The sequence below is a fragment of the Pituophis catenifer genome, unplaced genomic scaffold, assembly GCF_029215685.1.
Source record: "Pituophis catenifer annectens isolate HBS135680 unplaced genomic scaffold, rPitCat1.0.hap2 SCAF_8, whole genome shotgun sequence".
Taxonomy (NCBI): Eukaryota; Metazoa; Chordata; class Lepidosauria; order Squamata; family Colubridae; genus Pituophis; species Pituophis catenifer.
Genome location: NW_027256888.1, coordinates 61,207,843 through 61,352,021, shown reverse-complemented (window position 1 = coordinate 61,352,021; position 144,179 = coordinate 61,207,843). Strand labels below are relative to the sequence as shown.

At 37.8% G+C, this 144,179-nt stretch overlaps 3 protein-coding genes across 3 annotated transcripts; 2 read left to right on the top strand and 1 right to left on the bottom strand.

Annotated features, from left to right (window-relative positions):
* The first annotated feature begins 20,493 nt into the window (after positions 1-20,493).
* On the top strand, positions 20,494-49,940 carry TET2 (tet methylcytosine dioxygenase 2). The gene is made up of 9 exons (XM_070948691.1): positions 20,494-23,791; positions 24,443-24,533; positions 25,928-26,021; positions 26,719-26,927; positions 29,402-29,552; positions 30,332-30,421; positions 32,845-32,982; positions 44,894-45,254; positions 48,520-49,940. Exons 1-9 carry the CDS (start codon positions 20,518-20,520, stop codon positions 49,884-49,886), a joined length of 5,775 nt encoding a protein of 1,924 aa, XP_070804792.1. The 5' UTR covers positions 20,494-20,517; the 3' UTR covers positions 49,887-49,940.
* Positions 49,941-64,580: 14,640 nt separating this feature from the next.
* PPA2 (inorganic pyrophosphatase 2) lies at positions 64,581-86,769 on the bottom strand. Its single transcript, XM_070948249.1, has 12 exons — positions 86,550-86,769; positions 84,666-84,730; positions 83,606-83,650; positions 82,645-82,698; positions 80,768-80,887; positions 77,129-77,215; positions 76,345-76,471; positions 74,048-74,175; positions 71,198-71,283; positions 68,531-68,600; positions 67,235-67,274; positions 64,581-64,694 (listed from the first exon to the last, which is right to left on the bottom strand). Exons 1-12 carry the CDS (start codon positions 86,758-86,760, stop codon positions 64,666-64,668), a joined length of 1,062 nt encoding a protein of 353 aa, XP_070804350.1. The 5' UTR covers positions 86,761-86,769; the 3' UTR covers positions 64,581-64,665.
* Positions 86,770-93,632: 6,863 nt separating this feature from the next.
* ARHGEF38 (Rho guanine nucleotide exchange factor 38) lies at positions 93,633-142,745 on the top strand. The gene is made up of 14 exons (XM_070948880.1): positions 93,633-93,837; positions 107,285-107,475; positions 110,571-110,694; positions 115,386-115,533; positions 119,761-119,778; positions 125,702-125,901; positions 128,690-128,823; positions 131,770-131,874; positions 133,462-133,584; positions 136,255-136,590; positions 138,334-138,474; positions 139,719-139,917; positions 141,557-141,819; positions 142,560-142,745. The coding sequence occupies exons 1-14, from the start codon at positions 93,633-93,635 to the stop codon at positions 142,743-142,745; spliced, it is 2,373 nt and encodes a 790-aa protein (XP_070804981.1).
* The last annotated feature ends 1,434 nt before the right edge of the window (positions 142,746-144,179 follow it).

Sequence of the window (144,179 nt, the reverse complement as noted above, 5' to 3'; positions counted from 1 at the left end):
ATGTTCCCATGACTTTTTGGATACAGGTAAATCGTATTTTTTAAATAATGACCAGTGGATTAATTTAGCAACTCAGTCGTGTCTAGCTTTGTAATCAGTTTGTGCAATTTTGCTGCATTCACATATTAAATGTGAAACAGTTTCAACTTTGTTGTTGCAAAGTCGGCAGTTTGGATTGTCGGTGGATTTTTGTATCTTTGCTTTGATGGCATTAGTTTGTAGTGCTTGTTCTTTAGCAGCAAGTATTAAACCTCCTGTTTCTTTCTTGATGGTTCCCATCTTAAGCCATGCCCATGTAAAGTTGTCATCACATTTTCCATCAATGTTTTTCAAGTGCTGTCCATGCAAAGTTTAGTTTTCCATCTATTTAATCTGTCATCCAGCTGTTTTTCCTTATATTCTGCCTTTGTTTCTGTTGTTTTTATAATGTTCTCCGTTTTCACAGCCTGCAGCAATTTTTCTGTACTTTGGTTCACATAATCATTCAAACTTCATTTTTCTTCTATGTTTGATGGATTTGCAATAGTCCTCTGCCCCCTATTTTTCTTGGCAGGTACAACCTATCGATGTCACTTCGTGGATGTAAAGCATGGTACATATTAAAAGTTTGTGTGTTTTCCAGTCCAAGTTTTCCAATTCATCCAAAGTCCAGTTGATGATTATTAACGGCTTTAATTATGTTTCCAGCATTCAGCTTTGATTTTAATATTTTGCGGACCCTCCTGATGTGTTCCTTTTGCGTTGACTCTTTGACTTTTCCATTCAAGATGTTATCTGCTTCCAATATGCCTAGGTATTTGTCACTATCATCCTTTGCTAATGCTTTTACTATGTTTCCATTTTCCAGGTCTATTCCTTCTATTTTTTCTTTGCTGCATGGATAATATAGCACATTTCAAGTTCAAAGTTCATTTTGATGTTGCTGCTGAACAGTTGAACTGTGTTGAGTATTGATTTAAGTTCAGTGGGGCTTTTCACATACATTTTTAAGTCATCCATGTATAGTAGATGGTTTATCTTACCATGTTGGCTTGAGATTTGGTATCCCAGTTTTGTTGTTGTTGCTATTTTGGCTCTTCCTTTTCAATGAAGTTGCTAACTTTATTACTGATCTGAGAACCTATGTAATTTATTTCCTTCAGTACTAAACATGTAATATTTAAATTTAAAAGATATGCATGTTTATCTTATTTCTAAAAAACCTAAAGTTTGATTCTTTTTAACTCAATATTTCTGAAAAGGAGGAGAAGTAAGGCTGAATCTTCTAGTCACTGCAGACATATATTACATGATCAGGAGGTTACACTCTTAACATTATTTACGTTATTTGCATTTTAACATTTTAATTACTAAGGTTATGAAACCCCTTTCTCTTTTAGACAGCATTTCTTCTATAGATAAGTATGCTGTCCTTCTGTCCCTCTCTCTCTCTCTCCCCCTCCTTCCTTCCTTCCCTCCCTCCCTCAAATGCAACAATAATATTTGCTATTATGGAGGCGAAATGGTGTTTGGAAAACAAAACAAAAACATGAAAACAAGGAAAGGTTTGTGATAGTCAGTAATAGTTTAATTCAAAATAGCAGGCAGTTTTTGCCAGTGGTGCTATTACTTGTTCACAAAATCTTGACAGATTTTCTGCAGCCCAATGAGAATTAGGAGGAGAAGCCCCTTGTCCTCTTTCCTTTTGTTCTTTTAGCAGAATAACCTTAGGAAGAAAAATACCTTGATTAAAATAGATTTATGGTTTCCAGGCTTCAAAGAGCATAGGGTACCTAAATATTAACAAGCTTCAGCTTTTTCTCCCATAGACCATCCCAGAGTTCATTGGAGTTGAGCAGTTAATAAACTTCAATAAATAAATAAATGACATTCTGTATCATTGAAAAATCCCACGGGACTATCGTAAAATGTAGTTAGAGTTTTAATTGGAAAACTGGAATTTTGGATTAAGTAATTTAGAGAATATTATGTATTTCAATTGGGCTTTGCTTTTTTTATTATTCAGAAAGAAGACCACAGAACAGATACCATGAATACCATTATTCATTTTGGCTGGGAGAGGTTCATTTGTCATTCCTTTAAATGACTCTTTCCAGCAGAAGAGATACTAATTAAAATGAGAGTGTTTTGGAAACTATCTGTATCTTTGTTCCTTTCCTCAGAATGCATAGTTTCTCATTTCTGCTTTTATTATCATTATTGCACTATTTTCATATCAACTATTTATTTGGGGAGCCACCTGCCAGTATTTATGCAGCTAGTGATTCGGTTCATTGAGGTCAATTTAGATGCATGATAAAAAATACTGATCATCACAATTTTTTTAGTTATTTGTACTGCATATATTTATCAATATTCATTAGCTGCCCAGTTCTGCTCTGAATGCTTGGTTATCCTGCTTACAAGCATGATTTCCTGCCACTGTTAGTGCTTATTTGGAGATGCTGTTCTTTCTAAGAATGATCCCAGCTAGATAATCAAAGCAATAAGCACCCGAATGTGATTAATAGTAAATAACATGCGTTCATTCTCTGAATTGCCAACCTCCACCTTTGAAAGAGGCACTGCGTTAACACATTTGCTCACATGTGAGCAATACATACGATTGATTCAATGTGTATTGGTCAGAATGATGCCTCTTCTCCACAAAGAATCTCATTCTCTTCTTTCACTGAGCACATTTATTGTTCCCGTTTTAGATGTGTGAAACAGGATAATTAAACTACATTTAAAATTATTATGCTTAAACTAATCCAGCACCTGGGCTTTTGATGAACTCCCCCAAAGATGTTTATGTATGCTGTTCACGAAAACAGTTCTTTCCATTCAGTGACATATATACATTGCTGGCTAACTGCCAGAAACATGGAAGCTATGGATGGAAGATTCTTTTTCAAATTTTATTGAATGGTACTTACATGTCGCCTCAGTCAATCTAGTTATCCCTGAGAGTTTCAAATAACCCCCAATTCTGCTGTGAAATATTGGAAGATTCTTTTAATGGAGCTTCTATTTAATTTTCTATTTGCAGTTGAGCATTGCAAATTCCAGTTATTTTGTAAGCAAAATATGCAGCTATAGTCCAAAGTGTGAAAGAGAGAATGGAAATGAATAGATAACACTATATAAATCAGTTTAAGTTGGTGTAGAACTAAACCATTCATCGTGCTGAAATATCACCAAAATTCTTTGTAAGGGTTTTTAAATGCTTCTGAGTTCCAAGGGAGAAAATTTTGAAACGTTTATTCTACTTTGTATTTCTGTCTTTTCCCATTTATCAAGGAACATTAAAAGGAATTGTTGCTAGTATAGTATGATCCATTGCAAGGTAAATTTCCATTATCCATCTAAGTCTGGAGTTCCTAATGTGCTCAGGAGCACTAAAGTGCTGGTGGATGGAGCAGTTTCCAAGTGCCTTCTATCCTACCTGACCTTTTATATTTAAATAAGCATTTTAATTAAAAATGTTGGTATACTGTAAAGTAAAATGCCAGCTTCCACATCACTTTGGAGATGAATTCCAGATCACCTGCTATCAGTTTGGTAGTGGCCATAACAAGAGGATAAAACTAAGCAGGCATAGTAGGGAGAAATGATAAGTAAATTTTGGAACATTAATGCCTTTATCCCTCATGGATTTATTTGTAGGAAAGGGAACAACTTCCATCCCTACATCCAATTTGCAAAAAGGCCTAGAATAAGTTCTCAAAATTCTAAATGATTACCAGATCAAACTTTTGGAGAATGATGGACCACAACATAATATGTGTCTTCAATAGTAATAGTAAATGAAACAGCTGTAATTTATGAAGTTGTTTGTTTGTTTGTTTGTTTGTTTTGATATGCTGCCCATCTTACTCTGTAAAATAACTCTGGGCTCTTTTCCAACCAATTTTTTTTCTTATTGCTACAGATCATAAAATCTTTCCTATCTTTTTTCTCCTCTTCCAATAGATTAGCTTGTTTTCCAAATAAACATTATTCTTTCTTTATTAAAATAATTATAACAACATACTTGTCTGTAGCAAATATATAAAGAGGTTTATTTTCAGTGAAGGGGAGGATATATGGACAAAATTGGATATTGTAATTAACACAAGCAAATTGGCTTGGATTTGTGGATATGTTTCGCTGCCAAATTATTTGGAGCATTATAGCACTTAGCAATAGCACTTAGACTTATATATCACTTCATAGTGCTTTACAGCCCTCTCTAAGCAGTTTATAGAGTCAGCATATTGCCCTCAAAAATCTGGGTCCTCATTTTACTGATGATGGTCAGTGCTCTAGGCTTATCTGGAAATCCAAAACCATGTTATTAAAAAAAAAGATAGTCATTTGTTAAGGATCCTTTAATTTTGATCTTTGCATTGATTAAGTTATGCACCGATGTCCTGTTTTAATAACAATTCTGTTGTGTAAAACATCTAGATTAAAATAAGAGGAGGAATTAATAAAAGAAGTATTGTTAGAACAAATAAAAATATCATTAATAGTGCCCCCCAATGAAAGAGAAAATGTGGGTGAAACTGCAAAATTTTTCAAAGAGGCATGAAAAAATAATGCTAGGGGGCTTCAATTATTCAGATATTTGTTGGAAAATGAACTTTGCCAAATGAAGTTGTCTTATAGAAAATGTTTCCTTCAGAGGTTGGAGAAGTTACAAAAAAGTAAATTACTCTTAACTGAATGCAATAGGGAAAATTTAATCAAGGAACTGGAAGCAGCAGAAATATGTGGCAACCCTGATTAGGTAAAGCTGGATACTCTTGTTTTACAGGAAGTTAAAACTGAATATAAGCAAGTATATATCTTGGATTTCCAAAATGTTAAGCTGGTCACCAAAGCATAATAGTTGTAAAAGTATTCAGTTGAAATAAAAAGCACCAGTACTGTTTACTTTAAAAATCTTTCATTAAGTAAATGTTTGTATTGGGTTAAATTATTTTTAAAAACCCATCCAACCTTGGAAATATTTAGTGTCTTTTGGAATATTTTGCATTGACATTTAAAATGGGCAATTGAAAATTAGCAACAAACATGTAGGGAAGATTTCATATATCCGTTATTAGGTTCACCCTAGTATCCCTTTCTAAAAGTTTGTATGAAAAATGGTGTGTATATGTGTGTGTGCGTGGTCAATTAAGCATATAGATAAACTCTATGAGCATTGAAGACTTAAAGTCAGTTTTGAAAGTCAGTTTCTTACTGTTTAACTGTCTAATGGAGAACCCCCAAATTTAAAACTTAGCGCGTGTGCGTGTAGATGTAGAGTATGTTCTGATGGAATGGATTTCCTATTAGGTCTCTTTGTTCAGAAGATGTGAGATGTCTTAGAGAAGATTATATAGAACAGGAAAAGAATGTAGGATACAATTAGAAGTACACAACTGTAAATAAGTTTGTGTGTGTGTGTGTGTGTGTGTGTGTGTGTGTGTGCTTTAGACTTTCTTTTACAACACTTGACAATGGGAGGATCAATATCTTTTGGGAACACCAAAAAGGAGTCAGTTAAGGGTGTTACTTTTAATGCCAAAGAGCCTTAGCATCTACATCAAGATACATGAGTGGAAGGAACTGACAGTCAGTGATAATCCGTTTTTGGTGGCTGACAGCTTCCTGCTGAGTAAAAAGAAGCTGTAAAAGTTCATTGTAGAAGTGAAACTAGATTCACTTTCAGTAAATGAGCAAGAGGACGTTTGTGGGACAGTTAAAGGGAGAGTCCCAAACAAAATTTCCCGTAGCAGATCAATAGGCACTTGGTTAACCTGAGAAAGAAAAATGAAGAAATAAAAGCTAGCTACAGTACCATCAATACCTTCTGAAAATTGAAAATGAATTGAGAGGTATCAGATAGTTTGTAAGATGGAAGATCCTGCCCAATCAAATAAGAGATTCTATTGGAATAAGATAGTAGTATGAATTCATTAAATATAGAAAAAAGATGAAAAACTAAGGAATACAATTAGTGGCTTTCTTAATTGTTTGCATGGTAGTAATTTTATTAAAGATTACAATTACAACAGTAAACACTAATACAAACTAAAAAAAGTAAAAGAATAAAAGGGAGTAGTGGATGCAGAAAAAAAGAAAAAAGAAATATATAGAAATATATAAAGAAATGAATCACAACAATAAACTTCATCACAACAATAAACAATTTTAGTAATTTATCACCTCCCTCTTAAAATGCAACAAATGATCTCTTTTTCCCATATCCTTTCTCTGATCTATAAACAAATCCATAAATCATCAACATGTCAGGCCATTAAAGGTTACCAGAAATAGCAACATCTATTTTAACCTTGATCAAATAAACCAAGTTTATATTCCTTCATTTGATTTATATTAATCCTAATCTTTAGTCCATTCAAATAATGTTTTAGAACTGATTGCATTTCATTATTTTATTTTATTTTATTGCCCCTTGTCATAAAATTCTTCAAAATTTTAGCAACCTCTTTTATCAATCCAATGTAAGAAAATTATTCAGGTCAATCACTTGGTTTATTGTTTGTATATCACTTCTAATTATTAAGACATCAGTTGCTTTTGTATGCCCAGTTTAACATCATTTTGTTTAGCACTTTCTTCATAGATACATACTCCTCTATTGGCATTATTAAAATTAACTTCTGAATCCATTGCTCATTCTAAAATTGTAAATTGAGTTAAAGTATTGTTCTCCTTTAATTGTAATCTTTAGTTCCCTCTAGTGTACATTTTTTCATTGCTAGAGAATGTATGTAGCTCAGGACTGAACTATGGAACCCCTGGTGCTCTTTGAGCTTGGTTAGCAGACATTTCATTACCCAACTAGGTAACATCATTAGTGCTAGTGAATGTGGGCTTTGCTTCCTGTTTATATACAGTAGCTTGCCCTGCTGGAGATGTAGTTTTCTCCTTGGTAGTTTCTTAATTAGGATATTATTTTCTACTTGGTTGTTTGAAAAAGCTAAGAAGGAAACAAAAAGACTAGAACACATCCTCTCCAGCAACCAATTCCCAAATAAGTACTAGTTGTATAATGAAACGTCTGTAAGCAAGCAACCATGCACAGAGAACACCAAGGACTCCACAGTTTGTAAAGTCCTATCTTATTTTTTTTTTAAAGAATTCAAAATAAAAGTATTTCCCATGGAAAGCATTCTTTATAATTTATTCCAATTTTTTATTTCAAATTTATCTGGACCATTAGTCCATGTGTAAAGTCAAACTTTTAATGACCTTTTTGCTATTTATTCCAAAACCATTTTTTTAAAAAGTTCTTAAACTTATAGGTAAAATTTGTTTTTGCTAAGGATTGAAGAAAACTCACCTGGTGCTGTCACACTTGTTGATCCAAAGGTTTCTAACAGCTGAAAAGCAGTTAACAATTTCTGAAAATGATTAGAAAAGGATGTATATGAACCTCTCAAAGGCACCAACTGTGGTTTGAACAAGATTCCTTTGTCCTTGCAAGGAGCAACTTTCTGAAGCAGGAGGTCTCCAGCCTTGACAACTTTAAGATTTGTGGACTCCAACTCAACTTGCTGGCTGAGGAATTCTGGGAGTTGAAGTCCACAAGTCTTAAAGTTGTCAAGGTTGGAGACCCAAGTTCTGGAGCACTTATGGGAGGTTTTAAGCCCTCTCCTTGTCTGGAGGCAAATTACAAAGAGCCAATCTACTTGCTCTTTGTAGAACTGTCTTCAGTCTGCCATTTCTTAGTCTGAAAACCCAGCTTCATATAATTTTGAAGTAGCTGTTGAGTGACTTTCTTAAAAAAAAATCAGGAATTTGTATCGACTTATTATTCTATAAAACCTTCATTCACAATTGCCGCCCTAAATCTCCACCCACCTTTAAAAAATAATTTTGTGCAACGGGGGGTTTCTTCATTGTTAAAGAAAAAGTCAACCTCCCCTTTAAAAAAAATTAGCTCATTTTCAGCACATGAATACGATTGCACAGCCATGATTACAGCAGTGTTATAAGCAGAAGTTTTCCAACTGTGAAATAACATTGACTGTTGGCAGTGTGTGAAGGGATTCTGTGTTAAAACTGACACTGGATCCTTTTTCATTAACTTTTCATATATTGCCCATAATAATAAAAATGGAGGAAGTAATTTAGTGCTACTTCAACAAGCTAAAGTTACATAGTTGATGTAACTGAAATATTACCAACTTCAGTGAATTCCTGCCCTGTCAGAGGATAGTCAGGCAGTTTTGAAAGTATTTTAAAAGGAATATGGGGAAATAAGGAAAGGTTTATGATGCTTATTCCAAGCTTTACTTAGTGATGACCAAAAACAAGATGTTTGCTAATTCTGACTAATTAGTAATTTGCCTTTTCTGACTAATACATTTCATTAAAAGGGATATGGTTTTTATGAATTGCATCATCAAACGCACAGAACTGTTAAATTGATGTACTGTGGAAGTGGTAACTAGAAACAAAAAGTCATCTGCCTGTTTCGATGTTGTTTTAATTCAAATGCAGTGTGGATATGTGGATTCTCCCCTTTGCCTACATATATTGTGGTATGCATTACTCTCTCAGGTATAGTAATTAAGGGGCTGGACTAGGAACAAGGAAACTCAGTCTTCCCTTAGATATAAAATTCAGCCAGTCAATCACAGTCTCTCAACCCAATGACCCAATGACAAGCGAGCAGAAACATCAAAGATTGCGTCATACATTGATTCACCATATGAACTATATGGCCACAATACAAAACTGTGCAATCAAGCATGCAAATATTAACAGCAACAAAAAAAGGACTGTTTTTCCTTGAAGACACTAGGCCAAAACAGATAGCTCTCTTTTAGTAACTACAGTTGGGACACGCAACTCAGTCATGAGGCAAAATGACTGGTACCGTGTTTCCCTGAAAATAAGACCTCCTCAGATAATAAGCCAAATTGGGCTTTTGAGCGCATGCGCTAAAATAAGCCTCCCCCAAAAAATAACTGCCCCCCAAAACATAACCCCTCCCCGAAAATATTTAAATGCATGCACAGCCAGTCCCTGCCATTGCCTCTGGTTAGGGTTAGGGAGACAGAGCTGGAAATCATGTAAGACAGCAAGAGGAGCCCCGTCTTGCTCTACATCAGAGGTCTTCAAACTTGGCAGCTTTAAGACTTGTGGACTTCAACTCCCAGAATCTCCAGCCAGCACAGCATAGAATTCCGGGAGTTGAAGTCCACAAGTCTTAAAGCTGCCAAGTTTGAAGACCTCTGCTCTACGTCCTTCAAAATAATAAGACCTCCCCGAAAATAAGGCCAAGTGCTTATTCTGGGGTTCAAAAAAAATAAGACAGGGTCTTATTTTCAGAGAAACATGATAAGTGAAACTGTAAGTGTACTTATGATCTTTCTTAAGCTTTCTTTTGCTTTACAGCCCTAGAAAGATCATGCATGTGAGAATTGGCCATAAACTTACTTTTTAATCATCACTGTTACTGCAAACAGTTGGTAAACAAGGGGCAAGCAAGCTTTAAAGTAAACTGCAAACAATTATTATTGTGATTTCAGTGATGAACTTTACAACCATCATAAAAATTGTGTAAATATTTCCAGGATGACATTTTAGAAGAAAATAGAGTAGAGTTTCCAATCTTGCCTTTTTGTTTTGTTTTGTCTGCTTTTTTCTGAGAAAATACTGGTTCATTTATGTCTGGTTCCATAGATCTGATGCTGGTCTTTGTCTTAAGAATATATTTATGAATGGTGTCTCTGCCTTGCTAAAATTATGCTTGGTATGCTACATTCCCATAAAAAGATTGGCACCTGTTCTTTCTGTATTCCTTTGTGTGTTCTGGTAAATGCTGTTGCCTCTACAAGTGACTATCAAGGAGAAAGAAAGCTGTTCCTGCTTTTGCATATAAATGTTGTATATTAGTTGGGCCTTGTGGTTAATACATTTCCAAGAAGGCTACTGTTCCTTTTCTAGCTATAACCACAAGTTGAATGTTCTACGTCACCATATACCAATGAAATTGATGGCTACTGATACCAACTCATCATTGATGAAAAACAATGCAAGGAACAATTCTATTCAAGAAGGAAATTGCGTGGAAAAAAATACAATTTAGATGTTTTCCCATTAATTTCATCTCAGTATTGGATTTATATTCTACCTTTCCAGCAAATACATTACTAATTAAAACATGCTTAGTTCATGTCTTTTGAAACATAACAAATCATATCATGTGACCTGATTAATGAGTACAATGAGATACAATGGGATAAGTCCATAGTTGACATTCAGGATATGATATCCTGAGAGCCTCCTAGGAGGACATCTTCAAGTATATAACTGAAGTCCCCTAAACTACTATGTTTCTTAATTTAACTTCTGTTACATTGAATAATAGTGATAGATAATACACCACAATACTACTCTTATTGCAAGTATTCCTAGATCGATTACATAGTTAAGATGTATCTCCATAAATTATTCTTCTTGCAATTGGCCATGGAGATATTTACTTTCTTATTATTTTCTATGATACAAATCAGATCAGCAAATTTTCTGAATACCTACTCTATCTATCTATCTATCTATCTTTCTATCTATCTATCTATCTATCTATCTATCCGTTCTGACTTAGGCTTCCTGAGTCAGTAAAACACATGAGTAGTCCCAAAAACCTGTTTTATTTTAGCAGCTGTGAATTCTGTTCATTCACAGATGAGTCCCAAATAGTTGTAAAGAGTCCTTCGGGATAAAGCTGATAATCACCCACCTTTGTCTCCCTTGACACGCTGCCAAAGATCTAATTGGCAAAGCCACACAGAGTCCAGAATCAAACAGAGCTTCAGACTTTAAACCGAAAAGAATTAACACCATTGCTTCCAGTAAAGGCCCATGTGCCTTTTAAGTTTTATAGGAGGGGCCAATCATTTCCAAGCCCTACTCCAGAGTTGTCCCTTTTGTTTTAACTGTTCTTGTTCAGAGCTTCTGGCAGCTCTGCGCATGTGCGCACTGGGAACAGGCTCCCCCTCTCTGCCTCACTGAGGTCCGACTCTGGAGGCTTCGGAGGCAGCACGTACCTCCCAGATGGTCCTTTCTCTGCCTCCGATACAGAGCCTTCGTCCGAGCCTTCCCCAGACTCCAGTACTGGCCCATATTCCTCCCCAGCCTCTTCACTGTTCGACTCTGCTTCCAGTTCCGCAGGCTGGTGGCGGACCACAACACTATCTATCTATCTATCTATCTATCTATCTATCTATCTATCTATCTATCATCTTCCATATTTTTCTGTCAGATGGGCAGCATTCATTTTCTGTGCTTTGATGATACCCAATGAAGTCTCTTGGGAAATTTTCAAAAGCATATATACATGCATTCCCATCACATTATTTTCTTTCAAGATAAACAGTGTTATGTAAAATGAACAAAAAGAGTAAAAAAATAGGAAGCCAAAGAAATTAGAGGCACAATAAAGAAAATATAACTACATATTATGACAAAGTATTACAAGAACACACATAGAAGGAAATTATGGCTTTAAGTTACAGGATTCTAATTAAATATTCAAAAAGAATAAAAAATACACCTCCCTATTGATGAAAAAATGGTTGGACAGTGAAATCAATTCTTAGAGTGATATTGAGGTCTTCCTTGTTGGATGTCTTCAAACAGAGGTTAGATGGTTGTTTCTCAGAGATAATTTGATTTAGATTTTTTTCACTAAGCAAATGATAGAACTTGATTTAAATTGTTCTTTTCATCATTACAATTCTATTCCCCAAGAAATTTAATATGCATTGAGTTGCACTTTAATCTTGCTATGTGCAAGACATCAAACTGGATCATTTTAAAATAAAGATGGTACAAAAATAAGAAAAGCTATAATATTTAGAACTATGTAGAATATTTCCTAGTCAGAACACTTTCAGTATGGTTAGAACAAAAGAATTGCAAAATATATTTTGTACCTACAATACTATTATTTTATGTAATTTGAATGGACATAGGGATTTCCATCATATTCTTTCATTTTTTACACTGTTATACTAAAAAACAGTAATCAAATCAGTTTATTTACCTTTCCATAGCATGACCAGATAAAACAGATTTCTGAACTACTAAGCTTCATTATTTTAATAACATTTATATTATTTTTCATGTTCTCTAATACTTTTTAGAAATGAGTGATGATATAAAAAACTAGAAGGAAAATGAGAAACACTTGAATATAATACTTCAAGAAAATTATATGCACCAATCTTGTGGCTGTGTTGCTAAGAATGGAAAAATTGGGATGAATGAATGAGATTATGGACCATGATACTGATATCGGATATTGGAGTTGAAATTTCAGGCAATTCCAGGTTAAGATGGAAAATGGTAGTTTCTGGTGACATATATTTTTTACAAATACTGAAAGTACTGAAGAACAAAAAGGTCTCAAGGGCATCTGCATCTAAGATTCATGGATGATAGTGTGAATAATTTTAAGGAGTTTAGAAATAACACCTGTATTCAAGAAAAAATGAAGAGCATCAGAATTATGAAAAATATAAAAGTTCATTCTATCTGGATCATAAGTGAAAAAACACAGTTCTTTAAAAATTCTTCTTACAAACTGTAAATAATTTGAAAGTGAGACAGATGGAAGTGCCTATCAAAGGAAGTGTTTAACTACTAAGTGACAAAGAGTATGTACTAGAGAAGATTTTGGTGTCAAAATCTGAAGCTGACTAGGCTGTGGGGTTGTTTCTATCATGAGTTATTCTCACGTGAATTCAGGTTGACCCAGTTTGGAGCTGAAGGGAGGAGAGCAGAGGTGGATGGAGTGATAGGTAGATTAATTGGAACCTGACATTTGGTCTGATCTAAGAATGATCTTATTTGGTGCTGTTTGTGTGCAACTCTACTTCAATGACAAGACTTGGTCTTTCTCATCACCTAATATCAATATAACTATTTGAAAATACAAAAACAAAAAACAAAAAAAGCAATAAATATAAAAATAAATATAAATATAAAAATTGATACGATCACATCATATCAGGGGTGTCAAACTCGATTTCATTGAGGGCCGCATCAGGGTTGTGTTTGACCTCGGGGGAGTGTGGGGGCAGCCTGGCCAGCTCAACATCACTCGTGTCAGGGGTACCTGTGGAGGCCCAAGTGTTCTGCCAGCAAAAACAGGCTCCCAAGCTCTGTTTTCGACTGTAATGGCATCCTGCAACCCTCTGCCAGTGAAAACAGAAGTCGGGGGAGGGGGGGCAACTGCACCCCCGTTTTCGGCTGCGAAGCCTCCTGCAACCCTTGCAAGCTCCATTTTCGCTGACAGAGGCACCGCGGATCACTCCTTCACTGTTTCCAGGGTGGCCCTGCAGGCCAAATCTAAGCACCCCACCTCCGGGCCGGATCCAGCCCACAGGCCTTGAGTTTGACACCCCTGTATTATGTAATTTGGTTTTACAGCAGAGAAAATAGATAGCAAACTTTCCTATTTTTAAACCCTCTAGCTAATAGCTAGGATCTTGTCAGGTAGTATTTATTGACATAATATTTCTCTCAGAAAAAATGGTGACCCCCCTCAAAGAAAAACTTTTCTGGAAGTCAGATGAAACAATGATAGCCACAATTTATGGCTCACCTTTTTGTATGAAGTCTTGGCATATTTGCTAATGTCCTACCTGTTACAGGGTGTAAAAAGACATTTTTTTAAGAGTGAGGGAAGATGGATGAAAGGATTCTTTTGCAGAGCTGCAGAAATATGTGCCTCTCTTGGTATTTACAGTTTGTGCCTCATATGAAAAATATTATACCAGCATTTCCTCATGTGTTAAAGCATCAGTTGGTGGGGAATAGATTTCTTAAAATGCATATTGGACAAATAAGATTCTCGGTCATTTGCATACTAATGTGCTGTTCTAAGTCATGCATCATGACATCTTCAAGGAGGCCAGTCATAATTATGATGGATTAGATTGCGGAGTTGGTCCTGGATGCAATAATTGTTTCGCAGATGCTACTCATGTGCCTTGAATTTCTAATACATAATGGCTGGTGGGGAAAAAAAATCCCATAGTAAAGTGGCTAAGTGTCTCAGCTCAAGTACAATTACTGAACAGAGTGGAAAGTGAATCGCAATAGTAGACAGCTAGCTTAGAAAAGATACAATTTACTCAATGAAAGAAAAAAAAAACCACAATGCAATATGGATTATTTGTGGCCTCATTATGCAGCACTGCCTTCAACTCTATCATTTACTGTTTCCAGATTTGTACAGATAAATGTATATTACCATGTTTATGGAGGAAGGGGAATTAAATAGGATTCCCCCCCCCCATTGTTATCCATTTTTCTTTTTGGTCCTCAGTCAATGCTATTATTTCTTTTGTGTGTAGTTAATGGGGCATTCTCCCACCTAATTCTCTTTTTGCTAAGCAGTCATTACATAGATATGGTATACCACAGTTTTTCAAAGCTAATCAAATACAAAAAGAAAAGGACAAGAGGTAGGGATTTTGTTGTTGTCGTTGTTGTTTTTCTTTTAGAATTCATCCTAGAATTCCCCTCCTTAACACTTTATTTTCAGTAGTTCCAGAATCTTCCTAAAGGAAAAGGAAGTATTAAACTCTAGTTTTATTCAAAACTTTATTTATTAAGGGTTTTTTAAAGTAACTTAATAATGTAACTTCATTATACAGTATATAAACCCTCAAGATGTAATTTGTTTAAAGGAATTAATTGTGGAAAGCAGGAAATGATCTCCAAAGAGCAAAAGCTAGAAATGGATCAGAAATATTTCAACACCATTACGACTAGTGATAGCTCCTTGAAGAGGGATAGACCCCTGCTGCTTTAAGTCTCAAGGATTGATGTACTCAATTCTCTCATTCATAATAAATTTCCAGATAAGAAGAGCCTTATTATAAACTGACCTAGGATTAAACCAGGGGTGATATTCAGCAGGTTCTGACAGGTTCTGGAGAACTGGTAGCGGAAATTTTGAGTAGTTTGGAGAACCAGCAAATACCACCTCTGGCTGGCCCCAGAGTGGGATGGGAATGGAGATTTTGCAGTATCCTTCCCCTGCCATGTCCACCAAGCCACACCATGCCCACAAACCCACGCCCACAGAACCAGTAGTAAAAAAAAAAATGAATTCCACCACTGGATTAAACAACAGGAATCCAAGCCCAGGGCCTACAGTGGATTTATTGAGCAGGCATTGGGGTAGGTAGTAGCTAGAAGGTAATAGCTGTGTAAAATATCAAATACACCTTTCAAATAATATCTCCCTCTACCATCACTACCAGAATGTTAGTGCCTGTCCAATTCACATTCTCTCCCCCTCCCATATCAAACTAACTCACAAACTCTGTCGTCCCTTCCCCAGATCCAGGATTTCCATCAAACATCTATGGGTCATCAGTAGCTTCCAGAACTTTAGTTCATCTCTACTAGTAGACTCAGGGTATCTGTCAAAATCTATAAATAATGTTTTGATAAGCATTCTAAAGCAAGTTCAGCAAACTAAATCAGCCAACTAAAATTTAAAATAATCAAAGCATGCTAGGTCAGACTAAGGTGCATTTTAATATAATATGCCTCTCTGATTTCTTTCCCCAATTTAAAAATGTCCTATGTTTACAAGTTGTAATTTACATTTGTGTGCAATATTGCTACCGATAGTAATTCTATGGAATAATATATTCTTTCAAAGTTTGCTAGAATTTATGCCCTCCTTGATATAAAAAAAAAAACCCTACCAATGTTTGTCAGTCTCATATAATTTGTATCCAAGAATGACTGTATTCTATTAATTATCTCAGTTTCTATTATACCCCCTATATCTATCAACTTGTTCATAGTCAAGTCCTCTTAATTTAGCACAGAGATGCTATCTCATTATCATTCTATCTATCTTGATTTAATAAACAGAAAAAGAAAAAGTTATTGAAAGTAATATTTACCTTAACAATATGTCCCAAAGATGCTTTTTCAAGAGGCAACTGGACTTTCTGATTTTTCTTTGAAGACATTTAACTTTTCATCCAAGAAGCTTCAGAGCTGAAGAAGCTTCTTGGATGAGAAGCAAAATGTCTTTTTCAAAAAAAAGAAAAACCAGAAAGCCCAGTTGCCTCTTGAAAAAGCTCCTTTGGGACAACCATGACCTGGATGATTGAGAATCTCCATATACCATAACAATACAATTTTATTTTTATTTAAAGTACATTTATTTTTATTTAAGTGTATTGCTATTTTGCAGTCCATATGCCTCTTGCAATAACTCAGATTAAAAACTTGATTACCATTAAGTTGATCCAATGCATTAGTCCCCTTGTTCACCTACAAAGAAAATTTTCAGAATAGGATTACTCCAAAACGTTATCTTATCATGCAGATAATAATCAAACGTACATGAATGAAAACTTGAATGAATGAAAACAAGTGAATGTTTTCAAAATACATCTTGCAGCTTTTAATACAGGAAATGAAGTCAAGCTATTGTTAAAAGTGAAGCCAATACCATACTAATTAGAAGTCAAAGTTTCTATTTGTGCCAATGATTTTTTTTAACTTGATCATTGGTATTTCATAAAGACATTAATCTAAAAATATATGCTTAGTTATAAAGTTGAAAATCAAGGTAGTTAAATACAATGGTCATAATTTGCATATCCCAGGCCAATGTTTTGCACCTTTCCATATCTGTGTGCTTTGACTCCCAGAACTCTCTGACTAGCCATTGTTCAGAATTCTGGGAGTTGAAGTCCAAAGATAAGAAAGCTGTCAAGGTTGAGAATTACTGGTTGTGACGAAATGGGGTTGAGGGGTACCCCGGACCGTGAACCAGCTCATGAGTAAACACACTGAGACTGAAATAATTCTGACAGAGGCGTCTTGTGTAAAAATATAATTTACTTTAAAACATTTAAAAAGCACTATGTCTTTAAGAAGACACATTAAAAACAAAGTCTTATCTGGGTATGTGAAGCAAGGCTATCTCCCTAGATCCCTCTCCACAATACCGAAACAGTTCACAAAAGAATAAAGCTAGCATGAAGGTAAGCAGCTTCGGCGTCGATACATCATCAAGGCCATCATGGTGGGAGCAGCACGAGCTTTACAGCTGAAAGTCACCTGAAGTAAAAACAGTTCAAACAGCAAACATTGCTTGAAGCTTGTGGGAGGAAGAAGATCCAGCAACAGCAGTCCCGATGATTGCTTGCGTGCTACAAAACAGCAAAAGGCAAGCATCCGTGGGAGTCTGTAACGACGTCTGGAGTCTTTATCTGCATTCTTCTCCCATCTGCGGCGTTGCACCAAGCTTCCTGCAGGAGCAGTGCATTTTAGGCCTAGAAGACTAGGCCCGAGTAGCAAGCAAAAGGTCCTTGCTTATATAGGGAGTTAACCTGCAATTAACTAGGGCGGGGAAGGCTTGCAGGTAATTGCCAACAGCAGATGGCTTGATTAAAACCATACTGTTTGTGAGTAGGCAGATAGCCACAGCAATCCTGGAAACACTCGTGACACTGGTCTTATGCAAAAACTAGGAAACATCATTCTTTCCTGGAAATAATAGTATTTATTATTCATAACTTGGTATTCTTTTGTCTTAAATGATCCTATTTTTGGTGCCTTGGTTTTTTCTCCACTATCTCTAAACTCACCTTTATTTTTGTTTTGTGCTGTTCTCAGCCACTGCACAGTCCTGTTTGTATCTGCCCTCCTGACCGTTTAAAAGCTCACAACTGTCTTTCTTCTTTCCAAAGACTGCTGATTAGAGATATTGGCAGAGAAGTAAAACCCCATCCATTAGTTAATTATTCAATCAGTGAATTCCCTACTTCTGTAAGGGAATAATTCTTCCCTCAACTATGAGAAACATAAACACACTGAGCCAGGAAAAAAAAAATCAAACTGAAATGAATCAAGATATAACTGGTTCACTGCTTTCTACCCATGTATTTTGCTTGAGGGGATAAGGAACATACTAGGGACGCGGTGGCTCAGTGGCTAAGATAGTGAGCTTGTCGATCAAGACCACTGAACTGTCGGCAGTTCAGTGGTTCGAATCCCTAGTGCTGTGTAACGGGGTGAGCTCCTGTTACTTGTCCCAGCTTCTGCCAACCTAGCAGTTCGAAAGCATGTAAAAAATGCAAGTAGAAAAATAGGGACCACCTTTGGTGGGAAGGTAACAGCGTTCCGTGCGCCTTTGGCATTTAGTCATGCCGGCCACATGACCACGGAGACGTCTTCGGACAGCGCTGGCTCTTTGGCTTTGAAACGGATATTAGCACTGCTCCCTAGAGTCAGGAACAACTAGCACATATGTGCGAGGGGAACCTTTACCTTTACCTTATAAGGAACATGGAAGGGGAAAACAACTTTTTAAGGAAGATCTAGGATTTTCATTTCTAGAAAAAGATCTGCCACCACATCCTTCAAAATAATGGGGGCCAACCAATAGGAATAGCTGCCCAGAGTCACTATTGATGATGAGATAAGCAGTGTGTAAATTTAATAAATAAATATTCTCTCCTAACATAGAGATGCTTCATGGAACAGATAGCACCCCTGCTTCCTGCTCAGTATCTTCTATATATATATCCTCAGTCAAAAATTAACACACCAATTATAAATGATATTTCTCCAACATCTTGTCAATATTCTCAGAAAATTATTTACTCCGCTGCTACAAGATACCAAAGGAATATTCTTTATTTCAAATTGCATGGCCGGAGATCTCTACGCCTTGCCCATCCTCCATATTAAGAACTTTTTGGAGCAGAAGACGTTGGCAAATCATATTTCTTGGATTGGTAAAGTTCATTTCTCCTAAACTTTAGGATACAGAGCACAGCCACCATTGTTTGTCACCAAAACCATAAGGGAGTGAACCCAGCAAGTCTATAAAATGCAGATGACCTTTGTCCTTTCCTGCCAGTTTTGCCACAATACTCTGTCCAAGGTCCTGATTCATCCTACCTTGTCAAATTTGGAACCTTCTCATGAAGGTATCTTCAGTCTGATCTGATCTTGTGGAATATGCATCTGCCTTTTTCCTGTTACATTGCCTATCAGAAATGTAACACATACAGGTTCTTCTTCTGAAAACTCAGAAGAAAAACAAGTCATATTTATTGATCATGTTGGGAAACCTATTTGAGAGGAACTACTCATTGTCTGATGATTCTTCTTGAATAGAAAAAGCAAGGATTTTTATGTAATCATACTTTAAGTACTTTTAAAGAATTGTGTATTAATTTCAATACTGAGAAAGATATCTCTTTCTCAAAAGTAATCTCTTATCTCAAGAATTATTCTCTCCCTCGTCAAATCCTATACTTAGATTGGATTTCCATGATCTCAGATCTCCATGAATATGGAGACATAAACCAGAGATTTTCTAGAATTTTTAAAAAAGATCTAGTAAGTACTCTATGCATTCATTGTATAAATATTTTAAAACGTAGGTGAGTGAAAGATGCAATAATCTCCACAGTGAAATCGTAGATGGTAAAGGTGACAGAGTTAGCAAAGATGATGAAATTGACTCTTTTAATTTTTTTAAAAGATATCTAGCTTTGTTTCTCTTTGGAAACAAAAGACTTTTTTTTTTTTTGCTAAAAACTAAAAAAAATGAAGCATTTTCATTTTAAATTTTGATGATTAGAATGATTTTGTAATTATAGAAATGGCTTGAAATCTTGTGAAATGTAAAATAAAAGAATGATGTACTATTATGTAATCTATCACACCCCCCAAAAAATTGATGTCTTTATCTTTCCTCTCTCTTTTCCCATTCCTTTTTTCTATTCTAACTTTCACTTCTTCTATATTTTTATATTATAATGAAATTCAATAAAATCCTATTACAAAAAAAAAAAAAATCCTAAGTAGGTGCATGTTAAATATACAGGGAATTCTAGCTACATTTATTTATCTATTTGTTTATTACTGATAAAAACTATTATCCACTCTTCTTTATAAACATAATTTCAAGATTCCACTAGTATGTTATGGTTCATAAGCAAATAATAGCCTTTTAATTCATTTTTCTGTGATAGCCATAGTGGAAAATAAGAGTTATCTGGCTTTTCACCTATGGAGGAACAATCTACCATGTACACAAAAGCTTTCTGTGTCGTAGCATTAGCCACCCATAAATATATGGGCCTAATTTCCTCAGCTGTATGGGCGGATAGATTATAAAATCAAACCATTGTCTTAAAAAAATAGTGGGATCTCAATTTTTCTTGTTTCTTATTCATATAACCTTAGTTGTCAAATTGCAGAGGAACAATCATGTGTACCTCCAGGGCTCATGCGTTACCTATCACTCTAATGTAATCTCTGAAGCAATTTTTGATATACAAAGCAGAGAACCGATAAAATCATATATACACTAGATGGCTATTTGGAGGCATGCATGTTTGCATGCTATATACTGTAGATGTGATAAAGTAATATTATGTTAGCCAAATAAACATGGCTTTCTCTCCCATTTCTTTCCAGATCCAGTAAGAGGATAACCTTGTGGATGGCCCTTGAGTAAGCCAGATGGAACAGGATAGAACTAATCATGATGAAGGCAATAGTTTAAATCCTTTTTTAATTCCACATCCTTCTCATGTTTGCCAAGCAGAGCCTTTGTCAGTGAAGCTGCATAATGGAAACACAACAGCGGGAAAGATCTACAATGAACTGAATGGTAACCCTATGTGGCTGCATGGGAAGGCCAGCTATGGAATGAAGCATCCTGCAAAAAGGAATGAGAGTAATCGAATAAGCCCTGATCTTCTTCAGCAAAAGAAACACTGCAGCCGGTATTTGCCAAATGGTGGGATAAAACGCACTTTTAGTGAGCCTTCTTTGTACGGACTTCACCTGAACAAGAAGCTTAAACAAGATGAAGAAGTAAAAAGAGGGCAAGATAGCTCATTCGCTGTCAGCAACCAAGCAGGTGCTTCTAATTTGTGCAGTGAGAAGAGTGTTGTGGGTTTTGGAACAGAACAAAGTACAGCTTCAGTTCTTATACAGTCTTTAAGATGCAACTCTGGTGCTTCAGAAACTCCTCCAGCTCCCCAGATTCAGAATGAACAAGGGGATGAAAATAGCAACTGCCACAACAGGGACATTGACATGGCATATAAGAACAAGGCAGCTCCAATGCCTAACGGTGCTATAGTTTCTGCCTCTTCCATGGGAAACATGCATGGTGAATTCCTGGAAAAAACGTTGTCTCAGTATAATCCAGAACATGTTTTCAGTGGAACGCAGACAACTACGTCTTTTACAAATGCCATAAACACTCGGGCTATTAATGTGTTGACATGTGGCACATCACATTTACTGCATACCTCAGGGCAGATAAGTTCCGCTCAAACCTCAAACTCTGAGCTGCCTCAGGTGCTAGCTTCTGTAGCTACTGAAGTCCACAGTATAGAAAACTCCACTAAAGGATCCATCATACAAGCAAGCTCCAATTTTCATCATCCAGAAGTAATGAACTCAGAGCAGCAAAAGTCAGAAAATATCTACCAGCCACCTACAAACAGCCGTGTAGTTTCAGAAAACACAGGGCAGGTCCCCAGTCAGGATTTCTCACTCAATCCTATCAACAATCTGAAGACTCATGATAGTAGCTCAGAGATTTTGTCACAACCAGGAGAAGAAACGGATGCTTCCTTCCAACAAGATTCCGTGTTCAGGAATGATTCTTTTAATCTACCCCCTATTGCACCTTCTCCTGGGCAGGAAATAAACAGTGAGGCTTCAGAAGATCCTAGAAATATTTTCACTCTAACAGAAAAAAATAACAGAGGGCAACCACATCATCAGGGAGAACATACAAAAAAAATTTCTGGCTTTTGCCAACAAACTCCCAGTTCTCAACAGGGTCATGAATACAAGATTCAGGTTTCACAAGCAACTGGGAGTGAAACAGATGTCGATCTCAGTACAGTGATATTGGGAATAAAGCAGCAAGATCCTAGTGAAATTCAGTCCAAACTGGAGTCTAAAATTCAGGATCCACAAAGATTAAGAACCAGTAAAGAATTGCAACATTTTCCACATCTTCTGAGCCAGATTAATCAGCAGACTACTCTTGATAATGACAAAGATCTGGTGAAAAATCACTTAGAGCAGTCACAAATCCGCTCACAAGCTTCTTGGATGAGAATGAGTTCCCCTCCCTTTAACCCCAGTGATTCTTTCCCAAAATCAAATGAAACTCTTTTGAGGACCATGCTTCAACTCCAGGCAAATTCACCTGAGCAGACACATCCAAAACAATATATTAGAGGTTCCAATGAATCAAAAGGAGTCATAGGGCAATCTTGCTACCAGAACATTATACAGGGTGAGCAAGTACCAGCACTATTCAAAAGTGAAGGAGCACAACCATCTCATCATTTTACTCCTGATTTGCAAAACCCATTCCAAAAACACTCACCACAATCCAAAAAGATGAATGATCAGCAGCAAAATTCAAGGCACTTTAATCTTCAACCACAATCTCAACTCCACCTTGAACAGACTTTGGAGGCACAGTTAAAGCCTCAGCACTTAGATCTTCCATTTGAGGATGACCAATTCATACATTCACAAATTTTGCCTCCAATACTCCAGACACAGCCAATACAACCACCACAGAATTCACAAGTAACAATGAACTCCACACAACAAATAAAAACCACAAAATTGCCACAAATCTTTCCCCGGTCAAGCAACAGCCAAGAACAGCAAGGGGAAAGAACATCCTTAAATCACTTAAAATTAGAAGAGTGCTTTGAAGAAGCAAGTAATTACTTCAAATCAGTTGAGTTCCCAGTACAAGTTCCCCAGACCAGAGTGGACCATATTTCAAATACAGTCAACAAAAACTCCCATTATAATCAGACAAATGATGTAATGAAGCATTCCTGCTCAAACATGCACTTGGTTTCTGAGAAAAAGGAAGATCCCATAAACACAGACCTCTTAACTCAAAATGTGTCTCGCAACTTGCAGCACATGCAATATTATCCAAATAGTATAACTCCTAAACAAGATCTGCCCCAGGGCTTTCAGGAACAAAACCCTCCATCTCCACCAACTTCATTTCTACAGCTGCCCTTCCAGCAAACACAAGAATATTGTAACATGACTACCAACATGAATAGCTCACAAGCTAGTCAGATTCAGCAAAGTTACTCACCCTACAATCAGCAAGCAGATCAGAGTCATGGCCACTGTCCTCCCTCCCAACCTCACAAAGATTTTCAAAAGCATGCTGCTATTAGATGGCATATCTTGAATAAACAAGCTAACCAAAATAAATCTGAGTCATGTCAAGCTATGGGCTTCAAATCTATCAAAACTGAAACTGGCTCAAAGGTGAATGCTTGCCTTCCTACACAGGTTGGACAATTGGAAACCAAACCATGGAAGAAAGCAATTAAACAAGAGGTTCAGCACTTTGGATGTGACAACATGCAACAAAGGAGTATCATTGAAACCATGGAGCAGCAGTTGAAACAGATTCAGGTCAAAACACCCTTTGATCACAAGTCTCTTACTATCAAATCACCCAAACATGTCAAAATTGAGGCTGCGGGACCCATTACAGTTCTGACAAGGAATTTTAATGGTGCAGATTTCAACAGCCATGCAGTCTCTTTAGAACAACAACCCATTCATTCTAACGAAAGAACACCAACCAAAAGAAGTGCTGGAACAGCCCTCAATAATTTCTTGGAATCACCTTCTTCGTTACTAGATACACCTTTAAAAAACTTGCTGGATACACCAGTCAAAACTCAGTATGATTTTCCTTCATGTAGCTGTGTGGGTAAGTTTTGATTACTATTATTTACAAAATAAATAATATAAATGCTGCCAATTTTTTATAGTTTATTAAGAAAGGGTACGCGGTGGCTCAGTGGCTAAGACGCTGAGCTTGTCGATCAAAAGGTTGGCAGTTCAGTGGCTTGAATCCCTAGTGCCGCATAATAGGGTGAGCTCCCATTACTTGTCCCACCTTCTGCCAACCTAGCAGTTCAAAAGCACGTAAAAAATGCAAGTAGAAAAATAGGGACCACCTTTGGTGGGAAGGTAACAGTGTTCCGTGCGCCTTTGGTGTTTAGTCATGCTGGCCACATGACTACGGAAATGTCTTCGGACAGCGCTGGCTCTTCAGCTTTGAAACAGATATGAGCATCGCCCCCTAAAGTCGGGAACAACTAGCACATATGAGCGAGGGGAACCTTTACCTTTACCTAAGAAAGGGTAAGCTTCCCCAGTTTGTAATTTTTTAGTTATGTTGTTAAGATACATCATGCTGTAGAACAGAAACTATTATTAAATCTTACAGATATTTTATTTGTCGTCACCATTCACCTTTAATGTTTAGGTATACAGTATAGACTATACCAAAACTGTGTGGTATAAAACTTTTAAAACATACCGATTAATCTTTTCATTTCTTTTTTGTTTTAAACAGAACAGATAATTGAAAAAGACGAGGGCCCTTTCTATACTCACCTTGGAGCTGGTCCTAATGTTGCTGCTATTAGAGAAATAATGGAAGAAAGGTAATGAATTAGAAAAGCATGCAGAGATTAAAATTTATCCACTTTTGTATGTCAGAATTTCTTCCAATCTGTGCGCATAAATAACACCACCATTGCAAGCCATTATAATTATTGCTAGGTTGTCTCTTCTAGCATTACCGATCCTGGTCAGAGTCTGTTTAGTGGAGAATCACAATATTAGACAGCTCTGCTTCTGGCTATCATAAGCTGCCCACTCCAGGTAGATGCCAGCAAATGCCTACACGAACAGGCACTCATTGGCCTGCCCAATAAGATGGGCAGCAGCTGGATAATGAAATAGTGGCCAGTCTTGAATGCATAGCATAGGCACTTTAAGAAATCTCTCTCTTGAATCACAACAAAATACAAACTCTGGTTTTTCTATTTACTTTGAAGAAGTAAATGAAGAGTAAGAAGAGTAAGTAAGAAAGAAAGAAATGAGCTTAATCAATTAGACTCATGGATATAAATTTCCAGTGCAATTTGAAAACTCATTAATCAATAACACACACTTTACACAGTAGTATTCTATGTTTAAGTAACAATGAGAGTGCTTGTATAAAACCTGTTTGATGTATCACAGCCTTTTCCAACTTGTGCACTCTCTGTATATGATGACTTAGTTGTCAGTTCCCCAGCCAATGTGGCCATTGGTAAAATTTCTGGGAGTTGAATTTTACATGCCTGAAAAATGACTATGTTGTGTTAAGCTCAAATGAATTCTGAATCCTTGCTGTTGTTTTCCTTCAATATAAAATGTTCTGTGCTTTGGGGGAAGCTTCATTTGCCACATTGAAATATAAACTCAATTGATCTTTAAGAAGCAAAAATGTAAGTGTTCTTTTTAAAATATAAATGCATATTTAGTAAAAACTCAAAACATTTTTGCTTTTGAAACATTTTGATTTGGTTTGGATTTGCTATTTCCTTAAAATCTGGACTAAGCTAATTAAAATACTATGGATCAGGGGTGAAATCCAGCAGGTTCTGACAGGTTCTGGAGAACCAGTAGCGGAAATTTTGAGCAGTTCAGAGAACCGGTAGTTGAAATTTTGAGTAGTTCAGGGAACCGGCAAATACCACCTCTGGCTGGCCCCAGAGTGGGGTGGGAATGGAGATTTTGCAATATCCTTCCCCTGGAGTGGAATGGGAATGGAGATTTTGCGGTATCCTTCCCCTGCCATGCCCAACAAGCCACGCCCACAGAACCAGTAGTAAAAAAAAAATTTGGATTTCACCACTGCTATGGATAGTAAATAACCTCAATACAAGAAAGGATTGTAAGGATTTAAAGGAAAAGTTTCCCGTGTTCCTATATGATTTCATTTATATTTATATGAAATGCATGTTCTTATATTTACTCATTTCATGATTTGATTTTTTTTTAAAAAAAGATATGGACAAAAAGGCAAAGCCATCAGAATAGAAAAAATTGTCTACACAGGAAAAGAAGGCAGAAGTGCTCAAGGCTGCCCTATAGCTAAATGGGTAAGAATAATCTCCACAACCTTATAAAAGATACTGTTCACTTTGATAGATATAATTAGTGCATGTTGGCAAAAATAAATCTTATTTTTAAGATTTAAAAATAAATCTATTTTTAAAGAAATCATGGGAGTTAATTCAGGATATATTTTAAATAAAATATGACAGATTAATAACAGTTCTAACTTAGAAATTCTATAGAAAATGTATACCAGGATGAAGGTACATATCCTTTAAAAATCTGTGGACCTGCAATCTATGTTATATCTTTTAAAATTATTGGTTTATTCTATCTTGCCTTTCCAAATCTGTTATTAAAATTTGAAACTCACAGCTCACAGACCTAAAGTTGGAATAAAGTCCCACAGTTAATGAACTTTTGAGACCAACATTTTATCATTCTTACCTTTGAATATATAATTGGGTAGAAGATATAATGATGGGCAATTAATCCATCTGGTCCGTTGTCTTTCTTAGCTCCTAGTAGCTCTTTCAAGTTGTAGGCAGAGTCTTATCCAATCCTGCTTTGAAAATTCCAAACAAGGAAAGAAACTGCAAGCAGAACCGAAGAACTATGGTATGCAAAAGATACGGAGAAATCTGGTTTACCAAAAACTAGACAAAACCATAATGTGGCCTGCTAACCTTGAACCTAAATATTTTTTTTACAGAAAAAAAAATATTTTTGGTATACTTTCAGGTGATTCGTCGAAATGGAACTGAAGAAAAACTTCTTTGTTTAGTGCGAGAACGTGCAGGCCACCACTGTGAAACAGCTGTGTTAGTTGTACTTATCTTGGTGTGGGAAGGAATACCTCAGAGCCTAGCAGACAAGCTGTACTCTGAATTGTCTGACACTTTAATGAAGTACGGGACACTCACAAACCGGCGGTGTGCACTCAATGAAGAGTAAGTTAAGTATGTACTTCCTTCACCTCCAGGAAGTAAAATTTTCCTATAGTTTAAATATCTATGGCATAGATCGTAATAAACATAGTTTCCCTGTTCTAGCATACAATAAATGTGTTCAAACTGCAACTCCTAATGTTCCCAAAAGCATGGCCAGATTGGCAGACAGATCTGGGACCTCCTTTCGCTGTAAAAGGAGGGTACATAGGCATGTGTAGTGCTCAACTTACAACTGGTCACTTAGTGACTGTTCAAATTTACAACAGACCCTCCAAAAATATGTACGTACAACCTGGTTCCAAAGTTCCAATAGCCAGCTTCTCCCCCTGCAATCACGTGACTTCCTGACAGGCATTTGACAACTGGTCCACATTTATAGACATTTGCAGTGTCTCACAGTTGTTGTTAGTTGCGATGTCGTTTTCGACCCCTTGTGACCCCATGGACAACGTTCCTCCAGGCCTTCCTGTCCTCTACCATCCTCTGGAGTCCATTTAAGATCATGCCAACTGCTTCAGTGACTCCATCCAGCCACCTCATTCTCTGGCATTCACTTCTTCTTTTGCTTTTGTCTCACAGTACATGACCACAATTAACAATGTTTTTGCCGAAAACCAATATTTAATTTTCAGCAAAAATACTCCATGGCACACAATAGGTTCGCTTAACAATTGTCGCAAAAAAAAAAAAATCATAAAATTGGATCAGTCATGTGATGAATGCTTTATGACCATCATGAGTTACAACCATAGTAGGCAGTTTTCATTAAAGTCATAAATTGAGGATTACCTGTAGCCCTACCTGTAACCTTACAAAAACTGCAATTCTTTTACAAAGCATTCAGTGAATAGAAAAGCCATCTTGTTTAAAAAATTCATTTTTCAATCCATTTCATGATCAATCCTATTATGTTTTATCAACAGCAGTGCAATGGATTATACCCATTTTGACTGTGCAGTGACAACAGACATGTCCATGGTACACGAGAGGAATCTAATGTCATACTTACCACATACAGAAAAATACCTCACAGAGTTCTTGTGAGGGGAAGATAGGTTAACACTTATCTTCCCCTCAAGTGCAAATACTGCACTTAGATACTAATCTTACTAGCTCTTAGTGTTTAGTTGAAAAAAGTTAAATGTTCTTTCATAGTGGAATATCTGTATTTCTGCTATTTCTTTTCTCTCCATATTTTCTTTAATTATTTTCAGGCTTTATATTTTCCCTTATGGAAATGCCTTCAATATATTGCACGTAAAGCTGCATCTAAATCCACCTCCATGTATTTTCAGAAGTATGTCCTGATTAACGTCATAATTTTAATATATTTAAATAGCACTTTTATTCAGATTATCTCTCAATGTATCCTGTAATGAGACACAATACTGTGTATTTCCCTCCATGCTATTCTAGATGTTCTCTGGCCCTTTTTTGTACATCTTAGAGCTGAAAATCTTGAGGGGAAAGAAAGAATGGATGAACATCAACCAATTCCACTTTTTAATAGGAATGTCAAATTTGACTTAGAAGAAGTATAAAATCATTCATTTATTAGCTCGTTTAGATTAGGGGTGAGGAACTATGGCTGTTTTATGACTTGTGGACTTCAAATCCAAAAATTCCTGAGCCAGCCATATTCAGCACAGGAATTCTGGGAGTTGAAGTCCACAAGTCATAAGGAGCCATAGTTTCCCACCTCTAATTTAGAAGTATATCCTGCTTTTAGTTCAGCCATTGATAATGCTCTCTCCTTCCATTTTCCCCACAACAATACCACTGTACATACATTAGGGCAGAAAGAATGACTGGTGCAGTGTTACCCAGATAGCTTCCATGACTGAGGTGGAAGTGAATCTGCCTCACCATGCCTAGCACAGCCTTTTCATCACTATACTACACTGGCTCTTAATTTAATTTAAAATAGCTACATTTCAGCAGTAATCAGAAGTAATTTATGATAAATATATGATATATGCAAGGAGCCTTAGTGGCGCAGCGGACTAAAGTGCTGTTAAGTAGCACTTAGCTGCCAGCTGCCTGCAATTACTGCAAGTTCAAATCTCACCAGGCTCAAGGTTGACTCAGCCTTCCATCCTTCCGAGGTAGGTAAAATGAGGACCCAGTTTGTGGGGGCAATAAGCTGACTTTGTATAAAAAGAACGCCGCTTGGGGGGGGGCAAAAGCCCTACTGAGCAGGTATATACAAAAGTATGAAGGCTATTGCTTAACGCATTGTAAGCCACCCTGAGTCTTCGGAGAAGGGTGGCATATAAATCAAACCAAGAAAGAAAGAAAGAAAGAAAGAAAGAAAGAAAGAAAGAAAGAAAGAAAGAAAGAAAGAAAGAAAGAAAGAAAGAAAGAAAGAAAGAAAGAAAGAAAGAAAGAAAGAAAGAAAGAAAGAAAGAGCATTAAAATAGCTATGGTATATTGGCAGTATACTGATAACCCTTGCTAATATTTTTTTCCCTTAGACGAACCTGTGCATGCCAAGGATTAGACCCTGAATCTTGTGGTGCTTCTTTTTCTTTTGGTTGTTCATGGAGTATGTACTATAATGGTTGCAAATTTGCCAGAAGCAAGATCCCAAGAAAGTTTAAACTATTAGGTGACGATCCAAAAGAGGTAGGGTTGTCCTTCAATTATTTTTCCTGCAGAGAGAGGGGGGAAGGGTGGGAGGAGAGGGAGGGGGAGGAGGAGAGAGAGAGAGAGAGACAGGGAGAGACAGAGAGGGACAGAGAAAGAAAGAGATAAGTTATAGTGATGAGATTTGGTACCAAAAGACTGGCAATGTCAACAGTCCATTTTTGTTTTGTTTAGCCTGGGTATTCGGCTTCAACTCTGCATTCTTTGTTGTTTTTATTTGTAAGTTTAAAACATTGCTCTTCTATATAAAGAATTCCAAGAACTGAAACAATACATAAGTTGGATCAGTTTGGTTTAATATGGAATCACATTATTTAGAATTCAAATAAATATATTCAAATCCACCTCTAGTGTAGGTATTTTCAGTTTTTCCATTCTTGACAGATGTTGATTCACACCTTGCTTTTAAATACCCCTAGCGGATATCCCATTATTTCCCAAGATAATCTGTCATATTGCTGAACATTTCTTCTAATTTTAAGCCAGAATCTAGTTTCTTGCAGTTTTTATTCACTGATTCTATTGCTTTTTAGAACAACAGACGACAACTGCAGCTTTCATTATCTACACAAAAGTCCTTCAGATATTTGAAAACAGCTATCATTTTGCCCCATGCTCTTCTTGGGAAATAGTTTTATGATCTGTTGAATCACATTACACTGAATGAAATAACCATAAGTGTTTTCAGAATTAAAGCTATTAGCTAAAAGTAGTAATTAACTGCTAATGAATGAAGTTCTTTTTTAAAAAAAAAATAGGAAGAAAAACTAGAATCCAATCTGCAAACTTTGTCAACTCTGATGGCACCCACTTACAAGAAACTGGCACCTGATGCCTATAACAACCAGGTGAGTAAAGAAAAACCAAAATGTTTGATAACAATACTAAGATTTGTTGCTTTATTTTACCAATGTATAAGTCTCCCAAGACTTTGAAAGAAACTACAGCACTTATAATGTAGAATTCATTTATGAGGCTACATGTTTCAAACGATCTAAGCCCCAGAGCTCACTGTAACATCATTGCAAAAAAGGCATTAAGAGTTGTCAATCTTATTTTACGAAGTTTTCTCTCTGATAACGCTATATTCAAACTAGGGCATACAAAACTTTTGCCAGACCTATACTTGAATACTGCTCACCTGCCTGGAACCCTCACTGTATTTCTGAAGTCAATACATTAGAGAGGGTCCAGAAATTTTTTACTAGAAGAGTACTCAAATCCTCTGCTCAAAATAAAATTCCCTATACCACCAGGCTTGAAATTTTAGGCCTTGATAGCCTCGAACTACGCCGTCTACATTCCAACCTAAACTTAATTCATAAGATTATTTACCAAAATGTCCTACCTGTAAATGAGTACTTTAATTTCAGCCGCAATAACACAAGGGCTATCAATAGATTCAAACTCAATGTAATTCGCTCTAATCTTGATTTCAGGAAATATGACTTCTGCAATAGTGTAGTAAATGTCTGGAACACTATACCTGAGCCTGTTGTTAGTCTCTCTAATCCCCATACCTTTTACCTTAAACTGTCTACCGTGGACCTTTCATGTTTTTTAAGAGGTCCGTAAAGGGAGCGTGCATAAGCGCACCAGCGTGTCTACCATCCCTGTCCTACTGTTCCCATTTATATGTACTGATGTACATATGTATTTATATGTGTTTATGGCTATGTTTTGCTTATTTATTTCCTTTTATTTGTGCCAATTTTTTTATGTGTCCATGTCTATGTCTATACTGTTACTTGTTTCCTTGTACTTGTTGACAAATAAATAAATAAATAAATAAATAAATAAATAAATAAATAAATAAATAAATATTATTTTACAATAATATGAAAAAATTAGAAATGGAATGCTGTGAGGTGGCTGTGAGTTCAATACTAGGTACAGGCAGTTATTTTTCTCCCTGGGCACACTGAGAATATATCTGCTGAACAAAACTCTGAATTGGTGACAGGAAGGGCATCTGGCCAGTAAACATACTGCTATCTCTATTCAGTTGCCCAGACTCCACCCCGCAAAGGATTATGGGGTCATTAAATAAAGATGATGAAACAATTAGAAATAAACAAAAATTAACTGGTTTTGTTTCTGGCTACTATGGTGTACAATTATATCAGAAAAGTAAAAATTATGTTTCTTTATAGCTTTTATCATGGAATCCACATTGATGAAACATGGCTTGTTAAAGAAGCACAGTAGCATATTGTACATATAATAAAACCATTATTTTCAAGTCACAAGGGCTGCGTTTATATCAAAACTAAGTATATGATTGTTTTAGCTGATCTATAAGCCCAAACCTCCAGGATGAACAAATTGGAAATATCCATACATGCAACCCTATGATTCTATGATTTAGCACCTAGTATCAAATTGACACTGCATGATTGGTTTGCTATCATTGGAACTAGAGAAAGGAACATTGGATTGGTCTTCCTTGGGGCATAACAAAGTGTGAAGACCTTTCACAGTTCTGAACTAAAGAGACTTCTGGCGGTGACGTCAGCATGCATGGAGGGAGAGAATGAGGCTCCGTTCTTGTAGCTCAAATATTCCCAGCCAGGAAGCCTAAATAGGCACTATCAATCCTGGAGAGATTGATAGAAAAAAGAGGAATCTCCAAGGACCTTGGGGGGAAAAGCAATTGTCCTGGAGGTTCAGGAGAAACCTCTTAATTCTGGTGGGGGAAAAAATCAGCCATTTTGGCTGGCCCGAAGCGCTGACAGCCGAGGAGTAGGGAAGCGAAAATTGAATCAACAGATCGCATTGGTACGAGAGGAGACTCAAAAAAAAAAGTGAGATACAGTTATATTGTGGAACGGGGGAGCAGAGAGATTGAGACTCCAAAACCAGTGGCAGAAACATAGCCAAATAAATGCGGCGACTAAAAGGAAGAGGACCAGAAGAAAGAACTTTGACAAGCAGTGACTGTGGTGAATTAAAGTTGGTGAATTAATTAATGTAATGTTGGCAAATTAAATAATATAAATACAAGAGGTCCTTGGTGCTCTCTGAGTTTGCTTATTTTCTTGCAGATGTTTCATTATCCTAACTAGGTAACATCATCATTGCCAGTAAGGAGTGCTGTTTGCTGTCATTTATATTCTGGTGACTTGCTTGAGGGTGTGGGTGGTCTTAGAGATTCTTTGGTTGGGTTGTTTACTGATGGTTCTTTTGCAGTTCCTTGATTGGGGTATTGTTTGCTTGATTGTTGTCTGAAGTTAACCTTGGAGTTAATCTATATAAATATATTTGTGTTTAGATTGAATATGAACACAGAGCTCCTGAATGTCGCCTGGGTTTAAAAGAAGGTCGTCCATTCTCAGGGGTCACTGCCTGCCTGGATTTTTGTGCTCATGCTCATAGAGACCTACACAATATGCAGAATGGTAGTACATTGGTAAGTCAGTGATTCACCAAGCCATTACTCATGCACAACCAACTTCTTGCATTAAGTTCCTTATTTTTCATAATCTCTATTTCTATTAAGCTGGCACATGATGGCTACCAAGGAAAATTGTGAAATATTGCATCAGTATGAATGCAAATCCTCTAGGCTTTTAATTTTTTAAAAAAATGAGATTCTCAAGGTTAATTCTTACATTCCTTGCTCCTGTTTGCCTTCTTGTTCTTTTTTTTAGTACAGTGAAATAAAGTGAAATTGGAAACTTTAAAATATATAGTTTCGATTGGCTTGTGTATTGCAGAATGTATGCATTGGAGTCCACAGAAATTTTGCTGTCAAGTTAGTGCATTTTTTTTTCAGACTTACAAGATTGAAGCCCTTTGATAGAAGTTCCACGTGCTCATAAAGAATATGTTCTCTACAGTCATGTATTCATCTCATTTCTCATACATCCCTTTGGAGATCCAGCATGATGTGGCAGTTAAGGCATCAGACTAGAAACTGGGAGAGTGTGAGTTGTAGTTTCATTTTAGGCACAAAGCCAGCTCAGTGATCTTAGGCTAATCACTTTCAGCCTAGAAAGGAGGCAGTGGAAAACCACTTCTGAAAATTCCTGTTAAGAAAACTGCAGGAACTTATCCAGGCAATCTCCAAGATACGTGCTGGGACTGAAGAAAATAATAATCTGTTTTATCTGTTGTCTTTCCTTTCCATTTTCCCCTCAACTTTGGCACGCATAATCCTTTTTTGCTAATTCATCATCTCTTTACATCTCATGCCTAGCATTTGTGACTTTCTGTTTGCTGATTATTGCCTCAAAGGAGTAATCAAAATATATATTTCTCAAGAGCTGATTTGTTCTTACAATCTATTGTATTTTAGTAAGTACTCTAACTCCATAATCCAAAGGATTTTTCTTGCTGTTTCTTACTGTTCATCTTTCAGAGTCATATTAGACCATTCCTTTAGCTATTCTGATCTTTGTTGTCATACAAACAGCCTTATCCTTCATAACCTTGTCTAAATTTGTAATTGCCTTCCTCCCTAGGATTAATATCCTCTTTACTTCTTCACTGCACTGTACATCTTTATCTATTCTTGAACCCAAGAAAACAAAACTATCTACCATCTTCACTTCTTCACCTCAACTGTAAGTTCACTTAGCATTCTGGTTGACGCTATTTTTGCTTTTCTGATATTTAACATTAACTCAGATATTTCACTTTCTACTTTTTCTTTTATCATGGACTCTTCTGCATCTTTCTTACTTGGGCTGACAAAGTGTTATCATCTGCATGTCTCAAGTAGTTCATTTTTTATCACCAATTTTTATTCCAGCAGACATACCTTCTCATCTTTTTTCTATATTATTCAGCATCTTTCTTTTGTCCTAATTTTTCCAGCAATCATTCTTTTATATACATATTTCCCTCTTCTACTCTACTCATCTTCTGATATATTAACTATATTCATACTTTCTTTTCCTAAAGTCATTCTACTTTCACTTTAGTTTCATGTTTTCTTTTTCTTCCATGCCTATTTGTCCCATGATTTATTCTTGATATTGTCAACATATGAGTCATCCCATATTCAGAACCTTTTATCAGTCTTATATCCTTCTCTCATTCAACTTTTTATCATAAACAATCACCTCAACGACCATTTTAGATTTACATTCATTTTTCTATGTATGTCTTTAAAAGCTCATACTCACCAAATAGACACTATTATTTATTTTTGAGTCCCTGAATCACCCATATTATTTCTATACTTTCTTATCTTAGACTATCTATTTATTCCTCACCAATTTCTTCTGGAATCTATTTATCCAAAATGTTGCATTTTTTCCCCAAAACCCATATTTGATTCTTCTACTACTATCATTTATTGTCACCAATCTATAGATTCATATTTCCATATACACAACAATCTAGATGAATTACATTTTGATACATTTTTTCCTTTCATTCCTACTTAAGCCTACGGCTTCCTTTGTCTGCATATATCAACTTTGATCCACAAAATCAAATTTTCTTCTTCAATTACATCCTCCCTCTTTTTCACAGTTTTATAGACATGCAATATAACTATACCATAGTTATTATTTGTTGGGATAATAGATTCTCCACTGCCATTTGATCCTTAATTAAAACTTTCACATAACATTTTTAGTTAAATAAAGAATGTGTAGTCAAGGTTATTTTAGTCATATCTATTTCTTGTACAACATTCTCTACTAATGGTAATGGACAGAATTAACCAGTTTTGGCCAATATGCTATTTGTAGCACAAACTTGCTCATTCCATTACATGCAAACTACAGTCTCTAATGTAGGGACTGCTTTATAAGCCAGCATATTATCATATGCATTGTATCAGCATTTAACATATTTTATATTTGATACAGAATTTTTTAGTGCCTTCTATCTTTTTTTTTTTTTTTTTTTTTTTTTTTTTTTTTAATTAGATTTTATTATAACATATAGTAATACAATCGGTACATTTTCGGTTCATTGGTGCAGTTATATACATATATACATCTGCATACATTATTGCTTGTCTTTTGTTGATATTGTTTCTTGGAGCTAGATTTAATTTCAAACACTTAAAAATAATAGTGCTCAGCTCCCTCAGACTAAATCTAATACTATTCATATAGATTTTGTTAATTAGTTAAAATTTAATCTCTATTACCTTCTTTATTTCTTTCCCCCATCCATTCGTACCACATGTCCCACACGCTATAAAATTCTGAATCTTCTCTGTCATTAATTTCTGAAGTCAATTTGTTCATTTCGGCGCACTCCAATATTTTTCCAATAACATGTTCTTGAGGTGGTATTTGTTTTTCTTTCCAATACTGGGCAAAGGAAATTCTAGCGGCTGTCAGAATATGTATAATTAAATACTTTTTCTTTTTTGCATATTCAGTTTTCAAAATTCCCAGGAGAAAAGCTTTTGGGTCAAAATCAAAATTTTCTTTTATTATTTCTCTAATCCACACCCATATCATCCTCCAGAATTTTTGTGCCTGATTACATGTCCACCAGCAATGATAAAAAGTACCCTGCTGATGGTCACATTTCCAACATTTAGGGCTCGAATTGGGGTAGATCTTCGCTATCCTGGCTGGGGCCATATGCCATCTATAAAACAGCTTGTATTGGTTTTCCTTATAAGCCGTCGCCTTTGTCATTTTAAGGTTATTATTCCATATTGAATCCCATTCGTTCAAATTTATATTCTGTCCTATATTTTTGGCCCATGCTAACATCGGTTCTTTAACTACTTCCTCTGCCATATCATACTCCAATAAATAATTATATAATTTAGCTAAAATTTTGTCGTCCGTACCCATCCATATCTTATCAAATCCATTTATGCTCATTTCAATGCCGAATTCCTCCTTATCTTTTTTATATCTGGATTTAATTTGGTTATATGGCCACCAGTCTATAGAAATACCTTGTTCCATCAATTCTTCCCTTGTTTTAAGGTTCCCTCCCCCATCTAATAATTCATTGTATCTGAACGTTTTACCCATTTCTAATACATTTGGATATATTATAGCCTCCATGGTGGAAAGCCATCTCGGAATTTTCCTATAGTGCTTCTGTCTCATCTCTCCCCATATTTGTATCAAGATCTCCCTTATTTTATGTCTATGGAAGTAAGTTTTTATCTTCTTCCCAGTATCCCAGAGATATGCATGCCAACCCTTCTGGAGATCATACCCTTCTAGAGTTAACAGTCTTTTATTTCTTAGGGTTGCCCATTCTTTCAGCCATACTAGGTTTGCAGCTTTTTGATATAACTCCCATTTAGGTAATCCGAAACCCCCTCTTTCCTTCTTGTCCTGTAAATTCCTAATTGCTATCCTTGGTTTCTTTCCCTCCCAAATAAATTTCCTGATGATGCTATTGAGCTCCAGAAAGAATTTTTTATCTAATTTAACAGGGACCGTTCGGAATAGATACAATAACTTGGGTAATATGCTCATTTTTATTGCCGCGATTCTGCCTAATAATGATATCTGTAGTCTTCCCCACTTTTCCAGATCCTGTTTAATATTTCTAATCAATGGTAAATAATTATCCTCTCTAAGGGCCGAGCACCTTGATGAAATCCAGACCCCCAGGTATTTTACCTTCTTGGCGATTTGGATCTCCATTGATTCTTCCAGTACTTTTTTCCTTGCCTCCGTCATATTTTTTGTTAATAATTTAGTTTTGGATTTATTTAATTTAAGGCCTGCTACCTCCCCGTAATTGCCCAATTCTTCCAGAATTTTAGTGCCTGATTCTAATGGTTCTTCCATGATTAATACCACATCATCTGCAAATGCCTGTGTCTTATATATCTCTTTTCTAATTGTCAGACCCTTTATTTCATTATTGTTCCTAATCTTTCTCAAGAATACTTCTAGTGCTAAGATAAATAGAAGTGGGGATAGAGGGCACCCTTGTCGGACCCCTTTTCTAATTTGAAAAGCCTTAGTTAGTTCTCCATTCAGTAATATATTAGCCTTTTGTTTTTGATAGATTGTGGATATCGTATTGACAAAATTTGATCCGAATTCCATTTGGATAATTTGTTGTTTCATAAATTGCCAATTAAGATTGTCAAATGCCTTTTGGGCGTCGACAAAGACCAATGCCATTTCTTTGTTCGGGTGTTCCTCATAGTATTCCAATATGTCTATTATCATCCTTGTATTATTCCTGATTTGCCTCCCAGGGAGGAATCCATTTTGGTCGCTGTGTATTAATTTATTCAAAATTATTTTTAGCCTTCCTGCTAAAATACCCATATAGATTTTGTAGTCCGTATTCAGGAGGGATATCGGTCTGTAATTTTTAATTAATTTTGGGTCTTCTCCTTCTTTTTGGAGGAGAGTAATATACGCCTCTCTCCATGATTCTGGAATTTTGGATTCTGTTAGGGCCTCATTATAAATTTCTAACAACTTTGGTAACAAAATTTCTCCCAAATCCGAATTTTTATAAAATTCCCCTGGAAGTCCATCTGGGCCTGGGGATTTGTTCTTTTTAAGTTTTGATATTACCATTCTTAATTCTGTCATCGTTATTTCTTTATTAAGTATTTCTTTATCCTCTTCCCCGATTTTTGGAAGACTTTCTTTTGACAAGTATTGGACCACCTTTTCATTAGGAATTTGTTCTTCCGCATACAGAGCCGCATAATACTCTCGGGCAATCTCCAATTTATCTTCCTGTTTATTGTTGAGGTGGCCTTCCGGGTCTTCCAATTGATGAATTATGCCTTTCTCTTTTTCTTTTTTTAACCTATAGGACAGCCACCTGCCCGGTTTGTTTGCATTTTCAAAATAATATTGTTTGGTTCGTTTCATTTTGTACGCCAATTCCTCTTGATCTATTACGTTTAATTTGTGCCGTATAACCATCCAATTTTCTTTAACATCCTTATTATCTGGTTTATGTTGTAGTTCCCTCTCGGCTTTCCCTAATTCTTCTATCAGTGCCTTCTGCCTCTCTCTTCTTTCCTTATTCCTGTGTGCACTATACGATATTGCTAGTCCTCTTACGTACGCTTTCATTGTATCCCATATGATACCTCGAGATGTTGCCTCCTTTTCATTTACTTCAAAAAATAAATTTAATTCTTTTTTTACTTTCTCAACATTTTGCTTGTCCTTTAGAAATTGATTATTTAATCTCCATCTTGTATTTCTTCTCTTGTGCGTACATTCCCATTTAACCTCTAATGGATTATGGTCTGCCCAAATGTTGGGCATGATTTCTGTTGACTTAATATCTAACCCTATATCTCTGCTTATCCACATCATATCAATCCTAGACCAAGATTTCTTAGGATTAGAATAATATGTATACTGCCTCTGATATGGGTGCAGAACCCGCCAAATATCCACTAGATTGAATTCTTCTACCATATCAAAGAATGGTTTTGGTAAATTTTTCCTCTTTTTCTTTTTACCTTTGGTCCCCTTATAATCTCTATTTGAATCTATTACCCCATTAAAATCGCCAATTATGCAAATCTTGCTCTTATCCATCATGCTTAATCTCTCTCCTAATTTTTTATAAAAGTCTCCTAGGTTTTCATTCGGGGCATAAATTGCTGTTAATAAGATTGGACAGTTGCCTCTTTTAACTTCCACCATTAATACCCTTCCCTTCGGGTCTGCATATTTTAGTTCGGCTTTTATTTCCTTCTTGATGTACAATGCTACTCCCCTTTTCTTTTTATCAGCTAGGGATGCATAAAGATTCCCCAATTTCTTATATTCCAAATATTTTTGATTTTCCTTTTTAATATGGACCTCTTGAAGGCACACTATATCCATATTTTGTTTAGCTAATTTTGTAAAAAAAATTTTCCTCTTTTTGTTATCGTTTAGGCCATTTACGTTAACCGATATCAATTTCCAATCATCCATCTCTTAATTTTTGTATACTATCCTAATACTTCTTGGCACGTGTGACTCTTTGTGGACTTTGGTCTTTCTTTGTCTCCTTACTATCCTTATCTTCCTCCTCCTTTTCCTTCGATATCCCTTCTTTCTCTCTTATCTGCTGGGTTACTTCTTCTTTCGATGTTTCTGCCTCTAACTCCTCCTTACTACTTTGATCCTCTTCAGACGCTCGTAATTGATCCAGGAACTCTTGAGCTGCTACTAAGCTATCTATCTTAACTTTATTCCCTTGCCATGTGATCCACATGCCTTCTGGTAAAATCCACCTGAAGAGAATATTCCTTTTGTTTAATTGAGTAGCCAAAAACCTATAATCTCTCCTTATCTCCCTTACCCTCCTTGGGATTTGTTTAAGTATAATCACCTCCTTTCCCTTATACATGATTGGCTCATCTCTTGCCACACTATAGAGGATATCCTTTACCTTCTTCCTTGCGAATCTTATATGCACCTCCCTTGGCAATTTGTTTCTTCGTGCATAATTTGTCTGGACCCTGTACGCCTCGTCAATTTCCTTTATAATATCCAATTTATCTTGTTGCAACACCCCAGCAATTAATTCTGCCATCACCTGGCACAGATCTTCTTCCTTATCTTCCGCAATGTTTTGGAAACGGAGATAGAAGGAGGCTCGATCCATTTCCAATTGGGTAATTGAGTCTGCCAATTCCCTGTTCTGTTCCATCAGTTTTTGGTCAACCGTATCTAAATTTTTTTCCTGTTGTTCCATTTTAACTTCCATCTTTTTAATCTTCTGTGTATTAGTTTGTATCGATTCCTGTATACCAATCATTTTTTGATCTAATGCCCTAATATCTGTCTTCAATTCAGTATGATTACTAGACATTTTTTCTTGTAACATAATCATCGTGTCCTGTATTGCTGTCAATGTTGATTGCATTGCTTGCATTGTGGGTAGCATTCCTGATTTCTCCATTTTTGAGAAACCTTCAGTCAATTTCTGTGTAGCAGGTGATGTCGTTGTGATCGTGGGATTTGAGGATGTTTTCTTTCCTGTTTTTGTCACCGTGGATGAGAAGCTCATCTCTTTTAATATCTTTTTCTGTTTTCTTGTTATATTTTCAATGTTTTTCCAAATTGTCATCCACCAATATTTAACTGCCTCTATCAAATGAATTTATATTAAATCGTTCCCTTCCGTTCCACTATTCAATATTGTTTAGTAATACAATAAATCAATAATTCAAATTTTTATCTATTGCACAAACCTATCTTGTAATAAGTCACTTATTGATCAATTAATAGTTAAACTAATTTGAACTAAGATAACCCTCTCACCTGCTACCACTACTTAAGCAAATTATCTTTACCTACTCTTATTTAACACTTAAGCACTGGTGACTTTCTAATATCTCTTGAGCAATCTAAGTACACATATAAATCATTAATTATGCAATCTCAATATTCAATATTTTAAGTTATAAAGAGCTAATCAAAATTAAGAATCAATAATTGAAAGAAGAAAGGAGGAGAAGAAAGGGAAAAATCCAATTATAGAATATAAAAGATTATAGCGTATATAAATTCCTTAATAAAAAATCTAAAAAGTACTTAATAAATTTTAAATAAGTTCACAATTAATTAAGATTATCTAAAATGGAATATGTAATATATATAATATTAATATAGATATATACTTAAAGATATATAAATTTTCTAATGTTTTTTTTTTCTTGTTGTTGTTATTTGCCCAACTCGTTGATTAATTAATTGATTAGTTGATTAATTGCTCAATAACTTCTCTCAGTCATAAAAGAGCAGAAGGGAAAAGCAACCAAAAAAAAAAATATAAAAAAAAATTCTTTTACAATGATGCAGCAGGCACGCTTTGCTGTATGATCTGCTTCGCGTTGCTCTTAAGTTCAATCACTCTCCATTTGCATTGTCATTCAGATTTCATCAGCCACGTTATCTTCCCCAAGTGCTCCTCAGTCTCTCAGCTCGAGACAATCTTATTGTTAGTCCTGACAGCTACCGCACTTCCAAAATCCAGTTCCTTTATTCAATTAGTCTATTCCACACTCTTAACTTTCCAAAGTTTGTTTGCTCGAAACAAAGTATCAATCCAATCCACTGAAGGCTCCGTCTCCCTTTCTAAAAGTGTCCTCAGTCTCACCAGCACGTCTGCGATTTCATCTCCCACCAATCTCCTCCAACCTCACAATCGCCGCCAATTCCTTCCAGGATCCTTCTTATCAGACGCAGCCAGCACAATCCAATTGAACTCACTCCGAGCGTGTTTAAGGGATAGTAGTACGAATGATAATAGGCACCAACTTCACCGAAATCTTCTTGCTTCCTGCCTTTTGTTGGCTATCACAGCTTCAAGTCTGCCATTTAAAGCAGACGCGCCGCGTTAGTTTGACAGCGGTAGTCGGTCCAGCAGAGAGTGCTTGCTCCTCACCGCTCTGCCTGCTGACACCCCGCTATCGTCCGCGGAGCTCTCCAAGCTCCCACGCCTCGAAGGGACCCCAAAACGCAACAAAAAAGTGGCACTGCAAGCAGCGATCGCTGTCACAGCGCCATTTCGCTGGGATTCACCAACCGGAAGTCTTTAGTGCCTTCTATCATTGTGTTTGTAGTAAACACAAATTTATTTAAGTATTAATAAGACCCATTCTGATCCACAAGTTTCACATTTCTAAAATATCCAGTTAGATATGCTTAATTTCCACCTAGGCAATTCTGCAAGATTTCCTCAGTTAATACTTCTTTTGTTATATGTTCCAGTTGTATGTGTCATTCTAAAAAGAGGAACTCATTCTAGCACTTGAGATAAACAGACTTCCTTGGTATGGCCATGTTGTCATTTCTAAACCTACTCATGAAACTTCATTCTTTCCATTAAGGAATTCTTCTGACGTGACAATTTCATTATATGATTTCCAAATTTCTCCATATATTATTCTATAGATTCATATTTCCATATACACAACAATCTAGATGAATTACATTTTGATACATTTTTTCCTTTCATTCCTACTTAAGCCTACGGCTTCCTTTGTCTGCATATATCAACTTTGATCCACAAAATCAAATTTTCTTCTTCAATTACATCCTCCCTCTTTTTCACAGTTTTATAGACATGCAATATAACTATACCATAGTTATTATTTGTTGGGATAATAGATTCTCCACTGCCATTTGATCCTTAATTAAAACTTTCACATAACATTTTTAGTTAAATAAAGAATGTGTAGTCAAGGTTATTTTAGTCATATCTATTTCTTGTACAACATTCTCTACTAATGGTAATGGACAGAATTAACCAGTTTTGGCCAATATGCTATTTGTAGCACAAACTTGCTCATTCCATTACATGCAAACTACAGTCTCTAATGTAGGGACTGCTTTATAAGCCAGCATATTATCATATGCATTGTATCAGCATTTAACATATTTTATATTTGATACAGAATTTTTTAGTGCCTTCTATCATTGTGTTTGTAGTAAACACAAATTTATTTAAGTATTAATAAGACCCATTCTGATCCACAAGTTTCACATTTCTAAAATATCCAGTTAGATATGCTTAATTTCCACCTAGGCAATTCTGCAAGATTTCCTCAGTTAATACTTCTTTTGTTATATGTTCCAGTTGTATGTGTCATTCTAAAAAGAGGAACTCATTCTAGCACTTGAGATAAACAGACTTCCTTGGTATGGCCATGTTGTCATTTCTAAACCTACTCATGAAACTTCATTCTTTCCATTAAGGAATTCTTCTGACGTGACAATTTCATTATATGATTTCCAAATTTCTCCATATATTATTCTTGAAAGCCATATAGAAGTGGTTTGCCATTTTCTTCTTTCAGGTTTGTTTTAAGTTCCTTCTCTTAGGTGGGCTGGCTGAAGAAAGCTGAGAAATCCATTCATTTGCTAAGGTGAAATTAGTCATTTCCCAAGGCAATGTAAAAGGAATACAATACTGATCTCTTGAGCATTGGTTGCTAGATATATTCCCAAAGTGCTACTTCTAGATTGATCAACAAATTTGAAATCCTGCAATCAATCATTCCCTTATTGATTGACATATTTTAATTTTTGTTTTGTATTAACAGAAGTTTAATAGGATTAAACTGAAAAGACCATTCCCTCTTCAGCAATGATTAGTAACTTGTATGCTGATGTGAATGTGTATGTAAAGAAGTACACCTCATGTAAAAAAATTTTTTTTCAATTTTAACATATGTGGACATATCAATATTTTACTTCCATTCAAGCAGCATATTCAAGAAGCCTAAGATAATTTAATTCTGTTTTAATGTATTTTAATATTTGTATTGTGTGTTTTCAATTTTGGCTGTTCACCGCCCCGAGTCCTTCGGGAGAGGGGGCGGTATAAAAATTTAATAAATAAATAAATAAATAAATAAATATAAAAGTAAAGGTGGCACAACTGAACAAAAACATGAAAAATTGACTTTATTATTTATTACATTAAATTATTTGCAATTATTTATTCAACAAAAAAGATAATGCCATTTACTTCTGTAGAAAAACTAAGTTGGCTCTAATATTTGGAAGAAACAACCCCGAGTTGCAAGGTTTTTTATATATGAAAATTTATGACATCAACTGCCGAGATGATTTCTGTTCCTCCATGCAGGAATTTTTCCATTGTGCAATTTATGAGGGACTTCTTGCATGCACATCCCATTTCAAATCACCTCACAGCATATTAATGGAATTTAGATCTGGGCTTTGGCTTGGCCATATCAGCATCCTCCATTTCTCTTCTTTTTATCCATTCCTTGTGGATTTACTCACCAATATTTTCCCAAAGCTGTGTCATCAGTTCATGAATTTTATCACTGGAACTTTTATTTCTCAGGAATATTAGGTGCTCCTAACATGAAAAAGATGCCAAAGCCTTCATTTTATACAAACATACATAATGTACAAATAGTAGTGAATACAGATGTTTATATAAAGTAAAATAAAAGTAGTACTAAAACTACTACTAAAATAGTAGTGAATAAAGATGTTTATATAAAGATGACAAAATGGAGTCCATAATGCCCCTAGGTGGCGCTCGCTGACCTCTAAATGTTTGGTTTTGTTTTTTTTTTTAAAGGAGAAAAGTAATGAAAATGATGGACTTTTCTAGAGAACAAATCCCACAAAACATTCTTGCCTGGTCTAGATTATTTTAGATTGTTATATTTTTAAAGAGTTTTGTTGTTGTTGTTTTTAATGGGTTATTGACCCCTGGAAAAACTATTGAAAAATAGAATATTTATGGTTAAAAATAATCCAGGTATAATTTAATTTGACAAGCTGCCTCTCAGGAAAAATTAACACTGTGACTTTAAGGTCATGAATTATCACAATTGTTTGTAGGCCAAATTTAACCTTGCGTCATTTGTCGGTCCAAATGTGTCTTCCGTCATATTATTTTAACAGGTCTGCACACTAACCAGAGAAGACAATCGTGAAATTGGCCAAACACCAGAAGATGAACAATTGCATGTGCTACCCTTGTATAAAATATCCAATGTAGATGAGTTTGGAAGCACCGAAGGTCAGGAAGAAAAAAAGCGAAATGGTAGCATCCAGGTTCTTAGTTCTTTTCGACGAAAAGTAAGGATGCTGGCTGAACCTGTAAAAACCTGTCGGCAAAAAAAGTTGGAAGCCAAGAAAGCAGCAACAGAGAAGCTGGCCTCCATGGAAAATGGGACTAACAAACATGAGAGAGAAAAACCAGCCTCAGCACGTCAAAAGCAGGTCAATGCAGAAGCATCAGCTCATAGCAAGCAGTTAGCAGGTATGTTTTTAGTAGGCATTAGCTATGATGTCAGCTCTGTCACATGTACCATATGGGCTATTTGTACTTTGAACATGAGACATATGAGACAGGATCACGTTGAAATAAAATTGTATGAAAATGGCATATATGTCTTAGCATGTCATTTATTCCCCAATATGTGATTAAGCAACCAGTCTAGGTTTAAACCCTGCTACAGAATCATTGACTTGAGTTGAATCACAATGCTTTCACTTTGTTGTTTGCATGTGAAAATGTCAGAATCTATGGCAAAATGAGAGGCTTATTTAGAACCAGATGTTTAGATATAAAGTCAATTGCATTGGAATCAGTGGGCCTTTCATTCCAGAGCAAGCAACAGTACATTTACACTGGAGAAGGAGGAATGTTGATTTTAGTCCAAGAGCATTATACAAGAAGAAGGTTAAATAATTGCTGTTCTGATCAAATTGAACTATGGGGTGGTTGCTATTTTAATTTTAAAATATGCACATGAATGCATTGGTAGCATTTTTTTGTTCCAATGCACTTATCTAGTTGAGTCCATGGAATCAGTTCTTCTCTTAATGAACCAAAATGTTTTCTTATTTTTCTCAATTGTGTTTAACAATGTTCTATGTATAATAATGTTAGCAAATTTCTACGCAAGTAGAAATCCCTCAGGGATATATGTTGGAACTGGTACTTTTTAACTTTTAAATGATTCTTTTAAATAAGCAGTGAGGTGGCCAAATTTGCTGATGGTATTAAACTACTCAAGATTTAAAAAAAACCCAAAAGTGAGTTGGATGTATCTTCCTTACAGTAGGAATTTGATTTCAACAATAATTAGCCAGAGAAGATTTATATCTAAAACAGAAAGGAGATCTATTTACAGGAAAAGTCTATCACCTAGCTAGCTACATCCTACCAAAAGGACAATCCACATTTCCTCCATGACTGGAAAACTGGCTGAGAGGAGAGAAATAACTCCTTAGATCAGCAATCATTTTAAGTATAGTATATGTAAAAGATAAAGAAGGGACAGAAAGCAAATTCTTAACTTTCTTTCTGCAGCCAATCCCTTCTATATTCATGAGATGCTGAGGAATTAGGGTTTCCAACAAAGTGTCTATAAAGAACTTAAGAAGGATATCTTTTGGGTGGACAAACACATGACAAATGCAATTTAAAGAGGTGCCAAATGATGCATATTTTGACAAAAATCTTACTTAACATATATATTGATGGGGTCCCAACTAACCAAGAAAAAAGATTTTGGGAGCACTGTTGATTTAATTAATTAATTTAATTAATTAAATTTATATGCCGCCCCTCTCCGAAGACTCAGGGCGGCTCACAATACATTTTAAAAATAATTATAAAAAAACATTGAAAAATTAAAAACATTAAAAACTCATTCACGCCATTCATGTCTGGATCTTGCCAGATCACAAGAGAGAGATCAACGGCCCCAGGCCTGCCGGAAAAGCCAGGTCTTCACCACTTTTCGGAAGGCCAATAGGGTGGGGATGGTCTGGACCTCAGGAGGTAACTGGTTCCAGAGAGCTGGGGCAGCCACAGAGAAGGCCCTCCCCCGCGGGCCCGCCAGCTGGCATTGTTTAGCTGATGGGACCCGAAGGAGACCAACTCTGTGGGATCTTACCGGTCGCTGGGAGCTATGCGGCAAAAGGCGGTCTCGAAGATAACCTGGCCCTGAGCCATGTAGGGCTTTAAAGGTAATAACCAACACTTTGAATTGTGACCGGAGACCAATAGGGAGCCAGTGCAGCTCATGGAGAATTGGTGTAATGTGGGTGTATCTAGGTGCACCACAACAGCTCATGCGGATGCGTTCTGGACCAACTGTAGTCTCCAAACACTTTTCAAGGGTAGCCCCATGTAGAGCATGTTGCAATAATCTAACCGTGACGGCATGAGTGTCTTGTCTGGGTTAAGTGATAGCTGAATGAAGATGTTGACACAATATGTAGCCGCTTTGGGGGGGGGGGTGAATCTATGCTGGGGATTATAATCATAATCATAAGTTTATTTGTCTAGCATATATAAGATAACAGTAAAAGTATAAACATAATTTGAATACATGAAAAGAGTAAGTAAAAAAAAATATTAGGACAGGGATGGTAGGCACGCTGGTGCACTTATGCACGCCCCTTACAGACCTCTTAGGAATGGGGTGACGTCAACAGTAGACAGTTTAAGAAAGTTTTTTCACTCATAACTGAAAAAGTATATAATGTTTGGGGGGAGATACAGAAGGGAGCAATCAAAACCATCAAGGTATTCAAAGAACTTTTTTATGAGAAAAGACTAGAATATTTGAAACCCTTTTGTTGTTATTGAAAGGGGACATGTCAATGTGTATAAATTATATATGGCACCGAGAAAATAGAAAAGGAGGGGTTTTTTTATTTTGTTTTGTTAACTTTCACAAAGCTCCTGGGGCAGAGCTCATCTAATATAGCTGATTGGCATGGGATTTACAATAAACAAAAGAAATGTTTTTTAGTACAGTTAACCATTTAGAATTCATAAGGCATAGTGATGACTGATCATTGAATGCCTTTTAAAGATAAAAGTAGAAATGTTCAATACTTGGAACAAAATGTACAAAGGTGCTTCAGATCTGATATTTGGTACCTTCAGAAGCTTAAAGGAGTCAAATTTTTACCTGGGCTCTTAGAGCACCAAGTAATTGTGCAGGCTCCAGAAAATACATGGTTGAGTTGAGGGAACAAGGGAGTGTAAAAGTTGATTGCACTCTATTACTGCTTCCTTCTATCCTTTCTCTGAGCCTGTTTGACTATATACCCAAGGAAAGAGAGGGCTTCTTTAAAAAATTGCCAACAGGTACAAGGACAATACTAATGCCAGATTTAAAGCACCTTTGCTTACATCAGAATTCAACTATTGCACATCTCTAGAAGGGCTTTGAATACATGTTTCAGATGAGTACCTGTGTTATTTTTTCACACCTGATTCCAAGCCCTCCTAAGATATCTGGGAAACAAAATAGTGTCAATATTTGAGCCTTGGCCTGATTCTTCAAGGCTATTTTTTTTTCCAGAGAGGAAAGATGCCCGCAACATTCATATCTGATCTATAGTAATTTCCCATATCTCATATTTGTGGCATTATTCAATTGTACAAACTCCTCCATAAAAACTAGATTGGGCAACATCTTTCCATAATTGAATTAATTCTATACAAATGATAAATATTTTTTTCAACCTTAAAGCTCTTTCCTTCTCTTTCTTGTGCACAGATCTTTTGCATCTTTCAGGATCAGCTGTGTCACAACAGCAACTTTACCAACATCCATGCCAGGCTCTCCCTTCTAAACCTCAGTCAAATCATGGCAATTTATACTCTGCTTCTGATCCTACCAATCTCTATATGAGTCTGTCTAATCCAGCTAATCCATATTCAAACTCTACACTTCCTTCCAATCCTTATGGAGGATCCAATCCAATGAATATCTACCAAACTTCATCACAACCTACAGGAACTTATTTGAATTCTTCCAGTCTCATAAATCCCTATTCTATTCATTTAGGTCAAAATAACCAGTATCCTCATTATCCATGCAATGGAAGCTTATCAATAGACAATTGTTCTTATTACAATTCCTATTCTGCTCAGACTCAGCATATGGACTTGTTTAGGTATCAGAGCCAAGATTCTCTGTCTAAACTAAGTCTACCTCCAATACATACGTTGTATCAGCATAGGATTGCAAATAATCAGGACTTTGGGCACAGGTACTTGAATTATGGAAACCAAAATGTGCCAGTAGATGCTTTCAACAAATGCACCTTTAGACCAAATGTTCATCATGCAGGTTCTTTCCCAACTTACGCCCAGCATGAGACTGATAACCCTTTTATGGACATCACTTCCAGGCTGAAATCTAATCTAAATAACCCAGGTGTGGACTTCATGAATAAAAATGGTGATCATCTGTATCCCCCAGCACACCTCGCCCATGACTATCATAGCATGTTCAATGGCTCTTCTCATTCACTCCATCTCCAGAACAAGAATAGTCAGGCAGCTAATGGGCTGTCAAACCTCTTTCCAGATTTTAACCATAATAGAACTGCTTCCGAAGTAGGTGCGAATAAAACAGAGGTGCTCAATGCAGAGGATCCTGATGATGTCTGGTCAGACAATGAGCAGAGTTTTCTGGATCCAGAAATAGGCGGTGTTGCAGTGGCACCATCCCATGGATCAATCCTCATAGAGTGTGCTAAACGTGAACTCCACGCTACAACCCCATTGAAAAATCCTAACAGGAATCACCCTACAAGGATATCACTTGTCTTCTACCAACATAAAAGTATGAATGAGCCAAAGCATGGTCTGGCTTTGTGGGAGGCAAAAATGGCTGAGAAGGCAAGAGAAAAAGAAGAGGACTGTGAGAAGTATGGTCCAGATTATGTGCCTCAGAAAGTACATGGCAAAAAAGTAAAACGGGAGCCTGCTGAATTAAACGAGAACCTGGAACCAACCTATTTTAGATTTATCAGGTCCCTTGCACAAAGGACGATGTCTCTTACCACAAATTCCACAGTAACTACATCTCCATATGCCTTTACACGGGTTACAGGGCCTTATAACAGATATATATAAAAGTCACCTTTGTTTATTACCTCATAATTATTCCCTTAGATTAGATTAGATAGAGTCAGAGCAAGATACAGTATTTTTTTTTCACTTGTCCTTGAGGAAATCTTCTCCATCCCAGCAAAATAAGTAATTTTACCACTGCATATAGTTGGAGAGCTGTCACAAGTAACAATTCGAAACTAAAACCAAAGTATCCTATGCAAAAATTAAGAAGACATAACAACCAACTGGGACTGAAATACTGCTATTACTACTGGTAAAAATAAAGACCATAATTTAAAAAAATGAACATCTGTAACCATTTTGCTCAAGAGCAGATGAAGCAAGAAAGAGTTTTTGTTTTTAATGGTGAAAAACTGTAGTATTTCTTCTGCAGAAAATTGAAGATTCTGCTAGGTGCTCAACTGATGCTATACTGAAATGCTTACTGGAAATGTAGTTTTTATCATGGAACATTTTGTTTGTTTTTTGTTTTTGTTTGGCTTTTGTTTTGGCTACAATTTTAATATAAATTAATATTAATCAGGATAGCTACACTTACAACAAAAGCACTGAATTTGTTTTGGCTATTCTAAAACGTGGTGCTATATACAAAAATGGTGTCTACTGCAGCATTTAGACAAGTTTTAATGTCTTTTATTAGCACTAGGTAGGATAAAAATAGATCCTGCTCTCCTTAATCCATAAACAAAACCTTTACATTTATGTTGACATCAAGTTTTTTTAAAAAATCAGCTACAACTCATTGTTTAAAGCAGTGTTTCCCAAACTTGACCCTTTGAAGATGTATGGACTTCAACTCCCAGAATTCCTCAACCAGGCATACTGGTTGGGGAATTCTGGGAATTGAAGTCCATGCATCTTAAAATAGCCAAGTTTGGGAAACACTGGTTTAAAGCATGGAAATCTGGATGAAACAAGGGCAAGATCCAACAAAGCTATCATATAAGCACTGCAGGTAGAATGTGCCAGCTAGAATAATGAAAGCAAAAAGGCACCTTTTTAAACTAAGAAAACCTCTGGCCTATTCAGGCCCCAAAGAATTAATCCTCACACTTCAATGGTTGAATAGTGGAACCAAGGGTATCTTTCAAACAAACAAAGCTTAACCATGGATTAGTACTGGGGTATGTATCCATTTTGGTTTATCTACAGGAACAGTTGAAATGTTAGGATCATGTGTTTGGCATCCCATGTTCTGTAGGTGCTATAGAATGTTTATCTATTTACAAAATGCAACATAATCTTCCTAATTTAACAAAAAAGATTCAGATGACACAGTAAGTCTGGGTACGATCAAGCTTTATTTTGCCTGTTTCTGATTTAGTTTTATGTGAATTAATGAAAATAAGCACAAGGAGGTTGGAAGAATTTCATGTCTTTTTATCTTCTAGTTAAATCAGTTCTAGTTTATCATGTCTAAATATAGGAGACCATAGTTACATTAAGCCATGATTTGCTAATAACTCAGAACTGGACCACATTTTATGAGCTGGGTTGAAAAGCTATATTTTAGGCACACTAGAATTTCATAAAATGGAATGCAATTATCCCTGATTAAATATGTTGAATACATACTTCTAGTCTTCCTGTGGCAAGTTATCCTAGTCAGTCAACTAATCAGCTCGCCAGTCTAGGTCTACATATTTTCTTTATTCTTTCAAATGATCAACCACAGTCAGAATTTGTGTCTGAGTACATGGTCTATTTTTTCCCAGCTCAATTAAGATTTTTTTAATATAGCAAGTATTACTAGCAAATAATATTCTTTTTCAAGATTAATTCAGCTGGGACATGAATCAAAGCTTCTTGGTAACCATAACAAGATAATGCTAATGACTGCTACTTATTTAAAAAGAGATCCTTTCCCATTCTGGGCTAACATTTTGAGAAATATTTTCCTGGTGACTTAATACCCCACAGAATTGTAAATCAGAAAAGAAACTGGTCTTTTGTTTGGATAAAGCTATTGAAGATAAACCATTTTATCTTGATTATCAGGAAAATACAAATAAGGCTTTCATGCTGCAGCCCTCAATTCTCATTCTGCTACTTCTCCATGCTAAATACGCTTTGTTGGATCTCACCAGAATTCATTTCATTTGGCAAAGATCTGATTAGGAGCAGCAAACAATAGAAAAATATTTTGTGAACGGTGCTTGAAAAGCTCTTTAGGTGGTGGTGTGGTGTTGTGTTGCCACTGAAAACTATTATCTGGGTGCTAAAACTTTCCAGACATTTACTGTAACATTAAAAGAAACTTATTTGAATAAATGTATTTAGTATATACATATTAAATTCAATATTACTCAGTATCACTGGGAGTCAGGTAGCATATACATTTAATAACTTATTGTTACAATGATTATTAAGAGTAATCTGCAGTTAGAATCATAATCTAAGATTGGTGAAAACTTATTAATTCAAGACTTAATGAAGAACTTAAGAATTATTAAGATAATACCTTAAGGATGGAGCCAGTTTCAAGCAAGGTGGCTTTCTGTAAAATTAAGATATTCAGGTTCAATAAATTCAAGGTTTCCAAATATTCAGTAAATCCTTTAGATAGGGCTGCAACAGCTCCAATCAAGATTGTTATAACAGCGGATTTCTTGTTCCATAAATGTTCAACTTCTACAAGCGTTCAACAAATTATTATTGTTGTTATTTCAATCTTTTGATCTTTGGGGCAAATTTATATAAAATGAAAAGGGGAGAAGATATTTGTAACTGCAAACAGCAGGAGAAAGTTTTAAAGCCAATTATAGACACAAACTGAAACCATTTCTCAAACACTCACTAAAAGAACAGAGAAAGAATAAATCCTTTATTTACTCTGTTCAACCAGAGGTAAAGGGATTTTTAAAAAATACAAGCTTCGTGTTTTGGTGCTCGTCTCACACAGGTATATTGTAAATATTAATTTTAACTATTTTAATGAGAAGCTCTTTCCTGAAATAGTACACATTTTAAGTTTTTAATATATATATATATATATGTCACAGACAAAAACGTGCTAAACTTGACCATTTCATCATGATTTTGAGCTATTTTTTAAGGATTCATAGCATTCTACAGATGATGGTTACTGCTTTATTTAATCATGGATTATTTATGTTATGGTATATGGCACTGCTCAGTGTAATGTGCCCATATTTTCTAGGAAATGTTGAGAAGAGTCAACACAAAGAAATACAGGGTTGTACTGTAGGAAGTTAGGGGCTTGGGGAGAATACTGTAGAGGCAGCTGGCTTGCTGTGATGGTTTTTAATTTGGTAGTTTGTATAAAAGTGTAAGCAAAACAGATGTATAGTAACTTGTAAACAATTTTAAAGCAATGTTTTAGTATTTTAATAATGTATAAATATATAAATATATATTATATATCTATATATATATCTATATATGGATTTGGAACTGAATTCACATCATGGTGCTACTTGGCCTGTTCTCTAAAAAAGTGTGCTAAAACTATGTTCAAATTATGTTTGAATGATGTTCCTACTTGTCATATACCTCAACTTTACTTGGCAGTAGGATTTTAAATGGAGCTATATTAGATATCATGTTCCCCTGATTTTCTGCTTCGCTAATATTTGGGAAAAAGAAATTCTCACTACTTGATAGCAAGTGTAACTTGAATTTTAACACATAGTTTTGTTCTAAAAATTCAGGGATATATCCTCTCACAATTTCCTTAGTAAGCCAATGTATCATCTGTGTATGTGTATGTAAAATTTTATTGTACAGATTGATAAATATTATTGTTGAACCCTTTTTTAAAATTGTACTTTATTTTTGAGAATCTCAACTGTTTTTTAATTCTGCTTCTAACTTTTACTTGTAAATGTATTGATGGCAAATTTTGCGGAGTAAATCCATTTCTTCTTTTTTATGACAATGGAAGTGCATTTTTAATATTGTAAACTCTGTTTGGGGTTTCTTATTTTACATCCTCGCCCTTTGCATGTTACATATAAAATAAGTGATAGATTGCACTGAGCTGACAAGAGGACAAAATAGGTATTTGGCAGCTGACCATTTGCAAGAAGGTTGTGCCTTTTCCAAATTCTATAAATATGTTTTCACCTGTGATTGCTGTTTTATTTCATGGGCTTTCAAGCCAGAGTTTAAAGAACAGAGAGATTCATGGAGAAAAGACTGCAAGAAAATACTACCAGCCATGACAATTGTAGACTATCTTTAGAGTTGAAGGCAGCATATCTCTCAATATTAGTTGTTGAGACACAACATTTGAGAAAGAAGTATAGTATTTGTATTCTGTATGCAATATTTTGCATCCGGTTGGCTACTGTAAGAAAAGCATGCAGGACTTGTTAACGTTTAGTCTAGCCCAGTTGGTCTTACATTAGGCATAGGCATTTCTAAAGTATGGCAGTGCAATATATATACATACATAAGAATGTAATTGTATGTAAAGGCCCTGATTTTGAAACAAATTACTCGTATTTTTTTCACTCACTATCAAAGGTACATGGGCATACCATATCTGGGCTGCAGAAATTAGAATAATTGCTACATGTCAGCAAGAGGTTTTCTGCCTGTCCTTGCTTCCATCCAGTAAATTATTTTGTCATCCAGACTTTTGCAACCCAGCTACAGCATGCCTAAGGGAACCCGGTGCCCTTTGGATATTGCTGAGCTTCCACCTAAAGCAGTTGTAGAGCAGCAAAATCTGGAGATGTTCCTCACCCTTGTTTTACACAATTAATTTGCCAATGATATCAGTGGAATTATCAAATTGCATCAAGAGTAACCTTTGCAGGACCAATGCCTTCTCTTTGTTTTTTTCTTTGAGTTTTATCTAATTATAATTCTTAATCAAGTATGTCATGATCAAGCATATGCAGTGCTACAACTACATGAATCCACTGCTCTCACTTTAAATATATTAATTATATCTTACACAGTCACCTCAAACTGAAGCTCTGAGGTACATGTAGAGTAGATGCCTTGGTATGGGCAAGGGCTGTTACATTTTGAAATAATGTCCATGAGGAAACTTCCTTCCTTTGAATAAACCAGAATTCTCTCTTCACTGTTGTATAAATGTATAATGGATTAGAAGACTTGTCTATCAAGTTAATTGAACTTTAATTATTTTTTACATGGGTCTATCTGACTTAAAGCAATGTTGATTAAGATACAAACCCAAACAATACAGGCAGTCCTTTACTTATCAACTGCTTTGTTTAGCAATCATTCAAAACTGCAATGATTGGTAAACATCCTCCCATTGAAGTATCCATGCAATAGGTGCTGTTCAGGTGCTTCAGAACCAGCATGCATTTATGACTGTTGCAGCATCCCACAGTCTCATGATTGTCATTTGCGAGCTTCACAACTGACTTCCACCACTGCATTTACAGAGAATGTGGAAGTGAAGTTGCCAAGTCACAATCACAAGATGTCTCTCTGAACAACTACAACTATTCACTTGGTTCTAAGTTGGCATGGCAGCATGGTTCTTAGTGACTGCAATGCTTAGAGACAGAGTTGCCAGACCCAATTGTCATTGGTAAGCAAGGACACACCTCTATATGATAGGCAGCTTTGCAATTGTTCCTACCTTGTGCAAAACAATTTATGTACTCTTGTCACTGGTAGATTCTACATAATTTCACGTTCATCATAAGTGGAAACACATTGTGTAATTTAGTATCATTTTCAGGATGCAGTGGTCAACTCCAAGTATAGTGCAACCTGTGCATGTCCAAAGATATCTACAAGGGCATCTTTGTGTCTTCCCTTGCCAAATTGCTTACAAACAGAAGACAACTTCATTGAGGATGAGATGTCAGGGTGAGGAGGAGAAATGTATCCTGTGAATGAAAATTGTGATACTAATGAAAACTTGCATAAGAGTGAGACAGAAAGACAAAGCAAATACAGCGTAGCTTGTATAGGATTATCAGGTTGATTATAGCCATACTTGAAATGTTTCTGAGTGGTGTCAACTCTACTTGAATGATTGTTTTCTTCAACTTGATTAATGTGCAGCAGCATTAAGGTTCACTGTTAAACATAGTGGCTATCTTTTATAGAGAAACTCCCAACAGTTTGACACTAAGATTATTGACTTTTTTATGTGTGCATTTCTAAGTTTATGTTCTGCTGTTTGGGTATTTGTTTGGTTTACTCTCACTTAAATTTTATTTTGTCCATTAAAAATCTGAGAATGGTTATAAATATTGTAAGTATTGTAATGAATGCAGGTTATTTGAAAAGCTGTTTTATTATATCATTCCTGATAATGCTGAAATGTGGGTGTTTTTAATAAAATTTATATTTATTTAATGCACTCTGTCTCTGAGAACATGCTTGGCAGATTGAATCCTTCTCTACTTTCACTTATTCAGTAATTAGAAGATTTTAAAAAGTGCTTGAGCCTTCCAAAGATCCAAAGGCTGAATTAGAATGGTAACTGATTAGTGACATCCAGGGATGGGATTCAGCCGGTTCAGGCACACCGGTAGCTGTGATGATCAGCTGGGAGTGAACCGGTTCGCTCCAATGATAAGGTGGGCCTGCCCGCCTGCCCCTGCATGCTTTACTTACCTTTATCCTCTCAGCTGATTCACGCGGCAGAGCAGATTGCCATGCCTCAGCTGTGTTAGTCTCCAGAAGTAACGCGGAAATTAAGTTTTGTCAAAACTGCACATGCGCGCACAGTGCACTTCAGGCGTGGGTACACACAAAACACGTGATCACTGAACTGATTGTTAAACCGGCAGGATCCCACCACTGGTGACATCTGCTTGGGGAAAGCAGCACTGCTTCAAATACGTGGTTACGTGTAAATCTATTCACAAAACCGCAATGAATGTAAATTTAAATTTTTTTTTTTTCTAATGGAAAATTCTGAGAACTAGTGAAGAGTACTTATGTGATTGGTGAGAATTTAGACAATGGGACAGACTGCTTTTTAACAGTGACCAAAGTGGACCTTAAGAAAAAAATGAGCATAGAAATGAAGTGTGAAAGATGCAACATGAATGACTTTAGTAATAACAGACACAAGTCCTGTATGAAAAGTGTAGGTAGGTAGGTAGACAGGATAAATAGAAAACAGACAAAAAAAAAAGAGGCTGTGGAAGCTTCTTGGAACAGCATGAAAATAATTATAGAGTGCAACAAAAGTTTGTGGAGTTACACTAGTGCAAAGTATGAAAAATCAAGCTCAGTGGAGGTTGTGAATCAGTAAATTGCATATTACAACAGTGATTGCTGCAAAAAATGAGAATGAGAAAGATTTTGTATAATCAGTAAAGGCAGAATAATGTGCAAAAAAAAAATAGTCAAGGAGCAAGGAACTGTTTAGGTTAAAAGAGACAGGAAAATTCAGAACTATTTTGATGGAAATAAAATACTGTTTTCAAAGTTGAGGGGGGCGATCAAATAGGAAGCTTCTAGCAAAGTAAATGAGGTTAAAAATGAAGTAATTTGAGGTGAAATTGAAATAGCAATAGCACTTAGACTTATATACCTCTTCACAGTGTTTTCCAGCCCTCTCTAAGCGGTTTACAGAGTCAGCATACTTCCCCCAACAATCTGGGTCCTCGTTTTACCAACCTTGGAAGGATGGAAGGCTGAGTCAACCTTGAGCCTGGTGAGATTTGAACTGCCAAATTGCAGGCAGCCGGTAATCAGCAGAAGTAGCCTGCAGTACTGCATACTAACCACTGTGCCACCGCAGCTCTGAAGGAACATTGGAAATACATTATAGATTTTTATGAGGAAGTAAGAGTTACGCCATCATAGTCTGATTTATGGAAATGATAATGCTATATCAAGCAGTAGAGTCAAAACAAATGCTACCCAAGATACTAAATTTAGATTAAAGTTTTTATGTTATAAATGTTAGGACAATGTTGTAAATGTTATAAATGCTAGGACAATGGTAAAAGTGGCAATGCTGCCTAAAGAAATACAAAAGTAGAGTTTGTCTGTGATGGGGATCCCTAACCCCCAGTTCGTGGACCAGCACTGGGCCACAGCATGCTAGAAACCGGGCCACGCAAACAAGTGAAGCCCCGTTCACGCAATGAAGGCAGCATGCAAAACCATGCCCTCTCCAGGCTACAAAAAACCTCGCTCCACAGAATCGGTCCCTGGTGCCCAAGAGGTTGGGGGCTGCTGGTCTATGAAGTGGTTGTATTGTTTGTTTAATATATGTACTGAGAATGCATCTATACCAGATGATTAGAATAATCTTTTAGTTCTTCCTTTATACAATGGGAAATGTGACAAAACGGAATGCAGAAACTACTGGGAGTTTAGGGGTATGTCTAGGAAGGTATCTGGCAGAACTTTGAACAAAAGGATACAGGAAATAACAATGAATCAAATCTAGGGAAAGTAGTGAAGTTGTATGATTGATAGGAAGGCTTTTCCTCTCACATTGATTGATTTAGAGAAGCACATGGTAAAGTGAACATGTTTCATGAAATTGCAGAGTTGCAGGTTGGTTGTTGAATACAATAAAAGAGCTATGTGAGTGAAATGCAACATGCAACATAATGAGATACCCCAAATGTGGTTGCTTGCTATTGGTGTCCAACAATAACAGACACCCCAGTCCTAGGTTTACCAGCATTCTAGTCTCATTAAGAAATGCTTCCCAATGTTCGGAAGTGCAAGGAACCAGAAACAATTGGAGCCATGGAATAGACTTTGTCAAATTGGACTCCCTCCAGGTAAGTGTATATCAGTTTTGGAATTCCCAAATTCATGGCCGTTGCAGAGCTTTTTGGAATTTGAAGACCACATATCTAAAAGAATCTGAGAGTGGTGCGATGGCCTAGAGGTGGAGCTCTCGCCTCACAATCAGGAGGCTATGAGTTTGATCCTAGGTAGAGGCAGATATTTCTCTCTCTGGGTACGTTGAGAATATATCTGCTGAATATAATTCTGCACTGGTGACAAGAAGGGCATCCGGCCAGTCAGATCCATTTAGTTGCCCAGACTCCACCCTGCAAGGGATTATGGGGTCGTTAAAAGGAGATTATGATAATGCTATCTAAAAGAATCTGACATTGAGAAGGCTACTAAAGATGCTTAGTAGCATCACTGTTATTATTTGGAACAGAAAGAACTTATAAGAGATGCAAGAAAACTTTGATCATATCAATTTTTTTAAGATAAATATGTCCTTTATTTTCAGTGGCTTGGTTTTATACATAGGTATTTCTGGCTTAGTAAACTCATCCATAAAGTCTTAAGCAAAATGAGGGAGGAGGTGACTTGCTTTAAATGAAGAGCAAGGGGCTGGAATGATAGCTAGTGAAATATTGCTATCCCCTAAATTTCAGAGGGGCATTGCCTCTGCAAAAATGATTCAACAAAAGGGACATAAAGCGTGTAAAGGGAATGATTTGGGATGCAACTTTTGTGCCAATTTTTTTAAAATGTGCCCACCACATAAAAACCACAAGGATAAAAATGCCAAATCCTTTGTGATTACAAAATGTAACAATGGTCACAGTGTTCTTATTTGTGAGCACATTTCTGAAGTTGTAAAATTCTGTGAATCAGTGTCAGTGAATCAGCTTGCTTAGTTCTCAGGTGTCTTGTTCCCATCTTCTTCCTTGCCAATCAACCATAATTAAATATGTAAATGCCAGTTCCCAGGATGTTATTGCTCTCAGAACTCTAGAAGAGAGTTATGTAGATGACTCTCCATAGGCCATGTCAATGAAGCAATAGTCGCAATTTGGCACTGAAAACTAGTCATCAACAGACACACTCCAAATAAGGTTTCTTGTTCTCCTGACTTAATTATAGCATTAAAATATTTTAAGAGATATTCAGCCAAATACAAAGCAAAGATTAACCCTTTAGCATCAGCTTTACTGCCAAGGATGTCTCTGGATTTCAATATATTTTAAATCTCCTTTTTGGGTGGGAGGTGAAGTGGTAGGTAGCTTTCCAAGTCTATCAAGGAAAAAAAGTCAAAAATAATTGAGAATAACAGGAAAATCCTCATTCACTTGCCTTTCCAATGTTCCTTATTATAGTGAAAGGACAGAAGAAAGCTCCAGGTTTTTGAGTTTCCTTCCTAGATCTTCAAAATCAGTGATGTTGCGGTAGCTTCTTTCCATTTCCATTTCCATTCCAGGCTCATTTGTACCCACCTGTTTTACTAATAATGGATACCTTTACTATTTTATTTATTAAATTTACGTGTTACCCATCTCACTATCAAGCCACTTACAACATTGTAAAAGCAAGTACAGAATTTTATAACATTAAATACTAAAATAAAGATTAAATGGGTTAAAAACCAAAATATAATGGGATAGAAGTTGGATCATTCTCCTAGTCCACTCATCACCTCCATCATGGAAATGTGTAAGTCTTACAGGTATGGCACATAATTGATTCTCGTTATTGGCTAATGGCATACTCCATACTTCACTTTCCTGTCTCCTGTTCTGCAGTGACTTGTTTTCTTCCATAAGGTTATAAGTTAGGGTTTTTTTCTCCTGTTAGGCCTTGGAAATTCCAAAACTATACAATATTTTTATGTCTGTTGCTTCTGGTCTTCACTCTTGTTGGGCTTGCTCTCTCTCTCTTTTTTTTTTTTAGTTTTCTTCCAATGGAAAGCTACTTCCTATATCAGTTCCTGTTCTAGCATTTCCTTGATTCGATCAATCTTTATCCTGCATCCTCTTTTATTTTGGCAGCTGGAGAGAAAAGGCATTCCTAGTGACTTCTAAATGAACAGCAAACTTTGCAATCCTTGTCAATAGTTTTGTGCTATCCTGTCATCACACTGTGAAGTTTATGATTTGAAACATCACTGCGCCTGTAACAAAGAGCCCATGTTTTCCCCTTGTTCCTGATTGCATTGTGCTCTAAATTTCCGTGAAAGAGAAAGTATAAATCAATCGCTTTGCTTTTGCTTTTTGTTATTTCAAGGAACAAAGAATACAAGTGTGATCATTTGAAGTATAAGTATAGAAAAAGTTAGCTTTTAAATAAGTACAACCCATTTGTTTTAGTAAAAGCAGAGGGGGAAAAAATATCTCAGAATCTCAACCGGCACAGACATGAGCCAGTAAAAAGGCCATTAATGTTCTTTCCACTGAGAACCTGAAAGAAGCAGACTCATTGCTTGTTCAAGGGCCAACATGAAGGCGAGGGAGGAAACCAAAATTATATTTTCAAATTCTTCCTACTGCAGTTATAATTGGGCTCCCCAAGGTATCCCATTCTCTCAGAAATCACCATGACCATTTTATATCATCGGCAGTCGAGGCAAGTTCGTTTTGTAATAATGAAGACAGTTTTTTCAGAAGTGCCATTATGGACCAAAAAGTCCTATTTGGAGAATTTGCCTCCAAAAGAAACCTTTGCTGTCCTGGCAGTGACTCTGTTAGGTGGCAAATTACTTCATTCCCAAGTTCTAATGATGCCTCCTAGAGTTCTTTACTAGCCTGCTTGGAAGTGGAGTTCACCAGATTGGCACACTTAACTCCCCTCAGTAGAAGAGTAGAAGTTCTTGACTGTGAAGAGGCTGAAAACTAAGAACTGCCTGAGGCACAAAATATTTGCCTCAGTGCCTGGCTATTGACAATACCTGACCTTGAATAGAGAACTACAAAGTACCCAAAACCAAGGTGTTTTGACATTTCCATTCATAGAATGTTTGTTTAATCAATTTTTTTTAAAAAAAAAAATAGTCCATCTATCTGATAGAGGACTCTGGGTGGTGTACAAGTAAAAACAATATAAAAACATAAAAACTGTGTATACAATTTACAATTTAAAAAGATAAAAATTAATATTTAAGTTAATTAAATGGTGGGGAGGAGGATTTTCAAGGCAGTAACCAGCCCTATGGCTACATGCTCTTCTGCGACCTCCAAGTAAGTCCATAGAACCACATTTTAACCAAGATAGTGGGGGGCCCTATCACCTCTAAGGAGAGAATATTCTACAGGGTGTGGACAATGGCAGAGAAGGCTCTCTTCCTGGACTCAGAAAGTGACATGGTCCACAATTGTGCTGTTCCACCCACTCTTCTTGTGGTCCACCAGCAGCCTGCGGAGCTGGCAGCAGAGTCGGACAGTGAGGAGGCTTGGAAGGAACAGTCCTGCAGTCTGGGGAACGCCCGGACGAGGGCTCTGCATCAGAGGCAGAGATGGGGCCAGGACCATCTGGGAGTAATGCACAGACTCCGGAGCCTCCAGAGTCGGACAGCAGAGAGCAGAGGAACAGGAGGAGCCTGTTCCTAGTGCGCACATGCGCAGAGCTGCCAGGAGGCACAAGCAGTTAAAACAAAAGGGACAACTCGGGAGTAAGGCCTGGAGATGATTGCCCCCCCACCCATAAGGCTTAAAAGAGAAGCAAAGGCATGTGGGCACTTTGCAGGAAAGCAACGTTGTTAATTCTGTTCCCAGTCGGCATCTCTGTTTGATTCTGGAATCCATGTGGCTTTGTCAAGTAGGTCTTTGGCAGCATGTCAAGGGATATAAATGTTGGTGATTATCCCTAAGGACTTCTCCGGAAGGACTTTTTGCAACTAATTGGGACTCAGCTGTGAATGAATGTAATTCACAGCTGTTGCAATAAAAGAGGTTTTTGGGACTACTCTGTGTTGTAATGACTCAGGAAGCCTAGGTCACAACAACTCTTTCTCTCTGTGTCTCTCTCTCACACAAACACAATTCTGGTTTAGTGGGTTTATTAATATTCCATAGCAATTCCCTTCATCAAAAACCCAGAACTGTCCCAATTAAGTCCAGCCACAAGCAGACCAATGCTAGTCCAGAAAGCAATGGCTGAGTCCACAAGGCACTTGGAAGTTTCCCAGTCAAAATAAATCCACCAGGCAAAATTAAATCCACAATTCAAGAAGTCTCACAAGGGAAGAAAAGTCCACAAGGCATGATCCAAGTCAAGGCACAGTGTCAATCCAAAGGAAGGCAAAAATCACAACAATCAGAAAACACATAGCTAGGAGATGAACCTGTTGTTCCCAGCATCACTTCCCTCTCTCTGCTGTGCTATTTAAATAGCCAGTTTCTGGTGTGGACAATCAAGAAGTGTGAGGCTTTTACCTCACGAGTAATCTGGATGAGCTTCTCTGCTCCTGCCTTTTCTCTGCCTACCTACCTGTTCTTGGATCAGGTGCAGCAGCAGTTCCTCTTCATTACTGACTGGTGCCACCTGCATGCTTTCTCTACCTGAAGCCTCTGGCTTGCTGCAGTTGTGTTTGAGCCAAATCCCTCTCAGATGACTGTTTGGCGCCATTAACCAACTCCCCTCCAGACATGCCTGGAACTGGTTCATCTTCCTCCAAGCTGACATCCGGAGAGATAACTCAGGAAGCATCTGGGGAAGTCATCACAACAATGTACCTTTCCTGCTTGACCAGGTGGAATGAGTTGATGTAGTAGGACAAAGAGAGTTCAATAGATAATAGAACTACAAATATTTATTTGCTCCAAATATATTTATTTTTGCTAAAAAAGGCTCACAATTTCATAAATTTTCATGACAATTTGAGTAAAAACACTGAAAACATTCATCTTTCCCTGCCCCCCCATCCCCATCCCTGTTCATTTTTGTTCCTAAGGTCTCTGTGTCATGGCAAACGTTCAAAAATACCACCAGATGCAGTTTGATAAAGTTGCTGAACACTTCAAGGATCTGAAAACCAAAATTGCAGGTCTCTTTGAGAATCTCATTTCTGTCATGAAATGAATTAATTTCTGATCAGAGACTTAATCAATTTCCAGAAATCCTGTGTTTGACTTGGGCTGTCCAAATCCGACAACCCTTAGGGATCTTTGACTGGAAGAATTGTCCTGGGATGAGGGAACCCAGAGCTCCTTGTTTGCTCCCAAGTAAGTCATATCTTAGTATTACATTCTTCTCTGTATATTTCTTTGCTTCAGCTTAAGTTATTCATCTTCATAAGACAAGACACTGGACCATTTCTTTGAAGATTTTTCCTCTGTTTAATGTTTGATTCTATAAATAACTACCCTGTGTAGAATACTAAGTTATTGCCAAATTTAATTGTTGAGTGAATGTTGAACATATTCTCTCAATTTAGGACTACCCACTCATAATTGGGAAGAACAGTTTCTTGGTGGCATGGCCTTTCTTACAGTAAAAAAACATAATATAATCTCATGCAAGTCTCAGTTGAACCTGTAATCTATACAAGGATACATTTTTGAACTTTAGGCTATGTAAACAAAACTCCACACAAAATTACAAAACTTAGTTTTCTGTGTTTGCATTTCTACTGAAGCTATAAAACAACCTCTGTCATACTAATAATAGTTCACAAGAAGCCCTTATTCAAGTGATTAAGATTTAAGATGCTGCTTAACTCTCATACAAATCATAAGGATTTTGAAGTGTTTCATTAACCCTTTGCAACAACAATCTATTGTGTTTTATTCATAAATCATGATTAAGAAAGCTTTATTTATATTAGTATCCTGCTATTCATACTCCAGATCTAAAACAGTGGTCCACAAACTGTGTCCTTATCACTTACCGAGTTGTCTCCATTAATAATAGAGTACAATTCAGAGGAAAATTGTAAAAATCCATTTTATTTACAGGAAAGAAAATCTACAGCGCAATAGATTTCAGTCATTGATGCCTTCATTTCCATAACTTCAGCAAGGTGTGTGCACACATGTGCCAAATGGCATACGGTAGAGTGGGGTGGAGATCCAGGAAAGAGAGACGGCGTTGAGAGACAATCTTGTAGCATGATTTCAGACAACAGTAGTGCTCACTGTCCAAGAAAATGCCATCTATCAACTAAGATAAAAAATGATAATTATCAACACTTAACAATTATAAGAAGTTTGGATTATAAGAATTCAAAATCCAAATCACTGTTATTCTATAGCAGGGCTGTCAAACTCGCGACCCGCAGGCCAGATGTGTCACATGCTGGCCACACCCACTCCTGGTTTAGCAAAGGGGAAAAAAGTCCCAAAACGTCATGTGATGCTGTCATGACGACATAAGTTTGATACCCCTGTTCTATAGAGTAAACACAAGAAAGAGTGTCATCTCATGTTGTTATGTATATCACTCTAATGAATATTCAAACAACATGTTCTACCACATACAGCTAGTCCTTGTTTAGCACCACAATTGAGAGTGGCAACTCGGTCATTATGCAGTCACTAAGTGAAACTGTAACTGTGCTTAATATCTTACTTCAGCTTTCCTTTGCTTTACAGATCTGCAAATGTTGTAAATGTGAGAATTTATCATAAAGTTACCTTTTATCACCATAATAACTATGAATGGTCATTAAAGGAGGAAGTCACTGTATCTGTAGGAGGAAGTCACTGTATCTGTATTTAAAAATCTCTTTAGATCTGAATGTACACATAGTAGCATAATTAAGTCCATGAGGTATTTTGAATGTGGTATGTAAAAAAACCAACTGTTTTTTATATTTTCTTTGCTTAGTCAAGTAACAGGAAACAAGAACAAATTTGAAAATTATTCCTCTACCATGGTATTTAACTCCCAAGTTACATATATATCTCTTTTATATCTTTTGCGATAGCATTAGAGTCTTATCTTCTAAACTGTTCTTCTCCATTCTAGCTTATGACATTATATAACATATGTCTAGTTGCTGATAACTTGCCTTTAAACTTATGCCTCAAAATGATACATACATATTTCCAACTGTAGCAGTATCAAAAACAAAATTGAATACAAGGTGACGTTTCCAAAAATGAGATCTGGTATCACTCTCCATTTTGATTATCTACTGAGATGCTGCTCATCCCATTTTTCCCAAGTCAATACTTTCCAGATGTGTATTGCTAGTGAACATATCTGGGTGGCATCTGGATATAGATAAGGCATTAAATTTGAGGCTCTGCAGCTCCTGGGTGCTGCGCTCCAGACATTTAGCATGTTTGACAGAGTTACCCAACTGAAAAAATAAATCCCATCAAAATCACTGAAGTTTCTACCATGTGCACAGAATTATATATAGCTATGCTTGATAACACAAAAAGAACAACATCACAAGGGATATAATTGTTTTAAAAGCCTGCAGGAAAATCACTTTTGAAACTTCAGTTAGTAAACGCTCATTAATTCTTGAAAGGGCTACATTCCATCAGCAAAACAGTCTCTGAATATTTTAACTCACTCCAACAAAGCTCTATTCAATTAAAAAAAGATACACAGATCCTGTTAAATGCTAACTTTATATTTCTAATGCTAGGGTTATATTAATAATTGCTGAAAATATCACAATCAATTGGAATAAATAACAATCTCACACCAAAAAAAAACCCTCATGGATGGGTGAGAATCTGAACTCTTCTCTTCATCCCTAATGCTAAACTATTCCATGGGTAGTTGTAAAGAAAGAATCTTAAGAAATGCCTTTGGATTTCCACATTTACATGCTAGATACACTTAAGAGATTGTGTTCTACTAAGAATTTCACCGAAATTCCAGTGGTTTACTTCTTAATAATTATAGAACGATATTGTTCCTGTCTTCCAGTTGCTCAAGGCACCTTAAGCTCTCCCTTATGCTTTCAACTCAATAGCTCTATAGGATAGCTTTGGCTGAGAGCAGCGGTCCCCAAACCCTGATCCACGGACTGGCACTGGGCCACAGCATGCCAGAATCCAGGCCGCACAAAGAAGCAAAGCCCCATCCGCAGGATGCAGGCAGCATGCAAACCCACACCCCTTCTGGTCCACAGAAAAAACTCTCTAATTTATAAAGGGAAGGTTGATGAATAATTTGTAAAAAGGGAGTTAAAGTGTGTGAGGGAGTTTTGAATCTTGCAGTAAATTAGAATATTTTAGCATATGTTTGTTAAATGTTATACCCAGTTTTTGCTCTGGGAAGTCGGGGGTGGGGGGGTGGGAGGGGGGGTTGAAGGTTGGGTTAGGATATAAAACGGAGAGACAGATAAATGTATTAACAGATAAGTAAATGTGAGGGAAATGTTACATTAAATGAAATGAAAAGATGTACTTAGACGATACAATGAATGATTGATTATATATTGTATATTTGTTTGTTCATAAAATAAAAAACTTTTTTCTTAAAAAAAAAAAGAAAAAAAGAAAAAACTCTCTCCACGGAACCGGTCTCTGGTGCCCAAAAAGTTGGGGGCCATGGACCTAGTGGTCAGAGAGCTCATATAGCCCAGGACAGACATGCACAGATATGCACATACTTCAGTGTCTACATTACAGTACTCTATATAGCAACAAATTTGTTCTGTAGATCATCTAAAACTCAATATGAATTGTTTAACTACTTGTTAGGACACATTTAAATAATCTGAAAATAGTTCTCACCTTCTTTGGAAACAGAAGGCTCTTCCACAAGTGGTGGAGCCTACAGAAAATAAAATAAATTATTTTGTAAAATGCAATATTGTAAAATGCTGTACAAAATACAAAAAGAGACAGTAATATCAAATTCGATATAGCTTATACTCTAAAATCTGCAGATCAAAATTCAATACAGCAAAGAGAAAAAAGTTAGGGAGATAAAAATGCGGGAAAATATCACAATCAATTTCCTTATATGTAGTTGGGTTTAATCACAGAGGAACTAAGTCCTTCTGTTAAAGGCTTTGCAAATAATTTCAGGATGGACCTGAAAAATGGCCTCGTAAAAGTGATCTGGTGAGAGAGAACTCGGCTCCTTCTGGAATTTAAACTCGTATTGTTGTTGTGGCTTGTTTCTTTAAATAGTCTTCTTTGAATGATATTAAAATCTGCTTCCTTTGAAGCTTCATCTCACTTTTGAAATTACAGTTTAACATAATTAGGACAAAAGCCTATATGTGCAGTAAAACAAACAAACACCAGCTGTATGTATTTTGGCTCCTGAATGTGTAGTTTGCAGTTTCTAGTATTGGGTGGGCTCCTAAAGTTGAACACTAATAATTCTTCAAAAAGTTAGAAAATTGGCCCTGAAAACAGAACGAGTTTAGGCCATTTCAGAAACCATTTTTAAACATTTGCTCTTGTGAAAAAAGGCAAATGGAAAAAAGCTCATCCAAAAAAACCTATTTTTTTCTTTTATAAAAAAGTTCAGGTCACATTTCCTCCAGTTGCACAACTGAAATGTTTGTGTGTATCAAATGGATGTTTTAATTCATTAACAATTAAAAGGCAGCTTTTCAAGACAGCCGGGAATGTTTTTGAAAAATACTTAACTTTACTGATGGAAAGTAATTCATACTGTAAACAGATCATCATTTGCAGTTTTGGTTGTGTATGTGTGGGAATGTTTCAGGATATAACCAGGCCTGTGTAATTTTAGTTCTTATTTTACTTTTAAAGATAACGATGAATCTAATATTGTTGAACGCTGGTTGATAAAAATAGGAAAACGTGTTTCACGTTGCACCAAAAAAAAAAGAAGAAGATTGTTAATGCTTATTACATATTCCTCTCTGCTTCCTTCTTTTCCATACTGACCTCAGCCTCCAAGATCATGAGAAACCTGCATCTGCTATTTAATTTCCAAGCTAGCATTTTAGATTATAACAGCATTAACTCTCAATTGCCTGTGCTTCCATTCAATGGCCAATATTGAAAAGGGGACTGGAAAGGGGGAAAAAAAAGTATAAATTCCCTTACAGATTGCACAATAGATTGGATGTCTTCTTCATTGCAACAATATGGGCTGGTGCCCACCAGAAGGTTGGTGCTGAAAAGAGAATACAATTATTAAGAATTGAAGAGTGGGGGAAACAGCTGTTATTTAGAGCACAAATAAGGAAAGGACAAAATAAGCTGTGCTCTAATAGCCAGTAAATGCTATCCAGGATTTGAGATGTTTTGTCCAATCTAACTTGGAAAGTTTATAGATTAAACTGGATATCTCTGCACATACTTTGTGGTTTACATAGTTTCTTATTAAAAACCAAGTAGAAGATCAAACCAGAACTTGCTTTTCAAGTGAGAAATTGCACAAACTCAAGTGTAGGCAGCTTGAGCTATTTCAGATGTTTTGGCTAAAGCCCAAGACAACAGTTGACTGGAGCCGATGAGACTTCCAACTAAAACATCTAACCAAGAACAGGGTTGCCAATTTTTGTACCCTACTGCATCAAGCCCCAGGCAAGAGGTAACTCTGATCTGAAATGGCATCTGAACTAACACTCTGTGGTCACTGCCACAAACCACAATATTTTCTGAGGTGCATATACTGTGCTTGCACATTTCAAAATCTCATCTGTCCTGCCCTTTTCCTCCCCAGATCTTCATCTTCTATCTGAAAAATCATAATTAGGAAGATTTTGTTTTCTTGCAATGGTTCTGAATGGAGTCAAGGTCCAAACAGTAATTCTATGCATGCTATTCAAAACTAAATATAATAAAATTTGACATAGTGGACCTGCGGACAGAAAAAGAGGTCCATTTATCTTAAATCTAAAAGGTTCTTTGGACACATGTGAGAAACCATCTTGCTATAAAGCACAAGCTGTGGGTACCCTTATGTATTATTTTGTCACCTCCAAGTGCTACATTAGAAATCTGACCACTGCAAGGAGGACAGTCTGACCCCCTTCTTTTCTTCACCAAGCCTACATCCTCCCACAATGTCATAGCACAGTGGTTCTCAACCTGTGGCCCACAGACCCCTGAAAGGGCCAGATGTCATCACCACGAAGGCTTGAAGAAATGTTATGATTTAAATCTTGAGTTACGTCTTGGGGGTCTGTGGCCATGGTCCATGGCCACAAAAGGGATTTAAAGGGAATCCATGGTGAAAAAAAGGTTGAGAAGCACTGTCACAGCATAATATATCTTGCTGCTGTCATCAGTCTTCCTGCTGACCCTCCCAATTCCCCATCTTACCAGCACCTTCCCATAAATTTCCATTAAACTTTGATCCTGATTAACTTTGTCTATTATTCTGGACAGATCTTAAGATTCATTGGTCTGTGACACCCAAAGACCATTAAATGGAGGTCCAAATGTGTAACTGATTTCAATTAGACATTGCCAAGTAAGTATATAAATAGTAGTTTAAAATGCAGTCGTACACATTACCTACTTCGATCAATAATCATATGCTTGGACTAAGCTGTCCTGAATGAATACAATGCTGAGGTCTGGCCTCCAATTCTCTCTTTCCTTTCTTTGATCTTCGTTAGTCATCAGTTGTAGCATATTTTCTATTTTCCCATGTATACCTTGCATTAGGTACTTTACCTCTCTGTGATTATTTTCCATAGTACCCCTAATGCTTTGAAACATCAACACCATTTCTCTTGAAATCTCACTCCTTTTCCCCTGAAGCATCTTGTCTTAATTTAATAAGTCCCGCTCTTACTCAAGTCCAAAAGCAATATATTCCAGTCCAATGTTACTCCACAGAAAGTTCAGTAATCATTTAGGATTACTTGTACTTTCAAAGCTGAAAATGTTTATTCCTAAGGCTCTCTTCTTGATGTTTTAATTGAAGCATGGGCAAATACTACCATTGTACAATAAGGACAAGCCATTCCTAAATACTATGCTTAAGTGGTAGCTGAAAGAAAAAAAGGCCTTTTTGGAGACATATGCAGGACAGGCTGTTCCCTTTCCTCTAACCTTTAACCTTTAACCAGTGACCTGAGTCACATCCATGATTTCTTATTACCCGATCTAGAATAAAGAACGCTAAAAAAATACCAAGACTTTTTCTAGAATATTTAACATTATCTTCAATTAAATAATAAGAATCCAATCCTTTGGGGAATAGCTTACTTACCAAGTAATCAGGGCTCATGAAGAAAGGACAAAAAAAAGTAAACTCCCCAAAGGTGATATTTATATATGATAAAGAAGCAACTGTCATTATAAAAGCCAGCCAGTTCAATTTAGTATTTCAGCTAGTCCTGATTGAACAACCACTTGTTCAGTGGCCATGCAAAGTTACAGAAAATATGACTTCTCTTTGAATTTGTGGCCATCATAGCATCTTGTGATCACATGATTGTGATCTGGGCAGTTGACAGATGGTCATAATGTCCTATTGACATGTGATTGCTGTTTGAAACCTTCACTGCAGAGAAGCAAAGTCAGTGAGGAAATCAGCAGCAGATCACAAATGTTGATCATATAATGTTGTGGCTTGACTGCATAGGATTTGCTTAATGAAGGCAACCGTAACTGGCACAATTGCCATTGTACATTGGAATGATCTTGTGACATTATGCTTTATGACTGCATCACTTAGTAATGACGTTACCTTAATTAAGTGAGGACTGCTTGTAATTCAAATTGGATTTTGACCAAACAACAATAGATGCATACCATTTTATGGCTCCTCCATCAGCCTTTTTGTGAACCAAAGCTTTCCAGCATTCGTGGGTGGACTTGATTATTTCCAAAGCAAATGCCTATTTAAAACAACATTGAGAATAGGAGAAGAGACAGAAAAAATGTTGGCTAGATATTATAATTGCCAAAAAATGTAAAAAAGAGAACTTTAGGAATACTCAAGATAAAGATTAAATCTGAAACTTGAAATTTTGTTTAAGTATTCCTGGGGTTTTTTTTTATGTTAATACCTACTTGACCTTCAAACTTCAAAGCTTTCAGATTTTTGTGGCCTGCCAGCTGCCAGCAGAGCTGGCGGTAAACTCAGACGATGAGGAGGTTGAGGAGGAACTTGGGCCAGTGCTAGAGTCTGGGGAAGGCTCTGATGGATGCTCTGTGTTGGACGCAGAGAAAGAGCCAGGGCCGTCCGACATTTCCCAGCCACCAGAGAGGCAACTGCCTTTGGAGGCTGATATGAGTGAGGAGGAAGAACAGCTGGTGCCTGTTCCAGATGCGCGTAAGCGCACAGCAATTAGAAGAGGTAAGCAATGGAGGACAAGGAGTCGACTCAGGAAGCAAAGCACACGTGGGTGCTGAATGGCTCCTCCCTGGCTGGGGAATAAATATAAGGAAAGGGGAGTGGTTTTCGTAGGAGACAACAGTTCGTATTTCTGAAGATTGTGCTCATTGAGTTTCGTGCCACAAAGACTGATTGCCAGAACTTAATTTGCAGCCTTTCAGCTGGGAGCTCATGTCCTTGCAATTATCGCAAGGAACTGATAAATCTGTTATTGCAGTTAACTCCTTGAAGGACTATTGCCTGGACTTTTTGGTGGGTGAATGCAATTAATTCACAAGAAGTAAATAAAGAGGGGTTTTCATGACAAGGAGTCTGTTTCTTGTTTCTGCTAAGGCTGGGTCAGAACACAGATATCAGTAATTGGCATTTCCCACCATCATGAGATAGAAAAGGGGGAAGAAAATTTCAATAAATACAGTGTGCATTCCATAACAATAGAACATATTAAAATGGTTTAAGAAAATCGGTGGGGGCTACATGTTATCTGGGAAAAAGTAGCTCTGCTTTTTCAGACTTTAAAAACTGCTTTTGGAAAAAACCGCTGAAACAAAAACTCATGAATTATGTTCTTGTTTTGGCTTTGTTTAAAGCAAAGATGCTCAGCATATGCTGAAGTTAAAAATATCAGCTCTTTGGCTGATATCTTGGAAATCTTGGAAAATATCTAAATAAGGTCACAGAAGAGCCAAATCGTGACTGGAGTCAGAAGTGGTTTTTTTCCCCCAAAGGATTCAGGATAAGGGATAGTTGGAAATAGCAATAGCATTTAGACGTATACACTGCACTATAGTGCTTTAAAAGCCCTTTCTGAGTGGTTTATAAATGTCAGCATATTGTCCCCAATAATCTGGGTCTCCTTTTACCAGCCTTGGAAGGATGGAAGGCTGAGTCAACCTTGAACTGGTCAGGATTGAACTCCTGATTGTGAGCAGAGTTAGCAACATAGCATTCTAACCACTGTGCCACCACAGTCAAGAACACAGATAATCATAAAGGACAAACTTTCAAGGAAAGTCACAGAAAATATCTTACCAAGTGGGTTTGTGGGTAGAGGAACTACCTGAAGACCAGAGTTCTCCTTACCCCCAAACTCACTTGTATTGAAGTTGCACTGTAAATTGGACATCACCAGATCTTCCTTGGGCAGTCTTAGAAAATTACTGCAACTGGGGGAGCTATGTTATTCCTCATTATTTCCAGAATATTCTTTTTAATGCAGAAGCTAAAACTCTTATCTCCCAACCAGCCAATATCTGAAGATGTTTTTATATGGGTTGATTTTGGCCTTTAAAAAATATTTTCAGAGTCTTTTAAGAAAATGGAAGATTTTAACTCCTGAAGGTCTTGTATTCCAATATTATGGGGGTGGAGGTGTAAGTAAAAAAAAAAAAAAGCACTGCTGAAATTGGATCATTTTGTCACTGAATATCCTTCAGTGAGACCTCAGATGCTACAAGAACTGCATTCAGATTATAAATTGCCCATCCCTGTTGTAATAAAGTTGAAGATCCTTTAGAGAAGACTACCATATTTTTTGGAGTATAAGACACATCTTACTTTTTGGGGAGGAAAATAAGAAAAAAGCTGATTGGGAGTGGATCGGCCTCCCGAATACCTAATCAGCTGTTCCCAGAGGTGAATTTTAGCAACAGGTTCCTTGGTTGTGAGCTGTGTGCCTGGCTTTTTTTTTTTTTTGCTTTTTTTTTCTGCCTCTGAAACTTCTGAAACTCTGTTTCAGAAAAAACTTTTTCCTGCCTCTGAAAGCCTCCGAAACAGCTTCAGAAAAAAAGCCTCTGAAGCTCTGTTTGGTGGCTTTTTTTCTGAAGCTCTGTTTGGGGGCTTCTTTTCTGCGGCTTCGTTTCTGATGCTTTTTTCAGCCTCTGAAACCTCCGTTTGAGAAGCTGGACGGGGCTACATTCAGAGTATAAGACGCACCCAGATTTTCACCCTCTTTTTGGGGGGAAAAAGGTCCGTATTATACTCCGAAGAATACAGTAAGTTCATATTTGATAGGGCTATCAGAGCTTCAAAAAAATCTAGACGAAGAAAACATGTTGAGATATTTTGACAAAAGAACAGCGTGGTTTGTGCCTTCATGACATTTTGAAGTGAAGGAAAATATTTTGAGTTACTATGAAATGTTTTACAGTATTGGCTTCCTTACATATTCTTGATTGGGATTCTGTAGGATTTTACAGAGCATTAATCCAGAGAATACACATTTCATAAAGTAAGTTTATCATCTTAAAGTAAGCAATTTTCACCTTGTCTTTAAATGTGCCATTAAAAGCAAACTTATTTTCTGGCTTCCCATCTGGGACTTTATATAGTCTGCACCAGTCAACAGTAGCTTCAAGGTAACCTGGGAAAAACTTCCTGACATCATCAATATCTGCAATAGGTTAAAAATGCATTTAAAAAAAAGTTAAATAACAGCTTCTTCCAAATCCATCATTCTAAATATACATGTACAAGATTCTAATACGGCAATAAATCTGTCATAAATATTTCAATGGGTGAGCTCATGAAAACCAAAGTGCATGGGTTACAGATTTAATCCTTTGCTTACACAGAGCGTTACATACAGACATACCATACAAAAACTTTGAATATAATTCGGTAATTGTTGAATGCATTTAGCCTTCACTGGATTATAAAAACAATCACACAGACTCTTATACAAATTGAAGATAGATTGGATGAAGCAGACTGGAAAATTCGATAACCTGGCTACCGATTAAGCACCTTGTAATGCAAATTTTTTCTTAAAAAGCTCAGTGTTCTAAAATTGTGATTGGAGACACAGCCACTTATTTTTGTCTCCATGGCGAGGGATTTAAGAAGCTCCAGAGCAGCTAAAACATCTAAAAATCATCTATTTTGAAACACAGAATGCAACAACCTTTTGTTCAGCCATAGTCTGTGGAATGGTCTGAGCTAACCATGGTCTGTTACATAAACAAAGTGTATTAAGCAATAAAATCACAATAGTTCATAAAACACCCTGAGCTTAAGTATACTTTAGTATGTTAATCCAATTAATGATACTGATTTAGAGCAGTAAAGCATCTCTCCAACCAAAGGAATGTATACTAATCTGTCCTATGCATTCTATATAATTCAAGAAATCACTCAGAAAACCCAGATCAATATACAGAGACTGAATTCTTTGGTTGTTTTCAAGCTCCCAAGAACCTCTGCAAAACTTGCCTTCAAACCAAGTGCATATATCATCTTCTTTTAATGACCCCATAATCCCTTGCGGGTTGGAGTCTGAGCAACTGAATGGAGCTAGCAGATTGTTTTAATGGCTGGATGCCCTTCCTGTCACCAATGCAGAGTTTTGTTCAGCTGATATATTCTCAGTGTGCCCAGAGAGAGAAATATCTGCCTCTACCTACCATGTTTCCCTGAAAATAAGACTCTGCCCTATATTTTCTTTGCCACAAAAAAAGGCACCAGGTCTTATTTTCGGGGGGAAGGGGGTTCGTCCACTGACTCACCTCACTTGCGCTCATCGCCCCCAGCCTTTTTTGCTCTCAGAGGCCTTTAGGAACTTCTTCATCCGACAAGATCAGCAAGGCTTTCCTGAAGGCTTCTGCAGCCGATAACAGAGCTCCAGATTGATCCAGAGCTCTGTTATCAGCTAGAGAGGCCTTCAGGAAAGCGTTGCCAGCTGCAGAAAAAAATGGGCCGAGGTGTGGGAGGCCTGGCTGCAACTATCCAAAGGTGAGTAGTAGGGCAGCTCCACACCACCCCTATTCTCACCCTAGCTTAATTTTTACCTGTGCACCCTGGAGTGGGCGAGGTCTTAATTAGGGCTTATTTTGGGGGTAGGGCTTATATTGGGCGCACATATAAAAATCAAGCTAGGACTTACTTTCTGAGTAGGTTGTATTTTCAGGGAAACAAGGGAAGGATCAAACTCACAGCCTCCTGATTGTGAGGCGAGAGCTCCACCTCTAGGCCACTGCACCACTCCTAAACCAAGTGCATATGTGATGGGGATTAAATCATTATGTCACAGGTAATCATTATTTCAAGTTAAAATTACAGATCGTCATCATAACCATTTCCTTATCCTACTTTTTGGCATACAATCATTTAATTAAACCTAAAGGCCATGTGCAGCCCTTCCAAACGGCGTATCTTCCCTATAGGAGAATATGGCCACTAAAAGTTGATTTTTTCAAACTGAAATGTATTTTTTAAGAAGTAAAATATAAAATAGAGCTGCAGGTATGGTAGACACCATGTGGTAGGGATGCCCATGGGCCTCACTATAATGGGAATGACTTTGGTATAAGAGGGAAGGGATGCTGCCTAAGAAACAATCAGACAAGAGAGAACCTGTGGTTTAAAAGTCAGAGAAAGAAACAGAAAAAATAGCCCAAAAGGATTAAGCAGTTAAAAGTGGTGGTGGGAAGCTGAGGTCACTTAGTTAGCAATCTTTAGCACCCTGCAGAAAGCCATATCCCAAAGCCCCTAAAAGAAGAAACCAGAGAGGTTGGGTTTGTAGACCAAACAAAATGGATTATTAGTATTCATTATTATTAAATACCATGGATTTTCTGAGCATGTGGGTCATCCACACTGATAGCTATGACCTTCCAGTCAGTTTCTCCTTCATCAATAAGACCGATAATTCCAAGGGCCTTCACCTTAACAACTTCACCAAGTGTCCGAACCTTAAAACATAGAAGATGCTGCACAATTTGTTTGTTTCCAAGATGCTATTTAAGGTGGAAAATCAGCTGCAACAGAACTGAAAACAGGTTGAGGTATGATGGGGAACAAAAAGAGAGAGGAAGAAAATTCTGAAGGAAAACATAGTTGGTTAACACCTTGAAGGAGAGAGCATTCTAGAATCAAGGCTATACAGTGTGTTTTCATTACAGGCGGCATTTTTCTACAGTAACGCTGTACCAAGATTTTATATTTCAGCTGAATCATAGGCTGAAGCTGCCACTCTGAGACTAGAGAAGGTCATTATATAAAGATATCTCAACTGCTTCAAGCTACCAAATGACCCACTAAATAGCCAGGCATTTCAAACCTAAGAAATACATAGAAGTTGTTTACTTTTTGCACCATAATGGGCAATCAGGTGAGCAATCAATCCGTTTGAGGCTTTATTCTAGCTGTAATATTCTAATCCAGCCATCTTGTTTCAAAGACTTCTCCTGTCAGGTTTCGTTGAGAAACAAAAGAATTAACTGTCCGGAGCCTTGTGTCCAGTTGTGGAACCAGACAACCAGCAACTTTCCTAGATAAGCTTCATCGCTATGTTAGGAAACAAAGGGTTGAAACAACTAAAGTATGCTTCTGTGGTAATTCAGACAAACCTGGGCACCAATTTCACAGACATCAATGGGATCATTGTCACCACAGCATCCTGTATTATCATCTGTATGCCTTGGATCTTCCCAAGTCTGTAGGGGAGGAAAAAAAGGAAACAAAGTGTACCATTTATAGTTGATTATTACTGCTTTGTTCATTTGTACACATTATTGACATTCTGAAAAGGGAGGGTCACGGTTTTTTTATGTGTGCTACATGAGTAACTTATGTAAGTTACTCATGTAGCACGCATAAGTACTTTGAAAATTATACACTATTATAATAAGTTTATGCAATAGTGAAAACCCTATGGCTCTCCAGATGTTTCTAAATTACCATTCCTGGCATAACTGAACAATGGCCAAATTATTGTTTTAAAGAGCTATAAAACTAAAACAACTCAGAACTATTCATTTGTTATTTTACCTCAGTCATATTTTTTAAAAATAAAGGTGTTCCAGCAGGCATTTGTTTAAAGCTGGTTTAAGGAAGAGAATTTCAGCTTGAACATGACAGAAATAGAGTCAGGGAATGCCAACTGTGACTGAATAAGTACACATTTTGATGGTCCAATGGTCTGAGCAAACCTCTATCTATATTAACATTAACAAATCTTCAGCAGTATTAAAAACCAGATTACTGGGGAAAGACAAATGTTTTCCTGTCTTTTGAAGCAGATATAGACCATCATTCTGACATCAATATTTGGAAAAGTAAGAACAGGTTCTAAAGTGATTGGTCTGTTAACATTTTCAAAATGGTTACCAAATGGTTTCCCAAGTCAGTTTTTTAGATTTGTCGAGAATTAAACTTTCAAAAAAATTTCATGTCACTTTTTGATCAGGTAACCCTCTTAATAGTTGATGGAATTCTGGGGACATAATATGTTTTCACTTCAACTAAGCACGAGACAAAATAACCCATGGTATTCTGAGTAGGAGCTAGTTAAGTATGGGCTGAATAGGATGACAGTTAGGAAAGTGGCTTCAAAATCATATTTGAATCGCACTCATTGAATTAGAAAGAAATATTGAGCGTGGTGTTCTGGGATCTAAATACATTTTTATTAATGATTTAGCTGAAGAAATAGAGGAAATGTTTATGAAATCTGCAGAAGATTCACAATGCAGTGGGTATCCTACAAGTACAAAATCAAATTCAAACTAATATTGATAGATTAATGAGTTTTAAGTAAGAGAACTAAACTTAACAGAGACAAATGCAACCTATTTCACTTATAAACAAAAAATCCAATGTACATGGGACTGGATGGGAATATCTGGCTTCACAAAAATGCTAGTAAGAAAAAAAAATGGAATAGTAATTGAACCTAACATGATGCAGCAATGTAATACACAGCTGCAAAAACTAGAATGCAATACTGTACAGATTCCACTTTTCAGAAAGGACTAGTTCCACTTTATTTCAAATTGGTCCAACACTACTTCAAGTAATATGTTAGTACTGAGCATAACATTTTTTAAAAAATCAGAAAAAAATTTGGGTTCAGAATGTTAAATTTACACAGTCGCAGAATTTGAGGGAAAATTTTTACAAAATGTTTTATAGATGGCATCTAGACCCTAAGAAATTGTCGTGTATGTACCCTAATGTTCAGCCAAAATGTTGGAGGTGTGATTGTACAGATGCTACATATTATCATATTTGGTGGACCTGTAAGAAAGTTAAGGCTTTTTGGATAAAAATTTGGTGGGTCATGCAGAATGTTTTGAAGAAAAAAATTCAATTTTCTCCACAATTGTTTCTTTTGGGTATAGTTAAGGGTTTTACAGTGGATGAAACAAAATTGATTTTGTATATGATTACAGCAGCGAGATTGTTGATAGGTAAATATTGGAAAAATGAAGCTTTGCCTACTGTTCAAGAATGGACTTTGAAGATGGCCAGTTTCGCTGAGATAGCAAAGATTTCAGCATATTTAAAAGACCGCTCGCAAGAGACTTATGAATGTGAATGGAAAAAGTGGATAGATTATGTGCAGAACAAATATCAAACTAGGAAGTATCAAATAGCTTTTTATTGATAGTATTATATTATATTATATTAAGATAGAAATATTTGAACTATGTGAAGATGAAACATGATATGGGGGTTGGGGGGGTTTAGAGTTCAAGGTTTTTTTTTATATAAAGGGGATAATGATGGGGTACATTCTATGGAAGTCCGGGGGGGAGGGGAGGGTTAGGGGGGGTTAGGGAGGGGGGGGTTGGGGAGTTTGGGGAGGGCTAGGGGGGTGAAAATGGGGTGAAAATGTAATGGTAAAACTTTTACAATAAAAAAAAAAAATCAGAAAAACTGAAACAAATTCAGAAAATAACAATAAGAATGATTAAAAGGTAAAGGTTCCCCTCGCACATATGTGCTAGTCGTTCCCGACTCTAGGGGGCAGTGTTCATCTCTGTTTCAAAGCCGAAGAGCCAGCGCTGTCCGAAGACGTCTCCGTGGTCATGTGGCTGGCATGACTAAATGCCAAAGGTGCACAGAATGCTGTTACCTTCCTACCAAAGCTGGTCGCTATTTTTCTACTTGCAATTTTTATGTGCTTTCGAATTGTTAGGTTGGCAGAAGTTGGGACAAGTAACGGGAGCTCACCCGGTTACGCGGCACTAGGGATTCGAACTGCTGAACTGCCGACTTTTTGATAGACAAGCTCAGTGTCTTAGCCACTGAGTCACCGTGTTCCCTTGAGAATGATTAGGGAAGCTATAATCAAGTCTTGTGAAAAGAGTCTAATAGAACTAGGTATGTCTTTATTTGAGAAAAGACAAGGACAGGAATCGTGCTCTTCAAATACTTGAATGAATATCTGAAAGGTTGTCACCCAGAGAATTGAGGCCAAAGTGTACCAAAATGGATAACGGATTTAAGTTATAGGAAGGCAGATTCCAGTTAAATATTAACAAAAATTCCAAACAGTAAAAAGGTTATCAAGTGAAATGCTGAGCTCTCTTCTCTTGAATCTATCAAGCAGAGACAAGACAGACATCTATCAGGAATGTTTTAATCTGTTTCCTACACTGACCAGAAGATTAGACTTGATGTCCTCTATGGATCTCCATTATTCTATGCTATTATAAGTTGTATTTCAAAACATCCAGAGGGCCAAAGATTCTATGTTCCAGGTATAGTTGGAAGTTCGAATAGTCTTCTCAAATCTTGGCATCCTCTGGATACATCAGGACATCAGAATTCCCAGAATTCTGCACTATTTGGGAATTCCAAGAACTGCAGACCCCTGCATACATCTGAAAATGGGCCAACACAGGGGACCTATCAACTTTGAGATATAAATACCAATTAAAATCTCAAATTATTATGTCATTCTAATAATAAAATTAGGAGTGAAGCTCAAGAAGGCTAAAGAATATATCATTTTCTTTTTTACATTATTTTTTTATCTGCCAAAAAATTGGCCTATACTACTAATGCATCTTACAAAAAATACTTTGGACTAAATCCAGTTTATACCTGAAGTTTTCCTTTCTCATTCTGATAATGAGAGAGCAGCACACTGAGGTATATGTTCCAATTTGAACTCCATTCTATTTTGAATGCGGTGTTGTAGAACATGCCTTCATTCCCAATTTATGAATTTCCTAAATGAACAAATCCCAAAACATTACCTGTGGGAAGGCCCCATAGTTCCAAATGTAGCCTTTATAGGGAAAAATGTTTGCTACATATCGCAGCTTGCCTTTCTTTACATCTTGCTTAATAGGATTCAGTGGCTCCTTGGTGGCAATCTGATGATAGTATAAAACAGAATGGAGAAAAATGCTGAAGAAATTGTGAATAAATGGCTCAACTATTTAATCCCAGATTGAAAAAACTCAACACAGTTCAAACTTTATATTTCAATTTATAATTTAGTTAATTTCTAAAAATAGAAGAATATCGTATTTTTCAGAGTATAAGAAGGACTTTTTTCCCCAAAAAAAGAGGGTGAAAATCTGGGTGTGTTTTATACCCTGAATGTAGCCCTGCCCAGCCTCGCAAATTTCAGAGGCTGAAAGAAGCCTCTGAAAGAAGCTTCAGAAAAAAAGCCTCAGAAAGGCTTTTATCTAAAACAATATGGCAAGCAACAAAAGAAGAATCTAGGTTCTAACCAAACTATGTTAACAAATCTGGAGAATAACCAACAAATTGGAAGAGGTTAATCTACATACCAATAGCAAAGAAAGGAGATTGAACAGAGTACAGACAGTTCAGAATAAAAGCCTCTGAAAGAAGCTTCAGAAAAAAAGCCTCTGAAAGAAGCCTTTTTTTCTGAATCTGTTTTGGAGGCAGAAAAAAAAGCAAGGCACAGAGTTCACAACCAACGAATCTGTTGCTAAAATTCACCTCTGAGAACAGCTGATTGGGGGTATTCAGGAGACGGATCCACCCACTAATCAGATTTTTTCTTATTTTCTTCCCCAAAAACTAAGGTGCATTTTATACTCCAGTGCATCTTATACTCCAAAAAATACGGTACTTAAATGATGTTTGTAATGTAAGGGGAAAAAACATGGATCTGCAGATGGGAATTTCTCATTATTCTAGTTTCTAGAATTCTAAAATATTAAAGTAGAATGCTAAAGAGAACTTTGCGGTGAGATTTGGAAGAAGACTTACTGAGCATGATAAACATGAAGTAATAATAGATTGTTAATTTCTGAATTCAGGGGAATATTCAGACAGTGTGAAACTGGTTGGGAACTCTAAAGGGAAAATTGAGGGAAAACTATCATTAATATTAAAGGATTTTTAAAAAGTAATTTTCCATAGGTTGGAGGTAAGTAACACTCAGCATAGATTACCACTCCATTATATTTGCAGCCATTTGATTAGAAAGCATATAGTTTATTTTGAATTTCCATTGTTCTCTTTGGGGAGACATTAGAAATATTTTAAGTTTTGTTCCACTGGAACATGACCTACTCAAAAAAAACCTGACAAAGTATTTTGTGTGAGATTGGTTGTTCCATGTTCCAGAACAACACTTTTTTTAAAAAAAAATTGTGCACAGGAATAACAATACCATACAGTTTCTCAAGTCCCACTGAACAGCACATGTGAAGTCATTACACATAACAGACAAGAGGGGAATTCAAAAGCTATCTGTCATTTGTGTGCTCAATATAAAGAAGAGTAGCATCAAACACTTCAAAGAGATTCCCCAACTGCGATGCCTTCCTATGTCTAGGAAGAAACAATCACATAAAGATTTATCTTTCAAATATACGATAATCAAATCTGTAGAACATGCCATTCAAGCACTGGATACAAATGTAAAGAATATCATTCATTCAACTTTAGGTACTTTCCAAGTCCAAACACCATAGTTTATAAGAACATCTATTAAGACATTTAGAGGGCACCAGTTTTAAAAAAAGGCAAACATCTGATATTTGAAAGGCACTACAATTGTATCGCTGCTCATACAATGCTTTGTTGCAACTTTTACTTCCTTTATTTGGAAGCTGCTTTGCAGTCTTCTAGAGTAAAATTTTCAAATTACCTCCATTTTAGCATTTGTCCAACGAGGCACTTCTACAATCATATTAAATACAACCTAGTAGGGGAAAAAAAGGTTAACATATAAAATGTAATACCCAGCAAAAGCTGTTTTTTGCTTCAGATCTAGAGAAGACAAATGATTCTCTTTCTGAGTCACATCTTAAGTTTGCAAGGTAGAGGGATACAACAGCCAAAGAGAAAAACTTAGCTGTCCCAAAATGGATCATCCTTCCATGTAGTTTATATATTAAATATTCTATTGCATTATATAATGTCCAGGGTTCAGTAAGAGACAACAATGCTTAGTTTCATGGACTTTATTTTTCTGAATAATTCAGCTACTTATCTTTTTATAGAAACAAATACTGAGAACAAAAGAGGGCCATTAGATCATATTGGGTATGATAAATGCATACCATAAGTACTTGATATGGACTAAGCACAATCTCACCATAGAGATTGGTGTCTGGCAGCAAAATTGGATCTTTGGGTTCCAATAGATCAATGACAGGATGAATACTCTTAGAATTCTATCCCTCTCAAAAAAGAACCAAAGAATGGGCAGAAAAGGTTTCATTTCTACAACACACAAAATGCTCAAAAGATCTCTTCTATAAAACTAGAGAAGTCACCATTATTCTTCCAAACAATAGAGGTTACAGAATTAAGAAATGATTATAATGTCTTGTTTACCACTTACTTCCACTGATCCAAGATGATGCACAATACTTAATAATCGGAAACTAAAATCATAAAAATCTAAACCTGTAATCCATATAACTTTCTATAATCATAGCTCCATCAAATTCAACATAGAAGACTCTGATTTACATATTTTAATGCATGAAATGGAATAAGCTATAGAATATAGAAGCTCAGCTTTGATAAAAAATCATCATCATCTAAATTTCTTACTCACAAATCACATTGTAAATAATCTAAAAAATGGTCAGCAATCGCACCTCATTTCCATTGTTCTTTGATCGTTTTGCAGGAACCTCCTCATCCTGTGCAAGAAATCAATATAGAAGCAGTGCTCATTCATAAATATGCAGATCTAAATATGATACTAAATGAAATAGTCTTCAAAAATTACCAAATTCAAACTCTACAATATTAAGTCTGCTACCCTTTTTACAAGTCACACAAATCATAATTTATCTAGTATATATTAGTAAGTAGTATATTCAACAATGACTAGATTTACACATGACATCAGGCTATGAACTATGGTCTATAATTCCCAGCGGCTGCATTTCTACAACACTCTTAGCTAAAACGAAGGAAGGTTTGCTTACGTTAAATTTGTAGTAAACAGTAAATAGTAACTTTTCAGAATCACCTAATGATGAAACCAAGATTTCTCAAATGGTAATCACTAGCAACTTAGATGTGGCTGCAAAATTTATTAAAAGCTGATTGGCAAAACCAAAGCAGTGTCAGAACTTGTTCCCTCTTTGCCTCAATATCAGACATATGCAGGCAAAATGGGGAACTAAATTTGGAATGAGTCTTGAAAAATTGTGATTGACAGATGTTTTTCTGCAGATGCTAAATCCTGGCAAGGCACATTGTCTTAATCAGTAGTTCTGAAAAGATTGGAGAAGCACACGTTAGTAAAGTTGAGGACTACTGATTTTGTTATATAAATTGCCTTTCCTCCATTGTTTTGACTACAGCATAGCAAAATTTAGTTTTTCAAAACAAATATTTCACTTAGTGATATAAGCAAAAGGAAAGGAAATCAATTTGCTGTAATGCAAATAAAAGCCTGACATGCGATAAAGACTTGCACATTTGATTTCTAACATTTTCTAATGTGGGAATATATTTTAGGACCCAATTTTTGCCATATAATAATAGCCTAAGAAGTGGATGAAATCAAACTTTAATTATAATTAAAGATTATATGATTGTAGCAACTAAAAACCAGAAGTCCAGAGATTAATTCACACCTGGGGTTTTTTGGTGCTGAACAGAGTCAGTATTTCAACCAAAAGGAAATCTTTCATATTTAATTACCTCATGTGGGTCAGCAAATAGAGGGATGTCATGGAATGGGGAAATGTATTTTCCCTTCGAGTTCTCTGCAAGAGGAAATAAAATTATATGCAAACAGAAAAAAACACTGGAGCATTTCAGCTGCTTTCATCTTAAAAGAACTTGTAGTGCTTAACTACAGAAACTATTTGTTTAGCTAAAATATACACGTTGACCATGTTTAGACACTCACTGCTTTACTGAATTACACAAAACAAGCTCGAGTCTTCTACCCATACTCCTTCTGGGCAGAAACAAACCAGGATAATTAATTTTTTTGTTTGTTTGAATTTGTCAAACAAAAACGAGAACACAAATAAAGAATAAAAATACAATGACAGCTCCGATAGGCACGTTAGTGCACTTATGCACACCCCCTCTACTGACCACTTAAATATGATGTAAAGTCAATTGATGGAAGTCAGTTTGTGACTGAAACTGTGAAAATTTATAGCTGAAACAACTGAACCAAGTAGAGCATTCCAGACTTTGACAACTCTATTACAGAAATTATATTTTTTATTGTCAAGTTTAGAACGATTTACATTGAGTTTCAAGCAGTTGTTAGCACGCTTATTATTGCAATTAAAACAAAAAAAGTCATTTACAGGTAAAACATTACTACGTATAATTTTGTATGCAATACCTAGGTCTGACCGCAAGCAACACAGTTCTAAGTTATCCAAACTGAGAATTTCTAGTCTAGTAGCATAAGGAATTCTATTGTGTACAGAAGAGTGCAAGACTGTTCTCCTGAAAGGATATCTTTAATTTACCATGATTTCTTGTCTTGTCTAGAATAGCAAACTAGAATCCAGGCTTAGGGACAGGACTGGTGTTAGATATTCAGATGCAACCACGAATACGAACCATGACTACATTGAAACTGGTCTTCTGTCATCCTTACAAAACTGAAAGCAAGGAATGGATAGTGATAACGTAATTGGTGGATCAAGTCAGATTCTAAAGGGTTGCACCATCTTTATTATCAGAGATAATACACATTTCCACCAAAGTCTTGTCTTTCCATCTGCTCTGTATCTCAACACTGTTCCCAAGGATATCCCAGCCCTGACTTTCATTTCAGGACAGAGGAAAATGCAATCAAGTTCAGGACGGTGCAACTGAATTCACTCCCATATTCAGCTAAGGGAATCTGTGGAAGTGCAACCACTTGGTGCAGACACCTTTCAACCTTAGCTAGGCCTACATTTATGCATGCATAAATATTATTAGCCTTCACTGGGCCAAACCCCCCCACCAACACTCTTAAATTGTTATATAGCTGCCACGTGGGAAATCTGACATGTGACAGCTTTCACAGACTAGGAGAACATGTGAAATTTGATCATAGGCGTCTCCAACCTTGGCAACTTTAAGCCTGGCGGACTTCAACTCCCAGAATTCCCCAGCCAGCAAAGCTGGCTGGGGAATTATGGGAGCTGAAGTCCTCCAAGCTTAAAGTTGCCAAGGTTGGAGATCCCTGATGTAACTCCATGCAAAAACAGAGGTTAACCCGGACATCTTATTTTACACCCACACACAACCAGAAGAACAAAGACACGCATAGTAGGAACTTTATTATTCAGATCACTAAAGCTGGAGGACGTTCCAGAGTCAGACCACTCCAAAAACACGACCAAAACCACCTAAACTTGCACTTTTTTTCCCCTCCAAGGCACCTGCTTATATTATGCCTCGGCCAACCAAAGGAAAGGCCCGCCTTCAAGCCCCTTCCATTGGAGCGGGTCCCTAAACGTCATCAAGAAGCGTCATCAGCCAGGGGAAATACCCTCCGGGCGCGTTCCAAAGGAATCCCAGGGCCTCCGCAACGGGTTTTTCTGTTTACCTCAGGGAGCTACTTACTAAAATAGAGGCGAAACTCGGCCGAATGCAGGCGCCCCCTTTGCTCCGTGTCATACTGAGCCCGAGCCATGAATCCGCCTGAATATCCGCGGCAACACAGCGGCCGGGCTTGCAGAAGCCGCGTGGTTGCCTTTCTCCTGCCGGAAACGCTGCCTTGCTGAGCTGCCCAAGACAGCCGTAGGAGCCAACCCAAAGCGGCACCCGCACGCATGCTTGCGCTCTCCGCTTCTGCGGAGGTGGTAGTCCCTCCTCCGCGGCGCGGCGGGTGGAGTTCGAGCATGCCCAGCAAATCCTTCTGGATTTGCCCGCCGTCTGGGTTAAATTTCCGATCGAAGCAGAAAATCCTGGGCAGACGTGCAAGGAGGGCAGAGTTCGAGGCTTTGCAAAGCGGGCGGGAAGGGAAGGGGGAGGCAGGAAGACTATTTATTTATTTATTTATTTATTTTGTCGAGTACATACTAGATAATATATATAAGTATAAGCATGAATTGAATACATCAAATGAATACAATTAAAGAGAACATTAGGACAGGGACGGTAGGCACCCTGGTGCTCTTACTCACGTCCCTTACAGATCTCTTAGGAATGGGATGAGGCAGAGATGGGTTTCAGCAGGTTCTGAGAGAACCGGTAGCGGAAATTTTGAGTAGTTCGGAGAACCGGTAGTAAATATTCTGACTGGCCCTGCCCCCATCTGTTCTCTGCCTCCCAAGTCCCAGCTGATAGGAAATGGGGATTTTGCAGTAACCTTCCCCTGGAGTGGGGAGGAAATGGGGATTTTGCAGTAACCTTCCCCTGGAGTGGGGTGGGAATGGAGATTTTACAGTATCCTTCCCCTGCCATGCCTACCAAGCCACACCCACAGAACCGGTAGTAAAAAATTTTGAAACCCACCACTGAGGTGAAGTCAACAGCAGACAGTCTTAGGTTAAGGTTTTTGGGGTTTGGGGATGAGACCAGAGAGTCTGGTAGTGCATTCCAGGCATTGACCACTCTTGTTGCTGAAGGCATATTTTCTGGAATCGAGACTCGAGCGGTTCACTTTTAAGTTTGTATCTATTGTGTGCTTGTGTAGTGTAGTTGAAGCTGAAGTTGTCATTGACAGGTAGGACATTGTAGCAGATGATTTTATGAGCTATGCTTAGGTTTATATTTATATGTAGCTTTATGTTTAGGTTATATTTGGCAGGGAAAGGTTGGAAACACTGCACCTTCTTGTTGGGTACAGGAGCTGCGGTCTCTTTCGCCACAGTGACCTAGAGTTTGTGTGGAGCCCAAAAGAAGCCAGCCTCGGCTCTCTCGAGTTTCATTGTGGTGCCCCAATCACACAAGAGCTTGCAGAGCAAGCATGCGGAAAAACTGGCATCTCCCCTCCCGCCATCAAAACACTTTGGCTTGAAAGGCATTTCCCACATACAATGCAAAATTTTATAGGTTGAGAAAGGAAGGGGAAAAAAAACTCTCTTGGCTCCGTTTAATCAGGAGTGATATGGTGGCTGATCCGTGTGTTTAGATTTGGATAGTGTACTACACCATCAACTTTGCTAATGAACCACACGCTGTTGAGTTAACATTGTACTCTAGGTCACTGAAGATGAAGCCAATAGAAAAAGGTCAACTCTTCTGGCTAAAAGGCAGGATGGAAAGTCTTCCTGCCTTGTGGAGAAAACACTATAGTCCTTTACACTGCTTTTTAAGAAAAACATAAAAATCAAATAAATGAAAGCAATACCATCCTCATCAATTTTGTCAGAGCATACAGCAATAAGACAGTGGCAGGATAAAGAAGGAAGAGGAATACAGCATGTAATTATGGATAGTGCCCAGTTCTGTGGCACTGAACTTCTGTGAAGTGACTTCTGACCATCACATATTGACCACACAGTAGGTTGATGCACTCCCAACAAGCCATGGCCAAAGAAAAGAACTATGTCAGAACTTAAATCAGAACCTGATCAGCTAACACCAAGGGCCAAGCCAAGACAGATATCCTTCTGTTGAACTGCTCATGAAAATAGGCAAAATAGGCATCAAAATTATGACAAATCAAGGCTTGAACTATCTTGCTTTGCATGTAATGAGTCTATCTCATATATTAGTTTCATTTTTTAAGTTGCATTAATGAAAAAAACATAATAGGCTATAAAAGAAAAACTAGCCAGCCCGAGTCATTAATCTGGATCAGGATTTTATCCATACACAACAATTCTATCCAGAACAATTCTGTATCTTCATGAACAGCAAAAAGAGCTGTGTAGACTTGGACAAAAGCCTAAAATCTAAAATCCAGATATATACTTAAACAATGTACTTCAAATTTGATTTCTCTTCTCTTGAACTTGGATAAATCAAATGAATGCTTGCATCAGAAAGGTTGCACACAACAATAATCCAACTCTGTAGTACTACATATTATTGCAATACGTGCTAAACTTTGAAGAATATTGTAGTTGTGGACTTGGGAAATGCATTCAGCTCAGGATTTAAACCTAGAAATTAGGACTTTGGAGACAATCTGGTAAATAGGTGATAGTATCTATCAGATCTTGGCTGATTTTAAAAAACTAAATCAAATCATACCTACTGGTAGCTATTACTTGGACTAGGGAACATTAGGAAATTTCAGGGTTAGACAATTTTTTAAAAATTCTGGAAGCAAGCAGTGGCCAACTGTACTGTATTGTTTCAAAGAAACTCGTGAGTGGTCAAAACTGACTGAAAAGAAATGTCCCCTTTGGATTTTTGTAGATCAGTGGGGGAATGTGAAGCAGCTGGCATCCTTTTGCTGTTTCAAAAATGTTTATAGAAAGAGCTAAGTATACGTTCATTCTCTTTTACGCACGCACTGCATTCTTGCAAGTGCAGTTTTACAGTAATTCAGAAATCATCTTTTAGTAGCTTTGCTTTTTTAGTACTCCTTTCCCAAGAGTTGGTTGATTTTGGTTTTTTTGCAAATAAAATGTTCCATTAATGTTTTTGAGGTAATTTGGCCGCTCTTCTCTCTGCTGCTCAGCATCTAATGTGTTTCTTTCCTTTGTTGTTTATTTTGATAATCAGATCACCTTCTGTCTATATATATACAGTACATTCAGTACTTGTAGATGGGTAAACATACAAGTCCTTTTTCATAGAAGCCTAAAAAATACGCATTACTTCTCCTGGGTACTGTAGACCTTGCTTGTTCAAGTTTTGTCCTCTGCAAATTTTCAACAGATACTTAAAGCATATCACTTGATTGATTCATATGCTGGAGCAGTAGCCTCAAGCAATTAATCCAGCAATGAATAAACTGCTCAAATTGAAAACCTTCCTACATCTTAAGAAAGTAAGGTTCATTGCAGTGGTGGGATTCAATTTTTTTTACTACCGGTTCTGTGGGCGTGGCTTGGTGTGTGTGGCTTGGCTTGATGGGCGTGGCAGGGGAAGGATACTGTAAAATCTCCATTCCCTCCCGATCAGCTGGGACTCGGGAAGCAGATAATAGATGGGGGCGGGGCCAGTCAGAGGTGGTATTTACCAGTTCTCCGAACTACTCAAAATTTCTGCTACCGGTTCTCCAGAGCTGGTCAGAACCTGCTGAATACCACCTCTGGTTCATTGTAGAAAGAGAAGTCTCTTTCTGTATATTTCTATGCTTTATTGGGCTGCCCTGGAACCCTTAATGATTGTTAGATTTTTTTTAATGATTGTATCCGATTTTGCAAATGGAGTCACCGGACTAGAATTACTTAGAAAAATTAAATGCATCACACCAAAAGGTTATTTTTAATAATATGTATTGAAGCAGTTCCTTTCAAAGAACAAGTAACCTTTGGTTTATTCAACAAACACTGGAAGCGCTATAATGCTTTTGGCACAGTTGTCAGTGGAGATACAGATAAAGATTAGTATAGGGCCATAGAACAATTGCAACTGATAGGCTTCTAATAGCGTTGCTTAGGAACATATTACCAATATTTTCTACGTGGAGTTTAGCTCCTGTTTCTGCACTTAGGGAGGGGGGAAAAATCCTGTTTTGAACATTTATATAAGCATCATCAGTGGGGCTGAAATTAATGGGAAGACAATATATTCTTGCTCATGGATTTATAGTCTCACTCTGAAATATGACTATTTTGTGGAAGCCAGTAAACACATTGTTCAGTGTACTGCATCTTATCTTCCATTCCTAATAATTTGTTTAGCTGGTTAATGGTTATTTTATTACTCTTCCCCAAAGACAAACATCTGTTATTTGTGATGTTTTAAGTCCGTTCTCTCTACCAGTTGATGCTCATTTGTACCTATTCAAGGGTTCACTGTCTGTGCAAAATGGAAATATAATCTTCAATAAAGTTTTATACATACCAGCATGTGCATAAAATAGTAAAATGATAATTTCCTATTTTCCTATCATAATGGGCTTATTTTTAGCCCAACTCTTTGGGGTCGTATCTGTGTCTAGTAAGAATAAGTCAAAATCTGGAACAATATTTCTAAAGTGGGAAAGGAATGGAGACCACTCTCTTGTTTAGATACAGTGGAGACTTTTGAGATGCAAAATAGGGTTAGTTTTGCTGTTGGGTTTACCTGTTAACTGTTCTTTTTTATAGTAGATAGATGGTAGATCAAAATGGCTGGGTAAATAGAACTGTAAGATAAAGGTAAAGGTTCCCCTCGCACATATGTGCTAGTCGTTCCAACTCTAGGGGGCAGTGCTCATCTCCGTTTCAAAGCTGAAGAGCCAGCGCTGTCTCAAGATGTCTCCATGGTCATGTGGCCGGCATGACTAAACGCCAAAGGCACACAGAACGCAGTTACCTTCCCACTTTTCTACTTGCATTTTTTACGTGCTTTCAAACTGCTAGGTTGGCAGAAGCTGGGATAACTAACGGGAGCTCACAAAGTTTATTTATTTATTTATTTATTTAGAATATTTGTGGAGTGTCTTTTTAAAAGTGAAGTATTATATAAAGTTTGTGTGTGTGTATTGCCTCCAAGTTAGTTTTTGACTCCTAGCAACTCCCTGGACTAATCCTTGCAGGTTTCTTGGCAAGGTTTTTCAGAAGTGGTTTGCTATTGCCTTTTTCCTAGGGCTGAAAGGGAGTGACTGGCCATTGGCACCTAAGGCAGGACTAAAACTTGCAGTCTGCCATTTCTAGCCTGGTTCCTATACCACTCTACCAAATTGACTCTTGCATGTAAGAAATTAGAATCCACTTTGTTTACCTATTTAAAAAACAACAACTAAATGGTACAAATTTGAAAAGCTGGATTTTAAAATCAAATTTAAAATAATTCTGACACATTTTCTGAAAGTAGTAACAGAAAGGATGAATCATGACTACAGAAGAAAATATGTTTCACTCTTTGAGAAAAACACAGGATGTTGTCCTCAGCTTCTTAATGAGAAAAGTGCTCCCTCATTTACGCAAGCTTCAAGCAATCTGATCTAAATCAGCATTTCAAAGCCTTTTTTTTTTCCTGACTGAAGTTACTTCTGTCTGTTACTTCTGAAGATACTGCTGTCCCTACCAGAGAGGGACAGATAAAATAATAGTAGTCATCATCATCATCATCTGGAAGGGGTCAGCTCATTGAGTTAATCTGCCCATGTTGTTTTTCCTGATCACACCATGTTACTGATTCACTATTTGCAGAATGATCTGCCGAACAGTCAGGCATGTTGGGTCAGATTAAAATCATGGTGATACAGATTCAAAATCTGGTCCCCTACAACAGAGGTGTCAAACTCAAGGCCTGGGGACCGGATCCAGCCCATGGGGTGCTTAGATCTGACCTGTGGGGCTGCCCTGGGAACAGCGAAAGACTGGCCCGTGGTGCCTCTGCCCATGGAAATGGAGCTCGGGAGGGCTGCATGCAGCCCTCCGGAGCTCCATTTTCGATGGCAGAAGGTTGCAGGAGGCCGTCGCAGTAAAAAATGGAGCTCGGGAGCCCACTTTCGCTGGCAGAGCGCTTGGGCCACCACAGACACCCCCTCACCTCACAAATGCCCTTGAGCTGGTCATGCCCACCCCAGTCCCCAAGGTGAAACACAACCCTGATGCAGCCCTCAATGAAATCAAGTTTGACACCCCTGCCCTACAAAGATCAAGAGGGTGATTGAGGTTTTGTGAGGATCAGATGGGAGAAGGCACTTCATACTTCTTTCTCTGGAGAAAAACTGGCTTCCAGGTCTTTAAACCCACACCTGGGGTTTCAGGACTGCCCTCCTTTGAGGTAACTTGGATAGTGCCACAAAATGTGTGTGTGGGGGGGGGGGTTGTGTGTGCTTTGATTTCCTGCCAAGACAGAGAGGGAGGGGGAGGGAGAGAGAAAGTTCTGCCTCCCGATTGGCAAATTCATTTTTTGAATGTTTTACATATTGGGGGTTGGGGAAGATTTATTGCTCAACCCCACCCATCCACCCCACCCCCAACACCAAAATCCCTTAATCCTCAAAGAATTAACTTCTTTCTTTTAATAAGAAAGTATTAAAGTAGGACAATCGAAGAGCTCTCAGCTTGATCTGCATGACAGAACCCTTCAAGAGAAATAAGCTTCAGAGACCTCCATACATTTTACCTACAGGGGAAAATAAATAGGGCCTTAGGTGGATTTTCTGGCCAGCAGCCTTTAAAGCATGCCTTGTCTGTTTTTTGCATGAATAATTAAAAATAAAACCAAGTAGATATTCTGCAACTTGTAAAAAAAAAAAAAAACCCCAGAGGAAAGTAAATGAAAAGGAGAAATGCAAATAGATGAACACCGACTTCTAAAAAGAAGTTAATAAGGGAGATCTGGTCCCTGCTGCTATGCTATACATATACCTGCTGCCGCAAACCTCTCAGGTAACAGGTGTCTGGTTCCCCAGTCAGTGTACTAAAAGATGACTTCATAGGGGTGGAGCCCAGTTACACTGTAAAGGTGGCACTCAGGTGAGCCAGGTAAGAAGTGAACTTATGCGGGTCTCTTCAGTACGTCAGCTGTTCCTTGAAGGAAGCCGATCCTGTTGCCCACGCAACAAGCACACGCACCCCTCCCTGCTAAGATCCGTGTATTATTATTTTCCCAACCACTGGGAAAAGAAACACCCGCTTGGAAATGGAAACCAAAGATCCTACTGGAAAAGAAAGTGCGGGGGTCAAGAAAAAGAACCTGACTTTCCTCAAGCAGAGATTGTACATGCTGGAGAGGAGGAAGACGGACACGGTGGTGGAGAGCAGTGTTGCAGGAGACCACAACAGCAGCTCTGCAACCTTGAGGAGGAGCCAGTCAGACAGGAGTGAATACAACCTGAAATTGCAAGGTAAAAATTGGGCAGGGGAGGGAGGGAGGAGAAAGGAAAAAAATCAAGCTGCTTTTCTTAATATTTGGTCCAACCATCTCAAAGCAATGTGCAATGATGGCAGGAGTAATCCATATACTTGGAAACAATGATCAGGAAGAAGAGGAGGATGTTCTACCTGGAAGATTCTTAAGGCAACTAATACTTTTTTATTATTGTTTCAGAAAGAGTAATAAGATAGAAACACCGTGAAAGGTACTTAGTTTATCTCATTACACTGAAGGGAAGATTTTAATTAAAGGCCACATTAACTTTGTTTACAATTATACAATGCTTTAAAGCCACATTTTAGACAGGTGCGAAGTACCCTATTTTCAGTGTGGAAAATGCATTCTGCGAAAAGGACAGACTTTATGGGACACGTGAAGTGAAATAATAGGAAGTAAGCGGGGGAAGGTTTGTCTTGGAAAGAGAAAAAAAGTTTTGCTTCATTATGTTCGTGTTTGGATCTGAAACAAGCGAAGTGAGAGTATTGATTTTTCCAGGCTTCTGTCCCTGAGGCCATAAATGAAGAAAACACTAATTTGTTATTCTCAGAACAAGGCAAGTCCAACTCTAACCTCTATACATTTAAAATAACTGCATGCAGGTGTGGGTGTATGTATAGACACATATACAGATATATAGGTAAGTCCTCAATTTGCAACTACAGTCGGGACCAGAATATTCATTGATAAATGACACTGTCATTGGGTTTCATCTGAATTTTTGCCATAAGGGAATCACATTGTTGTTAACCGACTTTGGCTTCCTCCATTGACTTTGCTTGTTGGAAAGTCCTTGGGAAGGTCATAAATGGTGATCACATAATTCTGAGACACTGCAACCATTAAACACGTGCCACTTGCCAAACACTCAAATCATGATCACATGACCATGGAAATGCCACAACAGTCATAAACCAGAGGTGGTATTCTGCAGGTTCTGGAGAACCGATAGCGAAATTTTGAATAGTTTGGAGAACCGGTAAATACCACCTCTGACTGGCCCCACCCCCATCTATTCTCTGCCTCCCAAGTCCCAGTTGATCAGGAAGAAATGGGGATTTTGCACTAACCTTACCCTGGACTGGGGAGGGAGTAGAGATATTCCAGTATCCTTCTCCTGGAGTGGGGTGGGAATGGAGTTTTCACAGTAACCTTCTCTTGGAATGGGGTGGGAATGGAGATTTTACAGTATCCTTCCCCTAGAGTGGGGAGGGAATGGAGATTTTGCAGTAACCTTCCCCTGGAGTGGGGAGGAAATGGAGATTTTACAGTATCCTTCCCCAGGAGTGGGGAGAGAATGGAGATTTTACAGTATCCTTCCCCTGGAGTAGGGAGGGAATGGAGATTTTGCAGTAACCTTCCCCTGGAGTGGGGAGGAAATGGAGATTTTACAGTATCCTTCCCCAGGAGTGGGGAGGAAATGGAGATTTTACAGTATCCTTCCCCTGGAGTAGGGAGGGAATGGAGATTTTACAGTATCTTCTCCTGGAGTGGGGTGGGAATGGAGATTTTACAGTATCCTTCCCCTGGAGTGGGGAGGGAATGGAGAATTTACAGTATCCTTTCCCTGGAGTGGGGTGGGAATGGAGATATTAAAATATCCTTCCCCTGCCACGCCCACCAAGCCACGCTCACAGAACCAGTAGTAAAAAAAATTGAATCCCGCCACTGTCATAAAGCCATCGTAAGTTTTTCAATGCTATTGCATCTTTGAATCATTAAACAAATGGTCATAAGTTGCAAACTCTCTGTAAAGGGGGGGGGCTTCTACTCCAAAAAAGGACCTTTCCTAATTCTGTATGAGAAAGTTAGGCTAGATAATGATCATTTTGGATTGCTGCCAAAGTGGCTTAAATAATACCGCATCACATCCACTCTGCTGGTGGAATGTAGGTTATAATGCTGAACAGGTTTGTAGCCTTGCCCTAAAGCAACCTCACAGGAGCATTTTAGTCCCAGGAACAGTGGAATTCAGTGACAAACAGTAGCCTGTGATGTAAAACTCATCCTTTTCATTTGCAAGAACCTTCCTATAGGATACAGGCTGTATTTCCCTATATGCAAAGGGATTGTATGGGATTGACAGAGCAATTAATCAGGAAGAATTTCCCTGTGAGAAAGCATTGCTAGATGCTTCGTTTGTTAAGGCTACCTTCTGGTTAGCTACAAAAGGAAACTGATATTGGAAAATACTTTTTCTGCCCATTTCCATTTCCCAGCTTTAGTCAATATACAGGATCATTTTATAGGATCTACGTTAAATTCCATTAGTGAGAGAAAGGCAAGAAAAAACAGGAAAATAATTTACATTATTCTTTTTTTTATAAACACTTTATTAAACTTTTATTACATTAAAAACATAAAAAATTAAAAAACAGCTAATTGTGGTGTTTTTCTTGTGACAATAATTCATGCATTATTTACAAAAATTAAACTGCGCGTATTTACATTCTTATTTTATCTATTACTTGTACTTAATAACTATCTATCTTCAATCTATCTCCGTTCTATCCAGTTATACCACTGTTCCCACACATTGTAAAATATCGATGTCTCTTTATCTTTTAAACTCAGTGTTAATTTGTCCATTTCTGCACAATTCATGATCTTTTGTATGACCACTTTCTCTGCAGATGTACATGGCTGTTTCCAACATTGAGCGTAGGCATTCCTGGCAGCAGTTAATAAATTTACATTATTCTTATAGCTATATCTCAAAAGCACAGAACTTCCCCAAACTTCTGCAAACAATACTTTGGGTAATCACTGGATGGTCCCAAAAGAACTGGCCTTCAGTTATTCTAGCTTTAAGCCTTTTATGTACGTATATAATGAGAGCAGAATAGAGATGGAAAATAGGATTGCTATGTCCTTATAAGGACATCCGCCGGGGATTGGCTAATCCACCGGCGGGAAATTCAAACCTCTGTCTCTGGGCGGTGCAACTTGCCGAAGCGCTTAAAAGGAGAGCTCCGGCAGCTCAGCCGCCAGTCTATTCCTGTAATCAATAAAGTACTGAATGGACCACGCTGGTCGCATCTTCTTTTCCCTGCGCCTGATCTAATACTGGCGACAAAGGATTCAAGAACCAGAGCGAAGAACCTCGAGACACCAGCAACCGAACAAAGAGCTGAAGTCACTGAAGCCGAGGCTACCAGCAGCATGGCAGCACCTGAGACCGCAATGCTCGCCATCGCCCCTTTCCGACCGAGGAAGGGGAAATGGAAGTCATATATGATCAGGTTCCGGCAATTTCTGAGAGGCAACAACTTCAGAGACCTGGACAATGACCGCAGAAGAGCCCTGTTCCTGGCCCACTGCAGCTCCGAGGTCCTGGAAAAGGCAATTCCTCCTCCATTCTGCACATGTAACTGGAGGGATGGAAAAGGAGACCATTTTGTTGAACCCTCTATATGGGCATTTGCAACAAGCCATAATCTATTTTATTTGCTTTGATTTTAGAGTGATGTATGACCCCAGCCACTATAGTTGATGGATTATGGCTTAGTAGTATATGTGAATAAGGCCAAGAGGGTTAGAACAACATGTAAACTTAATTCTTATCAGTATAATTAGTTATTAAAAATATTTTGAGTCCCTGAAGAGAAATCACAGAATTTGTTCAGATTCTAGTGAGGCCTCTGGATGAAAACCTTGCCTTGAGCTATATTACCTGTTTATCTGATTTAGACTCAGTTCTCCTCACTGCTCTTGCTATCAGCCCCTCCTGTGGTTTCCTCAGAGTAGGAAATCTCTTGTGGCTGGCTTTCACAACCAAGTAACCTCTGGATAATGTTAGTTGGTTGGACTTATTCACCTGGCTTATATAGCACAATATATATAAATAATTCTAACCAGGTTTGACAACATTCTCAGCTTCATAGTACGGGTAGTACAGCCACAATTGAGCCCAAAATTTCTGTTGCTAAGTGAGACAATTGTTAAGTGAGTTTGCCTCATTTTTTTTTGCCACAGTTGTTAAGTGAATCACTGCAGTTGTTAAGTTAGTAACACAATTACTAACAATTCTGACTTTGCTTGTTAGAAGATTGCATATGGTGATCCCATGAGCAATTTAAACAGGAACTGAATCTATTAGAATTAACATAATGGATTACAGTTTACCTCCTTAAGCCAATGTTTGCAGAAGGCAGGACTTTTTTGTTATTTGTGGCCTAAATGGATGTATAGTGATCCTTTTTATATTAGTTGCCATTCATTATATCTAACTCTCCTATAAATTATTTACCATATATTTTTTATTTATTGCTTAATGCACCAACCCTGTAGGAATATAAACCCTCTGGAATGACTGGATGTTTTTTTGGTCTGGATAGATCAAGTTACAAATAGGAGTATAACAGGACATAATTATCACAGTGGAAAAACAATGCTTATGTAAATATCTGTTGACCTTTATAACTTCCTTTTTCATGTTAAACGCTCTATTCAGATGTCATTCTCTTGGCGCTCTAGGCAATCATAGTTAATTAAATTGGTTAGTATTTTTGAAAGCCTAAAAACTCTCCCTATTTTTTTTATCAGGTAGCAAATACTTATATTGTATAACTAAACTCCCCGTGAAAACTGATCCTTAAATATCCTATTAATCAAATAGATATACTGTAGTAGAGCTTAATAATTGTATAAAATGAGATGTTAAGAATAAAAAAAACCCAATGAGCATCACTTGAAGTTTGATTTTGAAGAATGTAGCATCTATTTATACATCTTCCACTCAGTCATCAATCTAAACTTGATGCAACGGTGGGAACTGATATATTTATCATTTTAATTATGTATTCTTTAAAATGCTGTACAATGAAGGCAACTTACCTTACTTTTTAACTTGTAATGTATAGTAAATGCACACCTATGAACCAACCTTAAAGCCTTAAGGGAACGGTCAGATAAACAATTTTATTTATTTGCTTAAATTGATTAGCTACCTCACTCCAATGGATTTGGGGTGGTATAGTGTTTATGTGACTTGATTGATTAAATACATATAATGAATTACTCCTCTAATAGTGTCCTTCTTTAATCATGTAGCCGGGGGTTATAGTGATTAAGATGTTGGTATAGGATAAAGAAACCAGGTTGAAATGTACCTTCAGTCCAAAAAATTCACTGGATGATTTCAGCCAATCAGTCTCTTTTAGCCAAACCTACCTCAAGAGGAATGCTATGGTGAGGATAAAATACAGGGGAAATCCTTGAGATGGTGTCTCCTAAAGGTAACTTTGATAGAATAGAATAGAATAGAATAGAATAGAATAGAATAGAATAGAATAGAATAGAATAGAATAGAATAGAATAGAATAGAATAGAATTCTTTATTTGCCAAGTGTGATTGGACACACAAGGAATTTGTCTTGGTGCATACGCTCTCGGAGTACATAAAAGAAAAGATACATTTGTCAAGAATCATAAGATACAACACTTAATGATAGTCATAGGGAAACAGTCAATATAAATCTTAAGAATACCAGCAACAAGGTTACAGTCATACAATCATAAGTGGGAGGAGATGAGTGATAGGAACGACAAGAAGATTATTAGTAATGCAGATTTAGTAACTAGTTTGACAGTGTTGAGGGAATTATTTGTTTAGCAGAGTGATGGCGTTCGGGAAAAAACTGTTCTTGTGTCTTATAATTCAAATGAGTGCATGAATGAAGATTGCAACCCAGTCGTAATTTTTGGAAAGGTATTGTAAACTTTAGATAGTTGTAGATTGTGTAGCTCTGTCTTAATCTGCCTCCCAGCAACTGTGTTTTATATTGTTTGATATTTCTGAATCATTTTCAATCATCCTTTCTCAAACCAAGTGAATTGACTAATGTGCGGATAGAATTGGCCAGGAGAAATTATGTTTGCTTTGTCCATTTTTGCTGGAAACTGCAGGATGCTTCAGAAGATACCTAAGCCTTTAGTGATACTTATGAGCTCCAAGACTGCAGTAAAAAAAAAGTCAAGAGGGCAACTAGTGCAAGCAAACTTCTGCCGGGTTTTTTTATGTGAAGGTGGAACTTTGTACTATCACAGCTGCAATCTTGACATTTTTGAACATAGTCTGAAGATACCCCTGCAAGACTGTAAACATAGTCCTCTATTAGGAGATGGACCATTCTTGTCTGCAACATACTGAATAGCTTCTAGAGTAGATTAGATGAGCCAAGGAGCCAGTATCAAAAAATATTTCTGCCTTTCATAACTATGTTGAGATACTGTTAAGAAATGAATATTGGCTTAACGTTTATTCCATTAGTAGCATTTGAATGCTGCAGAGCCTAACTGAAATGGCTGTTCTTGGATTAGATGGTTTTTTTAACTACCTTCTATCCATCTTATAGTTATTTGAAGGTTATAAATGGTTATTGATGGCAAATACAGTAGAGAAGATTTGCACTTAACAGTATAGAGATCCCGATATATTTTCAGTTAATGAATCACAGTTTTACCCTATTACTATAGGAATAAATCATTTTATATTTTACTTGGAAGATTTAGAATATTAATATTTTTCAGTTACTATGCTTTGGAGAATTATCCTCTGAAGATGCTACAGGAATCACACTTGGGAAGGAATTATATTACAGAATTAATTCAGAGATTGTTTTATGTAGTAACTTTAGAATTCACAACCAAAGTAGGACAGACATTACTCACCTGAGCCAGTGATGGGTTGCCCCCTGTTCGCACCAGTTCTATAGAACCGGTAGTAAAACCAGCGGGAGGCTCCGCCCACCAACCCCGATGCCATCAAAACGCTTCTGCGCGAACGAAGCGAGCATGCACGGCCCCGCTGCAAACCGGTAGTAAAGGTAAGTAGAACCCACCCCTGACCTGAGCCCATCAGAAGCATTCACAATAAGGATATTATTTTATCTTTGATAATTTTTTTAATTGAATTTTTTTCAATATTCCAGAAAACATTAATTCAATCATTAAAAGAATCTAAAGTCAAGGAATGGAGATCAAATATTTCCTGTAAAAGTTAGGTGCCTTTTTCATAGCTACTTGCAATATATGGTTCAACAAAAAACTGGAGTTTTGGATTACTTAAATAGGTGTCGGTGGATAGACTTGATAATAGTTGAGCAGTGTCAAATTCTCTAGTGGTTTGTGCAAGGTTATAGTGACTATAATGTTTCTTCGCCTGAAATACATGGGAAATCTGATACTGAGGGGAAGCTTTCTCAGATGGCATAAATTTCAGCATTTGCTTCTGAAGGGAGTCAGATAACAGGTTATAACAGATCAACAGTTATATTAATGAGGTTAAAACTAGCAAGGTTTCCCTATTCTGTTCAAAGAGAACCTACCTATTTGCATTAGCCATTATTACTGTTTGTGAAGTGAAACACCCTCCGTAAGATGTTTCACCCATTGTGTTAACTCATGATATGGTTTGCTTCCTTCATTAATGCTGCTTTTATTATCATCATTATGAATTAGAATTATATGTAAACCAAGCCACTGTGTTAATCATATCATGATTAAATCAGTCATGGCCGAATCCTTGAGTCAATCAGGAAGGGAAAGACATTTATGAATAGCAGTTGAGAAGGTGGAGAATTTGCATATATTCCTACAATTCAGACACACAGTTCATTTGCGTAAACATTTTAAAGCATACTGTGCTTTAAACAGTGGTGGTGAACCTTTTACTCACCGAGTGCCAAACAGGTACGTGCTTTGCGTGCGTGCATGCAGCTCCTCCCCCATGCGTTGTGTGTGAGACCACACCATCTGCACATGTGTGCGGCTTTAACGTGGCTCCCCCATGCACTACGTGTGCATTTGCGTGGCTCCCCCTGTGCGCTGTGCGCACAATTGCACCATCTGTGCATGCGCATGGTTTTTGCATGCGCAATGCACATGCACAAATGATGTCTATGCATGTGCATGCTGCACGCAAGTACTCTCGCATGCATGCGCAAATGCACGTGCATGTGCAGGAGAGCTCCGAAGAGCAGCTGGGTCCCCTGAATTGTTGGGGCGCGTGCATAGCTGCAGGTGAGTTGGGCAACAGCTCATGTGCCCGGAGAGATGGCTCTGTGTGCCACCTCGGGCATGCGTGCCATAGGTTCGCCATTACGGGTATAGGATATTCTGCAAATGAATTCTATTTAGTTATGATTTCCAATTGTATTCATTCCCTGTATTTCTGCTAGTCCAGAATTTTGAGTTCTTTCAGCTTTGGAAAGGAAACTCATAACTTAGTGCACAGTGCACATTTTTTTCATGATGACGATCTCAGATTCAATTTCTGGTACTTCCATAAGATCTTCTGTAGTTCAGAGTCTGCCCAATCTGAATGATCAGAGAGAGAGATTGCCTGGTAAGAGAGAGAAAGATGGAGTCCTTTGGTCTTTTCTTCCTTTAGAACAGCTTACCCTTCCCCCTTCCCCCTCTCAAAGGTATCTCCTATTCTTGTGCCTCTCTACAAGCTGGTAAAAACTGATAACAGTTGTTTGAACGTGTAATAACGTGTAATAATAATAATAGATAATACAATTTTGGATTTACATTCTTTTGGTTATTTATTATGCATTTGTCTGCACAATGTGTCACAACACATCTTTGTATATTTCTCAGAGGCTTTTTATAACTGAGGCAGTGTAAAAATGGTAGAAGTAAGAAAATAAATATTTAAGATTGGAAAACTTCTATATGACACCCTGGATTGTTGTTGGTAGTCAACTGCGTTCCCATGTCACATTAAACTAATGATGTAGTTAGTTTGCTTTTGGATTAGCAAATTGGTTGAACCAAATCAAGGCAGGTTGGTAAATCATAGTTGATAGATATTCTTATTTATGACATTAATCATTTGTGGCTAATTCAATAAATAATACCAGAATGTATTAGGATGTATAATTCCAACCACTATAGTATTAGTGAGAAGGACCAATAGACTTAGCTTGCTAAGGACTATATTCTAGGAGAAATTAATATGGAATTTAACTGTTCATGTTACCAGTGAAATACATTTTATATAGTTCAAAGCATCAAATCATTAATGTTAACCTGCAAACACAAGTCACAAAAACTGATTTTCCTGTAAACTATCTGTCTTTCAAAAAATAATAATAAATAAATTGGAAAAAAAATGGCTAGACAAATATAGCTATCTCTCTATATATTTTCAAATATTAAATTATCAAAGGAGTCTAGTGGGTTTTTTTAAAAAAAGATCTTTGGGTGCTTTAAAAGGGGCTTGTTTATTTGGACTGGAAGTATATTCCTCTGCAATTTACTAATTCCTCTTTTTAAAAGAGTAGAAAATCCACACCCTTAGCATTTCTCCTCTGTAGAAGCCTTCCCTCAGGGCCTTTCTGAGCTCTTGTCCTCCCTCAGACAAATCTCTCAAGCAGATTCCCACAGATATGTTGCAGAACCTGGAGTTTCCCACCTGGCAACCCACTTGCCCTCCCTTGCCCTTTTCTTTGTCCTCTCCTTGCTCAGATAGACCTCTCTTCCTTTGAACCTGTTAAGAAAAATGTAGGGAATGACTTTATTATTAAAATCTAGCCTGATTCCTGACACAAAGCTTTCTTTATGTTTCCCTGAGGCTTCTTATTTGTAATGTCTTTCCTCCAGGGAGAGCTTGACAGGCAGGTAACCTGGCACCTCCAAGGACAAGCAAGCTGAGCTCCTGTTGTATTTCACAATAGAAGGTGGCCACAGCTAATCTCACCTTCTTCTAGTGTTCTCTGCTGAAAACACAAAGGAGAGAAAGGTGGTTTCCTGCTTTGCGTCTTTAATAGGCTCTCAGAGACATTTGTCCAAATTTCATGCTTTAACATTTTCAGAAATTTCCCTGGTATTCCCAATCTTATCTGAAGATAGAAGGTGTAGAAATCACACCTTCTACTCAGTGGTGAAATCCGAACTGGTTTGCTATCGGTTCGCTGGCTGCGCATGCGCACCACGTGCCAAACGCATGCTGCATGCACATGTGCACCAAAAGGAGGCTTGGAAAGATAAGTAGAAGTGAGGAGGGAATCAGCTGTGGTGCGCGATTTAGCAGGAATTCCTACTTTCTAGCAAAGCTAAACCCCGCTGCACAGCTGATCGTCGGAAATACTGATTCGGAAATACCGCCTGCACGTTGATCATACCACATGCACGATTTTCGGAAATACCGGTTCAGAAATACTGCATGCACACAAAAAGGAGGCTTGGGAAGGTAAGTAGAAGCGAGGGGGGGATCAGCTGTGGTGCGCGATTTAGCAGGATTTAGCAAAGCTAAACCCCACTGCACAGCTGATTGTCGGATATACCGGTTTGGAAATACTGCATGCACATCAATCGTACCACATGCACAATCGTCGGAAATACCAGTTCGGAAATACCACATGCACACAAAAAGGAGGCTTGGGAAGGTAAGTAGAAGCGAGGGGGGATCAGCTGTGGTGTGTGATTTAGCAGGATTTCCTACTTTCTAGCAAAGCTAAACCCTGCTGCACAGCTGATCGTCGGAAATACCGGTTCCATTGGTAGCTTTTTTTAACTACCGGTTCACCCAAATTGGTAGCTTTTATTGCTACCGGTTTGCCTGAACTGGAGTGAACTGGTAGCATTTCACCCCTGCTTCTACTCCCAACATAACAATATTTGTATCTGTACAGATAGGACGTGAAATCCTATATGTGTTACAGAAGATGTTTCTCTTTTGTAGATTTGTCTGTGTGTGTGTGAAAGAGAGAGATACAGGTACTCCACAACTTATGATTGTGAGTGAGCCGAGAATTACAGTTGTAAGTCATGTTGGTCATTATGTGGGTCAACATGTGACTGTGCCCAATTTTACAATCCTTTTTGTAGCAGTTAAACAAATGCCGTAGTCATTAAATGAATGTTGTAATCATTAAACAAACAGCCCACTCCTTAAATGAACCCATCATACCAAAGTAAACACCAATATCCGGCAAAAAAGTCACAAATTACAGTCACATGACTGTGGGGCACTGCAAACAGTCATAAATGTGGGCAGGGTGCCAAGGGCCCATGTGATCATGTGACTGCAGGATTGGGGGTGTTGGGACTTTGAAATTGGGTCAGAGTTTCGAAGTTTCTTGGGAAATAGCTCTTGGGAGGTCCATTGTCATTTCAAATGGTTGCTGAGCATCAACATTCATCCAAACTTCTTCTAAGTCATAATTAAAATATTTAATCTTTAAAACTGGATAAGATAATACAATTACACATTTTATTACACTGCAAAATGAGTCCAATTTACTTTCAAAGTGCCACAATTTTCACTCCCCTTGTCCTAAGAAACATTTGAGGCTGACTGCCATTTGTTCTCAGCCTACAAACGTAAGTCCCACAGAATTCCTTCAAGGTCACCGTTGGTGGGCAAAATCCAGTCTTGGCTCCACCTTCAATTTTTCTTTATTGGCAGATTTGTAAAATATTGCTGCCGTTACTACAGGTGGATGGGACTCAACAATGGGAAGTCCCAGTCAACAATGGCTATTCAGCCCAAACTTTCTCAAGATGCTGACAGAGACTGGAAGAGATCACGAAAAGCAGAAATTCTGACTTCCCGATGTACCACCTCATAAAATCTGCTTTTTTTGCTGTACTGCAGGTGATTGGGAAGTAAATAGACTCAATGGTCCAACAGTGACAATGGCATCTGATCATAGAAGCATCCCACTAGTGCCAAAGTCTTTTACAGAAGTGAGCTGAGATTTAATTACCAGGGCCGTGGTAACTGAGATGATTATCTCTTTAGTTTTTTGGCATTTTAGAAATGGCGCTGTTGCTTTTAATTGTATGAATGCTTCCTGTGGTTTTATTACATTGATTTATTTAACACTGCATTTTTAAACACAATTTTCTTCTTATTGGAAAACTGAAGCTGCTGATCAGCTTTAAAATTTAATAAATTAATGTATACTTCACTCAGATGATTGTTTTTAGGTGGCTTATATGACAGCCAACCAGCACTCTTCTGTATTATAGTGTGGCCAGCATTAAGCATGAAAGCCAACTGGGTGACTTTGGGCCAGTTACTCACTCTCTCAATCCAACTCACATCATAGGGAGCTGGTTGTAGAGAAAATAGGAGGAGAAAGAAGCATTAGGTATGTTCTCTGCCTTGAATCATTTCTTAAAAACAATAAATGTGGGATAAAAAAAATAAAATTAAAAGAAAATAAAGTACTGAAACAGATGGGACTGATTTACAGGGATGTCTGACAGAGAATATAGGCAGAGCTTTAATTGCACCTTCTTCGTTGCAATATTGGTTTTTTTAAAGCAAATCTTGTGGACATCCCTGTTGACTTACTTTCAAATGTTTATGTATTTATATGTATGTATTTATGCAATACAAAATAAGGCCTTCTCTTTGACAATAGGTGTTTCTCATTTACACTACTTGTGCTTTATAAAGTAACATAAAGAAAATACTTTTCTGTACTGAAAAATATAATTCAGATTGGAGGGGAAACAATAAGTGGGATGGAAGGAGGAAAGAAAGAAAGAAAGAGAGAGAGAAACAGCAATATTGAGGATATTAATTCAGGTAGATAAACCTGAGTGTTCATATCACTTAATGAAGACTAAAGTGTTAAATCCAAGTAAGTGTATAAAAATAATATTGAATATCCTGAGTATTGTTTCAAAGTATTAGAGCAGAAAGATCAGTATAACATAAGCTCAGGAAAGAAACAGGAAACTAAGATTAGCTTTCATTTCATAAGACTGTTGCCATAAATGTGTCCAGGTTGTCCTCATTTAGCAATTGCAATTGGAACTGATCACTTGGTTGTTAAGTGAAGCAGGCATTAAGTGAAACAGCAACTGTCCTTGTGATCTTTCTTCATCTTTCCTTTGCAGATCTGTGGGAGTTGTAAATGTGATGATTGATCATAAAGTTACTTTTTCATCATTGTTACATCTGCAAAGTATCACTAAATGAGGCAGTCACTAAATGAGGACTACCTGTACTTAGCTTTGAATTCAGAAACATCAGTTTTGTTCATATGACAGTTCCTATTAAATATATATAGCCAAATCATGTTTTCATTAACCATGTTTTATGGAACAACACCCAAGTAGTTAGGATCTCACAATGTGCTATGCCATAATTCACAGTCAGCAAGTTGTAGTAGCTAGCTTCACCTGATGAATCTAATCAAAGAAAATCAGAGTATGGCTTAGTTCTACACTACGTATAAACTAAACCAATAAACATGTTTGCATACAATGTAAATCCAAGCTGGGCATGAAGTAAGCCACTAGATCATGTTCATGACCATTGGTAGAATATCAGCTGTAAACTTCTGGATTTGTGTGCCGTTCTCATGTGCAGCTGTTCCTTTGCGTAGGTCATTTAGCCCTAAACAAGTTGTTAATCTGTTTTTAAAACAAAAGTTTGTTTGTTTGTTTGTTTACAGAAAAGATGGCACCCCATACAGGATCTCTAGGACCAGTTGGTTTACCCCTGGAAACTGAAGAACAACTGATTAAGCGAATGATGGCCAGAAGGCAAAAGATAATTGCAGAAATACTCCAAACAGAAAGAGATTATCTTAGTGATCTGGAACTCTGCATCAGAATAGTGGTTGAGCCCTTGAAAAAAAGGCAGGTAAGAAAGTTTTGGCCCTTCCTTCCCTCCTTCCTTCCTTCCTTCCTTCCTTCCTTCCTTCCTTCCTTCCTTCCTTCCTTCCTTCTTTCCTTCCTTCCTTCTTTTCCTTCCTTTCCTTCTTTCCCTCCCTCCCTCCCTTCCTTTTTGCTCTTTTTCTACCTGAGAAAAGCAAAGAAGCTAGATGCAATTGCTAGTTTACTTTCAGGTCCAATTCAAAGTGTTGGTCATTACCTTGAAAGCCCTCTATGGCATGGATCCAGGATATCTGAGGAACTGGCATACCCCATAACTTGTCCCACTCATTCCAGTGAAAAAGTCCTACTTTGGATCGTGTCAGCCAAACAGTTTTGGACAGCGGGTCCAAAAGAAAGAGAAACTAGTTGTGTTCACAACAGCGGTGGGTTCCAACTGGTGTTACCACTGGTTCTCTTCACGCATGAGCTTTGCCAAACTTGCGCTTCACGCAAGCGCGTTAAGTTTCTGGCCAGCTGAGGTATGGCAATCCACTCTGCCACGCCTATCAGTTGAGCTAAAAAAAAAGAAATAAAGGTAGGAATAAAGCAGGGGCGGGTGGGAGGGCCCAGCTCCCAGTCAAAGAGAACCAGTTTGGTGACGTCACATCGTCACTGCTACCGGCTCGGCCGAACCGGGCTGAACCGGGAGCAACCCACCACTGATTCACAAGATAAATGAAGCATAAACTAGGTAATTGAAATTTACTTAGTATGGTGTGAGAACTTAGTGATAAATTTATGGTTTAGTCAGTTGTGTGTACACAGGAAACCAAATTAAGGAAGCCAACATTCAGTTTATTGATGGTGTGTCATGCAAAATGCATGTGCGCATGTAATGTCTCTACTACATGAGCTGTGCTAGGTCCCAGTTTGCTTCCAGGTCCAATTCAAGGTGTTGGTCATCATCTTTAAAGCACTTCATGGCAAGGGTCCAGGTTACCTGAGGAATAGCCAGCCACTTCGGTGATCCCTGGCTAACACGTGCCATATGCTAAATAAATAAATAAAACCTGAGGAACCTATCATCCCCACTACATCAACCCATTCCACTCAGTCAAGCAGGGAGGTCATGTTTCATATCCCATTAGTCAAGGAGTTTCAACTGGCAAAACCAGTTGAACCAGGAAGGGGGCCTTCTCTGCTGTTACCCCTGTTCTTTAGAAATTTTACCCTCAATCTTCTGAAGTGTGTGAGGCAGCCCTGAGGGTAGCTGGTGGCTTGAGGGCACTCCCACACTCTCATTAACTTTTTAGCCTTCTGAATTTTTTAACTTTGACTTTCACTTCAACCTTTTAAGTTTTAACTTTTTTGTCTGTGCTTTTGTTGAGGTTTTATTTATTATGTTGTGGTAAATTACCCAGAGTCCCTTAGTTGAGGTGGGCAGCGTAGAAATTTAATAAATAAAGCCAGAGAGACATAGAGGCTGCATTTGCTCATGCAGATAGCTAACAATATTTTATAGTAATTTGCTTTGTAGACCCAGACTGCAGGGTACTACATCTGAGACAGTGATGCTAATGGAAGTGCTTATTACAATTATATCTTTTCATGCAGGTTTTATTCTGTCAGTTTGTTGTTCAGCTGGCACTTCAGAAACCTCTGGCTACCACTTAAACAGCACATTCTGAGTTTTGTTTTTCAAGCAAAACAGGCAGCCCGCTTTATTAAAAATATTTTTTGTTATTTTTTGCACATTTTATTTTTATTATTATTAAGTGGCTCTGTAGGGCTGCTTTGTATATATACAGCCGTGATGGCGAACCTATGGCACGCATGCTACAGGTGGCACACGGAGCCATATTAGTGGGCACGTCAGCTCAGCTCTGGGCGCATGCGCGCACCAGACAGCTGATTTTCGGGCCTTCTGGGCCCACCAGAAGTAGGGAAATAGGCTGTTTCCTGCCTCTGGAGGGCCTGGTGGGGGGGTGGGGAAGGCCCATTTTTCTTTCTTACCTGGCTCCATGAAAGGGCCCATTTCCCGACTCCCGGTGGGACAGGAAGTGATGTTTTTTCATATCCCCAGCCTCCAGAGACTCCTAGAGAGGCTCCTACAGACTTCTAGAGAGGCTCCTAGAGACTCCTAGAGAGGTTCTGGAGGCTGGGGACAGCAAAAAACATTACTTCCTGTCCCACCGAGAGTTGGGAAATGGGCCCTTTCAGCTTCCGTAGGGCCTCCAAGGGAGTGGGAAAGGCTGTTTTCGACCTTCCCAGATGCATAAAAAGGATCTGGAATCAAGTAAGAAAGAAAAATGGGCCTACCAGGCCATCATGTGCCAGGAGCGGGGGTGGGTGGGGTTGCATGCGCATGCATGTGGGCACGTGCATGCGTGACCCTCCCCCCGCCCCCGGTCTCCTGGCACGCGATGGCAAAAAGGTTAGCCATCACTGATATATAGCATTGCAACAAAAAGGGATAACTTTTATAGACCATTAGGAATTAATAATCAAGCAGATAATCTAAATTATTTACATGATTACCTTTAGTTTTATCACATTTATGTTTGAGAAACACACGTTAAGATAGGAAAAGTTTCTTTACTGGGAGGTTGCTCTGAGGGGAGAGAGAGTATTAACCATTCTCCAATCTTGTGTTACTTAGTTGTATTGTCCTCCAGCTTCCATAGTCTTCCAGCCAGTATGATTTTGACTTCACTGCTTAAAAAAATTAATGAAGACCAATCTATACATATCCTGCCATGAAAATATATCAGCTGAAACTGTTTGCATTTATATTTCTTTTACATGTTTCTTATATTATGTATTTATATTGTATTTATATTGTAATAAAAATATCCCATCCTTTTCAATCCAGTTCTTTAACCTGTTGGTTTCAAATCTTAGTAGCAATGAATATATTTTGGCTTATTATATGCTCATCGTTTACAGAGAATTATTTCAAATTCAGTTTTATTTTGTTTTTATTCCAACTGTCCTTTTATTTAAACCTCTCTTTCATCTGATCATGAGAAAACCCATTGAAAAGCGAGTATGTAGATTGTGTTTCTGAGCAAAAGAGTAGGTTGACAATAGTAGCATCCCATTTTTTCCTCAAGTTTTTGCCCATTCTTTTGGTTTCATTAGATTGCTCGACTTGATGTGGACAGCTTATTCAGCAACATTGAATCGGTCCATGAAATATCATCCAAACTGTTGTCATTGTTGGAAGAAGCAACATCAGATGTGGAACCAGACATACAAATAATCGGTATGTTGTTGTCTTCCTGAATTCTACAGTGCTACCTGCAGCAATAACAACAATTGTAATAATAATGCTTCTATAATTTGCCCATTGCCCCAGCCAGAGTCAAACTTACCTGTTTATTTTTCCAAACTACCATTCCATGTAGTGTACAAATGAAAGATGGAGAATCAGGCCCATAATCAACCGGCAACATCATACACACCTTAATCCAGGTGGCATCAGCTCCTATCAGACTTTCTTACCGGTGCTCTTCCAGCAGCATATAATTGTACTAACTGGGTCAAATATCTTTTATTTTGGAGAGCCCTGGCCCCAGGATGTGGGAAGGCTCCGTGCATCAGGATAGCTCTAATAAGGCTTTGTCATTACTAGGCCCTACCTGATTTGTCAGGCTGGAAACAGTAAGCCTGTTTCGGGGTGGTATTCACTTACCTTCGCTACCGGTTCACAAATGGGAGCGCATGCACAGAGCATCAAAAACGGGACGTGATGACGTCCGAGTGGGTGGGTGGAGCCTCCGGCAGCCACCGCTGGCCTGTTTGCCGACCAGTGTTTGAGAGCAGAGATATCCACTTGCGGGGGCCTAAAAAGGCAACACATAGCAGAACATTTATCTGGGGCTGAAACAAACGGGTTGTATTTTGCACTGCTAAACTGTCATCTTCCCTTTTTTGTCCTCTTGTTCAGGATGTGGCTGTCAAGAGCTGTGTTTCATATTACTTGGCTGTCAAGTATGTTCTGTAATGGAGAGGGTTGCTTTGTAGCTCTTTTTCTTAGAGGATATTCAAACAGATCAATTGACTGGCTCTAGGAGTTTCTAGGATACAGGTGACTGGACTGTGTTATTTAACCCTTTTCAAATGAACCACCCAGAGATGAGTTGTCTTGTTCTAACTGCACTCTAAACCTCCACTAACTCTGTATATTTATTAGATTATATTCTGTCTTTCATCCAGGAGCTCAAAGCAGCTTACAATATATGGGTATTTTTCAGTGGTGAAATCTAAAATTTGTTACTACCGGTTCTGTGGGCATGGCGTGGTGGTTGAGTAATGTGATTGGGTAGGCGTGGCCAACTTTTTTTTTTTAACTTTTAAAACCATTTTTTCTACAACCTCTTCAGCGAAGAGGTTGTAAAAAAATGCTTTTAAAAGCCTCTGACGATCCCAGCTGAGTTACCTGATCGCCAGAGGCTTTTTTTTCTTTTAAAAGCCTCTGACGATCAGGCAACTCAGCTGGGATCGTCAGAGGCTTTTAAAAGCATTTTTTTATATCCTCTTCAGCCGATGAGGTTGTAGAAAAAATGCTTTTAAAAGCCTCTAACGATCCCAGCTGAGCCGCGCGATCATCTGAAGCTTTTTTTTTTTTACTTTTAAAAGCATTTTTTCTGCCGAAGAGGTTGTAGAAAAAATGCTTTTAAAAATAATTTAAAAAAGCCTCTGATGATTGCATGGCTCAGCTGGGCATAGCGGGGTGCAGGGATTTTTGCTACCGGTTCTCCGAACCACCCGCCACCATCGCTACCAGATCGGGCAATCTTACCCCTGGTATTTTTATTTTACTATCACAACAAAGGTCTCTTTCCATGGCTAAGATTGGGCTTGAATTTAGGTGCCTGCAGCTCCAGTCCAACACCTCAGTTACTACATCCCACTGGATCTGCCTAGAAAAAAAAAAGGACAAAGCTGCATAAAAAGAACATCTTCACACAGATTTAAACAAGGGTTTTAAAAGTTTCCCAAATTGTGCTTTATTTGATGTCATATAAAGCAAACATAACTGACCTTCCATATGTTTCTGAATTATAATATCTAATATTCCTTGCAATGACTGATTTCACCGTGAGTTTTTTTATTGTTTGGGGGTTTTTTTTGCTTTTTTCTTATGAATGCAAAAGCTAAATAACTTTTTGATCTTTTAGTTGGTCATCATTTATGTTATGATGTAATTCAATATTCTATAAATAATATGTTAGGTCAGGAGGAATGGGCTAGGACATCTATCTAGAACACATTCATGTATTTTCTTGCTATGAGGAATGATTTGTCATTGTCATCCTCCTATGCTTTTTCAACTTCTCAATCTAGCCTGTAGCTCTTAGATTTGATCTGATCACCCATCCAAATTCTAAACAGAACCAATGCTGAATATTTAGTCACATTGAATCAGTGTTTCACCTCCATGAACATGTATGCACATGCACACGTGACATACAGGCACACAAATATAGGGTGAAGATCTGGTTCAAATTTGACATCCAAATTGTGATTAGAAATCTGAAGATAGCAAGATTTACTTTGGAGCATTTGAGTTTGAAGATGTAATTCATAAATATATCAAACCTATGCTTAGCAGAAAAGCATCAAAATGTCCACAGTGCTTTATGTAACCTATAGCTTTCTGAGTGTTTGGGTTCACACTACATAAAGCTTTATTTTGTCTTTTTAAAAAAACAAAAACAAATAAAACATAACAAATCATGATTTGTTGACTGGGAGATTGGCTGGGTTTAAACAAGATGTCGCACCCTAAAGTTAGGTCTTAGCACAAATGACACAGAACACTGAAACAAAAGGAAGTGCTTCATGATTTAAAGGGATTAATGAAACCAGCCAATGCACAGTTAATCTTAGAAGAAACAAGAATATTATTGTTGACTGTAACAGTTGCTATGTGATTCCTGGTTTAGAAGCAACAAGGTAGAAAAATAGTCATGTTTCATTATATCGAATTATAAGTTGAATGGCTTTTTTGAGGCAGCCTTCTGCAGCATCCAAGGACACTCTGATTGAAGGCCTTTGGTAGGTTGTTGATTCGTATTCTTAGTACTGTTATTAAAGTAAATGATGTGAATGGCTGAGGAAAGAGGAGGTTTCCTTTTCTTATGCATGCAGTAAAAAGGACATGCCTCCATTTAATCATATCCATGTGCACATTATCTGTAATGAAAGCTGTGCATTTAGCCTCTTGTCAACCCAGTTCACCTTTCTGTGTTTGGCATTTATCTTAGCTACTAGACACAAAGGAAAAATCAAAGACTGAATTGTTTTATGTTTTATTTGATTTGTATACCGCCCTACTCCCGAAGGGCGTATTGTCCCCAAATTAGCTAGAAGCCGAAATAAATACATTGCACAGAGGTGCTGCTTTTTCCAGATATGTTTTTGCAGCTGAGGTATCAAATAAGACCATGTGTTATGCTTTCGCATTTCTGTATCTGCATCATACTCTTAATGAGAAGTAAATTCTTTCAGAAAGTTTCTTTCTAGTTGCTTTCAAGAAGTCAAAGACTGACTTGCTTTTTGGTATGTGCTTTTCTTTGTTTAGGGTTTACCTTTCATAACAGCTTGGTGTTTCGAAATCAGGCAAAGTCTCTGTGTGCCCCTGAAGCTGGTTATCACTGGGCTCCTACCCTTATTGTGACTATTGAACAAACCAAGAATGATTTAATTTAGTGTCCACTATAAATCAAGGAGCCCAACAGTGCTGTGCTTTATTTTCAAACCAAGAACATAAATAAAGATCGGTTTGCACATCACGACTTAAGTGAGAATGACAAGGAAAGATTCCTAATGCAGCTAATACGTTAAAGAATTTAATTTAATTTAATTTAATTTAATTTAATTTAATTTAATTTAATTTAATTTAATTTAATTTAATTTAATTTAATTTAATTTAATTTATATGCCGCCTCTCTCTGAAGACTCAGGGCGGCTCACAATACATTTTAAAAAATCATCACAAAAAACATTTAAAAATTAAAAACATTAAAAACTCATTCACGCCATTCATGGCCGGATCTCACCAGATCACAAGAGCGAGATCAACGGCCCCAGGCCTGCCGGAAGAGCCAGGTCTTCACCGCTTTTCGGAAGGCCAATAGGGTGGGGATGGTCCGGACCTCAGAAGGTAATTGGTTCCAGAGAGCTGGGCAGCGTGCCCGCCAGCTGGCATTGTTTAGCTGACGGGACCCGGAGGAGACCAACTCTGTGGGATCTTACCGGTCGCTGGGAGCTAGGATTTATTTCTTATAAAGAAATAATTCCTATTGCTGAAGGACTAAAATTGACAACTCTTTGATCTTATAGTTCTCTGTAGTTGACTTGAGCCAAAGAGCTGTCCTGTGTAAAATAGGTTCTCTTAAAAAAGAGAGCTTAATGGATGTCATTTAGAGCAGGGGTGTCAAAATCAAGGCCCGGGGCCCGGATCCAGCCCATGGGGTGCTTAGATCTGGTCCAAGGGGCCTCCCTAGAAACAGCAATGTACCACCCTGCTGTGCCTCTGCCAGCGAAAAAAGAGCTCTCGAGGGCCCTGTGCGGCCCTCCCAGGCTCCATTTTCAGCTGCAACGGCATCCTGCCCCCGTCTGCCAGTGAAAACAGAGCTCCATTTTCAAGCTGGCCACACCCACCCCGCCCCGGAGGTCAAACACAGCTCTGATACGGCCCTCAATGAAATCAAGCTTGACACCACTGATTTAGTGCAATATTCAATAATTGCAGCACAATCACTGAAATCTGGAATCTGAGATTCCAACTCCTAGGTAGACAAAGCAAGAAACAGAATTTCCAAGACCAATTGTAAGTGTCCTGCAGGTTTTAGAGGAGACAATATATCCCGTTACAAATTTTAGGGAAACCATGTATCATCTGACAGTGGTTTTATTTTGACTTATATGTATTTTTGACTTTCCCAGGTCAAGTGTTTCTACAGATTAAAGATGTACTAGAAGAAGCATACAAAATCTACTGTTACCATCACGATGATGCTCACCTTCTTCTGGAATTCTATGAAAAGGATGAGGAATTGAAACAATGTATAAAAGACTGTCTACAGTCCTTGAAGTAAGATTTTTAGAAAACATTGTTTTCATTTTTTTGTTATTGTATGACATATGCGAGAGCTAATGTTTATTATAAATCCTAAATTATGTGAGAATTGGAGGGGATTATATTTTCAAAAGTTTGCTTTATTAAGGGTGTTCCTGTTTTTTCAAGAAGTTACTTGATTAGATTTATCTAATGCTTTTGATTCCTTTTGCATGACTTCAAAGAACTAAAAATGTTAGCAAAAATACAATATTATTTTTTATCTTTATTTTACTTTTACTTTATTATTATAAAGATAAAAAACTAATACAAACTAAAAAAATGAAAGAATAAAAATAAATCATATAAAGTGCAGAAAAGAAAAATAGAAAAGAGGAAAGAAAACAGTAAAAAAGAAAAGATATATAAAGAAATAACTTACCCTTTTATCACGAGTATAAACAATTTCAATAACTTATCAATTTCTTATAAAATACAACAATATCTTTTTCTCATATCCCATATCTTATCTATAAACAATCCTCATTAAAGCCTCATCAGTACTGATCAGCAAAAGTCCATTAAAGGTTATCAGAGATAACAACATATTTATTTAACCTTAATCAAATAAATGAACATTATATTCCTCCCTTTTAATAATCTTGAAATAATGTCCTGGAGTTTGATTTCTTTTCATATTTTTTTTTGTTTGTTTCTTCTCACAAAATTCTTTAAAGATTTAACCTCTTTTGTAAATCCAATATAGGAAAATTATCCAGGTTATTCTTTTGGTTTGTTATTTGTATCTACAGTACCTTTTCATTATTAAGATATCAGCCAATTTTTTTACACGTCCACTGTATCATGTTTTTCCATGTCACAACCTGTCATTTTAAAATCAAATTTAAATCAATTGTCATCATGTCAGGTAACACTTGTTTCATTTCCATAGCATCTTTTAAATACTGTATATTCCATAGAGGCTCATACTTTTAAAACTAGTTGATTGTTCAAAACATTTTTTTCAATAAGTTTAATGTTAAAATATTTTGCTTCATTCTGTATTAGTAAATTGAGTGTTTGTCTCTTTTGACTGTAACATTTAGTTCCTTCCAGTTCTCTCTATTGTCTATTAGTTAAAGTTTTATTAGCGGTATGTTTTTTTTTTAATAATTCAAAGAAAAAATATTTTCCCACGGGAAAGATTCTTCATAATTAATTCCAAAATCTTACTTCAAATTCATCTGGTCTGTTTGTAACCTTCCAAAATCAAAATTCTAATTACACTTTTGCTGTTTATTTTAAAAAAAATAAATAAACTTGTACTTAAAATGTCTGTGGCTAAGGATTGAAGGAAACTCACCTGGCACTGTAAACATGTCAATCCAAAGATTTCTAATATACGAAAATCAGTTAACAAGCAATTTCCAAAAGTGATTAGAAAAATATGTAAATCCAATGCCCTTAAAGATGCCAACCATGGCTTGAGCAAGATGCCTATTCTCTTATCCCCTACAGCATAAACATGCCAAATATCATTGTTTTGCAGTCTTCTCGCAAGGAGCAACTCTAAGGAGAACTTGTGGGTGATTTCAGGTATTTTCCTCATGCAGAAGAAAATTACAAAGAGCCAGTCCACTTGCCACTTCTTCATTCCATCGCAGTTGTTGGTTCCACTTTTAGCAGAGCTTTCAATTCATCATTTTTTCTCCAAGAGTCCAAAAATGGAATATTAAGAATAGGTTTCCTTATTATTCATGCAGTAAGGCCCAAGAATTCATATGTTTAAGTACTACACCACAGTTCTATTTACTGGGATTGTGAAAATTCCAGCAAAGGAATGGAAGCACCTGGGCATTAGCCTCTTCCAGCTTTTGGAATTTTTGGAAGGGTTGATACAAGACAGTGAAGAGAAGCCATAAGGATGGGTGCTTTGCTTGACTCTTAGAAGCAAATAGAATATGGCTTCATGAAGTAGATTAGAAAGGAATAATGTCAGGGTTCCAAGTAACATACCCATAGCAAACAAAACTCTGAAGCAGATAGATTCCTCAAAGAATAGGTTTATTGGATATGTCATATTGGCACAGGCTGATGAAAACCGACTCTGATTATTCCCACAGTTTTCACCTCATTAAAAGTAAAAGTTTTCCACTTTCTCAAAACAATCAATCACATGGTCCAATCATGATACTGTCCAGTTGCTGGGTTACTCCAGTTCCCTCCTTCCGAGCACCTGCAGGAATGTCCTTGGTTCCCAAGAGAAAGTATTTTGTTTTGACTACAAGGCCCCAACTATCTCTATTCCCCCCTCCCTATCCCTCTTCTCCAATGTATCAGCACTGAAGTCTCAAAATGGCCTCAGTCAGGCCAGCTTCAGGGTTGACAAATAATTCATTGATGAATCAATAAAGTGAAATACCTTTTATAAAATTGCATGATTTAATTAATACTCCACTGTTCTTCAACAAAGCAGTACCTAGAAGTTTATTTATTTATTATTTAAATTTGTATACCGCCCTTCTCCTGAAGGACTCAGGGCGGTGCACAGCCAAAATTAAAATACATACAATACAAAATTTAAAATAATTTAAAAGCAGAATTAAATCAAATTGGCTTCCCAAAACATTAAAACCCATTACCCTTAAAATAACCCATTAAAATTTTAAGCCAGCCCAGCTTGCTGAAATAGGAAGGTCTTTAAAGCTCGATGGAAGGTCCAGAGGTCCGGGATTAGTCGTATTCCTGGGGGTAGCTCGTTCCAGAGGGCGGGTGCCCCCCCAGAGAAGGCTCTCCCCCTGGGGGTCGTCAGTCGACATTGCTTGACCGACGGCATCCTAAGGAGGTCCTCTCTGTGGGACCGAGTTGGCCGGTGGGAGGTTATCGGTGGCAGAAGGTGGTCTCGCAAATAACCGGGCCCTAAGCCATGGAGCACTTTAAAGGTGAGAACCAATACCTTGAAGCGCACCCGGAAGACCACCGGAAGCCAGTGCAGCTCGCGCAGGCAAGGTGTCACATGGGAGCACCAAGTTATTTATTCATCAATATTTATTCATTTGTTTGTTTGTTAAATGCCTCATCTTTTCTTGGGGCCACACAAATAGAACTTTCCCTTAATTTTATTCCCACAACATGACAATATAATATCAAACTGTGATGAATCTAAAATTGAAGTGAAGATCCGAAAATCCCATTGCGCCAGAAGGAATATATAATATTGAAAAAGTTACTGCCTTATCATAATAATACTAAATCAAGATATAGTTTGTTTTAAGCACTCAAGGTCTACAAAATGGCTTCTGGATTCCTCGTGGGTCTTTTAGATTTTATTTTTAATGATAAATAATTTATTCTTTTATTGTTATTCTTTTATATATTCTTTTATTCATCTTAACAATAAAAGTGGTGGGTGGCTCCAATCTGTTTTGTTAGGATGTGTGTTTATCTGCCAAGAAAAATTACAAAGGTAAGCTGATAGAATGCATCTGGGAGACTTAAATATGCACTTGTGTATCATGGAAAAAATAATTTCAACAGCTCTGGAAAATTGGTATGTTGTGACTGGTTAGATTCTCTGTGATAGCCATTTCATTAGATGCCTGGGACAGTTCTCAAAATACTTAATGCCCGCTGGCTCAAAAAAAAAAAAAAATCAAAGATACCTGAACTAGAAACAGTCTACTAATATTCTCTAATTCAGCTAATTTTGCTGACTGCCAGCAGTTCAGCAGTTTGAATCTCACCAGGCTGAGGGTTGACTCAGCCTTCCATCCTTCCGAGGTCAGTAAAATGATTGTTGGGGGCAATACAGGGGTGAAATCCAGCAGGTTCTGACAGGTTCTGGAGAACCGGTAATGGAAATTTTGAGTAGTTCGGAGAACCGGCAAATATCACCTCCGGCTGGTCCCAGAGTGGGGTGGGAATGGAGATTTTGGAATATCCTTCCCCCAGGAGTGAGGAGGGAATGGGGATTTTGCAGTATCCTTCCCCTGGAGTGGGGTGGGAATGGAGATTTTGCAGTATCTTTCCCCTGTCATGCCCACCAAGCCACGCCCACCAAGCCACACCACGCCACACCAAGCCACGCCCATAGAACTGGTAGTAAAAAAAATTGAATTTCACAACTGGGGCAATAGGTTGACTCTGTAAAACACTTAGAGAGGGCTGTAAAGCACTGTGAAGCAACGTATAAGTCTAAGTGTTATTGCTATTGCTTTTCTTAAGAATCTGCTAATGATTCCATATTTCTTTTTCTGTTTGCAGAAAGATCTATGAAGAAGGGTAAGTTATACATTTACTTAGATGTACTACAGTATTTCATCCATCCTGCATTTGGGATGGCTAATTGTGAACCCTATTTATATGTATAATACAGGTAGTCCTCAATTTACAACAGTTTATTTAGTGACCGTTCAAACTTACAACGGCACTAAAAAATGTGACTTACGACCATTTATCACACTTATGACCGCTGCAGCATCCCCATGATCATGTGCTCAAAATTCAGATGGTTCATACTTAGGACTGTTGCAGCATCCGGGAATCATGTGATCCCCTTTTACGACCTTCTGACACGAAAAGTCAATGAGGAAGCCAGTTATTAACTGGGTTAATAACTTATCAGCTGCAGTGATTCACTTAACAAAGGTCGTAAAATTGGGGCAAAACTCATTTAACAAATGTCTGACTTGACAACAGAAATTTTGGGCTCAGCTGGAGTTGTAAGTCAAGGGCTACCTGTAAGATGCTTATTATATCTTTTTATGTACATAAATCAGTGAATATGTTATTGTATTCCACTTTTTTTGGAAATCAGTAAGAGTATTGAGAAAACCATGGACAGCCAAGAAAACAAACAAAGGGATTGTCAAACAAATTAGTCCAAAGCAGGGGTGGGTTCTACTTATCTTTACTACCGGTTCGCAACGGGATTGCGCACGCACCGAGCTTCTGTGCATGCGCAGATCACTTATGACAACATCCGGGGCAGTGGGCAGAGCCTCCTGCCGGTTTTACTATCGGTTCTTGAAAACCTACCACTGGTCCAAATTTTTTGTTACAGGCACAAATGAACAAGCTCAAATTATCCTACTTTGACCACATTATGCATTATACAGAAAAGGCTGTAACAGTGGTAAAGGTGGAAGGAAAGGAAAGACGAGGATGGCCAGCAGCAAAGTGGATGGACTTATAGTGGCATAACAGAATAACAGAGTTGGAAGGGACCTAGTCCAACCCCCTGCTCAAGCAGGAGACCCTATACCCATGATGGCAAACCTATGGCACGCGTGCCTGAGGTGGCACACAGACCCCTCTCTCGGGGGATCTGGGTCTGGGGTGACGGCACACATGCCGTCACCCCAACTCAGCCAGCTGGTCATCAGGTTTACAGCACTCTAGTGCACATGTATGCACATGTGCACGCCTGCGCACCAGTGGTGGGTTGCCCCCAGTTCAGATCGGTTCGCAAGAACCGGTAGTAAAACCGATGGGAGGCCCTGCCCACTGCCCCGGATGTCATCATCGGCGATCTGCACTTGCACAGAAGCAAGGCGTGCACGCGTGTGAAGCAATCGTGCATGCACAATCCCGTTGCGAACCAGTAGTAAAGATAAGTAGAACCCTCCCCTGGTGCACGCGCACCTTCTGGTTTGGGCACTCTGTGCCTAAAAGGTTTGCCATCACTGCCCTATACCCTTTCAGATAAATGGTTGTCCAATCTCTTCTTAAAAACCTCAAGCGATGGAGCACTGAAGCACCTTCTGAAGGGAAGCCATTCCACTGATTAATTGTTCTAACAGTCAGGAAATCTCCTTATTTCTAGGTTGCTTCTCTCCTTGATTAGTTCCCATCCAATGCTTCTTGTTCTGCCTTCAGGTGCTTTGGAGCATAGGTTGGCTCCCTCTTCTTTGTGGCAGATACTGGAACATTGCTATCCTGTCATCCCTAATCCTTGTTTTCATTAAACTAAAAGAAACCTTAAACTGAGCAGGTTAGGGGCAGTTCATTCACAAAACACATCTATATGGTGAGGAGCATCACGTACAGTAGACCTTTGGAGGACTAAGAATAAAAAAATGACTTGATAGAACATAATCAAGCAAATTTTTTAAATCTCAAGCCAACATTCATACAGTATATGACAGGCTTAGATAAAGTCAACTAACTCACTCTCATCCACTGGAAAGATGAAAGACCTACTGTGATGACCCAGGGCTGGGCACAGAAGCAACATAGCCAGAACGAAGGCTAAACTCCCCTTTATTGCTCCAACTTTGCCCCAAAAGCCCCACTGTTCACTGCAAGTCCAGGAACAAAACTCTAAACACGCAGTTCCAATAGTTTCTGGCTGCTATTAGTCCAGAGGAGCAGCACAGTTCTGACAGCAGCCACAGTTCAGGGAATGTGGTTCCAAGGAGTCCTCGTCACAGGAAGAGTTCACTGGGACTGCAACACAACCTGGAGCAGAACTGGCGAACTCGCACATAGTTCACCAGTTCTATGAGCAAACTCGCACATAGCCTGGCCAGGCAAGCAGGGCAAGACAAATAGGGCATGGCAAACAGGACAAGGCAAGCAAAGTATCCAGATGTTGGTAACAGCACGTGAGACTGGAAAAAGACAACACTTGTTCCCAATAGGTGCCCCTCCCAACAGTGTCTCTTTAAATCTCATTCCCCAGGTGAGAGGAGGGCACCCTCTTCCCGAGTCGTTGGGTTGCCCTGCACTGATCCTGCCTCCTCTCCATTCTCCGTGCTTGGAGATCAGGGGGGACAGGTAATTGCTCATTGTCGGAGCTCTGTCACTCCTCTGCTCTGCTTCCTGCCCTCTCCCCCCTCTCCCCCCGCCCCCCAGTCATCCTGTGTCCTCTCTCCTTCACTGGTGACCATTCCCAGGCTCAAGGAACCTGGGACTGCTTTGTCCCGCTCCTCCGGTCGTTCCTCCATCAGCCCTAGCTCTATCTCATCCTCCTCAGACCCAAACTCCGATAGGGCCATGACACCTACCTTGTCATACTTTCATTGCTCCTTCATGCCTCTATAGCATTAAACATCCATGAGGCCATGCTATCCATGAAGCTCTACATGGAATCTGCCTGTAATGGTATCAGTAGCCTGAGGATAAAGACCTTCAGGTCTTTAAGGAATGGTAGTGAAGACTTGATGTCCATACCCTCATCCTGTTCTTAAGTCCAGTTTGACTGCTATAAAACCTATGGGGACTGGTGATGATAGGAGTGGTGATGTCAAAGGTAGGCAGGATAAGATAAGTTTCCAGTGACTTCCTCTTTTTTTTCAGTCACTTTGTTGCCTTCTGCTCATGGTCTCCACATACAGTGTTGGTTTAAACAAGATTTATTTAATAAAATGCAGTTTGTTGGCTTCACACAACATATGAAAGCCAAATAAATAAGTAAAGCATGTTCTGGCTTAACAGCTTTGGTAAACCCAGTTTTTTGTTGTCTGTTGAACGATTGGGTGTGTATACTGTAGTTTTGAACTCTAAATACAGCATCCATATAATTAAAGAAAAAATCAGGAAACACTTTTCAGCTTACCCAATTTAACCTAATCATTATTGGTGCCTTACCTCTGGTCACGAACGGAACTTGTTTGTGACCTGGCATAATATATATATACTTGTCTTATAACAAAATACAGACACAGTTTCAACAGTTGACCTACCCTTCCTTGGCCAATGAAAACTCCTTAATTAGAAAGCTCACATGGCTTTGTGATCCTGAGTTGGCATAATAAAGCTCTTGTCTCAATCAAATGTAGTTAAGGTTGTGCTTATACAAATAATATCAAAAGACAAAAAGAGATCATACCTAGGCATATCAATAGCAGATGTGCATTAAATTACTCTTGCTGAATTTCTGAAAATTAATGTGCCCTTATCATTGTTAAAGTATAGGCCAAAAGCTGTGAATTGCACCGATTATAAATTGGTCAATAATTCATTAGCCTTTCAAAATATAATTTATGGATGGTGCTGTTTGGACTAGATACAGGGGATTCATGTAACCTCCAAGCATCCAGAGACAATAAAAGGCTCTGTTCTTTTTTGGGAATCCTAATGAGCATTTTGGCATGTGGATTTCTGCACATCTGTCTACTCGATGTTCCAGCTCCACAATAACCCTTTTCTTTAAGCTCTTCCCAGAGCCCTTAACTCATAGCAAAGACAGTATGTTGGTGATTAGCAGAATAATAGCTCTATGACATCCTATGAATAATTTTGAGAGTCATTTAGGCATGCACACACATATATAGCTGCAAAGAAATGAGAACCCTTCTGCGTGAAGCTTTTGCATTTTAGTTTAAACAGAGAAACAGAGTTCTCTGTACTATGAAGTAGGAGCTCCCCCAAGCTGTCAGATATGGCTTGAATAACTCTGCTTAGACAACTGAGTTCCTGACAGAAATTAATTTCCGCATTCTGCAGCATTGATCCTTTTATTTTGTTTTGCTTTTAAGTAAAGCCTTCTTCACGTTGAGCTTGAATCCTTGATGACTTCATAGACATGTACTGCAATTCATGTAGTTTTCCTGGAGATAATATAAAAGTGGCTTGCCACGAATATCTGAAATTTTGTTGTTTCCTAGTACAGTTTGCAGCCATGTTATCTTTGCATTCCTGCTAAGATAAGATGTATACCTGGGAAAAATAATAGCAATTCAACTTTAAAAAGCAAACAAAATATGCTATACTGTATACTGTATACTGCCAGTGAGTCAACAGGGAAGGATAACAAGTTCATCAACGGTTTATTAATCTAATCTAATCTAATCTAATCTAATCTAATCTAATCTAATCTAATGCAGTGCAGTGCAGTGCAGTGCAGTGCAGTGCAATGCAATGCAATGCAATGCAATGCAATGCAATGCAATGCAATGCAATGCAATATAATACAATCTATAATTGGGCTGCTGGCTTCCAGGAGAAAACTCCCAGGAAAAAATCAAAAGATTGCAAAAGATGTAGTAGCCTGTCCATTTCTTGTACCATAATGATAGTCTGATTTATAGAAAGAAACAAGCAAGGTTTCCCAAGTCACAGAAGAAACAGATTTTCAGCTGCTAAACTAATCTGCTTTGCCAGTAGAAAGAAGGTCAAAATCTGATTGTATTAGTTATATTAGATTAATTGCAAGTGAAGTTTTATTTCCAGTCTTATACAGTGAAGTTTTGTGCTAGTATACAATAAATGGTAAAATGCCCTGATTGGCAAAAGGCAGTCTCTGCTCCCTGTAATGGGAGCATTCCCTAAACTCTGCATAATCACCACAAATGCTATTAAGTCTAGGTTCAAAATTAGCTCAGGAATAGCCTTTTGCATGCCACTATTCAAAAAAGTAATGTTTGTATAAATAGACAAATATCTCTTGCCATTTGCAGCTGTATTTAAGCAATCTGCTTAGCCACAGCTAACTTAACTAAATTAAGCAAACACGGTGGGCTTGCACTTTGTGCTAAAGTAGACAGAAAGCTAGGGGCTGTGATGGCTCAGTTGTTAAAGATGCTGAGCTTGTTAGCTGGAAAGCTGACCACCTCGGCTCGAGACCCAAGCACCGCATGACGGGGTGAGTTCCTGTTACTTCCCAAGCTCCTGCCCACCTAGTAGTTCAAAAGCATGCAAATGCGAGTAGATAAATAGGTACCACTTCAGTGAGAAGATAACAGTGTTCCATATGCCTCAGCATGTTCTGGCCACATAACCATCCTTCACTAAGAAACAGAGATGAGCACTAGAGTCAGACATGACTAGAAAAGAGAAACCTTTATCTTTTCCTTTAGCCAGAAAGCTGGTTTTGTACACCATGCTGAGTTAAACTGCGGTTCTCTGTTTGTGGTGTGGTATGCTATGACAGCACAATCATTGAAATGTAGATGAGTCAGAATTATAACAGAAGGGAATTAGACTTCTGTGCCCTCCGAGATTCATTCATAAAACCATGGAAGGTGTTGACTATTTGGCACACTAAACAATATAGCATTTGCAGAACTAGGCGTATCTACAATTGTAATAATCAAATATTCATGCTAACATTTCCCCGCTACTCCTAAACTTGTTACGGTAAGAATTGCTGTTAGTGTGGGGTTGTTGTGAAAGCTAATTATTACAAGGAAATGCAATCGTCTTCTTCCCTATTTTGCAAGAACTCTCCTTTGTACTTAACATGGCTTAATTTAAATTTCAGGGGAAAACCAAATCTACTAGATATGGGATCTCTGATGATCAAACCAATACAACGTGTAATGAAGTATCCTTTGTTATTGTGTGAGCTCTTGAATGCCACTCCTAGGTCTCATCCCGACCACAAAGCCTTGCAGGATGCCTTGGTTGCTATGAAAGATATGAATATGAATATAAATGAACTTAAAAGGAGAAAGGATATAGGTAAGAGAAAGTCAAACAATATGGGATATTTGTACGGGACCTGCTTGCATGACCTTTTCAGAACAATGAAATGACCATTATAGAAAATAATAAGAAATTGGACCATATTGATTTTTTTCCCTGTATGGAATGAAATTTGAAGCTTGCATACATGGCAAGCAGCAGCAAGCAGCTTTGTTTTAAATATAAGTACCTGAGGAATGACTGTGAAAGAGCAACATTCTCCTTGTTTCCATTCATGTGAGCTTCCAATATATTGGGCCACTACGAAAACAAAGTATTAGACCAAACAAATCTTTTCTGAATCATCTAGGAATTTTCTTGTGGTGAAAGCTCAGATATACAACTGAAATGCCTTTCCTGAGAGGGTTTGTTCATCCCACATCAATCATGGATTGATTTATAACGAATATGGGCAATGGAAGACAGTGGACCTGTTCCTGTGGAAGTCTTATTTTATGGAGCTTTAGTTTTAGAAAAATGGTTCTGTCACTTTAATATCTGTCCGATTTCAGAACGATTGTTCTGCGCAGTGAAAATATGCCAAACGAATTGCAGAGGTCATACATACTTCAGAAGGAAAATTGTTATAAGAAAGGCATTCAGATAGGAACTTAAATCAACTTCAAGCTACAATAATTACACTTAGCATTAATTTTTAAAATTCATTTGGGTTGTACAAAGCATTCCTGAAAGAAATGTGAAAGAATCAACATCCACTTATTAAGCTCAAAAATGTAGCAAGACATAAGACCAGGATTCAGATACCTTTCCAAATGTTATACAGGCACTCCTCGACTTATGACCATTCAGCAATCCAGGACCTCCCCCATTACTTGAGGTCCCACATGCTCCAAAATAATAACTGCAGCAGGGATTGCTGGAATTCAGTGGGCATCTCATTTAATGACTGCAATGATGTATGACCATAGTTTTGCTCTGAACTGTGGTCCTAAGTCGAGGACTACCTGTACAAGAGCCCTAATCTGCTTAACTATCGAACAAACTACAATAGGCTGGTTTCACACATAGTGTCCAGTCATATGTCATATGGAATGGTAAATTGAAATCAAATTAATTCCATTTTGTATTAATATTATTTGTAAATTCAGCACTCACTTAATATGACAATCTACGCTTTGAATTTGGCTTATTTTTGGATAGGCATGTTCTGTATTTGGACGCCATACACAGAACTTTATCTGATCACAAAGTAGGGCTGCAAAAATCTAAGCAACTATTATATGGCAGCAAATTGTTAGCGTTATCTCTAAATCTCTGTTTCTATCTAACAACACATTGTTTGGAATTTCACAACTCAGATTTGGGAGTCCAATAAAAACACTTCCCAGGGGCTAAGCTTGAGGAAGACATAGGAAGGGGCCCATAACCCTGAAAAAAAGCTAAGCATATTCATATTATGAGAAAATAGTTTATTCTGATGTTGAAATACAGGAAATGGTGATGATGTTTGACTGGATTCTTAAACATATTATAGCATGTCCTTTGTAGGATCAAAGCAATATTCATGTGGTTCACAATTCAGTTTTCAACAATTACTAGCTTCAAAGTGATAGACATTCCTTGCATTTAGAGTTCATGGGTATCTCGTCTCTTTATACGGGAATTCCCTTGGGCTATTGTTCTTCATAAAGAACAATATATGCTTATTCATAGGCCAAAAAAAATCATTAAATCCCAGAACTAAAAAGCACATTTTGTTCCCATCTTATTTATCTTACTGCATGAGAAGACTGAAAAAATTGCTACAGCTTTAGTATTAGATGTTTGCATTTGCTTAAGGCATATAAATAAAATTAAGCATTTTTTTTCTTATTGTATCTGAGCTTCTCCCTGATAGATTCACTAAGAATTTTGCTTTGCAAACACATGAAAATTGCTATAGAATTCAAGCATCTATGCATTTTGCAATAAATAGAATCAAGGCAGCTATTGAAAATGACAGTGAAATTAAACTTTTAAAAAATTTATGTGGCCATCAGGACTTAATTATCTCTTCTTTCCATCAGTAAAACAAATTGTAGCCTCTGTTTCTTTATTTCTCTAATCTGTGATAGCATTAAAAAAAAAAGTAGATTGAATTTCGCTGGTGCCTTATCAGTACACATCAGGGGTGAAATCCAGCAGGTTCTGACAGGTTCTGGAGAACCGGTAGCAGAAATTTTGAGTAGTTCAGAGAACCGGCAAATACCACCTCTGGCTGGCCCCAGAGTGGGGTGGGAATGGAGATTTTGCAATATCTTTCCCCCAGGAGTGGGAAGGGAATGGGGATTTTGCAGTATCCTTCCCCTGCCACGCCCACAAGCCATGCCCACCAAGCCACACCATGCCCACCAAGCCACGGCCACAGAACCAGTAGTAAAAAAAATAGGATTTCACTACTGGTATACCAGAGGTGGGTTTCAGCAGGTTCTGACCAGTTCTGGAGAACCGGTAGTGGAAATTTTAAGTAGTTCGGAGAACCGGTAGTAAAAATTCTGACTGGCCACCCCCCCATCTTTTCTCTGCCTCCCAAGTCCCAGCTGATCGGGAGGAAATGGGGATTTTGCAGTAACCTTCCCCTGGATTGGTGAGGGAATGGAGATTTTATAGTATCCTTCCCCTGAAGTGGGGTGGGAATGGAGATTTTACAGTATCCTTCCCCTGCCACGCCCACCAAGCCATGCCGTGCCCACCAAGCCACACCCACAGAACCGGTAGTAAAAAAATTTGAAACCCACCACTGTGGTATACATTGTTATTTTAAATATGGTTTGTCTGATTACAGTGCTTAAGTATAAGAAGAATGATGAAGATGAATCTTTGAAGGATAAATTTTCAAGGTTAAATATTCATTCAATTAGTAAAAAGTCCAAGAGAGTGACTGGTCACCTGAAGATTCTGACAGGAGGAGAGCCTCAGGTAAATCACTCATTGTGTTTGCACATCATACTAAGCTATGGTGTGTTTAGACATGATTTCTTGAGTAATCAAACCTTTGCTGGATTTACTCACATCAATAATTTGCAATCCACAGTGGCCAATTTCATGCAACATGCTTAAGCCACAACTAAGTCAACTATGTTATGGCTTCGTGCAAGGGTGTCAAACTGGATTTCTTCGAGGGCCGGATCAGCATTGTACTTCTCAATGGGCCAGCCAGGAAAGGGGAGATGGGATGGATGCTCCTGGAGCACCCTGCCCGCCAAAATGGGGCACAGTGGACCCCTGTGCCCCGTTATTGGCCTTGACATCCTCCTGCAGCACTTGGCTGGCCAAAACACTTTGGCTGGACCGCGGACTGGTCCTTTGTTATTTCCAGGCCGGCCCCATGGATCAGATCCAGCCTGTGGGCCTTGTGTTTGATACCCCTGGCTTAGTGCAACACGTAAATCCAGCCAGTGCTTTACAAGGATTTTAAGAGAGTTATTGGTCAGAGTACTACGCATTTTCATTCATTGGGTATCCTTCCTTTTCCTCCTCTTATGTCCTTATTATTTGCCCATTCCAAAACAGATTTTATCAACTGCACATGCATTTCTCAAGGTGTTAAGAAATCTGGAGCGCATAATTTACTTTAACGAGAATGTTTTTATATGCCAGAGTCACAATACTGCAGTTGCTATATATAAATTAGGGACTGTGATCAGGTTGTTTGTTTTAATTCTTAGCTTTCTGATTCCAGCCAGTCTGATTAGCAAAGTAGTGCTAACTGGGAGCTTACTCATGAAATATATATTATGTTAGGGCCTGTGACTGACTTCATAAGTATGTGCTATTTATTGATGAGAGTTCGCTTCAGAATGTATCTGACTACAAAAAAAAAGCAATTGCATTTTTCTGTGGTTTACTACTAATCTTTTAATGGAAGCCAGAACTAAACAACGTAGTCTGTGAAACGTTCTGCCTTAGATGGGACTCCAAACACACAGTACAAAAGTCAAAATGGGGCTTCAGATGAGGTTATTGTAGTTGGCAGCTCGATTAATTTCAAAGCTTTACTAGCTCACATTTGGATCAATGCCTAAAAATAGAGGAAACTACCTAAAGCTTAGCTAACTGCTTCTCCATCTCAGCCAATATTGACATTATTAGCATGCGGCAGCCATTCTGATTCTCTAACACAGCCTGCCCTACTTGTTAGCAATGAAATTCAGAAATCTGAACTGACAATAAAAGTTTGTAGATCTTGATTCTGTGCCAGTTCTTATCAGCTGCGCGGAATGATATGGTTTAAAAAATTCTATACAGTTTGATAAGGCTCTCATGATGAAGAGGGTATTCTCTGTGTTGAAGTTTCTTTTTAGTCAACATTTTTCAAACTCAAATAGCACTGAAGCATTTTGGGGTGGAGTTATGTTTTTGTGAAATCTCAGCATTTTTTTTCCTTCTAAGTCAGGGCTGTCAAACTCATGGCCCGTGGGCCGGATGCATCATGTGCTGGCCAAGCCCGGTTTAGCGAAGGGAGGGAAAAGTTGTGATACGTCATGTGACAACACCATGATGACGTGAATTTGACACACTTGTTCTAAGTGTGGTCTTCATTGCTTCAGGTCACATTTTCCATTGCTGACATTTTCAGCAGCTTCTAACTTCTTTAATCAATTACTGACCCTCTTCTGGTTAGCAAAGTAAGTTCTATCAGTCCTAGTAGGATTTGGTTTTCTTTCCATAAAAACTTTTAAGAGGTGTATTTTATAGTGTACAAATCGCAAGCATTCCAAACAGTTGTGAGTGCATGTATGAGCTAGTTGTTTTTTTTTTTTTAATTTGATTTATATGCCGCCCTTCTCCAGAGACTCAGGGCGGCTTACAATGTGCTAAGCAATAGCCTTCATTCTTTTTGTATATTTATACAAAGTCAGCTTATTGCCCCCACAACTGGGTCCTCAATTTACCTACCTTAGAAAGGATGGAAGGCTGAGTCAACCTTGAGCCTTGGCGAGATTCGAACCTGCAGTAATTGCAGGCATCTGGTCTTAATAACCAGCTTAATAATAGACCACTGTACTACCAAGGCTCTTAGTTTGGCTAAGATAAGGCTAAAGTCAATTACCAATTTCATCTTTGCTCACTGATAGCGCAAAATTACTATTTCACAGAAAGACCCCACAGACACAAGCTTCTTAAATTAAGTATCTTTTTTACAGAAATTATGACTTTATATGCTCCCGTCCTGCTTTACAGCCCTCTCTAAGTCTAGACTGTCTACTGTAGACCTCACCCCATTCCTAAGAGGTCTGTAAGGGGCGTGCATAAGAGCACCAGGGTGCCTACTGTCCCTGTCCTAATGTTCCCTTTAATTGTATTCATTTCATGTATTCAATTCATGCTTATACTTATATATATTATCTAATATGTACTCGACAAAATAAAAAATAAATAAAAATAATAATAAAATAAGCTTATTGCCCCCAACAATGAGGGGAAGTTAAAAATGCCTGTCTATGAAACATGTCAATATTCATTTTTGGATCAGGATGAAGAGAACTGAAAATGATGGAAGAGAATATTTGTAGCAGTGATTTGAACTGTGGAGTCCTTGTTAGTCTCTGAGCTCTGTTTTTTCTTGAAGACATTTCATTACCAAACTATATAACATACTCAGGGCACTGCTGATGTTACCGAGATTGTTAATAAAATGTCTGCAAAACCACCAAGCTCAGAGAGCGACAAGGACCCCACAGGACTGAAATTAAAGAAATGTAATCAGAATGGCAGTGAAGGTATTTTAATATTCCCTTAAACTGTTATTTATTGTTATGTGAAGATGCCTCAACAGACCACTGGGAAGGAACTCTAAGGCATTTTAACATTACGATTAGCAATTACGTTCTTATTCTAACTATAATGTTTTTGTCGCTTTAGGTGAAAGACGAAGTTTTTAATAAAGAGGAGAAGTTATTCAAAAGCTTAGAAAAGACAGTCAAACTATGTGTGAAGAATATTCCATTGTCTCTTCAGCATTTAGAAGTAAGTGTTATGTAACAACATTGCAACCTTGGTGCTAACCGTTCACAAGTTGCAAATCAACATTTGACTGGTCAAACCTGATTCAAATCCTGAATTGATCTCACAGATGAGAAGAAAGTACTAAAGCTCTCCTCTTAATCCATATTTAAAATGTCAGAAACAGAATTCTCAAACCATTACATGAAGATTTAAACTTCACTTAGTGTGTCTCCCGGCAAATGCACACTTTAAGATTATATTGTGTTTGTAAATTATGGGAAGCCATTGTTAAAAAATAGTTTGGCTATCTGTTGGGCAATCAATTCTGGTTTGTTCAGCTATTACAAACAATTGTTAAGCAGCTCATGGCTTACTTTAATACGCAAGTCAGACCATAAATCTTTGGGCCTGGGTTGTATGAGAATGCTGAATGGTGGATACAATAAATAATCTGAGAAAGTTTTCAGATTTATGTATTACGTATTACATAATTTATTTATGTAATACATAAATTATTCATTTTTTTAAAATAAATGACGACAATTAAATTAGTAGATCAATTAAACAATGCCCTCTTCTGTTGGGATTTTTTTTTTCATTTGCAAGGAGCTTTTAAATACTGATGCTTCACTATTGAAAAATCTTCCATTTGAAATCTGAAAACTCCAGTCAATTTCTTTATAGATCTATGCTTCAGGTCTCATCCAAGGGATCATTTTCATGGACTAATCACATTCTTGCAGGCTCTGGAGAAGACTCCTCTGCAGAAGTCAGAGTTACCACAACAGAGTCCAGCTGCAAAGAAATATGGAAAGCAGGATCAAAAGCTGACATAGATGCAATATCTATTCACAACATTCTTTTTATCTTGCTTTGGTTTCCTGTATTCCTAACCTGTGTTAGGAATACATGGGTTTTATTAGGGGTTTAACTGTGTGTGTTTGTATACCTACCCAAAAAGGCATGTCACGAATACAAGACAAATTGGATTATTACAAACAAATCTACATAGCAGCTTTATAAATATTGTAGCAAATGGTAGCAAGCAGATTGTTTCATAAATAAGTATTCACTTCTTACTGCAAATATTATTGAACAAGTGTACATGTTAGGGTTCCAAGTAACACCCCCAACAAAAGAAAACTCCGAGGCTTGAGTTTCCTCAAAGTTCCATTTTATTAAAGATGTCATATTGGCACATCTGGGAAAACCCAAATCTGAAAGCTTCCAGGTTTTCCCCACCCAAAGGAAAGTTCAAGTCCCTGTCCAGCACCCACATGTCCATCACGTGGCCCAATCCAAGCACCTTCCCAACTGGAGATGCCTCCCAGTTCCAGGTGCAGGGCAAGATGTCCTTGACTTTTTGAGAAAGGAATGTTATTATGACTATATATCACCCTGGCTCCATACAATCCCCCCTCCCTGTTTCCCACAGTAGTAAATGTGGCAGGCCTGAAGGCCCAATGAAAAAGATGGCTTCCAAGCCTGACATTCAGGTTAATGTCAGGGTTCCAAGTAACACCCCCAACGAAAGAAAAGGGGGGTGGTTTGTGAGTAACATTCCTTTGTCTATATGTAACATTCTTTTGTCTATTTCATTTTTTTCAGGACTCTGTATTTCTCGGAGCACAGTGCATAACTGATCTTCAGGATCTACTACATGAGAATGAAGATGGAGTTAATGCGTCCTCAGACGCATTGATTAATGCTGGGCATCCCAGCAAACTGTTTGTAAGTTCTTGAATATATAGCTTTAAAAGGATTGGAATAGATTTTGTGAAATCTGCTGTGTGTAATATTGCACAACAAATCTAATAGAAAGTAGTTTGTTTTTTAGCCTAGTTACCACAGATTCCATTTTACTGTAAGTCAGGGGTGTCAAATTTGCATCGTCACGGCGTCATCACATGATGTATCACAACTTTTTCCCCGTTTGCTAAACTGGGTGTGGGTGTGGCCAGTGCGTGACACATCTGGCCTGCGGGCCGCAAGTTTGACAGCACTGCTGTAAGTATATACAAAAGCCAGCCTTCCTTATCGGAAGAATAATTCAAAAGGTATGAATTGAGAATGAATAGAAGGTAAATGAAGAATGTAGATTAGGAAGACTTAAAAAAAAAAAATCTTGCTCAGCCACAAACCTGACTTGGTGAGTCAAGGCACAGGCCCACCACACATGGCTGTTTTGAGGATAAAAGCCATGTCAACCATCTACCCTGTGGTTTTCAAAAGGAAGAAAATCTAGTATGTCTTTCCCCCATCTTTATTCTTGCAACAACTTTGCAAGGTAAATTAAAATAGAAAATGTGACTCACCCAGTAAATTTTACACCTGAACAGAAACTTCAGCCCTAGGTTTGTAACTTAAATCTATGGCATGGAAAATTCTGTATTTTTGAATTAGGTTTTCATCTTATTATTCGTTATCTAAATTGATTCTCCCAAATGAACCAGGAATTTAGCAAGATTCTCCAAACTGGAAGAATAAATTTTAATAATAATAATAATAATAATAATAATAATAATAATAATAATAATGCACTTGGTCCACAACACACCTGACATAACAATAGTTGAAAAGAAAAAAGTATGGTTCATTGACATTGCAATACCTGGTGATGCACGAATTGAAGATAAGCAGCAAGAAAAAATCACAAAGTACCGGGACTTACAAATTGAAGTTGAGCGACTGTGGAAAAAGAAATCGTGTGTTGTCCCGATTGTAATTGGAGCCCTCGGAGCAATACCCAAAGGGCTACCCCGCTATTTAGAAATTCTAAATTTGCCGGACTTGAACATTTTGACTCTACAAAAAACCACCTTACTCGGAACAGCTTACATCCTCCGACGATACCTTAACAGTTCCTAGGTCCTTGGTTAGGACTCGAGCTGCTGAGCTATTAACCAGCCTCAAAGGCTGTGAATCTCACTAAAGATTAACCAATAAATAATAATAATAATAACAACAACAACAACAACAACAGTTCCTAGGTCCTTGGTTAGGACTCGAGCTGCTGAGCTATTAACCAGCCTCAAAGGCTGTGAATCTCACTAAAGATTAACTAATAATAATAATAATAATAATAGGCATTTATTACTAGTAAATATAGGATATAAATAGCTTTACTATTTCACATCCTGAGATGTCTTCACTAACTCTATGAGAACAGATTATCTTCATTCAGATACATTGTCCTTTCTCTTAGTTCCCTGGGTACATAGAACATTTCCTTCCTTCCTTCCTTCCTTCCTTCACTTTTTATCACTTAATTCTCTCATAATTCTCTCATTATAATTCTCCATGTGACATTCTTTTCATGATCTGATCCCACAGATATTGATCTCTGCTGCCATCCAGGGTTCAGTTCAGACTTTCACATAATGCTTTGTAGCAAGATAGGCAAGATTAAAATTGAATACGAACCTTAATTGTCCCTATGCCACATGTATCTCTCCCCACTAATTGTAAAAGTGGTACTAATCAGTTAGGATATACAGGTAGTCCTCGATTTACGACCACAATTGAGCCCAAAATTTATGTTGCTAAGCGAGACATTTGTCAAGTGAGTTCTGCCCTCTTTTATGACCTTTCTTGCCACAGTTGTTAAGTGAATCATTGCAGTTTTAAGTTAGGGTTAGGGTTGTTCAGTGAATCTGGCTTGCCCATTGATTTAGCTTGTCAGAAGTTTGCAAAAGGTGATCACATGACCCCAGGAAACTGCAGCTGTCATAAATATGAGTCAGTTGCCAAGCATCTGAATTTTGATCACATGACCAAGGGGATGCTGCAATGGTCATAAGTGTGAAAAACGGTCATAAGTCTGGCAGAAGGTCAGTAGTTCAGCGGCTCGAATCCCTAGTGCAGCGTAACAGAGTGAGCTCCCGTTACTTGTCCCAGCTTCTGCCAACCTAGCAGTTCGAAAGCACGTAAAAAATTCAAGTAGAAAAATAGGGACCACTTTGATGGGAAGGTAAGAATGCTTCGTGCGCCTTTGGCATCAAGTCATGCTGGCCCCATGACCACAGAGACGTCTTTGGACAGCGCTGGCTCTTCGGTTTAAAAATGGAGATGAGCATTGCCCCTAGAGCTGGAAACAACTAGCACGCGTGTGCAGGGGAACCTTTACCTTTACCTTTATGGCACAAATACAAAGTTCAATTTCACTTACTTAGGCTAATATATGCAAGATATAGACTGCCTTGTTTGGGAATATACTGTTGTCTGTTGCCGTCAACTGGGAGGCATTTTGAGTGTGCTGACATACTTGGAAATATGGGAGATAAGGACTGAGATGCAATCCTTACATCAAAGTTATGCTAATGTTGTTTAACGAATGGGGATGTTGATGATTTCTTTGCTCTGATATATATCTTTTGCCTTTCCTTCTTCCAATGCACAAAGCTGAATCAAGTAGAGAAGTTGGTGTTGACTCCATTGACTGCACTGCACTCTCTTTTCCTTGGCCCTCAGAAGCTCATCCAAAAGCGTTATGACAAACTTCTGGATTATAGTAGCTTGTATCAAAAAGCTTCAGGGGATGATACTGACCTGGCCAAGAAAGAATATGAGGCTCTCAATGCACAGCTGGTGGAGGAACTCCAGCGGTTCAATGAAGCAGCAAAGAAAATTGTAACCAGTTGCCTATGTTGTCTCATCACTCTCCTGAAAGACATGATGTCATCAGCATCACAATCCTTCATCCACAATGAATCCCAATTACTAGCAATTAAACCGGAGGTACTAACACCCTGCTGAAAGTAGTTTATGATTCTTTCTTCTTTGAAGGCAGGCTTCTTAAGTTTGCAATTCAAAATGCCTTTCACGTTTTAACCAGCGATTTTTGAGCTGAATTGATTGTCTCTGAAGGAAAATTTAAAAGCAAATTCACCTTCATCCAATTGAATAATAAAAAAAATACTGGAGACCTTTTGGAAGAAGTGATATTACATTGCTGGTAGATGAAATGTTGATAGGGATGGAGGTTTTTTTTTTTTTTTTTTTTAGATTAGGTCTGCACTTTCCATTTTCAAAGGCATCACAGGAAATTTCACCTCTGCAATTTTTTCAAAGGTAGTATGGAAATGAGTTGGAAGAAGGATTAATATTGATGCTGTGGTTTCTATTACATATTTTCCATCATTCCAAAGTGTCCCTGGCTACACACACTTCCAAACTGAGCATAAATATATGAGGTTTAATATTGGGATGTGTCCAATCTTGGCAACTTTAAGACTTGCCGACTTCAACATGGCTGGCTCGGGAATTCTGGGAGTTGAAGTCCACAAGTCTTAAAGCTGTCACCCTTGGTTTAAACTAAAGGGTAGGAAGCCTGGGAGGCTGACTACAGTACTGATAAGATTCTTGCATTAGTAAAAATACAGGACATTGATAATAGAATACAGGACATTGAGTAAACGCAACAAAATCAAACTCCATCCATGAAAATTTCACCAAGGTTTTCTTTGCCTCTGAAAGAAAATTTAATAAAAGCAAATTCACCCTTATCCAACTGAATAATTAAAAAATATTGGAGAAACTTTTTGAAGAATTAGTACTATCTTGCTGGTAGGTGAAATATTGATAGGAATGAAGAGATGATCCCTCTTTCTAGGGAAAGTTATGAGCATCGAGTTATAAACCCTGAGGCACTTCCAGATTGAAAGGATTAAGGATGAGCCATGGAAGCACAGTGGTTAGAGTGCTTCTGCTGACTGTCAGCTGCCTGCAATTTGGCAGTTCAAATCTCACCAGGCTCTAGGTTAACTCAGCCTTCCATCCCTCTGAGGTGGGTAAAATGAGGACCCAAATTGTTGAGGGCTATATGCTGACTCTGTAAACCGCTTAGACAGGGCTGTAAAGCAGTATATAAATTGTAAGTGCTATTGCTATTGCTATTAGCCGGTGTCATCGCAGCTGCCCTGGGCATGCCCAATTTGGGGGTCCTTTTCATGTCCTTGGCAAGAGCTGGAGTGACGGATGAGAGCTCAACCCTGCACCATGGCAGCCTTGGATCTCAAACGTGGGCTAGCTAACCTCTTCTGCAGCGTCCAACCACATGAACCACTGTGCTCTTATAGGGAAGTTGCACATCACTATATGAACCGTATTTAAATCTAGGAGCTAATAAATTATGAGAGCAATTCTCCGCACATCCCTTTGGTGATTAAGCTCCAATTAAGTAAGCAGAGCGGATTACATTATCTGGAAGTGGCATATCTCTTGCATATGACATTTAAATTCGCTCAGCTGGGTCTTTTGCTATCCATTGTTTTCTGATTCAGCACTGTTAGGCAATAGGATGTTGGAAACTGGAAATGTGCTTGCACAATGACCGGTAAGCACATGTAGTTACAATGTGTTAATTGTGTTAATATGTGTCTATTGTGATCTCTGATAGAGATATAGATCTTAGTATGAGCTTCTTCCTACATGAAGCTGATGAATGATTAGGTAACCTTGAGTCTCTTTTACCATTTGCAGAAAACTTCTCCCAGTATCAGTGAAATACAAGATCAGGTTCTTGAAGATGTTCACAATTTGAACTGTATCAAGGAAAACCACTGTGTAACTTTTATTGAAAGAAAGCTGAGTTTTGAAAAAAAGAGGCCTGTCTCTCTCCAGGTATGCAATTTGCCATTAAATTGAGTAATTATGTCAAGATAAGCACAGAGGTGTCAAACTGGCAGCCTGCATGGCCGGATGCGTCACACACAAGCCACGCCCACCCCAGCTCCACAAAGGGGGAAACTTCGTGAAAAGTCGCATGACAGCAACATGACAGTGCGAGTTTGACACCCATGAAGCTAGGGATTCACCATCTTTATATTCAATCTAGAGATGCTGAGATCTCCCTTGGGTATACTGTAAAAACTACTATGGCTAAGTGCATACATGCTAAACCATGACTGAGTAATCTGCACTGAAGTGGATACAATTCTAACAAATAGACATTGCTTTTGGTGATGTATGGATCCCAGTTTTCACTCCGGTCTGCTTCATGTTAACAATATCAGATGCTTAGGACGCAGCAGCTAAATCTTGATGTATATCTACCATTTGACTGATGTATATCATTCCATGCATAATATAGTATTATCATGGATAGCTAATCTCTAAAGGATGACCTTGTGATGTGAATCACTATAGGATAAGGATAAGTTCAAATGCCTTATATTAATTCACCGAATGAATGTATTAAAACAAGAGAAACAGACAAATTTTGTGGAAGAGGAATTTCTTTGTGGAAGAGGAATCTCTCAGCTTCAAAAATATGAACCAGTTACAAGTATATGACTAATAAGATTGGATTCATACATTGGACTAAACCAGGGGTCTGCAACCTTAAACACTCAAAGAGCCATTTGGACCCGTTTCCCACAGAAAAGAAAACACCGGGAGCCACAAAACCCTTCCTGTGCCTGACTATTTCTTGAGCGGCCACAAAACTAGCATATGTAGTTGAATTAAATGTTCTGTTTTCTTCTGAAACTTTTCATTTCTTGGATTTATCCATGGTTGGCCTACTGGGAGTTGAAAAGTTCAATAAATCACATGCTGGCAGGTGTCGCACATTGGTAGTTATGATGCATATTTTGAGTGACAGGGAGCCACAGCAGAGGGATGAAAGAGCCACATACGGCTCCAGAGCCACAGGTTGCTGACCCCTGGACTAAACCATAATATGATTTTGAACTTGAGTTTGGCTTTGGCTAATTGTGGTTTATTTGACAGATCATAGCTAAATAAGGCTTTTCTTATTTTAAACCAGGCCAGGACTGAAATCACATTATGTAGAAAATTGCAATTAACAGTGAGCATGCTGTTCCATGGTATATTAGTTCTTTCAATCAGCTTTTTGTTTCCAGCCTGAATTTCCCCGTCAGAAAGAAGTCCACCGGTTAATGCTACTTTCTATGTACAATGTGGACTTGCTATACCAAGCCAAGCGTAAATGCAATGCCACACAGGAGTTGGATATTGATCTTTATGAAGGAGAGGTGGTGGCTCTTATAGACCAAAAGGATCCTTTTGGCTCTACAAGCAGGTGGCTTGTTGATACTGGAAGTAAGTACTTCATATTGTACTCTCAGCATAGATATGCCCTAGTTGCAGAGACCTGATCTGTAACATTACCTTCTTGGTTTTAGATATGGGGTTAACGGACACTTCCATTTAATCACTGTTTCACCTCTTTTCGTTTTCATTTCTACATTGCTATTCCTAAATGGCTATGGTTTTTGATTTAAATAATAATCTTGTTTGTTTGTGCTATCCATCAGTTCAGTGAAAATGAATGGCCAACAATTAAATACATTAAAACAAAATAAGGTATTGAAATCATCTTAACTAATCTTCCAGTTCTTCTGAATCCAGTTCAACATGCATTTGGAATCTTTCAAAGTTTTTGAAGTATTCAGCTCTCTAGAGCAGGGAGGTCAAACTCAAGGCCTGGGGGTGGATCCAGCCCATGGGGTGCTTAGATCTGGCCTGTGGGACCACCCTGGAAACAATAAAGGACCAGCCCGTGGTTCCTCTGCCAATTGAAAATGGAGCTCGCGAGGGTCACACGTGCCACCCCGAGCTCCGTTTTCACTGGCAGAGGTTTGTAGGAGGCCGTCACAGCTGAAAACAGCTCAGGAGCCCGTTTTCCCTGGCAGAGTGCTTGGGGCCACCACAGGTGCCCCCCAACACAAGTGACGGCATGCTGGCCATGCCCACCCCTGCCACGCCACCCCACCCCACCCCAGCACCCCAAGATCAAACACAATCCTAATGTGGCCCTCAATGATATCGAGATTGACACCCTTGCTCTAGAGCCATATTTCTCATCAGTGGTGGGTTTCAAATTTTTTTACTACCGGTTCTGTGGGTGTGGCTTGGTGGGCATGGCATGGCTTGGTGGGCGTGGCTTGGTGGGCATGGCAGGGGAAGGATACTGTAAAATCTCCATTCTCACCCCATTCCAGAGGAAGCATACTGTAAAATCTCTATTCCCTTCCCACTCTAGAGGAAGGTTACTGCAAAATCCCCATTTTCTCCAGATCAGCTGGGACTCGGGAGGCAGAGAATAGATGGGGCGGGGCCAGTCAGAGGTGGTATTTATCGGTAATCCGAACTACTCAAAATTTCCGCTACTGGTTCTCCAGACCTGGTCAGACCTGCTGAAACCCACCTCTGTTTCTCATCCCCTGCAACTTTAAGATTCATGAACTTCTACTTCCTGGCAGCCACTGACTTGAGATTTATGTGAAATTTCCTGATTTAACCAGAAGGCAGTCCATATTAAACTGATCCAGCATTTATGGCTGGTTCTTGCCCATCTTTAGTGATTGTCTTCTTTTCAACTCTATGGCAGTGCCTTGTAGAACTTGGAAGAAGTAATCTAGTCAGTCTAGTGAACATGTCAGAGTTTGCATCACAAGTACTAAGCCTAGCTAACCTGAATATTGGTATGGGATAAGGACTTGCCAAAACAGAACAAAACAAAACACAATTGATAGTATAATGTTAATTAGATTGTATAGTTTGCAATACTTTAGAGCATTTTCATGACTCCTCCAACTTTCAGTGGGTTTTCAGATTGCAATGTCTCTCTCTCTGTCTCTCTTTTTAACTTGCAATAATTTAAGGCGCTTACAATAAAATAAAAAACTCAACCTTTTGTTACTCTTGGCCTTTTTTTTTCTTCCTCCCCTATGTATAGTTCTTAAAGGATACGTTTATTCTTCCTTCCTGAAACCCTATAAACCAGCCAAGGAACCAAAAAATCCTGGGGAAATCCATTTCTGTGACGGTGACTTTGATAACATCAGCCTTTTTGTCTCTGCGCGACAACTGGATGACAGCAGTACAAAACCCACAGAACACAAAAGAAGTGGCAGTGACTCTTCCTATAATAGCCTGTGTGAAAAAGAATTTGTGAATGGCTCAGAATTGGACAGCTTTTATGAAACAGATGAGCAACACGTAAGCATGATTTCATGACCAGTCCTTTTATTAAAAAAGGAGAGGAGATGAATTCAGGGATGAGTTACCCGTAGTTGCTGGTCACCACTTTCTAACTGTAGCTGCCTAATCATTTTTCTTCTCCAGATAAAGGAATTACAGCATCTACTAATCTTGCCAACTCTTTTTTGTATAGTCTGATCTCAGAGAAGGAAGAAGTGCAAATGATCAGTTATGACAAAGGCAAATAAGTAGGCCTACTTAAAATATGGGCTCTGGGTCTTGTTTTTTTCCAAATCTGGAGCTGATACTGTACTGCTGCAAAATTATTTTAAATTAGAGCACGTCGCATTTTATGGTTCTTAGTGATAATCAAGAAAAGTATTCCAAGACCCAGGAAGTAACTTTAATATACCACTGTTTCATGATTTCATACTTATCTCATTGGGAAATAAGTATAGAGTTTATAAATTTAGGGATTTGGGCCTAATATTAGTGATATTACTCAAACACATTATTCCAAAACTGACACAAGATTTTTTTTAAAGAAACAAGCATAGTCGGATGTTGCTTGATTAGCTGAGCTGATTTGGTTGGGTGCTTTCCCCCCAGTTTTTCACTGAAATAGGGAGTAGGATCATTCATTCATTCATTCATTCATTCATTCATTCATTCATTCATTCATTCATTCTCTCTCTCTCTCTCTCTCTCTCTCTCTCTCTCTCTCTCTCTCTCTCTCTCTTATGTTTCCTATCTCTTAGACTTTCTATGCTGTTCATGCATTTCAAGCAAGGAGTAAGCAGGAACTCAGTCTTCATGAGTATCAGCGAGTTCAAATCCTTCGTTTTTCGGACCTGAGTGGCAATAAAGAATGGTGGTTAGCTGAAGCCGAAGGACAAAAAGGATATGTGCCAGCTAATTATCTTGGGAAGATGACATACACATAAATATCAGATTAATCTTACGGAATAAATTCTCAGAGCCAGAAGACTTTTATTGTGATATTATCACACATGAATTTTTGTGCCTTAAAAATGCAATAAGCTAAGAGCTTCTAAAATCCGGAATTGAAGTACTTGTGAAGAAGAATTTTTGATGGAATGCGTATATTTACTTTTACTTTTGTCACAGTGGACTGGACAAGAACTCTTGTAATTCCTTTCACAGATTTCTGAGAAATTTAATTATATTGAACTCATCCACTGAACCAGGGGCCCCAACCTCCAGGCTGTGGTCTATTTGGAACCGGGCTTTGAGAGCGCTATATTGTGCAAGTAGCGTTGTGTGTGTGCACTTGCGTGCTAGCCCGTCGCTCATGCAAGTTGAGCTGTGTGTGAATGTTAGTCCACTGTGTGCATGACCCGGTTCTCCTCTGCCCCCAGCCAGCTCGCCAAGCCACAAAGGTTGGGGATGACTGCACTAAACTATCTATAACAACAAAAATCTCATGACATAATAAACTACTTGGTCCTTTAGGTGCCACAAAATGACTTGTTGATCTTTGCTGTGAAGACCTAACACAACTAATCCAACTATGCCAGTTATAAAATTCGAAGTTTGATTTTTGTAGATTTGTGAATTAATCAGGAATGGGCAAGAAGAACCTATATTGTCCAAGAATGTTCTCAGGTTTCTATATATTCTTAGAAACAGTTTAGACTCAGATATAAGGAACTAAAATGGTACAGAGAAGTTGAGAAAATTCACTGGAGAGTTCTTGCACATGGAAGTACCTTTTTGGTTATGCGAGACATTTCTAGTTCCAAGCTTGTAAAGAACTGAATGCACTTTTTGTTGACCTTTCAACATATTACTTTTTAATCTCAGATTAAGAACTGTAATCTCAGAACTGTAGTTCTGCTGAAAATGCTTCCTGAAATTTATTTTAAGTGACAGCTGTTAACCTCAATGGTGAGATAAATGCAATTCTGTATACACCAGGAATTATGCTTCATAAATTCTAATGGGACCCATTTCTTGTTTCAGAATTGTATTTTAAGGATAAATCCCACTGTATTTAGCAGTGCTCGCTTCCAATGTAGCATCTGTAGGATTATACTGTGTTTACATACTCTGCAATGGCCCAGAGGACATGTTCCCCAAGAGCAAGTAACAGGATAGAATTGGTGATGATGAAGCAAACTTGGGTGCTCTGGGAACCAAAGTTTGGAGCACCGGATCAAGGCAGTCATTAGAATGAAATCTCAGTATTTTCTTTAAACCAGATGTCTAAATTAATACAATATTGTATTGTCCCAAACCATTAGGTTATTTTAAAAGCAAAATTTCTGTGCAATACTCAATATACACACAAATGATATCCAGGATCCAATCTGCGCGGGCTACCAAGACCAGAGGTTTGTCTTCTGAGCTTTTGAACT

Coding starts and splice junctions, on each gene's coding strand:
- PPA2 (XM_070948249.1), bottom strand. CDS start 86,760: ATGCGTGCGGGTGCCGCTTTGGGTTGGCTCCTACGGCTGTCTTGGGCA. Junction 76,472..77,128: donor TCTGTGAAATTGGTGCCCAG/GTTTGTCTGAAT, acceptor CTATGTTTTAAG/GTTCGGACACTTGGTGAAGT. Junction 64,695..67,234: donor GCCTTCTGTTTCCAAAGAAG/GTGAGAACTATT, acceptor TTTTTATCTTAG/TTGATAGATGGCATTTTCTT.
- TET2 (XM_070948691.1), top strand. CDS start 20,518: ATGGAACAGGATAGAACTAATCATGATGAAGGCAATAGTTTAAATCCT. Junction 24,534..25,927: donor AGAGAAATAATGGAAGAAAG/GTAATGAATTAG, acceptor TTTTAAAAAAAG/ATATGGACAAAAAGGCAAAG. Junction 30,422..32,844: donor CTGATGCCTATAACAACCAG/GTGAGTAAAGAA, acceptor ATTTGTGTTTAG/ATTGAATATGAACACAGAGC.
- ARHGEF38 (XM_070948880.1), top strand. CDS start 93,633: ATGGAAACCAAAGATCCTACTGGAAAAGAAAGTGCGGGGGTCAAGAAA. Junction 93,838..107,284: donor ATACAACCTGAAATTGCAAG/GTAAAAATTGGG, acceptor GTTTGTTTACAG/AAAAGATGGCACCCCATACA. Junction 138,475..139,718: donor AGAGGCCTGTCTCTCTCCAG/GTATGCAATTTG, acceptor TTTTGTTTCCAG/CCTGAATTTCCCCGTCAGAA.